The sequence below is a fragment of the Takifugu flavidus genome, chromosome 16, assembly GCF_003711565.1.
Source record: "Takifugu flavidus isolate HTHZ2018 chromosome 16, ASM371156v2, whole genome shotgun sequence".
Lineage (NCBI taxonomy): Eukaryota > Metazoa > Chordata > Actinopteri > Tetraodontiformes > Tetraodontidae > Takifugu > Takifugu flavidus.
The window spans coordinates 14119395-14247604 of NC_079535.1; the positions used below are offsets into that span (position 1 = coordinate 14119395).

At 46.4% G+C, this 128210-nt stretch overlaps 8 protein-coding genes and 1 long non-coding RNA gene across 22 annotated transcripts in view; 2 read left to right on the forward strand and 7 right to left on the reverse strand.

The window, feature by feature from the left end:
* Positions 1 to 13130, reverse strand: part of kiaa1109 (KIAA1109 ortholog) — a 64553-nt gene extending 51423 nt beyond the window's left edge. For all 4 annotated transcript variants that reach the window (XR_008946644.1, XR_008946643.1, XM_057011869.1 and 1 more), the window contains exons 1-21: positions 12972 to 13130; positions 9640 to 9769; positions 8831 to 8947; positions 7870 to 7948; positions 7732 to 7796; positions 7438 to 7612; positions 7075 to 7156; positions 6802 to 6995; positions 6035 to 6114; positions 5759 to 5909; positions 4957 to 5113; positions 3968 to 4046; positions 3166 to 3257; positions 2714 to 2831; positions 2463 to 2618; positions 2030 to 2127; positions 1642 to 1826; positions 1049 to 1155; positions 638 to 858; positions 307 to 525; positions 1 to 78 (exon numbers count right to left, since the gene is read on the reverse strand). The exon at positions 1 to 78 is cut by the window's left edge and continues 60 nt beyond it. Coding sequence is in view for 2 of the 4 variants with exons in the window: in XM_057011869.1 (XP_056867849.1) it covers positions 1 to 78; positions 307 to 525; positions 638 to 858; positions 1049 to 1155; positions 1642 to 1826; positions 2030 to 2127; positions 2463 to 2618; positions 2714 to 2831; positions 3166 to 3257; positions 3968 to 4046; positions 4957 to 5113; positions 5759 to 5909; positions 6035 to 6114; positions 6802 to 6995; positions 7075 to 7156; positions 7438 to 7612; positions 7732 to 7796; positions 7870 to 7948; positions 8831 to 8947; positions 9640 to 9745 (2559 nt within the window). In the remaining 2 variants the exon portion in view is untranslated. The remainder of the gene's footprint in view (positions 79 to 306; positions 526 to 637; positions 859 to 1048; positions 1156 to 1641; positions 1827 to 2029; positions 2128 to 2462; positions 2619 to 2713; positions 2832 to 3165; positions 3258 to 3967; positions 4047 to 4956; positions 5114 to 5758; positions 5910 to 6034; positions 6115 to 6801; positions 6996 to 7074; positions 7157 to 7437; positions 7613 to 7731; positions 7797 to 7869; positions 7949 to 8830; positions 8948 to 9639; positions 9770 to 12971) is intronic.
* Positions 13131 to 15017: 1887 nt separating this feature from the next.
* Positions 15018 to 24078, reverse strand: c9orf72 (C9orf72-SMCR8 complex subunit). Of its 2 annotated transcripts, XM_057011871.1 has the most exons (11): positions 23922 to 24048; positions 23788 to 23839; positions 22914 to 23394; positions 22243 to 22338; positions 21266 to 21330; positions 20520 to 20592; positions 19921 to 20037; positions 18981 to 19216; positions 18779 to 18836; positions 17945 to 18054; positions 15018 to 15538 (listed from the first exon to the last, which is right to left on the reverse strand). In XM_057011871.1, exons 3-11 carry the CDS (start codon positions 23358 to 23360, stop codon positions 15352 to 15354), a joined length of 1389 nt encoding a protein of 462 aa, XP_056867851.1. In that variant the 5' UTR covers positions 23361 to 23394; positions 23788 to 23839; positions 23922 to 24048; the 3' UTR covers positions 15018 to 15351. The 2 variants fall into 2 exon arrangements, with proteins under 2 accessions (XP_056867851.1, XP_056867850.1); XM_057011870.1 differs by lacking the exon at positions 23788 to 23839 and having other exon boundaries at positions 23922 to 24078.
* A 10103-nt stretch (positions 24079 to 34181) lies between these two features.
* lingo2b (leucine rich repeat and Ig domain containing 2b) lies at positions 34182 to 68707 on the reverse strand. Of its 3 annotated transcripts, none has more exons than XM_057059265.1 (2): positions 68397 to 68707; positions 34182 to 37414 (listed from the first exon to the last, which is right to left on the reverse strand). In XM_057059265.1, the coding sequence occupies exon 2, from the start codon at positions 37369 to 37371 to the stop codon at positions 35503 to 35505; it is 1869 nt and encodes a 622-aa protein (XP_056915245.1). In that variant the 5' UTR covers positions 37372 to 37414; positions 68397 to 68707; the 3' UTR covers positions 34182 to 35502. The 3 variants fall into 3 exon arrangements, with proteins under 3 accessions (XP_056915245.1, XP_056915248.1, XP_056915247.1); XM_057059268.1 differs by lacking the exon at positions 68397 to 68707 and adding an exon at positions 38651 to 39054; XM_057059267.1 differs by lacking the exon at positions 68397 to 68707 and adding an exon at positions 38646 to 39053.
* Positions 68708 to 81007: 12300 nt separating this feature from the next.
* On the reverse strand, positions 81008 to 85591 carry eif4eb (eukaryotic translation initiation factor 4eb). Of its 2 annotated transcripts, none has more exons than XM_057059000.1 (7): positions 85387 to 85591; positions 84304 to 84407; positions 83688 to 83783; positions 83532 to 83595; positions 82386 to 82499; positions 81670 to 81809; positions 81008 to 81600 (listed from the first exon to the last, which is right to left on the reverse strand). In XM_057059000.1, exons 1-7 carry the CDS (start codon positions 85480 to 85482, stop codon positions 81486 to 81488), a joined length of 729 nt encoding a protein of 242 aa, XP_056914980.1. In that variant the 5' UTR covers positions 85483 to 85591; the 3' UTR covers positions 81008 to 81485. The 2 variants fall into 2 exon arrangements, with proteins under 2 accessions (XP_056914980.1, XP_056914979.1); XM_057058999.1 differs by lacking the exon at positions 85387 to 85591 and adding an exon at positions 84625 to 84978.
* On the forward strand, positions 85425 to 92909 carry metap1 (methionyl aminopeptidase 1). Its single transcript, XM_057058995.1, has 11 exons — positions 85425 to 85644; positions 86344 to 86395; positions 86517 to 86626; positions 86697 to 86757; positions 89309 to 89400; positions 89465 to 89548; positions 89822 to 89960; positions 90102 to 90233; positions 90662 to 90805; positions 91731 to 91796; positions 91872 to 92909. The coding sequence occupies exons 1-11, from the start codon at positions 85528 to 85530 to the stop codon at positions 92036 to 92038; spliced, it is 1164 nt and encodes a 387-aa protein (XP_056914975.1). The 5' UTR covers positions 85425 to 85527; the 3' UTR covers positions 92039 to 92909.
* A 203-nt stretch (positions 92910 to 93112) lies between these two features.
* LOC130540097 (alcohol dehydrogenase class-3 chain L) lies at positions 93113 to 97832 on the reverse strand. Of its 2 annotated transcripts, XM_057058996.1 has the most exons (9): positions 97432 to 97830; positions 97080 to 97181; positions 96542 to 96683; positions 96382 to 96469; positions 96084 to 96303; positions 95027 to 95287; positions 94806 to 94941; positions 93340 to 93478; positions 93113 to 93200 (listed from the first exon to the last, which is right to left on the reverse strand). In XM_057058996.1, the coding sequence occupies exons 1-9, from the start codon at positions 97447 to 97449 to the stop codon at positions 93176 to 93178; spliced, it is 1131 nt and encodes a 376-aa protein (XP_056914976.1). In that variant the 5' UTR covers positions 97450 to 97830; the 3' UTR covers positions 93113 to 93175. The 2 variants fall into 2 exon arrangements, with proteins under 2 accessions (XP_056914976.1, XP_056914977.1); XM_057058997.1 differs by lacking the exons at positions 93113 to 93200; positions 93340 to 93478 and adding an exon at positions 94358 to 94627 and having other exon boundaries at positions 94754 to 94941; positions 97432 to 97832.
* A 1387-nt stretch (positions 97833 to 99219) lies between these two features.
* Positions 99220 to 103778, reverse strand: LOC130540270 (alcohol dehydrogenase 1-like). Its single transcript, XM_057059299.1, has 9 exons — positions 103630 to 103778; positions 103242 to 103343; positions 102001 to 102142; positions 100921 to 101008; positions 100526 to 100748; positions 100175 to 100435; positions 99891 to 100023; positions 99479 to 99617; positions 99220 to 99357 (listed from the first exon to the last, which is right to left on the reverse strand). Exons 1-9 carry the CDS (start codon positions 103645 to 103647, stop codon positions 99324 to 99326), a joined length of 1140 nt encoding a protein of 379 aa, XP_056915279.1. The 5' UTR covers positions 103648 to 103778; the 3' UTR covers positions 99220 to 99323.
* Positions 103779 to 105696: 1918 nt separating this feature from the next.
* Positions 105697 to 108921, reverse strand: LOC130540271 (alcohol dehydrogenase 1-like). The gene is made up of 9 exons (XM_057059300.1): positions 108772 to 108921; positions 108126 to 108227; positions 107884 to 108025; positions 107688 to 107775; positions 107354 to 107573; positions 107007 to 107267; positions 106811 to 106943; positions 105914 to 106052; positions 105697 to 105818 (listed from the first exon to the last, which is right to left on the reverse strand). Exons 1-9 carry the CDS (start codon positions 108787 to 108789, stop codon positions 105785 to 105787), a joined length of 1137 nt encoding a protein of 378 aa, XP_056915280.1. The 5' UTR covers positions 108790 to 108921; the 3' UTR covers positions 105697 to 105784.
* A 904-nt stretch (positions 108922 to 109825) lies between these two features.
* On the forward strand, positions 109826 to 112673 carry LOC130513048 (uncharacterized). 6 transcript variants are annotated; one of them, XR_008946589.1, is made up of 10 exons: positions 109826 to 110189; positions 110284 to 110350; positions 110457 to 110621; positions 110802 to 110927; positions 111207 to 111278; positions 111386 to 111491; positions 111715 to 111872; positions 111952 to 112210; positions 112286 to 112383; positions 112453 to 112672. It is a non-coding gene; the product is annotated as an uncharacterized LOC130513048 (long non-coding RNA). The 6 variants fall into 6 exon arrangements; XR_008946586.1 differs by having other exon boundaries at positions 112491 to 112672; XR_008946588.1 differs by having other exon boundaries at positions 111952 to 112006; positions 112083 to 112210; positions 112286 to 112672.
* The last annotated feature ends 15537 nt before the right edge of the window (positions 112674 to 128210 follow it).

Sequence of the window (128210 nt, forward strand, 5' to 3'; positions counted from 1 at the left end):
CTTATAACCTTTCTTCATCTCAAAACACAGCCGCTCCAAGAAGCCGGAGGGACCCTCGGGACCTTCGCTGCTGCAGTGCTGGAGGCACAGAGGAGAGTGAGCATACATGCAGACACTAACACCACGCTGCTATCAAATGTGAAACGCTAGAAATTGTGTAGCTGGCAGAGCTAAATGAAAACACTGAGAAATGTGCTACCATTAGTGTGGGCTTCACCTTTTAATGTGTGCATCCTGACAGTACATTCATTTATTGTAAATCACACTTAAAATGTAGAACAATAGAAGCTCTTTTGAAGCATTTACCATTGGAAGCCGGCCATGGACTTTGTAGAGGTTGATGTACACGGTGATGTCCCAGGGGCGCAGGTCAAGGGGATGTAAGTCTGAGGTGTCCCTCCGTTCGCTGTCCTCCACTCCCAAGGGAGACCAGCCCAGGCCGGAGGAGGTGGAGGTGGACAACACGGGGCTGGACACAACCTCTTCAAAGTCTGTGTACATGTCATACTCACCAAAATAATTTTCCTGCGATAATGGGGGTAAGATGGCGTCACTATTTAATACCTCAGACATCACAAGAACCACTCATCTCTCTGGATAGAACCCGGTTACACACTACGATCAGACCTTCCCGTACCTTGATGGAGATGAGTGCTCTGAGCAGCGGTCCGTAGAGGATGATTTGGGAATCTGGTGACATTTCCATCTCCACATGAAGTCTGTCAGGGGGCAGCTCCGAGGGGTCAGTGGACAGGCGGGTGTGAGCAGCAGCGGTAGAAGCAGAAGTGTAGCGTGGTGGAACGGAGGTGTGCTCAGGGGGGCGCAGAGCTGACAACATGGATTCTTCCATCTCTGACACTTCACACACAAAAAACATGCAGATTAATAGAAAAATAATAAACAACATTGTGCTGAAGTTTTTTAAAAAAAAGAACTGTATTGATAATGGTATTGATAAGGATTCGTTAAAAAGTCCTGTCAACATGATGGACAACATTAAAAGTTGATAACAAAGGGTTAGAGCACAGTGCTGAAGCAGCAAGCTCACACGACTGTTTGAGCTGCTCATCAGCCTTCTGGGGGTAGATGGGGTGCCACGTGTAGTCGATGATGAGCAGGAAGTTGGGAACACTCCAGCAATCCACCCAGCCGGCTCTGATGGGAGGAAAAACACATCGAATCTGCACTTAGTCTGAAGACACCAGGCTGTTTTCTAATCATTTCGAGTGAATTTTCCAGTCCGTCTTTGACTTTATGGACAGAGTCTCCAGGAACTACAGTCACAGTCACGGCCGCCGTGAGACGCTGAAAGGGTCATGCCCAATCTAGAAGCATCCCAGTGGGCAGCGCTCCACAGGCAATTCAGATGAAGGCTCGTACAGAGTGAAAAACGCTACTAACAAGGACAATTTTCTAAACTTTTATTGAACTTTAGTGTGGTTTTTCCAACATGGGGACACTGCTTCCAACATTTGATAGAATGGATACTGCCTAAAGGGGGTGAAGACAGTAACATGCACAAAGCTACTAACACATAACAGTCTCAAATTAGACAGAAGACACGGAAGAGACAGATGAGAACATCTCCTGAGTGGATCCTGTACAGGAACCAATGTTACAACTCACTGTTTCCACACTCACTCTGCATGGGTGATGTTCCTCCAGCGGGACTTTGCTGTTTTGGCTGGTGGAGCACTTTGGTTCTCCCCTGGGATAAACATATCTGGGGGAAGTTTGATGTTCTGATAGTCTTTGGCCAGAGTGAGGAGAGGGCAGCGACTTGGGTGGCACTCTGGCAAGGACAGTCGCAAATCTGTGTCCTCTGCCTAACGAGGAGAAAGCATTCACGTGCACGTAAACAACCCTGAAAACTTATATTTGGTGTCCAAGAGGTTAGACCTAGTTGTAGATAAAACAATATTATCCACCTTAATAATGGGAACATGCTGATATCCCAAACAGGAGGGAAATAATAAGGTTTTAGTTGAAGAATAAATTAGAAAATGGGACAAATTACAGCATGACTCACCTTCAGGCTGAAACGTGTGTGGCAGGTGGCTGGAACAAACTCGTTGAAAGGCAAAGTGAAGTCTATATTGAGCGTCTCACCACATGCTGCCAGGTACACTACAGAAGATCCATAAAAGCAGCGGATTAGTCTGTACTGCTCTGGGATTTAAAGGAGTATATAGGGTCTAGTAATACGGTCTGGCTGCTGTCAGGAGCATCAGCTGGCAGCAGGAACAAGGCATTTGCTTGGCAAAGCCATTTCACAGCCACAGCCCGAGAGCGGTTTTTTACCTTTTGGCATCTTTAAGAAACTAGTTACAAGTAATATTAAGTTGGCCCACATCAGTTAAATCGTCCTCACAAATTACTGTTATATTTACATTTAATCCCTTACTTCTCTAATTCTAGAGATAGCCAATGATATGTTTGAAATTCACAGGCTTTTGTCGTACCATTCTCCTGCTGCTTGGTGGAACAGTCGACCCAGTTGTGCTGGTTTGCTGCCCAGATCATTTCAAACTGGTGGAAAAGGATCTTGAACGTCCAGGAATAGGGGACAAAGGAATAGATATCTGGAGCACTGTCACTTGCCCAATCTTTGATCAGGTCTAGGAAAGGAAAAAGAAAATATTGTGTGCTTACGTATATTTCAGTGTGGCACTGAAGGCAGCGAAATGGCTGTGATGCTAGTGGACTCGCTCACCAGAGAAGAAGTTTTTCTGAGCATAGATAAAGTGATAGGTGGCCTTGTACACCTCAATCTCACACTGCCACGACTGAGGCATGTTCCACACCCGAGGGTAGCTGGCTATCACATGAAACTGGAGAAGAAAAGATAACCAAGTGTTCTGGTCATAAAGTCAAATCACACCAATTTAGGCTGTCAAGCAGAAAAAGCTCTTGTGTTCTCCCAGTAAATTTTGGACGTTGAAAATGGAAAGAAATTCACACTCAAAGTCTATATTATACCATAGCAATTCTAATTTTAGAAAAGTGATGGTATGGTAGCTGCTAGAGGTATTCTAATTTTAATAGATTAAAAACATCTCATTGAAAATGTAATTTCCATTATATTACTGAAAACATGTTCCTTCATTCACTAATATCCATAAAAACCAAATGGAAAAGCTTCTGGTCCAGTTGTGTGCTGCTTACAGCCAACATCTCCGCCTCCAGGAGAGTCCTGTACTGCATGCTGCTGGTGGTGTCCACGTGGAGCAGCTGGCCCTTGATGGTGGGGGAGTAGCCTGCAGACAGGCAGAGAGACAGGCAGGCAGGCAGAGAGACAGGCAGAGAGACAGGCAGGCAGGCAGAGAGACAGGCAGGCAGGCAGAGAGACAGGCAGGCAGAGAGACAGGCAGGCAGGCAGAGAGACAGGCAGAGAGACAGGCAGGCAGAGAGACAGGCAGGCAGGCAGAGAGACAGGCAGGCAGGCAGGCAGGCAGAGAGACAGGCAGAGAGACAGGCAGGCAGAGAGACAGGCAGAGAGACAGGCAGGCAGAGAGACAGGCAGAGAGACAGGCAGGCAGAGAGACAGGCAGGCAGAGAGACAGGCAGGCAGGCAGAGAGACAGGCAGGCAGAGAGACAGACAGGCAGAGAGACAGGCAGGCAGGCAGAGAGACAGGCAGAGAGACAGGCAGGCAGAGAGACAGGCAGGCAGAGAGACAGACAGGCAGAGAGAGCCATTAATTCTCAAACACAAAGCAAGGCCTTCTTCTCCATAATAAACCTTGATGACCAACTGTACTGTTGTATAAAAATGATGATATTAACAATTACGCTGCCAAGAGAAACAGTTCCTAGTATTAATTTTTTATCATTTCTATATGGATATAAATCAGTGTTAAGGATTAAACTGTAACACTGATCATAAGGAGCTAAAATGATGATATTTCAGACTACGTTATTATTATTTCAGTATTATTTCAATCATATTTCAGAATATTTGAAACATACCATTCTCCCCAACAGTCATGGGGATGTTGACCTCCAGGTAAGAACCTGCACCTACATTCACATGAATGGCGTTGGTTTCCTGGCAACAAAGATAAGCATCATGTCAATATAATGGCCAGACAGGAAGAAATAAAAGAAGATTCTTCCTGACTACGTGCAGTCTGCTTTCTTCATACATTTATCTTGACATTTATTATGCACAACATTCAGAGCTTGTTAAAATTCCTCGCACAAGTTTAACTGCACACTACAAAAAATCATGAGAGAGAGATGAGAGAGGTGAGAGAGAGATGAGAGATGAGAGAGAGATGAGAGAGAGAGATGAGAGAGGGATGAGAGAGGTGAGAGAGAGATGAGAGAGATGAGAGAGAGATGAGTGAGAGAGATGAGAGACAGATGAGAGAGATGAGTGAGAGATGAGAGAGGTGAGAGAGAGAGAGATGAGTGAGAGATGAGAGAGAGATGAGTGAGAGATGAGAGACAGATGAGAGAGAGAGAGAGATGAGAGAGAGAGATGAGAGAGATGAGTGAGAGATGAGTGAGAGATGAGTGAGAGATGAGAGACAGATGAGAGAGAGATGAGAGAGAGATGAGTGAGAGATGAGAGACAGATGAGAGAGAGATGAGAGAGATGAGAGAGAGAGAGACAGATGAGAGAGATGAGAGACAGATGAGAGAGAGATGAGTGAGAGATGAGAGATGAGAGAGAGATGAGAGAGAGAGAGAGAGATGAGATGAGAGAGAGATGAGATGAGAGAGAGAGAGAGAGAGACAGAGAGAGAGAGATGAGAGAGATGAGAGAGAGAGAGAGAGAGAGAGAGAGTGAGAGATGAGAGAGAGATGAGAGAGAGATGAGAGAGAGATGAGATGAGAGAGAGAGACAGATGAGAGAGAGACAGATGAGAGAGATGAGAGAGAGAGATGAGAGACAGATGAGAGAGAGATGAGAGAGGTGAGAGAGATCCTGTGAGACAGACAGAGGGAGTCACCCTGTTTTTGGTAAACAGCAGGTCGATGGTGGCATCAGCGATGATGTTCATGCGGAGCTCGAAGGCCTGGATCTGCCGGGGCCGTCCAGGCTGTGCAGCCTCCGTCACCTTCATGGGCTGATAGTCAGCCGGCAGGAAGAACTTCCACAGGCAGTCCCTGGGAAATGTAAGAAATAGTGATGAGCGCTTCAGCACCCTCCCCTAACCCCAAAAGGATTGAGTCCATCCCAGCTGTTGGACCCTGTTTCCATGGGAACCCTCCACTCCTCAGCCCAGTCCCCAACAGACTGAGCTACCATGTGGTTTATTATGTTGTGGTTACCATTTAATCTTTATTATTATTAGTAGTTTCATTATTAGTCTAACCATTATTATTATGGTTATTGTGATTATTATGATGATTATTATTGTTATTGTTGTTTTTGTTATTATTAGTGCTATTATTGTTATTCTAAGCATTATCTGACCATTATGTGCTAATGAGTTTGTCTCCTCTCATCTGCTTTATCCCTTTTGGGGTCACAGGGAGGGTCCACAATGGGTCCACCCCTGGATGAGTTGCCAGTTCTCTGCAGGTTCCTATATGATTCGGTACCTTGCTCAAGGGTACCTTGGCAGTGCTCTGATCCTGGGGGAAAGTGCCAGAGGGTTCTTGGTTTGAGCCCCAGTGCAGACAGAACACCTTCTATGCTTTGTCTGCAAAGGGGCTCAAACCAAGAACCCTCCGTTTCTCATCCCAGCTCCCAACAGACCTAATGAGCTAACCCGAACCAGCGAATGAGTTTGAATGATGCTTATTCACCGCTGACGATCTGCCCAGGGTCCGTAGTTGAAGTCAGTTCCTTTTCCACAGACAATGTCAAGCCCCCAACACGGAGGCAGGTCCTGGAGCTTATCGTCCTCACTGCTGGTCTCTGCCTCTTCCCCATCCTCCTCCTCCACAGGCACCAGACCTACACACAAACACACACTCTAACACACTCTTCATCTCCTTCACATACCCATCTCTCTGATATCTACTGCTCAGTCTGTGTGTGTGTGTGTGTGTGTGTGTGTGTGTGTGTGTGTGTGTGCCTACCAGGTTCATCCTGGTAATAGTAGATGTCAACATCGTTGGACTGCATCACTACAAACCCTTCTCCCATCAGCCTGGGGGGTCTAAATCAGGACAGTTTAGACAGAGATTTCTGAGATATGTTCATAAAGAGGAATCCAAAGAATAAATAAATATTAGCTCTTCATTGAAAGCTGCCTCGTAGAACAGCTTCACAAATGGAGCTGATTTCATTAGGTGGACCATCTTTAAGACATGTCAAGGACTGCTTGTGGCTGAAGTCGCCAACATGGCCTACAACGGTTTCAGGTGCTGACTTGATTTGAGCGTGCGTCCGTACTCAGCAGGTCAACAGAGTTCTGCTCTGCTAAACTTTAATCAGCTGAAGGGAAGAGAGAGATTTACTTACAGTTTTTAACACAGCACATTTAAAGTTAAGGGGGGAAATGCAATGGATGCCAGATCAAATTCTTCTACCAACATTTTGAACAACTTAACCTTTCATTTCTCTTAAAAAGAAGCAACATTATTTGTCTTATTGTTCAGTCAATCCAAACACAAGAGTTACTTTGAGCTTGTCTTCTATATTAGTTCAAACTGAATGTGAAAGTTTGGGTTGAAACTATAATTCTACAAGCAATGAGCTCAAAGTCTATAGTTTGAGCTCTGACAATAACCTGACTTGAAAAATGTATGTTTACAAGTCTGTCTGTAATAACTCGTGTTAGTACCAAAAGTCTGCTCCGATTATTTTACCGGTGATGAGTTACATGAGCAAAAGAGGGACTGACTCGTCATTTTGTAGGCCAAGGTAGCGTGGGCTGGGAACCAGCATCACACGGACGTTCTCCAGCGAGCCCTTGACGATGTGCATGTACTGATCCAGGTGGCTCGATGGCGGCTTGGTGGCGTACGTCAAGAAGGCATCTTCAAAGTTCATGCACAAGGTTTGAGGGAGGTAGTGGTTCCCAAAGGCCAGACGACCCTACAAGACAGTAAACTTGGAATACTTGGTAGAAATTTCCAAGATTGAATCCTTGTTTGCCTTTTTCCGAAGGACTCACAGTGCTGATGTTCACTTTGATGACAGGAATGAGAGAGCGCCAAGACGATGAGGGGTCCGCACTCTCCGCTTTAATGTCCACACTAACAAATAGTCAGAGGACACAAGTCCATTCACTTCTCCAGAAATGGTTAAAGCACTGATGACAATGGTTAGATTCTGCTTCTAAAGGATTTTGCCAGGAATTAAGGAGTGCCTAAGTGCAGCTCCAGCCGCTCATTAGGGCTCAAAGGAAAGTGCTGACTTCTGCTTACTTGCAGTTCGGTCTTCAGCTCAAACTTGTGCATCAGGCTAATGCAATTATATCATCCAATTAAGACAAGTGCAGGGGCCAGATACTGTAACTATGGAACATTGTTCAGACCTTTCCAGGGTCTTTTTGGAATCCTTTCGTCCTCTCTCCTCATCCTTTTTGGGCGTCATTAGTGTGGACTCCAGTCCAAACGTCTCCTGCAGTCGGGCGTAGAGGTCAGTGCGGTTGTAGACATGAAATTCAAAGCCGTTGACTGTCACGTAAAGCCTGGTTTCTGCCTTAGGGTCTGAAGATGAGAAAGAGTGGGGATTCAGGCTTCTAAAGACAAGTGATGTGGTAAAGCTGTGTCGTTCCACGCACAAATTAGGATCTGGAAAGACTTTGTTCACACATTCTCTCACTGACCGTGCTGTTTCTGTTTTGGGTTAAACATTTTCCACCAGCGAAATATGAGGAAGCCATCCTGTATCCTGCCAGCAGAAAAGGGTCAGTGAGCGTGGAGGGACAATCAGAGGACAGAGCAGATGCAAACGCCGCAGCCACCTGAGAGACATGTCTCCGTTGATGTAGTAGACATCTCGGAACATGACCTTTCCTGACAGCACGGAGAAGGAGAAGGACCCTGGGAAAGACCACAGATTCCAGGTTACACCTTTTTAGCTGCTGCTCTCATTACTACGGAAATCTCTTCATTATGTTCTCATTAAGCTTTACTGGGCATGAAATTGAAACATGACTGTCTTCTATTAATTGTTTTCAGGTGAAACTATTTTCAATGATTCAATGCCTGAGTGTCAAAATCTAACCGTGCTCCAGAATTTGTCCCTTCAAATGCTGCAGGACAGGAAGTGTGCGGCTCTTTTGCTCACCACCCTCCTAAAGACGGCCATGACCTGCATCACCTCTTCCAAAATAGTTCAGCCCAAAATGAATGTGCTCAGTGTGTAGGGAGAAGAGACCTTTTAATGATGTGTGAATCATCCCAAATAACTGGAATAATCAATAACACCTGTCAATCAAGAACAACTCAAACGGTCCACCAGTAGCTGAGTGGTTCAGGGCGTCTTCACAGTGGGAGGAAGACAGACAATTCATGTGTTCATCCTTTAATCCTTGATAATCACTCGACACAATGTTTCTTAAACATGCTTTGCTCTGAATGTTAATGACATATCTGACTTCAGATCAATTAAGCCTCATTAGAAGCATCAGTGACATGGAGACACCTCTTATGTTAGAGTGCAGATGTCCCTGCCAAATAAAAGGTTTTTCATTGGAAAAGAACAACTATTAGTTGTTTAAATCTAGTCGTTTTCTAAATGAACCTTTGTTTCATTGGCACAGGCAGAAGAACTTTTCTGTTCACACTCAACGCAGACGATCACTGAGGGAAGCAGCTCATCATGAAATATTCAGTGGAGGAGTTAAAGCCTGGAACGGAGAGCTTTGGCACAGCTCCACCTCCCGTTTCATCACCATTCCACAGAGGTCCTGACAAGCTCACCAAGATGAATGTAGCCATCTTTGTAGAGTCTGTTGATGACCAGGGTGAGGATCAGCCCGATGTTGCGGGAGTTGTAATAAGTTAAATAGATGATCCATCCACAGGACAGAATGGTTGCTGAAAAGAAAGCTCAGGTTTAGTCAAGAAGAAATATTGGAGGATCTACGCACTGATGCGTTGCGCAGAAACAGAAGGTCGAACCTCAGGTCGAGGCTGGAGGCGGAAGGCAATCAGCAGTCACAGATGACAGCTGTGACTATCGCTCCGAAAGAGGAAGCGGGTTCTTTGGGCCACGCTCTTCCACAACATGGCGACATCACTGTCAGAGGTTTGTCTAAAGCCTGCTAACATCTGCTCCATCTCACGGCCTACTTGCAGGTCAGAGAGCAAACTACAGCTAAGGTGTGGTTTCCTTGTGACCTGACCTTCCTCAGAAAGGTTAGCTGAGCTGTTAGCAGCGAACCGTCAATGGCAGTGAAGCATTTCCTTGTACTTTACTACGATGGCACATCCCCCTGTGGCCTTGGTACTGCCACAGACAATAGAGCTGCCCCCCTTCCTCAGGGACACCAACCAGACTGATTTGGAGTTCCTGACTTACTGTTGCTGTCTGCCATGATGACATGACCTGTTGTCTTGTCTGCTAGAGCCTCAAATATCAAGACTGTCCTTTCAGTACAGGATCAGTTCCCCTGGTTGGAAAAAGAACGCTAACGATCCATTTCAAAATGCAAAAAGGAGGAACGATGTGTTGAAAGGAACAAGACAACGACTTCTACTTTTGTACTTTTACTAGCGTCTCGACTCACCAATGAGGAGCCAGATGAAGTTGGAGTCGTGCTTGGTTAGGAAGTCATCCAGGTCCACAAAGCTGGGGAAAGTGCTTTCATTGTTTTTGGTGGCGTGCCCCTCCATGGCTACAGGCTGCTCATCCGTGGTCTGAGGCCGACAATGACAGGGTTAGGGTCAGGGTCAGGGTGAGGGTCAGGGTCAGGGTCAGGGTCGGGGTCGGGGTCGGGGTTAGGGTCAGGGTCGGGGTCGGGGTCGGGGTTAGGGTCAGGGTCGGGGTCGGGGTCGGGGTTAGGGTCGGGGTCGGGGTCGGGGTCAGGGTTAGGGTCGGGGTCGGGGTCGGGGTCGGGGTCAGGGTCAGGGTCGGGGTTAGGGTCAGGGTTAGGGTCAGGGTCGGGGTCGGGGTTAGGGTCAGGGTCGGGGTCAGGGTCAGGGTCGGGGTCGGGGTTAGGGTCAGGCTTAGGGTCAGGGTCAGGGTCGGGGTCAGGGTCGGGGTCAGGGTCAGGCTTAGGGTTAGGGTTAGGGTCAGGGTCAGGGTCAGGGTCAGGGTTAGGGTCAGGGTCGGGGTCGGGGTTAGGGTCAGGCTTAGGGTCAGGGTCGGCGTCAGGCTTAGGGTCAGGGTCAGGGTCGGGGTCAGGGTCAGGGTCGGGGTCAGGGTCGGGGTCAGGGTTAGGGTCAGGGTCAGGGTCAGGGTCAGGGTTAGGGTTAGGGTTAGGGTTAGGGTCAGGGTCAGGGTCAGGGCATGGCAGCAGAGCAGAGCTGAAGCTCTGGAGAACAGGCAGCTCATAGTGACTGACAGCCAGCGTGGACGCTGCTTTATGAGGGGGACATCATCATCATCATCATCATCATAATAATAATAATCAGGAACTGCTGATACTGGGCCAAACAACAGCTCATTTCATTTGCTGATGCTGCTAACTCCAGAGGGACTGTGGCATCCATACATTCATTCTATATATATTTTCATTGCATGATAATGAGTGAAAATAAATAGGCCTGAACTTCCTCTGATCTACAACAACCTTCCTGTCTGTCACACTCTGACATGAGTGTCCAACTGCAAATGTGAAAGTGTGTCTCTCTGTTTACAATTGGGAAGTTTCATTCCAAATGGTTGTTGAGCCTTGAAAGAATTTATTAGCATAAAAGCATGGCAGCTATTGCACATCAGATGTAACTAAAACCTGGACAGGAGCATTAGGGCTCTGCCATTTCAGGTTCTTTATTCTAAATTTGGAGCAGGAAAAATGAAAAAGCTCCAATGTGAAAAGATTGTATTTGAAAGTGCGATCAGAGCTGAATTTCAACCTTAAAATTGAATTATCACTCATCAATCAGTATCAATTAACCACATAACTGGCAAATGACTGTCGATCTATGTTGTAATTTGATAGAAGGGAATAAAAAGAAACATTCTTTTTCTTGTGGGTGGCAGGAAGACAGGAAAAGAGCTGTGTGTGTGTGTGTATGTGCATCTATGTGTGTATGTGCATCTGTGTGTGTGTGTGTGTGTGTGTGTGTGAGTGTGCATCTATGTGTGTTAGTGTGTGTGTGTGCATCTATGTGTGTGTGTGTGTGTGTGCATCTGTGTGTGTGTGTGTGTGCATCTATGTGTGTGTGTGTGTGTGTGCATCTATGTGTGTGTGTGCGTGCGTCTATGTTGTGTTTGTGTGTGTGTATCTATGTGTGTGTGTGTGCATCTATGTGTGTGTGTATCTGTGTGTGTGTGTGCATCTATGTGTGTGTGTGTGTGTGTGGTGTGTGTGTGTGCATCTATGTGTGTGTGTGGTGTGTGTGTGTGTGTGCGCATCTATGTGTGTGTAAGCTGAACTCTCATTCTGGAATTCTGGAATTCCGTTCCAGAAACACACAAATAAGCCCAAATCCTTGGCTGATCCGCTCTTAGTGCCACAGGCTCTGAGACTGAAATGTGAAGCGATGAAATGGGAACGCTTGAAAACGAACTAAACAAAGGTTCCTGTGTGCTCTGAACACGCCGAGATCACACAAGGATTGTGACAAAATTCCAATGAAAATACAGTGGGAAAAAAAGCCCTGAGATTTACAGGTCACACACACACACACACACACACACACACACACACACACACACACACGCACACACACCAGTTTATCAAGAGGGCAGCAGAAGCCTCAGCATCAGAACACTCCAGATAACCCCCCTCACAACCTGGCCTCCGGTCCTGAAACCATAAAGACTGAAGCAGGTCGATATGCTGCTCTGCAATGGGCCACGTGGAGGACGGACCCCTCACATAAGGAAGGAGCCCACAGACCCTTCCCTCTCCTCCTTTCTGGTTTATTCCCTAACCCCTAACCCATGAGAGGACACTAGTCCATCAACACAGCAGGAGACCTGCCAGAGAACCCCAAAATGACCTCCAGCAGAAGATCTCTGACCACCACACCTGGCTTTATGAGGTGTGATCGGAGTGTGTCATACATTGATGCTACTGACTGGCCCGTTCATTCTGGACTCAGATCCAGCACCTGTGGGACATCACGTGTGACTGCGTGCTGAAAGCCTGACCCAAACCCCCGCCACCATATGACACCAGTAATCCAGACCCCCAACGAGGGCTAGGAGCTCGTGTCATTAGTGATCATCATCTCTCTTTAGGAGCAGTACTCACAAATCAAGGGAGGCCCTAAAGTTCTGAGTCCAGTCGCCAGAAGGTTCATGAGGAGGTTCATCTGAGCATCGCTCATCGCTTACTAAAGTCTGGACCAGCTGTCTTTTCTGGGTAAATGATGGAGATAGCAGAGAACAATAGAAATGTACTTTGAATGAACAGACAGCGTCTACAATAGGGTTAGGGTAACCCGAAGCGCATTACAGCTGATATAAGCAAGTATGTAAGTGGAAACGATACATTTAAATGGCCATTTTGTGACGCGTATTGACGATTTGAGGTAAGACACCAAAGTAGCAGCAACAGCAGATGATTACTAATGATGAAATAGCTAATATGTAATGGCTAAATTATTACTTGGAAATTCTTGATGTGACCTAATAAAGCACACATTTGGGAAGTAGCATGGCTAATCCCGGGTCATTTCCTTAGCCCCATCTCCGCTACTGGCAAAACAATCCAAACGTACTCGTTTTCCGTGTTTCCTTTTTTAACGTTGCTACTTGTTTTCGCAACTTCTTTGTAAAAGGTTCGGTCCATAAGGTTCGGTCCGGTTCATAAACTTGTCATTGTGCTAATAGCTAAACACCATAACGTTAACACTGAATTTAGCTACCGTGCTAATGGTAACAGGCCGCACCCATCACCGTATGTACTGCCAAAGTTTACTGAGTGGTGTAAGGAGCATAACATACCTTAATGTCGTCGGTGAAGCATATGGTCTCATCATTGCTCCAGTTAGTTAGGATTTAATTTCCCTATGTGATAACTAGCATCCTCTGCTGAATATTTACCTGACAGCCAGCCAGTACAAGCTCTTCCTGGTCGGGTGGAGCAACCACAATATTAACCAATAGAATAATAGCTAGACAAGAACTGACCAATGAGACAGAGGAATGTGGTGACACACTTGAATGACAGGTGAGTCGGCCTATCAACGTTAATGTTTTTATCCTAGTAGGCGGGTTTTCACGCTGACTCCCGAGCACGATGATCGCCATAAGAACGAGTTAAATCAAACATTGTTCACTTTTTTAGTTCGTTCCAAACCATTAAAAACGAAATAACGTTAGTTTTTATTTCTATTGTTAATGTACACTGAACTACCTAGTAAGCACCGTCGTTTACAAAAAACAACCCCTAATTATAATTTACAAGACAAACCTTTCCAGTATTAATATATTGTCGTACAAACACATTTTAAAAGCGTTTAATTCAGTTTGCAAGGCCGAGGCCATGCTTGTCAACTGGAAACGTGTGGCCCGCTCCCTTTGGGTCAGGGCCGAGGCCCAGTTTCAGTTTACTGGGGTCTTGGGCACCAATAAATCAGTGCCAAGTTTTTCTAGACTTTTGTAAAAACATTTATGGCTCAACTTTGCCTTATATTTGAAATTTCTTCATTTAATATTTAATCAAAATGCTCTGTGTTCTAATATAATGTTTTCAATCCACAGTCACCTGCACTCATTAATTTTTTTGTTATAAAAAACGTAAAGGGGTGACAAGAAAGAAAAATCAATTTGCCTGAACTCAAAGATGCTGTTGAATGTGAGGGTCTATCGTAGATCTTTTTGGAATCCCCTCAAGATAACAAAAGTCAGAGCAAGGATTTACTAAAAAGGGCTCATAGCTTGTCTCTGCCACTCCACTGGTCATCTATTCATCCACCCATCATCTGTGAAGGTGTCACTCCAGACAACCCATACTAATTACCGGCGTTGCTTTAAAGTTCAATTCTGTCTCATTTTAAATATGCAAGAGTGCAGAGCCCTCAAGAGGACACCTAATTAGAGCGGTCCTGCTCGAGGCAATTACTGCCTACGGTATGCAAACTGTCTTTTATAATTAAAAAAGGAAAAGAAATCAGCCTCTCATCATAGAAAACCTCATCTCAGATATGCTATTCAGCAGTTCACAAAGGTGCTTGCATAAAATGAGTGGTTACCGTATTCCACTAGACTGTAATGATTCTCTGACCCTGAGAAACAGCTTTATTGACTCAGTTTTATATCAACGAGTCATTTCTTGACAAGGATAACCACTGATCAAAGCTCTGGTTCTTACTTTAATTTTAAACCACCAGGCTGGTCAATTGTCCACTGCAAAAGAAAAATAAAGCGCACGTTTCCCCACTAAACTCTGCTGATGTTGTCCAAGTCAGGGATGAGCAGGGCTTTAAAGTTTGAGGATTGAAATCAGAATCTCTATCAGTGGCCAAAATGGCAAATGCAGACACTAATGAAGACTCTTTGTGAGCTGGTGTTAGATTCTGGGATGTTCAGGACTCGTGCTTTCTGAATACCCTCGAGGCTCAGTGACGCCAGTAATGAGCTTTAACCTTTGCAAGCAAATGATGGGCCAATCATTCCAGAAAATGGCAGCAAGAAAGCTAATGTTTCACATGGATAAATAGCAAATCGCTACATTGTTCACACACTGGTGAGAAGAGGGCACAGATCACCCACATATCAACAACTTTGCCTTTGTCTCAACTTGTCAAATGACTTGGGATTAATGTTTCTTGCATGTTTGTGCCAAAAGTCAATCAAAAATAAATGAAGGTTTAGCTTGAATCCTATCCATGTTTCAGTTTGACTCGAAAGGAAGGCAGGTTTACTTGAGCGGATCTCCGGTGTGCCACAGTCAACCTTAGAATTAGTCCAAAGGAAGAACGGCACCAACATGCCAGCAACACCACAAATGAGCTCACCCTGATGTGGATGAATCCTACCGTCGGCAGCTTTGGATATCTCTGTTGACATTGAGATTTTTATTGAAGAAAATCCTCTTTTAAGTTTCAGGAACAAATTGTTGAGGGTTCAAAGGTCAAATGGTGTCATATTACATAGTGAATAAAACCCCTAATATTTAAGACACTATCTCTTTTCAGAAAGGCAGTTCAGCACCCTTTAAATGAAATAAATGAATAGAGCCAGAATAATGCAGATCTTTTCAGAGCTTTCAATCTTGAAAATGAACCTTGAACCTTGTAGTGGCATTCATGTGATACAGGAACAACACAGACAGTCGCCCGAGTCCGTCGTCCATCCGTGGTCCAAAGACTGGCACACGGAGTCAGAAGCTCAGGAGTGCGTCTCGCTCCTGTACGCTGGTGTAGAACGGCTTCCCGAACACAAACGAGTGCAGCCCCCCCCTCAGCTTCTCCGCGAAGGCCATGACGATGTTCAAGTCTCCTTCCACTGTCAGATCCAGGTCCGTCTTCAAATTCCGCAGAGATCGAAAGGACTTCTGCCCTTTTTGCCTGTGGGAGGGAGGGTTTCATTAGCATGGAGCTGCAGCGGTGGGCAGGGATGCTGATGAATGATGTATGCTGCTGCACGCAGCGAGCCCAGTATAAACCATCCTGTTGAGGCACCTGTAAACGAGCGCCCTTCGACCACAGGCTGCTCGCTACACCATAAACAAGGCTGCTTTTATGCATTCACACAAAGTCAAACTAACTTTCAGCTATTCATTGAGATATTTGCACAGATGGACTAGCTTTGAACAACACACATTTAAGCATCTGTATAACTTGTTCTCTTTATTTTAGGGCTAGAATGGTTGAACCCATTGCAGATTTGCAGTGACACAGACCACAATTCTCAAGGAGGTCCATCTCTGTCACACACAATGCACGTGACCACGTGCATTTTACAGTATTCTGGCTTCTGTTCACACATGACACAGCGAAGCACGTAAGGGCTGCGGTACCCTCCTCTCCTAACAGCTACCCTGCCAAAGGTGTTACAGGTGTGACTGGAAATGTTTCCCTGCTCAACAATCTTTTTCCCGTCTGGATACGAAAACAAAGACAGCACTGAGAAGAGCCTTAAAAGAACGGCTGGACTGACATCTGGCCCAGGAACATTGGTGATGGCTCTCATTTACACAATGAGTTGCAGGAGCTTGATAACAAGCAGACAACAAGGGATTGTGATGACATCACAATCACCCACAGCCGGAGGACATCACAGCTGAGACCCAAGACAAGGACAGGTCAAAGCAAGAGTGGACGAGGACGCTTCATCAGCGCGTGACCAAGAAAAACAGCTTACGTGATGCCAAACATGGCAAATGTCCTGGAGGGTAGAACTGTCACGTCCCATTTTTGAAAACCTTCAGAGTGAGATCGATGAACAGGCTCGTCCAGCTAAATGTGAGACGAGGATTGTCCATTAGTCGCACTAATGGGTCTCCTTCTGAGTCTGGATACATCAAACTGATTTAGTTTTAGCTTTATGTCCAATTTTCCCTATAAAAAGATGTGAACAGTTTCCACTTATGGGTTAAAAAACAGGGAAAAGATGACCAAAGGGAGCGGACAGGGTCGGGGGGGGGGGGGGAGGGGCAAATTAAATTAAAAAACTCAAAATAAGTAAGCAAGCAGCAGAAAAGTCTGTTACTGAGACTTTAAGATGAAATTTGAAGCAGACACAGCTGCTACAAGGACATGCTAATAAATACAAAGAGAAAAATGTCTGTTTCTTAAGATTTAGAAATCTAAGAGAAAACAGTGCTGATGTGGCGCTAGCGGCAGCAGCAACATGATCCTCCTACGATGAGCAGGAGCAGCGGCCTCGACCACGTCAGGACTTTATTTTTGTTCACAGCATTATTCCCCCAGCAGCGGTTGCTGTGGAGTAAGCCTTGACCAACCCGAACTCTGACACCCAGAAAGCAACCATCAGAGCAGCATTCTACCTCTGAGCCTCTGAGCAGAACAAAGTGAGGGAGGCCATCTGGACACCAAGGGCTGGGGCCACGTCCCCATTAGCATCGGGAGCATCAACACGTCTTTCTGTTACGCCACCATGAGCGACAGAGGAATGTCCAAGTGATATCCAAAAGCTGTTCATCAGGCCCAGTTTCTCTGCACTGTGACCGAAGCTGTATTATATTGATTTTATACCAATTCACAAGGATCTCAATCATTCGTTTACATTGCATTGGTGATTCCTCGTGTAAAAAAATCCCTTAAATTAACAACACAAATTCAGAATGTCACAGCAGCCAAACTGGTACATTTAAAGTACCTTTAAATACAGGCCCCAGAAGGTCTGAGGGGTGCGAGGGAGGGTGAGCCTCCACCACTCTGGAGCTGGGAAACACTCACAATCACAATCTAAAAGGAAATAAAGACCCTTGGCCTGGCCCAAAGTACCTGAGCTTTTACCAGGCACAATGTGATAACGTTGGCTTCTAATTACGTGTGGGTAAAGGATTTAGTGCAGCCAAAGCCCCTTTTGTTTGGGATTTTGATGAGCTGGACCTTCCTGGTTCTCCAGTATACGGCCGAAGATCACCAACAGGTAAACAATCACTCTTTATCCACACCTTTGTTCTGAAAAGCTGCAGGCAACATCCTGGGCACCAAGTTCTGACAGTAGTTCACCTTTTTGAGGGTCTACAGAGAAATTTGACCCTAAAAGATGGTACAAAATAAAGTCTGGTAAATAAAGGTTATTGCCTTTATTTGGGAAATAGAGATGAGTTGATTTTGACTAACTTCTGACTAACTTCAGACTAACTTCAGACTAACTTCAGGAACCCATCAGTCAAATCGAGATTGGGAGATCCTAGTTGGTTTCATTTCTGGTTCACCTACTGAGATGTTTTGGGGAGTTTTGGAAGGCAGTGGCATGTTTGATGCTCGTCGGTGTCTTACGTGTCATCTTCGATGTACTTGAGCAGTGTGAGGGCCTTTCTGTGGAGCAGCAACAGGAACTGGGCCAGGAAGGTGCTCCGAAGGGACAAGCCGGGCTTCAGCATGAACACCTTGGTGCAACATGAGATGTCAATTAGTGCTCCAGGCTGCAGCACGTTCCTCCAGGAACACACTGCAGCTTGCAGTCACGTGAAAAGCCTTCAGAGAAATGTACCCTGGGGGGCTGGGCATGAATTCTACACTTGTGCGTCTGTGACATTAGATCCAGTGTGGAACAGCAGCATTCAGGGGCAGCACAGAGAGGCTGGGGGCAGTCACTCTGTCTGGGTGCCATTTATCCCCTTTTCTATTCCTAATTAGAGTCACGGGTGTTAGTGCAGCCAATCCCAGCAGTCCCAGGGGAGCGGCAGGACCAGGAAGCTCCTTTTATTCCATTAAGTTCTCAGATTCACTTGGAAACTGTGGATCGAGCGTCAGTCCCACTTTCCATATCAAAAGAGACATTAAAATAGTTCAGCTACTTTGGTTTGCATTTTTGATGGTTCTGAATGCCTTTGGAATAGAATTGCTTTTCTTCCACTATATTTAGGGGCAGAGAACCTCTGCAGCTGTCTGGAAAACACATCGAGTGTCAAAAGACGGCTGTTTAGCTTCCTCTCATCACTCCTGCACGTCTAGCACCTGCTAGCAGCTAGCAGGTAGCAGCTAGCAGGTAGCAGCTAGCAGGTAGCAGCTAGCAGGTAGCAGCTAGCAGCAGCTCAGCCAACAGCTGCTCGTCGCTCCCCTTTAAATCATCAAGATGACAATGAGCAGTTGGACAATATGAAAACTCACCTCATCTATAAACGACTTGACCAAAGTGTCTCTGTGTGCAACATCTTGAAATATATTCCTGAGGAATACAAAGGTGAAGAGATCAGCATTTTTGCTTTAGCTCCATCTTCACACGAGCCCAATCACCTGTATTATGGGCTGTTATGAAGACAAGCAAAGCTTCTCCAAACTAAAGCAGCCGCTCTGCGTGTGTGTGGCTCACAGGTCAGGAGTGAAGGTTTCGCTGGTGTGGATGATCGTGTCGGGGGGGATGTCCTCCTCACTGTCCGTCTTCCAGAGCGCACTGAGCTCGGACCGCATGTACCGGCGCTGGTTGTAGATGTGCTCGTGGCACGGAGGCATCTGCTTGACCGTGTTGACGTCAACATCGATGTGCGTGGTGGGGTAAGGGGAGTAAAGCACCTGGCGGAAGGGCAGAACGAAGCTGCCTGTGGAGTCCTAGGAAAAAGCAAAGCCATGACCACCACCGTTGGCTAACCCTCAGCTACGACAGCCAAGTCTCTGACCGGTTTAGGGTTAGTTTAGGGTTAGTTTAGGGTTAATGAATGATGCAGGTGAGTTGCTGGACTAGAGGCAACATGAGGCAACGCAACCTGGTTCTGGACACAACAAGCAAAGGCAGATCCAGCCTTGTGAAATGGTTTATTATTGATCAGAACCACTGATGCACAAAGAAAGAGGGACCAATTTTCATATTTCAGAAAATGTTTTTCTATTCATGTCCAAGATGGACCCAAGATTTCACGGTTCACTGGCCTTTCTCTCTCCATCTCTAACTCACTAATTAAGCAATAACATTCCGCAGCATCATTGACTTGAACGACTCCATCTCAAATTTTGCTGCGCAGTAAATTGGAGGTGAACTTCTTTGTGACCCTCATCTAAGCTGACCATCATAAAATTCACCTAGAATTTGCCTGCTGACACTTTAATAGAGTTCAAATTAGTGCTAAAGACTCAGAACTCATTTGCATATGGCTGTGTGCTGGACTGCTATGATGAAACATATAAAAGTCGTGTGCAGATCTGAGGTGATGAAAACATCGTTCTCGGTATATCAGAACAGACAAAAGGGCAGAATTAGGAAAGGATCAGGCTGCCTTCTAAACCCCCCCGGCTGAGGTGGGAACACTGCTGAATACCTTAAGGAGGCCCTGCACAAACAGGCCAGTGTCATATCTGAAGGACGCCTCGGCTCGACACAGGCGGGAGCACCTCCTCTCGGTGGGGGTGAGGAAGAGGCAGAGGGTCCGCACAATCTGAGGAGAAACAGCATCAGATGGGGAAGAGTTAGAAGGCTGCGAGGCAGAGAACAGCGTCCTGACCTTTGGCTTCTTCCATAAAACAAAGGCTAAATTCATCTCCAGCAAAGGTGGGATGTTCTGAGGAAATGGGGACACGGAGAGTTGGATCATTCTCAGAGATTATGAGATTATGCTGTGACAAGAAGGTGGCGGCCATGTCCAGTACCGGCTATAACCAGAGCAGGAGCCGGTCCGGTATCAGATTACAACATTTCCAAACAAAGGTCGCTAACATATGTCGCTAATGTGAAGAAGCCTTTCAGATGTGCACCCAAATCCAACTTTTCCTCTTTGCTAACCTGTCTGAGCAGTTGGGACGTTCCCTCCCTGAGGAGCAACGGCCAGCTCCCAATCCCAAACACAGTTGAGTTACCGACACAATTTATGGGCTGGAAAAGTACAATTATCTCAAAAACAACACCTTTCAAGTCCTCTACCTTATTTATTTTCTCCGGATTGCTTCCCACCACGATGGAACAGCCGCATGTCTGCAGATGGGAGCTGATGGCCCTGAAGCACCGAGACAGAGGAGCAATCAGCTTAATCACCTTCTGGGAATTAGGAAGAACCTTGCAGGAGTAATGACAGAAACTGTGGTCACGAGCCTGAAGTACAAGAGGCACTGGTACAGGATTTGGGTCCGACCCACCAGGAAGTGGCATCTGCTTTAAGATTTATGAACTTTGCATTCCGTAATCATTTCATTTGTTTTATATTTTCCGACTGATCGTCAGGCACCTGCTGTACAATAGAAACACGATCAAATTCCTAGTAAAAGGTTTTAAACCAAAGTGTTATATTTAGAGACAGGTGGACCTAGTGACTGGATGAGGGGAACTTCCGGACTCTTTATACTGGACCCTTAATGGGCTGCTCCTCAGTAGAGCACAAAGTTCTGGACATCCTCAGGGGAGAACCGCCAATGTCCAAAACTGCTAACTGCTGTTTGTCTTCATGTCGAGAGTTAAACTAAATATTGTGTTACTGCCACAGTCAGCCAGCTCACATCTTCTGCTCTGCCACCCCCATCCAGCCCAAAAAACCTTCACAGATCTAATCTCCTCTGGTGAGGAGCTCTCAGTGCCTTCGTGGTCAAAAATCATGATTTTCATGTGATGCTGATTCAGCTTTCATCCTTCCTCCAGAAGGAAACTTCTGCTGCCCCCCCCCCAGTCCTGCTTACTTGTGAAGGAAATCCTCATGGCAGCTATCTCCAATGTCATCATCATTTAGCACAGTGTCTTTTATCTAAACATGGGGAGAAAACAAGTTCATTTTTAAAATTAGCTTTTAAATTAGAAGCAGTATCTAAGAAATGTAAGTTAATTCCAAGTTAATCATAAAATGGCCCTGATATGCCAGTCAATAATGTTTTTAACGTTTAGTGTCTGTAGCTCCGCCCCTCCATCCGTCTACCAATCACCGGGTCAGGAATGTTTCAGCATCCAGCCTGCCGCTTCCCAAATATGTCTGGCATTATTCCACCGAAATAACAGCGTGATCACAAAGTCGGGGCAGAAGATGGAGGGGCGGGGCAGAAGATGGAGAGGCGGGGCAGAAGATGGAGAGGCGGGGCAGAAGATGGAGAGGCGGGGCAGAAGATGGAGGGGCGGGGCAGAAGATGGAGGGGCGGGGCAGAAGATGGAGAGGCGGGGCAGAAGATGGAGAGGCGGGGCAGAAGATGGAGGGGCGGGGCAGAAGATGGAGGGGCGGGGCAGAAGATGGAGAGGCGGGGCAGAAGATGGAGAGGCGGGGCAGAATTTGAAGGCTGATGTCCAAGTTGCTGGTTTTTTTCCTGACGGGTTCGATTCAGCTAACTTTGGCTAAATGAAGGCGGGGGCATTCCAGAAATCCTCTACAGTCAAACAACACTTCGTAGGACACGAGCGCGCATGCAGGCGGGTCAACAAATTGACTCAGTAATAAATTGCTTGTGAAATAATAACGGTGACTCGTCATTGCTAACATCTAGCAACACATGTTTGTAAAGAAGGAAGGGGGGGGGGGCTACCAGGGAATCAGTAGCACATTAGAAAGCACGATTAGCATGGTGTCACACTGAGTGATGATCGTAGGAGATCTCAAGAGACCCTGAAAGAGTTAAAACCTTCAGAGATAGCAATGAACTGACGAGTTGGTTGTGTGGGGTCTGCTGCTCACATCGATGTCTTCTGGCACGCTGTGGGTCTTCATGGACGCCAATAACTCCATGATGGGGATAATCTCCAAGCTCAACACTGAAATGATGTTGTAGCCCTAAAATGTGAGGAAAACAATTGATTCAAGCAGTTTCTGACAAGGATATGAGTATCTTTAGGACATATAAGTTATAAAGAAGAAGCAAGATTCCGCTACTTGTTGGTCCCATAGAACTTTAGGAAAACCAGTGCTCTTGGCCGATCTCAGAAACAAAGCTCATCACTTGCTTTTCATTGCAGACGGACATATTTTGTTGCTTTTACACTTTCAGAAGCAAAGTCAGAGGAAGAAGGAAGTGGCCTGAACAGTGTCCAGGACACCAAAGCCATGAAATGATGTTGAAAAATGGCAGGTTTGATGATGTCATCAAACCACTGATGACAACCACCATCTCATCTGCAACCACTTCCTAATACAGCAAAGGCCAACGCATTCATCTCTTGGCTATGATCACATGCCCTCCTCTTCACTGAGGAGACCTCACACGAGTTATTATTGTCATTACTCTTCCAATCCCGCATTGAAAAAAGGGGTCAGTCTATAAGGAGAAATGAAAGCTCAAACCACGTTTGCATGCGACTTCTATGTCCCCGCCTGAACCAAAAAAGCTAACTCATGAAATCAAAGGGTACCTTCTGCATCCAAATGCGTCCCTTGCGGATGACGTGCTTGAGCCTCTCCACACAGATGTTGTGCAGCGGCAGATAAAAGGCCAGCTCCGTCTGCGGCAGGATGACAGACAGGGCACATGTGTTTTTGTCCCCCTTCAGCTCACCATCAAATATCAAAGACACGATGATGACGCCTTTTTCTGCCAGGACAAAGAATTTCACATCCACGGCGCCGCACTCAGCGCTACGCAAAATCTCCCCGTTAAGAGTGTGATTGGCCAAAAATGTGACTTCTCCATCACTGAGGAACACCAGATGATCACACTTTGGGGCCCAGATGTGGTGCACCCTTGGACCCAGGATGTTGTCCCAGTAGGCAAAGGTGGCAGCCAGCAGCGGGCATTCCCCTTCAAGGGCCACCTCCGTTTTGGCCACCGCAGGAGACTGAGGTGGGCCCCCGGAAGACATGAGGGATGCAGTCGCTGTCTCCAGAGTCACAAACCTGCATCGAAACACATCATTAGACGAGCACAAGGACTTCAAATATAGCTGCATGCTAATCACAGGCAAAAAGAATTAGCCAGATTCTATTTGGAAATAAGGGTGAAAAGGCCCGTTTTCTCTATGGCATCTTTCTGGAAGTGAAACTGGATGATTAGAGACGTTATTAGGGTTAGGTTTCTTTTTTCTCGTGTATGTTAAACATGAAAATCTCTCAAAGAAAGACTATTAACACAAGGCCGGTGATTCTGAAAGCTCCTGTCAGGCTCAGATCTGAAATAAGGTTCGATAAAACGGAGCTGACAGATGAATTTATCTTGGACACTAACTCGGCTCCTGACATGAATCCGACACATTGTTGGATAAAACACAAGCAGACAATCCAAAAACCTACAGGGCTGATGAAAGATCTTCTTAAACTACAGCGGATATTCGCAGATTAGCGACTGGAAAAGAAGAAAGTGGTGAGTGTAAGATAATTGGGAAGGATACAGACTGAAATCTACCAATAAAAGAACGTAAACTCACCCGCTCGACCTCCCCTTTCACCGCTAACCCTGACACCCAGAAACACAGAAGAGGTTGGTGGAGAACACTTTTAGAACCTGTCAAATACCCTCCGCAGGGAGCCAACGCGTCTGCAGATCACTTCCTGGTACGTCACACGCACGTCACTTATTTATACGGCCGCGCGCGCCCTCTAGTGGGCGATATTCGACTCAATGATGTCATTGCCGCGTCAGGGTGCCACCTTGGCCACAACGATGTCTGCAGTGATGCTTTGTGAGGAGCAAATGGGAGTCTCACCCGCAGCTCCACCTTTGAGAGGCTGATCCAGGTTCTTTGTGTCACCAGTGCAGGAAATAAAGATGTGGAGGGATTCGAACCGACACTCACAGCAAGTCTTAAATACAGAAACGCACTTGAGGGAAGTTGTTCAAAACTCACAATGTCTTTGCTGAGATACGTCGCAGTGGGACACTAATGGAATAGTTTGCACCAGTGGTTGTAAATGGCCCATCTGCAATTCAGACTTTCCAGAACTCAGGATCCAAAGTGGTGCATTCCGTTGGAATGTCTTCATTTCATGAATGTTTTAGCATTTTTCCATAACAACATGTTTTTATTTACCTGGAAAAGTCAGGCTGAGGATTTCAGGAGGCGATGGACCCTGGAGTTGTGGTAGCCTCACATACAGTTCACTTTAAAAGCACAATGGGACATTTCCCATTTCTAATGAATCATAGAATTTTAAAGAATTTTTTTTTTAACCTTGTTGTGAACCTATGTTTCCATGCCAAACTGTAGGTTGCTGCTATTTGTCACTTTATATACATAGCCAGAACAAAATACAATATACAGTATAGCTTGAATATTGCCCCGACCATTTCACCCTGTATCTTCCCTTTATTGGGGAACCAGACAGAACTCTCAGTATTTTTAATCCCAAAGCAGGAGACGGGCGTGGTGGGTATCAGTTTAATTGACATCTGAACCCTCCGCTATGGCTACGAGGGGTTCCCAGCACCACAGGTGAGGCCTGTTTGGAGTCTTCAGATGTTGCTGCTGTTACCTGCTGGGGCTTTTCATGGCTGCTGCTCTTCATCCAGACGAGCTGCACTCAGACCATGTCTAAGCCTAACCCTAACCCTAACCCTAACTAAACCTAACCCTAACCCTAACTAAACCTAACCCTAACTAAACTAACCCTAACCCTAACCCTAACCCTCCCTAACCCTAACCCTAACTAACCCTAACCCGAACTAAACCTAACCCTAACCCTAACTAAACTAACCCTAACCCTAACTAAACCTAACCCTAACCCTCCCTAACCCTAACCATAACCCTAACTCAGACCAGAGTATAACCCTAACCCTAACTCCTAACTCTAACCCTCCCTAACCCTAACCTAACCCTAACCCTAACCAAACCCTAACCCTCCCTAACCCTAACCCTAACTCAGACCAGAGTCTAACCCTAACCCTAACCCAACCCTAACCCTAACGTAACCCTAACCTAACCCTAACCCTCCCTAGCCCTAACCCTAACCCTACCCTAACCCTAACTCAGACCAGAGTCTAACCCTAACCAAACCTAACCCTACCCTACCCTAACCCTAACCCTAACTCAGACCAGGGTCTAACCCTAACCCTAACCCTAACCCAACCCTAACCCTAACCGTAACCCTAACCCTCCCTAACCCTAACCCTAACCCTACCCCTAACCTAACTCAGACCAGAGTCTAACCCTAACCCTAACCCTAACCCAACCCTAACCCTAACCGTAACCCTAACCCTCCTAACCCTAACCCTAACCCTAACCCTAACCCTACCCTAACCCTAACTCAGACCAGAGTCTAACCCTAACCCAACCCTAACCCTCCCTAACCCTAACCCTAACCCTAACCCAACCCTAACCCTAACCCTAACCCTAACCCTCCCTAACCTAACCCTAACCCTACCCTACCCCTAACCTAACCCTAACCCAACCCTAACCCTAACCCTAACCCTACCCTAACCCTAACCCTAACCCTAACCCTAACCCTACCCTAACCCTACCCTAACCCTAACCCTAACCCTAACCTAACCTAACCCTACCCTAACCCTAACCAACCCTAACCCTAACCCTAACCCTACCCTAACCCTAACCCTAACCCTACCCTAACCCTAACCAACCCTAACCCTAACCCTAACCCTAACCCTACCCTAACCCTACCCAACCCTAACCCTAACCCTAACCTAACCCTAACCCTACCTAACCCTAACCCTAACCCTACCCTAACCCTACCCTAACCCTAACCCTAACCCTAACCCAACCCTAACCCTACCCTACCCTAACCCTAACCCTAACCCTAACCCTACCCTAACCCTAACCCTAACCCTACCAGAGCAGCTCTCTTTGCCTCTTTCATATTCACTTCCTGTGTCAGGTGATTGTTCGACAGCCAGCCTGAGTTCTGTTCCCAAACTTCTATAAATGAAATGAGAGTCCCTCTTTTTCTGGCCTGTCAGCAGCAAGTAAGCCCCTTTAGTTTAAATTTAGCTCCCTCTAAAGTTTTCAAGGTCGCCTCCAGCCAGCCCTAATTGTGCTCCTCCTGGCTGCTCCACTGATTTCACTTCAGCCTGTGAGAAGCCGTCACTGCAGCACCAATTTTTTTGTCTTGGCTAAAATCTTAATGTAGAACATTTTCCGCATGGATACATGTTTTTCTGAGTTGAATGTGGGAATCAGGGGTTTTATGGATGCATGCCCCTAACTGGAGACACAGCCTGGTGAAGAGATGCATCATCCTCCAAGTAAAGTTGCCTCAAGGCTTGTTCCATTCTTCCTTTTATCAATCTTTTCATCTTCAGCATGTTAATCCTTTTGTATTCTCCTCAGCACCATTACAAACAGGAGAGAATATGTCCATGTTTCGGGTCTTTTCTAACCTCCCAGCAAACACCTATGCCCGTTTAGGCACAACAAAACGGCAAGTTGGTGGTAATACATTACATATTAGACGTTGCTTTTCAGGCACTTTACAGCTGTGGATTAGATCAAAAATGGACTCAGACCCACTAAACGCCCAGTCAGAACACACAGCCGATCGCCACGCTAGTAACGCTGTTACTCTCTTCCTTGCAGGGACTCTTGCACTGAAACAATCGTGTTTCGCCCACTTTCACTCCAAGTATACGACAGTCGGAGGTTTGTCCTTCGAGCCTCGGGTGCTGACTCGCATGGATCGTTATCACCCTCGGTGCAAGAGGTCTGCCTTCGTGGTCCCTTGTTTGAAAAGGTAGCAGCTTCTCGGCCTGTCTCATCAAAGATCTCCTCAGAAAGAAAGGGTTATGAAAAAATCTACCTGTCTCATGGCACAGATGGGAGAAAGTCTTATTTGAAATCTGTCAGCAGACGCCGGAGGCAGCCTGTCATTTTAGCAACGTGTGCAGGAACAAGTGGGAAACCTGAACTAAACGAGAAACAGAAGAACCAAAGAAGTGCTGCATGTGACACCACATCTTATACTATTCTTTCATGTGGAGGGGAAATGTAAGGTGGGAAAACGTATTTGCCCTTCTAGTTATTAGTCACACGTGCTCATACAAACCTGGATACACCTGAAACAACCAGGAATGTCATTAGAACACACAATTGGAAGGAAAGGATCTGGAACAACAACATGCTAATCTGGCACAGATTGATGAGAAAATGGTTTTATCCAAGAAAAAGCTTTTATGATCATTTCTCAAGTCACCCACCCATTCCCTGCATGCAGGCAGGCAGGCAGGCAGGCAGGCAGGCAGACAGACAGACAGGCAGGCTCCTTTTATGCCCACCGCCCAAACTTCCTCAGAGCCACCTCCAGGGTCACCCGGGAGTCCTGACTCCTCCTCCTCTGGCCCTGGGTAGAACCTTGCAGCAGAGCTTCAAAAGCTGAGGTCCAACTCTGCAGAGAGCAGAATCTTCATGAAGAACCACATCGTGAAGATGCATTTCCAGCAAGTCCACAACAGGAGCATGATGAGCCCACGCCACTTGTGCTGCTTCAAAGCTGCCTCCATCTTTGAAACGTGCCACAACAATGATCAATTCAAAGAAGGGAACTTCAAAGAAGCTGGTGTCCTCTCGTGCAGCTGCCAGGGGCCGATCACTTTAATGAGCGGATAAAGCAGGAGTTAGGGACCAGCTGCACGGGCAGGCAGCAGTGGAGCGGGGCATCGGTTCTGATGGAAGACCAGGCAGAATGATGTCCAAACTGCTCGTTAAAGAAGATCTGAAAGGTTGCTTTGATGCCTGAGCAGGACCTTTAACAATAACAGCTCACAGGCATTTTAATTTCTACGTGCTTCCTAAAGTCTGCACAAGCTCCCAAATCCCTGGATGGGTCCAGCTTCTGCAGGTTCCACCATTTAGCAGACACAATTCCACAGCTGCTCTCATATAATTCTGCTACTCGTTAAAATCTCAAGATGTTTTCGTACATCTCTCACAGCCGAATGCTAAACCCCGCTGCTGTTAGCGTAGCCCCCCGGCTTCTTTGATCAATCTTCACATCACATTGACTGCTGTGCTGTTGCTTTGAGCCACGAGCTTTTCTGCTCTGAATGCTCCGTTGCTACCATCCGTGATGACCCCACGGTCTCATCCTGCCATCTTCTCTGCTGTCTGCCCAGATGTGATGATGCTCATCGCAGCCTCCATCGTTGTGGAGTCTCCGAGCATCGGCACAGGCTGGATATTAGCAAAAATGAATGAGATGGCAAATGCTCGTTGTGAACCATCACATCTCTGCAGCCTTTGAGCAAAGTTGAGGAACGTTGCTCAGCATATATCTGAACGCGGTTCAATCCGTTCACAACAAGGAATATGAATAATGGCTCCTTTTAAAATTGTGATTAATCCCAAACTACTCTGTAATCTGATCATTTAACTGAGGCAGAATGACCAGCTAATTAATAACTTGAAATTGAAGCGTTTAATACCATTTTTCATAAATGTCGTGAACAAGCCTTGTCTAACCTATCAAACCATTTCTCAGAGCAGACTTCTGGACCCAGTTGTAATCATCACTATTGGAAGTTTAAAGGTTAATACTTGAGACTAGCATGTAGCACTGTACCAGAGATTATAAACTGGGATGTTTTCCTAATGACCTTGCAGCAGATGACATGTTTGATGGCAGTTTGGGGAGACCCAGGCTCTGCTGGTGTTCCCTCAGATAAATGGGAAGTTTGTGCCTCATTGTGTCGGACTGAAAGGTCTCAGTGGACGCTCGTACATTTTAGTATTTCAAAGGCATTTTGATGCACTGGGTGTGAATCTGCATGTGTGGACACACGTCGGTGGTGATCCTGTTATTCCCTCAGCACCAAGCCTAACCCGAGTTACTAATACACCCATGAAAGTCCACATCCATTGTCTCCACAATTCAACCTTTGACTTAAAATTTGGTCCATTTTTTGAGGCCCATTAAAGTCAGCGTCAATATATTATTCTTTAATATGGGTGATTTAACACCCAGTTCACAGACTCACCTTTGTGCTCTCCTGGGCTGTGATGATTGTTCTTTAGGGGTTCATTTAGCCCTTGTTGCCCTCATCACCATTGTGCTTTCAGACACCATTAAGTGGCAACCTTGGTCTGTTTTTTCCAGAGCGATCTTTGTTAGCCCACAACGGTGCTCACCAGTTAATCTTTGATTAAACTCAGACAAATTTTACTTGTTGTGTTTTGTGGAATTCTCCTATTTCATCTTTAATTTTCTTTAATTCTTCTTTAATTTCTCTTTAATTATTTCTGTCTAAGGGATAAAATGGTTTCATTGACTAAAAAGCCAAGACCTACCTGGTCGCTAGGCTAGTTGAATGAGCTCACTTTAAGTAGCGTCTGCACTTTGTGCCCATGTGACCCTTCTGACTGGTTAAAGGAAGTGGGAGATTTCAGGTGCTACCTGTCCACATTCTCACCTGGTGTCCGGCTGCTGGGTGAGTTTATTGGGTTTCTAACTTTCTGCTGGCTTTGTCATCTGCTGTCATGGTGGCTCCTGCGGTGCTGTTGGGTCTACTTGGTAAAGCTAATGATAGGTTCTGGATAAGTCTTGGGTTTGTTTGGTTTACTTGTGTCACTCTCATTGTCTCCATGCTCCTAAACTTAAATATTGATATTGTGATGTTGTTAATGGAGATGGATTTGGTGTTTGACCGTCTTTCTGAAGCTTGAATGTTTGTTCAGGTTGCTTTTCCCCTTGCTTTGGAATGTTTGATTGTTTGACCAGCTTGTAGCAAGGATGTCTACTTCCTGGTTTGCCCAGTGGTTTCTGGGAGCTGTAGTCCAGCTGTGTTTCCTCTGGAGAGACAGAGGCTATTGGGGCTGCTGGGCTATATCACATTTGCCTTTCAGACGTACATAAATGCTTGGGATTTGCTTATAATGCACATGAGTGAAACCTTGATTTCCTGGTTTCAGGTTTATTACCTGCTCACTGCACTTTGGAAATAAAAACAAAAAGTGGGAAAAAATTGAATAGAGTAATATCCTTATAGTTTGGACACCAAGTTACCCTTTCCGTGGGGAAAACGGAACACTACTGTTAGCCTCTTTGATACTAAGATTATACAACACTACCGTATGAATGACCATACTCCTTTTTAATTCCTTCAGAATGATGCCAAACCTACGCAGTGAGTGTACGCAATTAAACGATGCCTGACGAGAGTCGTGCCAGCCATTCTGCTATCGTATATGTGCCACAAACAGGGCAGGCGCCATGATCCTATCTTCAGAAATGCTTCTAAGCTAACTGCTCACCTGTAAATCTCCTGGTTGTGGTCCACACTTGCACGTCACAATGTGCCCACATGGAGATTCAGCCTCAGGTGGGACCCCAGATTCCCAGATCCATGAGCGCGGGTACCAAAGCCACTTTCATAAGTTTTGCAAGTTTAAATACAGATTTAACACTCTGATAACAGATCTGTTAACTACATGTGGATTTCAGAGTTTAGGATTTCAGGTTGAGGAAAAAAAAGCAAATGAAACTTTAATCACTGACCATCTCGTGTGTTTATCTCCCACCTTCCAGTCTCATAGTAATTGGACGTCTCCACTCCGGGTGCCAAGATTTATTCTGCCTAATTAGCTCTCGTGTGTGTGTGTGTGTGTGTGTGTGTGTGTGTGTGTGTGTGTGTGTGTGTGTGTGTGTGTGTGTGTACGTTTTTGTGAGGCGGGGGTCATTTTGCTTTGTCCTACACAATTCTAAATGACTGTTTAAGGGTAAAGACGGATGGTTTGAAGGTTTGGGATAGAACTGGTTTTAGGTTGGTGTTGGGCTGAGAGTCAGGACTTTAGGCATGTTTGGCTGTGAAGGTCCCCACAGAGAGAAATTCACAGTTTTTTTTGCATGCAGCTATAAAGGGGGAGCCCCTCCCTGGACCCAGAATTAAATGTTGACTCATTGCAGTAGACATCAGTGAATTTGAACAATGCCTATTTAATGCTGACTGCAATGCTTATTGTATGGAGGATTAATGTCTGAATGAATCAACGCCCAGCATTCCTTCCTCTGTGATTTAGTGTCTGTGGGAGGAAATGGGGCAGCGCCGTCGCTGCAACATTAATCACTCATCATAATTCATCTGTGGCCATCATAATTCATGGCCAGCTAGAACAACAGTGATGAGATCCACTGACATGTTTCCTGACATCTTTCATCCTTCACCATGAACCAGCTTCTTCCCTCTGTGAAGCTCCACCTGTTGCCAGTGAAGCCCAAAGGATAATCCCTCCCTGACTGGAATGTTCAGAACATTCATGCTGGTGGCCTCCAGGGTACTTTTTTATACACACATCTGTACTGTTGGGGGGGGTCTCCTCCGTTCCTCCGTTCCTCGCTGCTCCAACGCTGGGGAGAAGGCTGTAAAATGAGAAGGGTGCACCGTGGGGGTGAACAATGGGTGGGTTCAATGCCTGGGGGGTTGCCTGTGCAGCACTGGGAGAGGACTTTCTTTTATTGTGCTCATCTTTCATATCGCTCCTTCTGCTGACACTTGCCACAAGCTGCGTCTTAATTGGGCCGTGCACACGTTTGGCCAGAAGGAGGTTAAATGGAGCTGATGGTGCTGTTTCATTAGGAAAAAGAAAACACATCTTTACCAAAAAGAATTTAAAGAGACACAATCAGAATTAAAAAAAAAAAAATTTAGTCAGGGGAGAATACTTCTATACATTATCCAGAAATAATAAGGAAAAAAAGCTTACATGCTCATTTTCTATGTGCGACACACAAATTGAGCCACACTTTGTTTTTCTTCATTTTCTGAAATCTTAAAATCTTGTGTCAGAGGATTATGAAGCCATGTTTAACAATCCGGAACTAAAATCAGCTGACAAACTGACAATCGGTTCGGACCTCAAAACGGGAATCAAGAAACGTGTGTGTGCACATGTTCAGGAGCCAGGCTGCACCAGGCTGCAAGGTGGAGCGGGCTGTTAAAGCAGGAGGCAGGTGTGGATGATGAACTGGAGACGAGTCCCAGGTGTGTCGATCTCAAGATGGGCGTGAAGCTGGAAGCAGCCCCGCCCAGCCTGGAAGGAAACAGAAGGGGAGGGAGACACTCGGGATGACTCCGAACACATCCATGCCACTCTAGACGACATCATCACTTATTATTTGAAGAAAAAGTGCCAGAGCTTCTGACATCCATTATCCTGCCCTCTTTCCTCTCAACACGAGCGCCACCGTTTCTTGGCTGTGTTTTATTGATGACTTGAAATATGGCTGACCTTTTGTGTCAGCTCTGTGCTTTGTGAACACTCACTGTCCCTTGGAGATGTTTAGAAATCCAACTTTTCCTTCCCACCTTTGTTTGGAGCGATGCTGCATTTCATCTCTGGCAGTTTTAATCAGGACGATAAATGTGCTCAGGTGCCCATAATGCCCCCCAAGAAGGAAGTACTTGTTTGTTCAAGGCTGCCAAGCTCTCCACTGGGTGGGTCTTGTGTGGGCTGGACCTACCGGCTGTGCGGCTCGGTTCCTGACTGACCTTTCATTATTGTTGGTGCATCACCAGTGAGACCTGGGACAAATGGAGAGCCGCTACGGTGGATGCCAAATATTTTAGATTGATCCAGGTGACATGAGGGCATGCACCATAGAGGGAGCAGCGTCAGGAGTAGCCAGGCAGTAAGATGATCATGATCAAGACTGTCATCTGTCCAGGTTTGGCCCAGTCGTGCCACCGCATGAGGATGTGTGGGCAGAGCTACTCTAAACTGTTGTTTGACTCTTGTTGAACTCCTGTCGGGCAACCTTACTGTAAGGAGCACTTGAAAAAGGAGGATCTCATGCAACCTTAACAGAAAATGTCTTTTCATGTCCATCAGAAGTGTCGGAGATCTCCACATATCATGGCTCATCCTACAGACTCCATTAGCTGAGCGGAGCAGCCAGCCCAGTTTCACTTTGCTTCTCTTTGATGAGGCTGGGTCTGTTCTGACAGATGCCTTGTGAACATCCTTAATGATGGGAGACATGATTCATGCCAAGCTACAAGGTCCTGAGCATTAATGCCTTCTTCAGTGCCACCAAACCTGGATGCTGAGTTTCCACTGGGAAGGAGCCCATCAGCCCAGTGTTAGTTGGATCTTTTCCCCCTGATGGAACTAATACCTTCTGAACAACATAAAAGACCATGAATCATCCATAAGCGTCATGTTGCAGGATGTCCATCCACAAACGACATTGGTGGTGCACCAACCCTAACCCCAATCCTTGCATACAAAACGACACAAAAGACCATTTCACCATTAACACATAGCAACATTTCAAATTTGCATTTTCTTTTATCAGATAGTCAGTGAAGAAAAGGGCTACTGAGCATTTCTTCTGTAAATGTAGACACAGGTGACTGCAGGGTTCCTCGTGTTGCTGGGTGTCAGCTCAGAAACTGAGCAGTAACCTAGACCTGTGAGAGGAACCGTGGTCCAGGCGGGGAACCGCGGGCCAGGCGGGGAACCGCGGGCCAGGCGGGGAGCCGCGGTCCAGGCGGGGAGCCGCGGTCCAGGAAGGGAACCGCGGTCCAGGAAGGGAACCGCGGGCCAGGCGGGGAGCCGCGGGCCAGGCGGGGAGCCGCGGGCCAGGAAGGGAACCATCTGCATTGTTTTGTCAAGTGCAGAAGAAATGAGGCAGATTACGAAGCAGAACTATTCAATGAAGACTGGGAACAAAGAAGCTGTGTGAGATGCAAATCAGACAAAGTTCATTTGGAGCTTTTCAAAACGGGACTAAAACCAAATGAACTCCAATTTCAGGGGTATAGGTAATGTTTATTTCATTTTTGAAAATATACCAATAAATTTGTATTATGAAAACACTTTTTACAACCTTGAACATTTTATCACAACAAGATCACACAAGTTAACACCCAACGTTCCTGCATCACAAAGAGTTGCCCTTGTTTTACTGCCCCCCCCAAACATTTAAAACAGTTTCAAGTAAATATTTTAATAAAGAAACAAATAATACAATATTTCACCACAACTTTAACTGCCATCGATTAAATATCCAGTGCTTTGGAGAACGATCCAGACACACAAGGTTTAAAAGGTGATCAAGAAAAATGAGAGGACGAGAAATTCAACTCATAAATCTGCAAAAGTCAAAGCTGCTTTGCTCCCAAACGGTGCACAGGCTGCTCAGCCTTTGGCACTATGTCTGGCTATCCACTCTTTCATATCACATCCCGGGATTTGTCTGACAGGAAAATCTGCCAATGATTTGTTGCACTATGGGATGGGTTTAACATGCCATCTCAACAGAACCCTAACCAGAGCTAACCAGAACCACCTTTACCCACCGGTGCTATTTCTCAAGACGAGCGTTGCCGGAAAACAGTGCCGCGGCCGTGCGAGCTAAACTTTCTCTCTGTAACAAATTCCCACCTGAGGTCACAGCAGTGAAACAAGGATGTGGTTTAAAAGTGTAAAGATTAGTGAAATGTAGCCCTCCTGATGGTCATTTGTTCTATTGCAGTGCGACTATTCTGTTGGGGACTGTAGGGATACTTTCAAATCAGTTACATGAATCAATCCGTCCAAGAAGAAAGGCAGTGCGTGCACATGCACAAAGGATTGCACAAATGCAACATGCGTACACCAATGCGCTCACACACACACACACACACACGCACACACACACTCTCATGAAGGTAGCATCCATACAGCAGCTTACTGACGTGTTAAATGGCTCTCGCCCCTCTCGGATGTCGCGCCCCCTCCCAACAACTCCCTCCATCACATCCATGTCTCGGCAGTTGACACAAGTGTCATTCATCCCACCATGAAACACTGGCCTATTTCACTCCCATACTGATATGTTGATTATAGTGTTATACTCGGTGTACTGTATGAGAACATCATTTCATATAGACATGTTCACGACTTCACTTTAATATTCACATGCCCACTGTATCACTAGACCACTGTCATACTGACACCCACTATAATAGTACATCACTTTCGTTTGTCACAAATCCACTTTGTCATAGAAAATCTGTTGTGTGTGTGTGTGTGTTTTTGCTGATATGTGGATATTTTGTTGTAATGTTTGCACCAATCTGCACTGTCTTCAGATCATTTTCATGTTGACCCGTCTTGGGCCGCTTGTTTCCGTCACCTCCGCTACGGTGCCGTTAGACTTACGAGGGACGTATTCGATGTCAAAGTTGTTTTTGTGACGTCCTTTTCCTCTACTCCAGGCAAAAAGAAGCAGGAAGCAGAAGATGACCACACCTAAAAAGGACAGGCAGCCCATGGCTGTAGATATGATGATGGTCTTAATATCAATAGGAACTGTCATGTTGTACAGTACAGTCCCGTTCCCCCTTGTGCTGTTGGAGTCTGTCAGGTAATTTGAGCTCCTATTGGTATAGTGAGCTCTGTCTGCAATGCCTGAGCTCTTAACAGCTAACGAAGCTGACAGGCTTGCATTGCCAGCAGGGTTGCTAGCAATGCAATAGTACACCCCGCTGTCGTGCAGCTCTGCTGTTTTGATTTCCAGGGTGCCATCCGGTTGGACTTCTACCCTGCCACTGCTCTTTGCTGTGATGTGACGTCTATGAGGTGTGATCCAGAACACTGATGGACGGGGTGCTCCCTCGGCCATGCAGCTCAGGTGGGCGGGCTGTCCTTCATCCGTCATCAGCACCTGTGTTGTATTGGGTCCTATCCGTGGCTTTGTGCAGGTCATGTACCTAGACACCAAAGGCTCCTTGAGGTCACGAAGAGTCTTCCCCACGAGGTGCTCGGGTGCGCTGCACTGAGGTTGCTCATCTAAAAGCTTCAGCGAGAGTGGCTTGTGGCTGTTGAGCAGCCACAGCAATCGGCAGTCGCAGACCAACGGGTTTCCACCCAGACACAACCTCCGAAGGCTCTGTGGAGAGGCAAACACCTCCCTCTCCAAGGAGTCCAGTCGGTTCTGTGAAACATCTAAAAGTTGCAAAGATTTCAGGCCAACAAATGCAGAGGGCTCAATAGAAACTAGATGAGCCCCTTGAAGGCGAAGGTCTAGCAAATGTGGCAGTTGGCCTAGTTCCCCCTGATGGATATACTGGATGTGGCAGTAAGACAGGTTAAGATGTGTGAGGTAGGGCAGACTGCGCAGAGCTGCACCAGGAAAGGTAGTCAAGTTGGTGTTGGTTATGAAGAGTGATGTCAGGTTGAGGCCATGTAGTGAGTATGGAGGCAGAGTCTCTAACAAGGGCCAGTTATCAATGTCAAGATGCCGAAGAAGGAACAGCTTCTTAAATGAGTACGGCTTTAGAAAACCAATGCTTAAGTAGCGCATGTGCAGCTCGACCAGGCTGTGCAGATGTCCCAGCGCATCGGTGGGGACCACGGTGAGATTGGAACGTTCCAGGGTCAGACTTTGCAGTCCAAGTAATCCAGTGAACGCCCGCTGAGAGATGAAAACAAGTTCGTTATCACCCACCTCGAGCTTTGTCAGCTTTCTCAGATCCTGGAAGGCGTGATCCAGGAGAACCACCAGTCGATTGTGGCTCAGGTCCAGGCGACTGAGATTGGTCAGTCCGGACAGTACACCGACAGGAATTAGCTGAATCAGATTACTGCGAAAGTTGAGTGCACGCAGAGCCACTTGGAAACGAAAGGAACTCGGCTCGACTACACTGATGAGGTTGTCGCTAAGATCCAAGTCTTCCAGCTGCTGAAATGAAGAGAAGTTGTCTGGTGTTATGATGCGCAGTTTGTTCTTGCTGAGGTCCAGGACCCGTGTCTCAATGGGGATGCCTTCGGGAATCGCAGGCAGGCGCTTGCGGTGGCAGCTAACTGACTTGCTTTGGGCCGAGCAGTCGCAACGCGAAGGGCAGCTCTGGACATGGTTGAGCAGGAGTAGAAGCAAAGCCCCGCCCAAGAAGAGGTGGCAGTGGTTCTGGGCTGTGTGTCTCATGTCTTTTTTACCCACGTTGCCCTCCGTCATGGCACAACTTCTTGTCTGTACAGTCCACCATCACGAACAAGCTCTGTAAGACATTGTACAGGAACAAGATTTAGAAATTTCCAAATGCAACTGTGCTCAGTCTGTCACCTCATTATCATCACTGTAGCGTTGTTAACCTTTACCACTTTAACGAAGAGACGTTTCATGGCTGTGTGAGGGAGAAAGGCTGCAGGCTAACTGGGAATGTTTAGTCAGGACGTGTCGGCAGAGAAATGACCCTCGTTAGCGTGCAGCCTGTTGCAGTGAACGCCGATGTGGATTTGCTGTCGGCCCACCTGCGACTCTGGAGAGATCTATTATATATTATATATATTCACAGGAGAGATACTAGTGTGACACTGAGAGTGAGGGCTAGGGAGGCTGGGTTCAACAATATGATTTAATACAACACATTTGTATTTCAAGACAGCATTCCACACTCCTGCTGTGTAAAGTAAAGGCTGGAGACCATTTTAAAGGCATCAACAGCACTTCTTTAAATACCAAAAGCATCTCATTAGATTAGTCTTGCTTTGACTTTGTGCTTTTCTTGGCAATATTGCACCATCTTTTGATGGCTCAGCCATTATGTGTTTCCACACAGTGAAGGTGCATCTCACTGGCTAGATCTGATATGACTGTGGCATTTATATGCTCTTGAATCATTTCATACATTTTTACTTCAGGCTGTTTTGCAAATAGAAGATATAGTATTTTCCACCAGAAGAATTCAGATAATTTTCTTAGTGTAAATGAAGTAAGACCTATTCCTTGTCAGCTGCTTTTATTCTATGAACAGCAACCATTCCTATATAGCAAAAATGAATAAAATTGACAGAAAACAAAAACTGATGGCTCTCTTCAAGCATTTTCATAGTTTGCTCCTTGAACAAAGGTACAGTTAAGAACCTCTCTTCATCGGTGGGTCTGTCCAGTGACAACATGCTAACAACAGGATAATGAGGGAAAGCAAGCGGACTACTAGGTAAAAGCGTTAGGATTTAATGGAGAGTGGTGATTCTTCCCAGAAAAGTACATCCCAGCAGCCACAGGTTGTTGCATTGACAGATAGCTCAGTAGAGCGAGAGGCTGACTGGAACGGCCTCATTACCAACAGCGTCTGCATTCTGCTCGCGGCTATCTTAGCCAATTAGCTCTGTGAAAAGCTAAGACACATCAGTGGGCAGAAGACATTTGAATGCACTCAGACAAAACACTGGAAATATTAAAAGGAGCCAATGGCCAATAAGATGAGCAGACAATGGAGCACATACCTTACTTTGATAGAGGCATTAAAACCAATAGCTGAAATGAAGAAGAAGACGTCTGACAGCCCACATTTAGTCTTTCTCCTTCACTCGTGAGCCCTGGTCGGCAGGTTATATCGTATCTGCACATCTCCCCTCTTTCACTGCTTTTCCGCCCCTAGTCTTTATCTCCTTTTCCTCCTGTTGACACGTCCTCCATGGAACGCCATTCCTACCCGTGCTGTAGACTGGCCTTGCAAAAAAAGGAAAAAGAGCCAGCCTGCTCATCAGGCCCTGCAGGCGGGGGTTTCTTATCGATTGCAACGCAGAACCATCAGATGCCAGGAATGTAGCCTCTAACAGCAGGCCGTTGCCACAGCAACTGCAAACCCTTCTCCCATCCACTCTGTGTAGTCTGCCAGTCAAATTCATGAAAAAGGCAGAAGAAATAAAATAAATAGAAGGCGTATTTTCATGGGTGTGTATTCCACGTGCGGAGAAAACAAACAAATTGAATATAACCCAGGAAATTTGGCTTGATTGGTGCTGTGGAGCCTCGTTTAGCCTGTTCTCAGTCCATCATCCTGGCTGCCGTGCTCTTTGTCAGCCTGTTGCGTTGCCCATCCATCTGCTGCTCTGGTAACTATCTCTGGCCTCCACCTTATTATCCACCCTCAAGTCTGCCTCCGTCTTTGTGGATTTATCAGCCAGCCTTTATGTGTCAGCCTGTGCTCCTCTGCCCTCTCTTTAATAATTCCAGTGCAGCGGTGTGTTGCTGCAGTCGGGATGGGTACGAGTTGGGCGATCTGTCAGAGCTCTGGATCGGGCAGATCCGAACCCCAACGCAGACGAGATGTGCCCAAATCACGGCAGCAGTGCTTAAATCCAAGAATACATGAAGTGATCTATCTCTCTTGGTCTGGAACAAATATGGATTCTAAACAATGGCAGCTAACTGTACTGTATGTTTTCCATATGCTCATCTTTGATATCACCATCTATATCTTTCATACAAATAAGACATTTGTAACAGTATTATTCAAAATTTGCACGTTAGCATCTCTTTTCCACATATTTCTAACATATTTCTCACTTCATCTGGCTTCAAACTCTTCATAGGCCAGTTATTTACAGCTCTGAAACTAATGAATCACAAAGGCTCAAGTGGTCATCTCTTGAATGACTTGCAGCCAAGAAGCATTTTCATTCCATAATTTTAGAAACACGTAGCAACAGATGTGTCATTGTAAGGATCTCCTGGAATTCTGGGTCAATGTTAACATTGATATGGGTCATGTAGAAGGGCAGCCTACAGGGTTGAGCATTTTGGGATTTGGTTGGGAATAGGATCGGAGTCAGTGAACCTGCAGAACATCTGACAGCCTTGCAGAAAGAGGCTGTAGGGCGAGCCGTGAGTCAGTGTGAGAGCATAGGAGGGCAGATGGAGCAGAAACTGTGACTGTGGATACAGGGTTAGGGCTAGGGTTAGGGTTAGGGCTAGGGCACACCCAGACAGGGTTAGGGCTAGGGCACACCCAGACAGGGCTAGGGTTAGGGCTAGGGCACACCCAGACAGGGCCTTTGCATGTGCTCTTTTAAATCTGTGGGTCTGTCCCTCATCACGCCACTTTCCAAAACTCCTGCAGTGGTCGGAACAAACACAGTTCAGCCCTAGAAGCACTTAATTGCACTGTATTGATGAATTTTTAAAAAGGCATCGATTGGCACAAAATAAATTATGAATTAATAATGCATTGTCTGCCAGACGCTTTGCTTTATGCTTTAAGATGTCCATTACATGCATGGGCAGTTCATCCTTGGGAGGGGGCATTTGTGGTAAGAAAGCCTCGTTAATAGCACAGCCACCACGGCGTGTGCGGTTGGATAACTGTCTGGGGCATAAATTCTCCTTCCCTATACACAAAGATTTAGTCATCAACATGGATGCAATTATTTTGCTGTCGGCTCTTTTGGAAAGCCATTATTACATTCTGTGCAGTAAAGCTTATTCCACATCCACAAACACCCTTGCTCAGGAATTGAGTGCACATTTTTGGCACGACTACTCATTTTAGAAACAAGCACAATGTATTTAAGATTTCCGTTTTACACTTTGAATCAGTGGAGTTCTCAATAGTCAGCAGAACCCGTTAATTTGGCTGTTTTCCCTGTGAAAAAGACCCCGGACAGCCTGAAAGTCCTGCTTTGTTCATTTCCAGATAATTACAGTGGCAGCAGCACTGGAATAATCTCACACGACAGAGTTCACCTGTAGGGGCTCGCTGTGAGCACACGTTCACCTGTAGGGGCTCGCTGTGAGCACACGTTCACCTGTAGGGGCTCGCTGTGTGCACACGGTCACCTGTAGGGGCTCGCTGTGAGCACACGTTCACCTGTAGGGGCTCGCTGTGAGCACACGGTCACCTGTAGGGGCTCGCTGTGAGCACACGGTCACCTGTAGGGGCTCGCTGTGAGCACACGGTCACCTGTAGGGGCTCGCTGTGTGCACACGGCCACCTGTAGGGGCTCGCTGTGTGCACACGGTCACCTGTAGGGGCTCGCTGTGTGCACACGGTCACCTGTAGGGGCTCGCTGTGAGCACACGGTCACCTGTAGGGGCTCGCTGTGAGCACACGGTCACCTGTAGGGGCTCGCTGTGTGCACATGACAGACCTTCTTCCTGTTTTCTCTATGGAATCCGGTGCTCATGCTAACATGGGCTATGAGCAGATGATCAGGTCATTTGAGTTGAAGAGTTGTCAAGAATATGTAAAACTGCTCCTGTGATAGTTTAATGCTTTTCTCATCCCTCAAGAGAAAACTGTGTTCTGTAGTCTGGCGCCCACCCCGCGGCATAACCCTAACCCTAACCCCGCGGCATAACCCTAACCCTAACCCCACAGCATAACCTAACCCTAACCCCACAGCATAACCCTAACCCTAACCCTACAGCATAACCCTAACCCTAACCCCACAGCCTAACCCTAACCCTAACCCCACAGCATAACCCTAACCCTACAGCATAACCCTAACCCTAACCCCACAGCATAACCCTAACCCTAACCCTAACCCTACAGCATAACCCTAACCCTAACCCTAACCCCTAGGATAACCATAACCCTAACCCCACAGCATAACCCTAACCCTAACCCTAACCCTACAGCATAACCCTAACCCTAACCCTAACCCTACAGCATAACCCTAACCCTAACCCTAACCCTACAGCATAACCCTAACCCTAACCCTACAGCATAACCCTAACCCTAACCCTACAGCATAACCCTAACCCTAACCCTACAGCATAACCCTAACCCTACAGCATAACCCTAACCCTAACCCTACAGCATAACCCTAACCCTAACCCTACAGCATAACCCTAACCCTAACCCCACAGCATAACCCTAACCCTAACCCTAACCCCACAGCATAACCCTAACCCTAACCCTACAGCATAACCCTAACCCTAACCCTACCCCACAGCATAACCCTAACCCTAACCCTAACCCTACAGCATAACCCTAACCCTAACCCTAACCCCACAGCATAACCCTAACCCTAACCCTAACCCTAACCCTACAGCATGCCAGATGTCGGTGGACTTCTCAGGATGGATTTCTGGACTCAGAAGTGGAAGCTCGTCCTTCCTCTGTTAATTAGTGCTGTTGAATTTGAGCTGTGCCAATTAAGCGGTCCCTTTCTGCACCACCAGCCATGACGAAGCACCTTGTGGAGCCATGAAAATTCTTCCCTGTCTTGGTCAACGTCTACTGTTGTTGGATTACTGTTGGCTCACAAGGAACGTTCTGGAATGAATTCATGCTAGTGTGCTAATGGAAAGAGTGGGTTCTGGGTAATGTCCTGGTATAGCAGAAGCAGGGATGCATGATCATTGCCGGTCCTGGTGGTTAGCGTTAGTAGAGTAGCGGGTTAGTAGAGCTCAGTTCACAGTTTTGGACCTATATATGTATATGATGTTTCCCCATTTTATCTCTCTCTCTTATGGAAGTTTACCTGTCTGGCAATGAGAATAATTTACTCATTTCATGCATGTCATAAAGGTTTCAATTGTCATAAACAAGACCAGTTTTGGTAAAACCTTGAGGTATCTGTAGCAGATGTTTTGCAAATTGCAATCATCTTATTCTCCTTTTAATCTCCGTTTATTTCTCCATTTAATAACACCCACAGCTTCATAATGCATACTAAAGTTAGAGAAATGAAATCTACCTTTTTTTCGATTTTGTGTTGAAGAGTCTTCTTGGAAAAGGGTCAAACCGAATGAGCAATAAAATTAAAACAATAAGTCAGACTGTAAATATAACTGAACTTTTTTCGTGGATGAAGGGTCCATATTAATCTTATTTCCAAAGAGTGCAGCACAATATTTTGAAGGCACCTAGTTTAGATCAAACAGACGCTGGATCAGAATGAGTCGGTGATCTAGGGTGCTGGATCACGTGCACACGCAGCTTTGGTCTTCCGTTCAGAGTTGAATGCTGCATCAGCAGCCACGATACGTCATCCAGGACCGATGAGCAAATGTGGCCCAAGCGATGTATTTTCATGTAAGCTGGCTCGACTGAGGACCTGCGGGACCCCAGACTCACTCACGGAGCTGCCTGCACACCACAAGAAGCTAACGACCGGAACCTGCCGGAACAAATGGATGAAGCTCGGCTCAGCTTCTTTAAAGGAAGGCAAAGTTTCCACTTCAGCAATGATCAAATACAGTCTGATCAGAGCTGCTGAAGTCCTGGGAATGTCTCTCTTTATTCTTCCAGCGTGGACGTGGATGTAGGCGTGGGCGGGCTTCAGTGACTTGCTCAAGGGTTCATCACCACTGACGCTGTCCTGTCCCTGCTACCATAAACCCTCTGCTTCCCAGCCCTGTCACCTATGTGGTGAACCACAAATGTGGGTGTGGAATGACCTGCAGCAAAACACTGAGCAGATCCAGAGCTAATTATAGCTAATTACTGGCTCTTAAATAGATGAAATGCTCATGGCCTGCTCCTGCCTCTCCTGTTCCTATTCGAGCTTTTGTGAATCTATTCTTTTACTTGACTAAAAATGTGCAGAGTATTCGGGTTAGCGTAAGTAAAGTGAGTAAAAAAATACAGGAGAAAGATTTTCTTCATCATACCGTTTGAGAAAAATTTGAAATGTCAAAAAAGTCAAATTGTAATGTCAAGAAATGGCCACAAGCACGCTGAGTGACCTTTTGTCCACCGATTGGCACATTTTGTAAAAAGTCTACCTTTTTTTTACTCGTGGGCGGCCCTAACACGTGGGCCCTAACACTCATTCAGGTTAGTTTGTCTGTTCTCGCCACATGGCAGAGACGCATGCTAACGTCCATGGAGGGGGACCTGCTTCAGAATGTGGATGAATATTTTAACCTTGACTGAATAAAAATCTCTCCTGCACACCTTGAACTGCATATCTTTTGCTATATTGGGAAAATAATCTGCATACAACTCTCCATTTCTGCTTTTGTCCACTCTCTGTTCCAGCTGTTGTGCCACCGAAGTCGGAACAAAGGTGCTTCTGCTTGAATTTAGTGGCCTTTTCTTTCATGCAAAAAGGAATAATCGTGTTTTTTCTTCTGAAGCACTGCAGCCTTTTTCTCACCCTCTGTCTCTTGTTGTTACTTGAAGGACACTTGCCGTGTTAGGTTTCCATCTAATTTTAGTCTCAGGAGGTAGGACTCATCCATTTTTCATGGTATACATGCATACCACAACCAACTCAAAGGAACTAGTCCCAGTCCCCAAAAGGAGCTCTGCTTTTGCACACTTGTGTGGCCTCATAATCCTTTGGCACATAGAATCTGCAATACTACAGGAATTCATATTCAGCTTACTCTGTGTCTTGTATTGGTAATAAATATAATATGTTTTCAACATATTTTCACAATGAATTTTCTCAAAACCAAAGCAGAGCTATCAGTACTTCAAAGGTCAAGTGTTCACCAAAGGACTAAAGCGTCCCGTTGATGTTGGATGGACTTTTGTTCTCGGTGAATTAATGTAGGCCTCAGAACTCGGGGAGGGGGTATCGGGGCCCCTATTGATCCAAGTATTGATGAAGTCATCCTTTTTGAAGGTTGACCAGCTGATTCTGGGTGGAGTGTGAGCACGAAGACACTTCTGAAAGAATGCACATATGCATAAAACAACTGGCTTCTGATGTTCAGGCACTTTATATGGTTGGATACCAACAACATGTCTTTGACCTTTATGTCCTTAAGTTGGGCTACTTCTACACATCATAAACAGACAAAACCTGAGTTGCTAGATTGTCAGAAATAGACACATTTAGGAAAGATGTGATGGCTAGGAAGTAAAATGATTACACTTAATGATTTAGTCTGATTTGCTGCTTCCATCTACTATATTTTAAAGTTCAGGAATATTTTTGAATTGTGAAACTGTCTCTTCTATAATCAAACTCCAAAAATGTTTTTCCTTTCACTGTGGTGGTGTTGGCTTCACTGATATTGACGACCAAGAACATGCGCTTTTCCACAGCGATTATGTTGTCACATAGAATCTTTTAAATTCTGAACCATTTTAATGTGCACTTGGAAAAAGTCACAGCATAATTCCTTCATACTGTCGAGGATTTTCTTCAGTTAACACCAAGTCAGAATGCTGCTTTGAAGAGTTGAAGTCAGTCAGAACACCTGCAACAAGGGCGTGCACAGAGAGCTCTGCCCACTGGAACAAACACCTCCCTTTTATAATGCTTAGCAGCTACGCTTTCTCTCGGTACTTTTCCATCTGCTTACTTCATCGTCACAAGGTTAGCATGACAAACTGAAGCGTTTTGAAGGTTGCTGACTCGCACATCTTCATTATTTCTAAGGAGTCTTTGTTCTACACCTCGTGACACCTCGTGCACCTGCACAAGCATCATCAGATGAACTTGCTTGACCTTAATTCTTTTAATTAATCTATGCTAAACAAAAAATTATTTCTTTTACAATACCTGTCTATTAGTTTACAAAAAGGCCCTCCGCAAGGCTAGAACAGCTTATTTTTCTTCTTTCATTGAGGAAAATAAGAGCAACCCCAGGTTCCTTTTCAGCACTGTGGCCAAATTAACCAAGAGTCACAGTGTTTTAGATCCACGTATCCCTTCTTCCCTTAGTGGTGAAGACTTCATGAGCTTCTTCACTGATAAAGTTCTAGCTATCAGAGAGAAAGCTAACCAGGCCATCCCAACAACTGGACCATCACCAGATGTGCCGACTGTGGGAACATACAGGGTCTCCAACGAGCCCTTAAGCTCCTTCACCCCTATACGAGGCGTCGTCGCTAATTCAGAAATCCAAGAGTGTCCACCGCGTGTCCTTTAGATCCCATCCCAACACACCTGTTTCACCGCACAAATATGTTTGTGGACATTCAACAGATGCTTTCTGCAAAGTACACAGAGCATCAGCAAATATTGGCTGTGCTAAATCCCACATGTACAGAGGAACCCTAACCATCACCCTCGGTGGCCATATCATTCCCAGAGAGCCGTTTAGTTAGCATCGTCTCTTTGGGCGTCGGCAGAGGATTAGGCAATCCTCGGTGGCACTGAATAACTTTGCGGGATTATCAGATTCGCCTGTCACCAAATGATTCTGACGGATTAACCGTCTCCTCTGTCACCCTGAGAATTCGCCCAAATGAGTCCAAGTCAGTGCGACGGCCAAGGTGACACCGAGAAGCCGAGTCGCTCAGGAAGATGCTCGCTGCAGGCAACATTAGCATCAGTCCATTGATGGACATGATGGGGGAAGTGCTCAGGTGGAGCTCCACATGTTGCACACATCAATACCATCTGATGTCACATTCAAATGTGGCGTCTGGGTCTGGGAGGGTTGGGTAGCACTGCCACAAATGCTCCTCCTCCGGGGGTTCCGTCATGTTCTCCAGATCCCACCTGAACTACTTTGGTATTTTTAGTCTCAGATTTTTAGTAGCAGATTGTCAGAGGGGCCAAAACAGACCTTGAAGCTCTGCTCTCAGGGGCCCAAACAAGCCAAGTCTCTTTGAATGTTCAGGCAATTTCATTGATTTCCCAGAAATACAGAAATTCACACATGGAGAATTGTAAAATCTTGACGGTGAAGAATCACATTTAAAAGCAGATGGATAATTAAATACAACTTGAGCTGGTTAGTCAGATTTCATGTACACAGCCATGCTTTTATTACATTTTTATAAGCTTCATAACCTCAGCATCTGGACATTTATGCTTATGTTCACGTTTATAGACAATATTTTCTAGACTAAAGATTGCGTTTTCACAGATGAGTGCTAGCATGCTTTGCCCAAATATGGAGACGGCAGGAAGTCGGACATGACGTCCGTCATTGCTGCTCATTCAACACCCAATGTTTGTGCATGAATTTCAACAAAATAGCAACTTTTTATGAGTGTGCAGCATATAATGTTATGCAATTTAAATAGTGTCTAATGGCCTCATTCAACTATGTTTTCCATTATATTTTGAGGGTTTAATGATTGTGTCTTGCCTAAACACTTCCAAAATGTGTGTTTAGTGCAGGAATTAAAAGTGTGCATGAATGAGTCTATCAAACCTGCAATCAGGCCAATAAAAACCACACCAATGTGGTCTGCATCTCTGTATCCCTGCATCTCTGTATCTCTGCACCTCTGTATCTGCCCTGCATCCCTGCATCTCTGTATCCCTGCATCTCTGTATCTCTCATGCACCTCTGTATCTCTCTGCATCTCTGCATCTCTGTATCTTCTCTGCACATCTGTACTTCTTCTGCACCTCTGTATCTTCTCTGCATCTCTGTATCTTCTCTGCACCTCTGTATCTTCTCTGCATCTCTGTATCTCTGCACATCTGTATCTTCTCTGCACGTCTGTATCTTCTCTCTGCATCTGCTCTCTGTATCTCTGCACCTCTGTATCTTCTCTGCATCTCTCTGTATCTTCTCTGCATCTCTGTATCTTCTCTGCATCTGCCCTGCATCTCTGCATCTGCCCTGCATCTCTGCATCCCTGCATCTCTGTATCTGCTCTGCATCTCTGTATCCCTGCATCTCTGCATCTGCCCTGCATCTCTGCATCTGCTCTGTATCCCTGCATCCCCCCTGTATCTCTGCATCTGCCCTGCATCTCTGCATCTCTGCATCTGCCCTGTATCTCTGCATCTGCTCTGTATCTCTGCATCTCTGCCCTGCCTCTCTGCATCTGCCCTGTATCTCTGCATCTGCCCTGCATCTCTGCATGTGCCCCGCATCTCTGCATCTGCCCTGCGTCTCTGCATCTGCTCTGCATCTCAGCATCTGCCCTGCATCTGCTCTGTATCTCTGCATCTGCTCTGTATCTCTGCATCTGCCATGCATCTCTGCATCTCTGCCCTGCATCTCTGCATCTGCTCTGTATCTCTGCATCTGCCCTGCATCTCTGCATCTGCCCTGCATCTCTGCATCTGCTCTGTATCTCTGCATCTCTGCATCTGCCCTGTATCTCTGCATCTGCTCTGTATCTCTGCATCTGCCCTGCATCTCTGCATCTCTCTCTGCTCTGCTCTGATCTCTGCATCTGCCCTGCATCTCTGCATCTGCTCTGCATCTCTGCCCTGCCCTGCATCTTTGCATCTCTGCATCTGCCCTGTATCTCTGCATCTGCCCTGTATCTCTGCATCTGCCCTGCATCTTTGCATCTCTGCATCTGCCCTGCATCTCTGCATCTGCCCTGTATCTCTACATCTGCCCTGTATCTCTGCATCTGCCCTGCATCTCTGCATCTGCCCTGCATCTCTGCATCTGCTCTGCATCTGCCCTGCATCTCTGCATCTGCCCTGCATCTCTGCATCTCTGCATCTGCTCTGCATCTCTGCATCTGCCCTGTATCTCTGCATCTCTGCATCTGCCCTGTATCTCTGCATCTGCCCTGCATCTCTGCATCTGCCCTGTATCTCTGCATCTGCTCTGTATCTCTGCATCTGCTCTGCATCTCTGCATCTGCTCTGTATCTCTGCATCTGCCCTGCATCTCTGCATCTGCTCTGTATCTCTGCATCTGCTCTGCACCTCTGCATCTGCCCTGCATCTCTGTATCTGCCCTGTATCTCTGCATCTGCTCTGTATCTCTGCATCTCTGCATCTGCCCTGCATCTCTGCATCTGCTCTGTATCTCTGCATCTGCCTGCATCTCTGCATCTGCCCTGTATCTCTCTGCATCTCTGCATCTGCCCTGTATCTCTGCATCTGCCCTGTATCTCTGCATCTGCCCTGCATCTCTGCATCCCTGTATCTCTGCATCTGCCCTGTATCCCTGTATCTCTGCATCTGCCCTGCATCTCTGCATCTGCTCTGCATCTCTGCATCTGCTCTGTATCTCTGCATCTGCCCTGTATCTCTGCATCTCTGTATCTCTGCATCTGCCCTGCATCTCTGCATCTGCCCTGCATCTCTGCATCTGCCCTGTATCTCTGCATCTGCCCTGCATCTCTCTGCATCTGCTCTGTATCTCTGCATCCCTGTATCTCTGCGTCTGCCCTGCATCTCTGCATCTGCCCTGCATCTCTGCATCTGCTCTGTATCTCTGCATCTGCCCTGCATCTCTGCATCTGCCCTGCATCTCTGCATCTGCTCTGTATCTCTGCATCTGCCTTGCATCTCTGTATCTGCTCTGTATCCCTGCATCTCTGCATCTGCCCTGTATCTCTGCATCTGCTCTGTATCTCTGCATCTGCCCTGCATCTCTGCATCTGCCCTGCATCTCTGCATCTCTGCATCTGCTCTGTATCTCTGCATCTGCCCTGCATCTCTGCATCTCTGCATCTGCCCTGCATCTCTGCATCTGCCCTGCATCTCTGCATCTCTGCATCTGCTCTGTATCTCTGCTTCACGTGGTTCTGGAGCTTCAGAATCACTGTCTGCACTTCTGGTTGTAGATTTCTGCCTCTGAGGCTCAACAGGACCGAGTCAGAAACTGTGGTTTGTTTACACCTGAGAGTGTATCTGCAGACTTAATGTAACTACACTAGATGATTGTGTGTGTGTAAGTGTGTGTGTGTAAGTGTGTGTGAGAGAGAGGTTCAGGCCAGTTTAATACCAACTCTGGACTGGAAACCTTGCTGCTGTCTTCTCATAAATATTGCACGATGCCGTGCACGGTGTGAAATGTGTTTGAAAGCAAAAGGAGGATTTCAATGAATTCACAAAGGCAAACTCATCTCACACAAAGAGCTTTGAATTATCTTTCTGTTACAAGTTTAAAGAAGTGCTCTTTTGGGGAAAAGTAGTCCGGGTGAGAAAAGAGCAAAAAATCAACAGCTCTAAAGAGCTATTTAGCTGTTTAGCTGTTTAGCTATTTAGCTGTTTAGGTGTTTAGCTATTTAGCTATTTAGCTATTTAGCTGTTTAACTATTTAGCTATTTAGCTGTTTAGCTCCGCTGCTGAAGCCAGACATCCTCCCTCCTGTGTCATCTGCAGCATCAGGAAACTGTAGCACTCAGGGAAACTGAGCATATGCCTGCAAATCAAGGGACCAAGGGGGCTTCTGTAGCTACGCTCATGTGCAGGATGGAGAGCTACTGGTGGCATGTATCCATCCTGAAGCTCCTCATCTAGATTCCATCATTGGAACACACAGGAACTGTCAATGACGGCACCTGCTGCAGCCAAACGAAGCAGATCTGCTAAACTTGAGCAGATATCCCAAAGATGGAGTGTGACCGTGACTCCGGATAAACCAGGACAGGGGAGTCACCACAGTCATTTTCAAGATGTCAGATATTGGTGTTGTCAAGCCCTATTTGTTTCGAGTAAAAGTGAAGAAATTGTGGTGAAAATGGAAAAAAATATTTCTATGATAGACGGACGGACGGATGGAGAGACGCTGGATCGTGGGTGATTCTGGGAATTTTAATCCAGCCAGAGCTCCTTGATGGGGGAATGGTGAGTGCACTTTAACTGCTTCCCTTTTCTTTAATGGCCATTAAAAATGTCTAAAAACATTAAAGGCATGTAGTCACTCTCCCATTCGGTTCTATATGATGTTGAAATGTAATCTTTTCACGCATGAATTATGAAAACTTTAGGATGTTTACTGACCATCAGCTGGTCAGTCGGCACTTCCACCACAGCAGCATCTGAATGGCTGGTTGCTATAGCGACACCTTGGCATTAAAGGGTTGAAAGAATGAACTAAAACAATTAAATCACAATGCTGAAGAAAGAAATCCCATAATGATCTGAACAATACAATAATAATGTGCAACAATGCTCATGTGTGGGGCCACCTCAGAGGAAGCTGCCACTTTGGGAAAGTTTAAGAGAAAGGGCAAAACAATCCAGCAATAATTCTCCAACTAACTAACTGCCGGGTTAGGGTTAGAGGGTTAGGGTTAGAGGGTTAGGGTTAGAGGGTTAGGGTTAGAGGGTTAGAGTTAGAGGGTTAGGGTTAGAGGGTTAGGGGGTTAGGGTTAGAGGGTTAGGTGGTTAGAGGGTTAGAGTTAGGGTTAGAGGGTTAGAGTTAGAGGGTTAGGGTTAGAGGGTTAGGGGGTTAGCAGGGTTAGGGTTAGCAGCCCAACCCACCACCAAATAGCTTCCACTCACTGTTTCAAATTTAGAACTGTGGAAGAAATATTACCCTAATCTGGCTACACAAGCATATAAAACCTTTTATGTAAACGAACGCTTGGCTCAATTCCGAGAATCAAAACAGCATGTTTCTGTTTTCTGGAGCCCATTGCAGATTCGTTGCATGTACAGTTAATATCAATATCAATATCAATCTTTATTTATATGGCACTTTTCATACACTAGGTAGCACAAAGTGTCTCACAAAGGATAAAAACAGCAAAGAGAACAAGAGAATCAAGAAAAGGACACACACACACATGCATCCAACACACTTACACACACACCCACACACACAAACAAGCTTAGACAAGTTGAGACATGGCTGGGCACCGAGACCTGAGGCGAAGGAGACGCCACCATTGGAGGCCCACCAGGCCGAGGGAGGTCACGGTCCGTGACCACAGGTGGTACCGCCACAAAGACCACCCCGACCCGGACAGACCGGAGGCTCCACACCAAAGCACAGAGCCCCCTAACCACCCAGGCCAGGGTCGACAATGGGACAGCACCCCCAGCGGTAGACTGGAAACATCTCCCAGCCTGGCAGGCCCCCATGAGGAAACACCATGAGGAAACACTGGAGCTAAAAACTGAAGGACTGAAACAGTAAATGGGATAAAAGGTATAAAAGCTAAAAGCTGAGGAACTAAGAATTGGAGTAGTAAAACAGTACTAAGACTACAACAGACTAAAACAGTAAATGGGATAAAAGGTGTAAAGACTAAAAACTGAGAATAAGAACTGAGGGAGTAAAACAGTACTAAGACTACAACAGACTAAAACAGTAAATGGGATAAAAGGTGTAAAGACTAAAAACTGAGAATAAGAACTGAGGGAGTAAAACAGTACTAAGACTAAAACAGACTAAAACAGTAAATGAGATAAAAGGTGTAAAGACTAAAAACTGAGAGACTAAGAACTGAGGGAGTAAAACAGTAAAAGTGTCAAGTAAAATAAGGATAAGACATAAAAAAGCATGAGGACATAAAATAAATTAAAAATAATCAATTAAAGGCCTGATTAAAAAGGTGTGTCTTGAGCCTCTTTTTAAAAATCTCAACAGTCTCTGCGGCCCTGAGGTTCTCCGGGAGGCTGTTCCACAGTCGGGGACCATAACAACTGAAGGCCGCTTCCCCGTGCGTTTTAGAGCTTACATGTGGGATGGTTAAAAGGCCGGTGCCAGAGGACCTCAGAGTCCGCGAGGGTTGATAGAATAAAAGCAGGTCAGATAAATAAGTCGGGCCAAGACCATTAAGACATTTAAAAACTAATAAAAGAACCTTAAAATCGATCCTGAAACGCACAGGTAGCCAATGCAGCGATTCTAAAACCGGTGTGATGTGCTCCCGCCCTCTGGTCCTCGTCAGCACTCGTGCAGCTCAGTTTTGTAATAATTGTAGGTTGGTGAAGCTCTCTTTTGGAAGACCAGAGAGCAGGGCATTACAATAATCTAGACCACAAGAGATAAAAGCGTGCATCAGCACCTCCGTGCTGGCCTGAGAGAGAAACGGGCGGACTCTGGCTATATTCTTCAGGTGGTAAAAACCTACCTTTGTTATGTTTTTGATGTGTGGAATAAAACTAAGCTCAGAGTCAAAGATCACACCCAGATTTTTTACAGATTGAGATGGCTTAAAATCCTTTAATTTTGGTACAAGTTTCTCTCTCTGACCTTCAGGACCAATAACTAAGACTTCTGTTTTGTCCTGGTTGAGCTGTAGGAAGTTTTCTGCCATCCATGACTGGATATCTAGAATACAGTTAAAAAGGGCATCAACTGGCCCTGTGTCATCAGGAGCCACGGCGATGTACAGCTGCGTATCATCAGCATAGCTGTGGAAGCTGATGCCGTGGCTCCTGATGACGTAACGGGTGCAGTTTAGGACCCAAAAGCAGCACTCTGGAAAGCTGGACCGTAGTAATGACTTTTATTAACCCACGGGCAAACAGGAACTCAGGCAGAACAGGAAACACAGGAAATAGTCCGTTCTTCTGGGCCCGCACAAAGTCTATGGGTTGCAGGCTCGGGGAGTGGGACGAGCAGCAGCGAAGTCGGGGCCGGGCGGAGAAGTCTAAACCAGGTGAACCGACAGGAACCAGAGACGCTGAGGCAGAAGTCGTAGTCAGGGGCAGAACGCAGGTAGGTTGTCCGGGGAACAGGCAAGGCAGGCAGAACGAAGACAGGCAGGGTCGGTAACGGGTAATCCGGCAGGGAAACAACGCTGGAAAGTCTTGCATGAGAGCAGAAGAACAATCTGGCCCCGAGTGAGTGTGAGGCTGGAGAATATATACACTGGTAGGTGAGCTGATTGATGAGTGAGGGCAGGTGTGTGATCCGTGACTGAGAGCAGGTGTGTGATCCGTGACTGAGAGCAGGTGTGGTGATCAGAGGGTGTGATGTGAGCAGGGCAGTGGAAAAGTACTGGGACAGGAGGGAACTGGAGAAAAGGGGCTGTGACAGACGTCCCCAAGAGGAAGCATGTAGAGATTAAAAAGGGTTGGACCTAAGATTGACCCTTGGGGAACCCCACATCTTGTCTCATGGATTCTCGAGGAGCATGTATCCATACTTACAAAGAAGCTTCGATCAGTAAGGTAGGAGGTGAACCAGTTAAGAACAGTACCAGAGAGGCCGACCAGGTTCTTCAGTCTATTTAATAAAATATGGTGGTCTACTGTATCAAAAGCGGCGGTCAGATCCAGTAGAACCAACACCGTGAGCTTTTTGTTGTCTACGTTACACCTGATGTCATTTAAAATCTTTAAAAGGGCTGTCTCTGTACTGTGGTTCATCCTAAAACCAGACTGATGCCTCTCTAAAATATCATTTGAGTTTAAAAAATCATTTACTTGGTTAAAAACAAGTTTTTCTAAAATTTTACTTAAAAATGGTAGGTTGGATACAGGCCGATAGTTATTTAAAACGCTGGGGTCTAGATTGCTCTTCTTCAGAAGGGGCTTCACCACCGCCGTTTTAAAGGAGGTGGGGAAGACACCCGTCTGAAGAGAGCAATTCACCATATATAAAAGATGTTCCTCAAAGAATCCATAAAATGTTTTGAAAAACGGTGTGGGAATTGGGTCTAAAAGGCCGGTTGTGGGCCTCACTGGGGAGAAAACTCGACCAAGTGTCCTCGCATCAACCAGGACAAAACTCTCCAGTGTCTCCTCAGGTGATGCAACGATCCAGGAGTGTTGTTGATTAAAACTTGCTGTGATAAAAGACTGGATCTAATATTATCGATTTTACTCCTGAAGTGGTCTGCAAAGGCCTCGCAGAGGGTGTCAGTCGTTGTTGTGGGACACCTGTTAAAATTACCATTGGTTAAAAGCTCAATTGTGTGGAATAGAAATTTGGGGTTGTTTTTATTGTTGGAGATTAGTTTTTTGAAATGAGAAGTTCTTGCTTGCTTGATTGTGTTGTTGTAGGTTTTGAGGTGTTGATAAAATATTTCTTTATGAATGGTCATTTTGGATTTCCTCCACCTCCTCTCAGCACTCCTGCAGATTCTTTTCAGTTTTCTAGTTTCTTCATTTCTCCACGGTGGTGCAAGTTTTGTTCTTACAGTTTTTGTGACAAGTGGAGCCACAGAGTCCAGCGTTGACTTTAATTTATTGTTAAAAGTGTCAACAATAAAATCACACGGTGCTGGTAAAATTTCTGCAGGAGTGCTCTGTAAGATCTGGATAAAATTTGCAGCCACTTCAGGAGTCAGGTAGCGTCTCCTCACCGTTCTCACAGGGGCCCCCCGCTGGTTAAAACTGGTGATGTTAAAAAACACGCAAAAGTGGTCAGACACGGCCAGATCCACAACAGAGGACCCACCCACGGACAGGCCATAGGTTATGACCAGGTCCAGAGGACCCACCCATGGACAGGCCGTAGGTTATGACCAGGTCCAGGGGACCCGCCCACGGACAGGCCGTAGGTTATGACCAAGTCCAGGGTGCGCCCTCTGCTGTGGGTTGGCTGCGTGACATGTTGTTTAAAATCCAAACTGTGAAGGAGGTTTAAAAATTCTCTGGACACTGGGTCCAAGGCGTTGTTGAGGTGTAGATTAAAATCACCAGTTATTAAAATCCTGTTGTATTTAGCATAAATGATTGATAAAAATTCCGAGAATTGACTGATAAAAGAGGTGGAGTATTGGGGAGGTCTGTAAACTGTTATGCTTAAAATAGGAGGGCTGCTAAAAACAAACGCATGATGCTCAAATGATGGAAACGTATTAAAAGAGACCTCGCGTGAAGACATTTCGGTCCTTGTTATCGAAGCGGTTCCACCTCCTTTCCTACCCCCCCTGTAGAAAATAAAAAGTTAAAATCTGGGGGGCAAGCCTCCGTGAGGACAGCAGGTGCATCAGTGCCAAGCCATGTCTCGGTAAGAAGAATGCCATCAAGGTTTCTGTCTAAAATTAAATCGTTTATTATAAAAGATTTGTTTAAAAGAGAGCGCACGTTCAGCACGGCATCTTTATGTCCGCGCCGGACGTGCGCTCATCGTGTCTTTTTATAGGAACAATAAAAGCACTGTCACGTCTGGGAACAGTCCTGGGATTCTGTCCGTATGAAGTGATGGTGTCAATGGAGTGAGTGATCTGTGTAAAAAGATGGGGTCTATTTAAAAAGGCAGCAAAATTGTCAACAAAGGGGATACTGTTGCCGTGGCGTGGATAATCCAGGCCGCTCTCCTGTACACCTCTCACCTGTGGCGTGGATAATCCAGGCCGCTCTCCTATACACCTCTCACCTGTGGCGTGGATAATCCAGGCCGCTCTCCTGTACACCTCTCACCTGTGGCGTGGATAATCCAGGCCGCTCTCCTATACACCTCTCACCTGTGGCGTGGATAATCCAGGCCGCTCTCCTGTACACCTCTCACCTGTGGCGTGGATAATCCAGGCCGCTCTCCTGTACACCTCTCACCTGTGGCGTGGATAATCCAGCCGCTCTCCTGTACACCTCTCACCTGTGGCGTGGATAATCCAGGCCGCTCTCCTGTACACCTCTCACCTGTGGCGTGGATAATCCAGGCGCTCTCCTGTACACCTCTCACCTGTGGCGTGGATAATCCAGGCCGCTCTCCTGTACACCTCTCACCTGTGGCGTGGATAATCCAGCCGCTCTCCTATACACCTCTCACCTGTGGCGTGGATAATCCAGGCCGCTCTCCTGTACACCTCTCACCTGTGGCGTGGATAATCCAGGCCGCTCTCCTGTACACCTCTCACCTGTGGCGTGGATAATCCAGGCCGCTCTCCTATACACCTCTCACCTGTGGCGTGGATAATCCAGCCCGCTCTCCTGTACACCTCTCACCTGTGGCGTGGATAATCCAGGCCGCTCTCCTGTACACCTCTCACCTGTGGCGTGGATAATCCAGGCCGCTCTCCTATACACCTCTCACCTGTGGCGTGGATAATCCAGCCCGCTCTCCTGTACACCTCTCACCTGTGGCGTGGATAATCCAGGCCGCTCTCCTGTACACCTCTCACCTGTGGCGTGGATAATCCAGGCCGCTCTCCTATACACCTCTCACCCCTGAATGGGCAGCAGTGCTGAATGAAGTGAGCTTTATGAGGGAGGTCATCAGAGCTGAAGGGTCAGGGTTAGATGCCAGATGCCATCAGACCTCCAGAGGATGCGGAGCTGCAGACACACATTTAACGTCCTTGAAGCCACGTTGCTGCTGGGTTCAAGGACAAATCCTGATCTTTGCTTTCAATGTGGAGGCTGCTTTTATTCTCTGCCCTGACTTTCTTGCTCATGTTCGAAAAGCATTTCAGATGTTTGTCTGTCACCAGAAATTGGCCCAATTGGTGAATAAATGTACAGCAGGAAATTTGTCTCCAGTTCCCACCTTCAACAAAAGGTTTAAGTTTAATTGCTGCGATCCCTTCAAACTCAGAAATACCGTGTTAATGGTGCCCTGACTTAAATATAGAAGGCAGCTCACATAACAGGCGAATGCAAGATTTTTTTACTCAAACCCATAAAAATATGCTTTTATTAATGTTGTAGTTTTTTTTTTGTACAGTCAGGTCCTTTTACAATCTGATAAAAGAACAAGTCGTCTCCGTTTTTCACAGTTCTGACACAAACCTGAGAAACACACTGTCCTGGAAGCCTTTTCCCACGTTGGTGCTGTTTCTGACTGCACTCCTAACCCTAACCTAAACCTCTAACCCTAACCCTCTAACCCTTTAACCCTAACCCTCTAACCCTAACTCTAACTCTAACCCCAACCCTAACCTAACCCTCTAACCCTAACCTAACCCTCTAACCCTAACCCTCTAACCCTAACCTAACCCTCTAACCCTAACCCTCTAACCCTAACCTAAACCTCTAACCCTAACCTCTAACCCTAACCCTCTAACCCTAACCCTCTAACCCTAACCCTCTAATCCTAACCCTAACCCTCTAACCCTAACTCTAACCCTAACCCTAACCTAACCCTAACCCTAACCTAACCCTAACCCTAACCTAACCCTAACCCTAACTCTAACCCTAACCCTCTAACCCTAACCTAACCCTCTAACCCTCTAACCCTAACTCTAACCCTCTAACCCTAACTCTAACCCTCTAACCCTAACTCTAACCCTAACCCTAACTCTAACCCTAACTCTAACCCTAACTCTAACCCTAACTCTAACCCTAACTCTAACCCTAACTCTAACCCTAACTCTAACCCTCTAACCCTAACCCTCTAACCCTTCTCAGACCTGCCTCCGGCCTCATTTTGTTCTTTTGACATTGAATCTGAGCAACAGAGATTGAGAGCAACTCGCAAACATGAGGACTTTTAGCACCTCAAAGGTGCATTCAGCCATTCATGGAGTCTGTGGTGCTGCAAGACAAACTACAGATGCACCATCACCACTGACTCACACTAGGCAAAAAATAACCTAATTAGTTATTAATTATGCCATGTGTAACAGCAGTGGGTCAATGAGTAGAAATGTGAGGAAAATATAATACAGTATATCAAACAGCTGTGAGAGTGTGTGGGTGTGTGTGTGAGAGTGTGTGGGTGTGTGTGGGAGTGTGTGTGAGTGTGTGTGTGGGTGTGTGTGGGAGTGTGTGGGAGTGTGTGAGGGTGTGTGTGGGTGTGTGTGTGTGTGTGTGAGAGAGAGAGAGTGTGAGTGGGTGTGAGAGAGTGTTTCACCAACACAGCATTGAGTTTCTGATAAATTCCTCCAATATCAAAGGCTATATTTAGGGTGATGCTTCTCTCAGCTGTCTGCCGTATGAATGTGAATAATAATGAGTGATTAAGATGCAGCGTGATGATGACGGATGGTAAACGGGTTAGGGTTAGGGTTAGAGGGTTAGGGTTAGAGCGTTAGGGTTAGAGGGTTAGGGTTAGAGCGTTAGGGTTAGAGGGTTAGGGTTAGAGCGTTAGGGTTAGAGCGTTAGAGTTAGAGGGTTAGAGGGTTGGGGTTAGAGGGTTGGGGTTAGAGGGTTAGGGGTTAGAGGGTTAGAGGGTTAGGGTTAGGGTTAGAGGGTTAGGGTTAGAGGGTTAGGGTTAGAGCGTTAGGGTTAGAGGGTTAGGGTTAGAGCGTTAGGGTTAGAGGGTTAGGGTTAGAGCGTTAGGGTTAGAGCGTTAGAGTTAGAGGGTTAGAGGGTTGGGGTTAGAGGGTTGGGGTTAGAGGATTGGGGTTAGAGGGTTAGGGTTAGAGGGTGAGGGTTAGGGTTGGGGTTAGAGGGTTAGGGTTAGAGGGTTAGGGTTAGGGTTAGAGGGTTAGGGTTGGGGTTAGAGGGTGGGGTTAGAGGGTTAGGGTTAGAGGGTTGGGGTTAGAGGGTTAGGGTTAGGGTTAGGGTTAGGGGGTTGGGGTTAGAGGGTTGGGGTTAGAGGGTTGGGGTTAGAGGGTTAGGGTTAGAGGGTTAGGGTTAGGGGGTTAGGGTTAGGGTTAGGGTTAGGGGGTTAGAGGGTTGGGGTTAGGGTTATCAGTCCCACACTGGTAGGAACAGAAGCCACCATGTTCTCGTCACCATTATGTAGTTTCTATCTGCCTCCTGATCCTGGAGCATCGTAAGGTTACCTCTGGAAAAGGAAGGGAACTTCCAGGTTTTCACCTTAGAAAAGATGCGGAGAGACTGAGCAACCTGCTGCTTCACACTAAAAACTAACTACATGTTAACTACATGTTAACTATTAACTAAAGTGGTCCTTTGAGGACAAAGTGAGGACAAATTGTTTCACTATTTGAAGGCCGACCGTATGAAAACTTTGACTTCCACGCTCAGATTTAGAGCCCCCACCCTGTCAGCATTTATGGAGTGATCTTATCAGCAGTGCAGATGCTCGATAACTTTAATAAAAGCAGCAGTTTCTGTTTTTGGTCACAGTAATTCGGTGTAATTACAACCCTGACGGGCTCCACTGTGCAGGATGGCAGCGAGGTGAACCGACCCACTCATGAGTCCGACCTTGTGACTCCAACAGCTCGCACGGTGACAGGACGGGTCAATGGCTCGCCCGATGGCCCAGAGGTGATTACCTCATCACAGGTTAATTACCTGCGACTCTCCATCGGTTTTTAGAACTCAACACCATTTGAGATGAGCGCAGAAACCCCCTCAATGACCTAAGGAACGAAGTACCTTTAACTCGCGTGTTTAAGATTCAAATTTCAGCTTTACGCAAGTGTCCGGTTTCATTTCCAGTGAGTTCCTGTCCGGTGAGGAACGTCACTACAATACTAAAGCCTGCTGATTCCCACATATAGTGGAGACATCAGTAGCATCTGTCCAGTTTTTAGAATGCAGTATTAAATAATATTTGAAAAAGTGTCTCACCATACCATGCTGGAGAGACAGACAGCTTCTACACACACCTGCACTCAAAAACTCTGCTCCTTGGAGAATAATAACGCTCTCTTCAGAATTTCCCACGCACAACTGTTCCAATTTAATCATTCAGCAGAGATGGAGGAACCTTGGGTTTGTTGGAGCGGACGCCTACAGAAACTGGCATCTGCAATGCTAATCACACTTCAGTAACGAGCCCTGCAGACCCGTCTTCCCTGTCATCATGTTCAAAACTGGTCTCCCGTAACAACCGAGCACTCGGTAGCTTGCTGCATCGCTAATGCCTTGCACCGTCATGTGACCCAAATCTGTGTTCTGAGTAAAAGTGGGAGGGTTACGGCAGCACATGAAGGAGACAGTACTGTTAGCATAGCATCTCTTTTGAAAAGAAAAGGTGGGGCATCATTGGTCTGTAGTTCTGCTGGTCAAATTTTAGATCATTTAGAAGGCATTAAACAAAAGCAGCAGCGCTGCGTTGCATTCGAGGCTGATCTCATGGTGTGTTCATAATTAATGGTAGAGATGTGCATGTGTGCGTGCATGTGTGTGTGAAACGGTGGGAAAGGAGTGCACATCATGAGGAAAGATCCTGAAACCAGAGCAGCACACGCTTGAGATGTTGGAGGGCGTATAGTGAGAGTGAAAAAGGTGAATTACCAGGCTAACCCCAACCTTTGACTAGTAGTCTAGCACTGGAAGATCCAGGAGAATACTAATGGAATTATGATGTAAATGGTAAAGTAATTATTTAAATCTCTTTTGTGTGACAACCAGCTGCCACACAAGAGGCGTCAGGGTAGGTTTACAGTCCAAAGCATTTCTTCCACTTCATTGCTGCTCAGACCAACCTAGCTCACCTGTGCATTGCTCATCAATAGCAGCTTTACCTTTTTTGAAAATCAAACCTTTGGACAGTCTGGTTTGTCTGTGTCTGCATTTTGAGTCAGGGTTCTGGCTCCAGCTGACTTAACAATTGCCTCTTGTGCTCTTTGTTGTTTAGCCCATCACACAAAACTTCCTTTTGTCGCCTACATTTTGAAGTGTTGGTAGCCTGGATGGTTGTTTTGGGAAGGACGGGATGTGTCACTCCCTCCCTGGGGCCAAATCTCTGTCATTTAAGCTGCGTCAATATTTCCCCTCCTGCAACTAAAGTAAATCTTGGGCTCATCTGGTGCTGCCAACTGGATGTGAGGTGGACGGGCATCGGATCCTCCCCTGACGTCTGGCTCACCCGACCCCAAATCACATCTGTTCACATATTAACCTGATAAATCCAGTCGTGGCTTTGCTGCCTTAATTGTGGGCATGTCAGCAGAGGGCTGAAGGTGGAAAAATTAGAATGGAATAATGTGAAAGACTTCAACTCCCCAGCTGAAAAATCAAAGCTGTCGGAGTAGAAAAAAATGGAGCAAATTAATAATTCTAACAGCCTCATCATCACAGCATGACTACATCTGACCTTAATTTCATCTGTTAAAATGAATGTGTTGATTGCAAGTGTTCTTAAGGGATATCTTTCACCCCATGACAAAAAAGTGTTCACATAAAAGATTATAATCTTTTAAAAATAGAAATAAAGCAAGAACTGTGCAGTTGGACACATATTGCTATGGCTCTGAGGAGGAGGCTGATTCATTAAAGCAACACCAAAGATCATGATTACATTTTCCTGCATTAAAATACTGGTGCTGTTGGGCACCAGTGGTGTTGTAGGGGCCGAAAACCAAACCAGGAGTTAAGTGCTGCATTTACATCATACTGACACCAGGCATCAAATGTGATTGAATTATATAATATGTATTGATATATAAATATAGTTAATATGTCATTTGTATGAATAATTTTCATCTGCAATTGTTTTCAGTCATACTGAAATAATTATATCAATTTTCTTGATCCGTGTTTATCTTTTGACTTCATACCGTTATTCGCCTAACTCCCTAACCCAACCTAACCCAACCCTAACCCAACCCTAACCCTAACCCTAACCGGAACGCCCTAACCCGAACCGGAACACCCGAACCCGAACGCCCGAACCCGAACGCCCGAACCCGAACCCAACGCCCGAACCCGAACCGGAACACCCGAACCCGAACGCCCGAACCCGAACGCCCGAACCCGAACCGAACGCCCGAACCCGAACCGGAACTCCCGAACCCGAACCGAACGCCCGAACCCGAACCTTAACGCCCGAACCCGAACCTTAACTCCCTAACCCGAACCGGAACTCCCTAACCCTAACCGGAACGCCCTAACCCGAACCGGAACGCCCTAACCCGAACCGGAACTCCCGAACCCGAACCGAACGCCCGAACCCGAACCGGAACGCCCTAACCCGAACCGGAACTCCCTAACCCTAACTCCCTAACCCAACCCTAACCCTAACCCAACCCTAACTCCCTAACCCAACCCTAACCCAACCCGAACCCAACCCTAACCCTAACCCTAACCCAACGCCCTAACCCTAACCTAACCCAACCCTAACCCAACCCCCTAACCTAACTCCCTAACTCCCTAACCCTAACCTTAACTCCCTAACCCTAACCTTAACCTCCCTAACCTTAACTCCTAACCCTAACCTAACCTTAACTCCCTAACCCTAACCTAACTCCCTAACCTTAACTCCCTACCCTAACCTTAACCCCTAACTCCCTAACCCTAACCTTAACACCCTAACCTTAACTCCCTAACCTTAACTCCCTAACCCTAACCTTAACTCCCTAACCCTAACTCCCTAACCTTAACTCCCTAACCCTAACCTTAACTCCCTAACCCTAACCTTAACTCCCTAACCCTAACTCCCTAACCCTAACTCCCTAACCCTAACCTTACTCCCTAACCCTAACCTAACTCCCTAACCTTAACTCCCTACCCTAACCTTAACTCCCTAACCCTAACCTAACCCAACCCCCTAACCTAACTCCCTAACCCTAACCCTAACTCCCTACCCTAACCTTAACTCCCTAACCCTAACCTTAACTCCCTAACCCTAACCCTAACTCCCTAACCCTAACACCAGAGTTTGGCTTTGTCAGAAACGGACAACAGACAGGATTCTCCGGGGAGCGAGCAGAATAGAATAACCCGAACCAGAACAGAGTAGTCGGGGACAGGCAAGGTCGAGATCGGGCAGGCAGGCAAACAGGAAACCGCTGGAAAGTCATCTGACCACGAATAACGATCTGGCAGGGAGCAGCTGTACCTCCGGGGACTAAAAAGGGGGCTCAATAGTGTCCTGATGCACAACAGATGCGCGGGGCGAAGCGAGCACGATCACGGGCACGATAGCCCGCAGCTGTGACATATTTCAGCACCAGGTGAGGGGAAACGTGCATCACATGTGCCTGTGAATCATCCTGACCCTCCGGAATGTGTCACATTTGCAGCAGTTAATTCAAGCTATTTGAATCAATTCCTCAACACTCCACTGGCAGTTTTAGATAATTCTTCCAATCTTTTCATACATCCTGGAGCAGCAACCCTAAAGTCTACATTACTTCCCTTCTTCCTGATGTTGCTATCACTCGGGATTGCTACATCTATCACCACCACTGTCTTCTGGTGTTTATCCACCACCACTATGTCAGGCTGGTTGGTCACCGCCATCTTGTCAGTCTGGATCTGGACGTCCCACAGGATCTTGGCCTGCTTGTTCTCCACCACTTTCGGGGGTGTCTCCCACCTGGTCCCTGGGACCTCCAGCCCATACTCAGTGCAGATGTTCCTGTCCACTATGCCAGCCACCTGGTTATGCCGCTCCATGTATGCCTTGCCTGCCAGCATCTTGCACCCTGCTGTGATGTGCTGGACTGTCTCAGGGGCATCTCCACACAGTCTGCACCTGGGGTCTTGTCTGGTATGGTAGACCCTGGTCTGGTATGGTAGACCCTGGTCTGGTATGGTAGACCCTGGTCTGGTCTGGTCTGGTCTGGTGGACCCTGGCCTCTCTTGCTCTGGTGCTCAGGGCCTGTTCTTGTGCAGCCATGAGTAGAGCCTCTGTGCTCTCTTTCAGTCTGGCCTTTGCCAGCCACTGGTAGGTTTTCTCGATACATTCCATGCATGGGCTGATGCTTCCATGATAGCCCCTCAGGTTCCTCCTCCTTGCTGGGCTTTTGTTGCCTGAGGCATTCACTCAGCAGTGGGTCAGTGGGGGCCATCTTCTTGATGTACTCTTGAAGGCTTGTTGTTTCCTCTTGGACAGTAGTTCAGACACTAACCCTAACCATTACTAGTCCTCGACCCCCTTCCTTTCGCTTCGTGTACAGCCTCAGGACACTGGACTTAGGGTGAAACCCTCGTGCATGGTGAGGAGCTTCCTGGTCTTGATGTCAGTGGCTTGTATCTCTTCCAGTGCCCAGGGTATTATGGCAGCAGGGTATCTGATTACTGGCAGGACGTAGGTGTTTAGGGCCTGGATCTTATTCTTACCATTCAGCTGACCTTTCAGGACCTGTCTTAACCTCTGCAGGTATTTGGCTGTGGCTGACCTCCTAGCTGCCTCCTCATGGTTACTAGCTGCCTCCTCATGGTTACGAGCTGCCTCCTCATGGTTACTAGCTGCCCCCTCATGGTTACGAGCTGCCCCCTCATGGTTACGAGCTGCCTTCTCGTGGTTACTAGCTGCCTCCTCATGGTTACTAGCTGCCTCCTCGTGGTTACTAGCTGCCTCCTCGTGGTTACGAGCTGCCTCCTCGTGGTTACTAGCTGCTCCTAGCTGCCTCCACATGGTTACTAGCTGCCTCTCGTGGTTACTAGCTGCCCCCTCGTGGTTACGAGGTGCCTCCCATGGTTACTAGCTGCCTTCTCGTGGTTACTAGCTGCCCCCTCGTGGTTACGAGGTGCCTCCTCATGGTTACTAGCTGCCTCCTCGTGGTTACTAGCTGCCTCCTCGTGGTTACTAGCTGCCTTCTCGTGGTTACTAGCTGCCTCCTCGTGGTTACTAGCTGCCTCCACATGGTTACTAGCTGCCTTCTCGTGGTTACTAGCTGCCCCCTCGTGGTTACGAGGTGCCCCCTCGTGGTTACTAGCTGCCTTCTCGTGGTTACTAGCTGCCTCCTCGTGGTTACTAGCTGCCTCCTCGTGGTTACTAGCTGCCTTCTCGTGGTTATAGCTGCCTCCTTGTGGTTACTAGCTGCCCCCTCGTGGTTACGAGGTGCCTCCTTGTGGTTACTAGCTGCCTTCTCGTGGTTACTAGCTGCCTCCTCATGGTTACTAGCTGCCTCCTCGTGGTTACTAGCTGCCTCCTCGTGGTTACTAGCTGCCTCCACATGGTTGCTAGCTGCCTTCTCGTGGTTACTAGCTGCCCCCTCGTGGTTATGAGGTGCCTCCTTGTGGTTACTAGCTGCCTTCTCGTGGTTACTAGCTGCCTCCTCATGGTTACTAGCTGCCTCCTCGTGGTTACTAGCTGCCTCCTCGTGGTTACTAGCTGCCTTCTCGTGGTTATTAGCTGCCTCCTCGTGGTTACTAGCTGCCTCCTCATGGTTACAAGCTGCCTCATCATACTTACTAGCTGCCTTCTCATACTTACTAGCTGCCGCCTCATGGTTACAAGCTGCCTCATCATACTTACTAGCTGCCTCCTCATGGTTACTAGCTGCCTCATCATACTTACTAGCTGCCGCCTCATGGTTACAAGCTGCCTCATCATACTTACTAGCTGCCTTCTCATACTTACTAGCTGCCTTCTCATACTTACTAGCTGCCTTCTCATACTTACTAGCTGCCTCCTCATAGTTATATTTCTTGGGCCGCTCTGTCCTTAGATTCACACCTCTACTCAGCTCTGTTAGGAGGCTGACTTCTCTGCATGTCGCCATTATTTTTGCCTCTAGCCTTCTGGGGTCATTTGCGCCTTCATGCTCTTCCTCTTATAGCCAAGCATCTGCATCAATCTTTGTGTGTTAGCCATGGCAGGGAGGTAGTTGAGTTTCCCCAGGACTTCATGATTCTCTCTCAGGTCAGCTGCCCTTGTGTTGAGTCCATCTGTCATTGGGGCTTTGTACCCAGTCTCGGGATGACCTGGCTCCCCCTTCCCATAACACCGTAACATAACACAAACACCCATCTCTAGCTTTGATAGCAACTTCTTATTGCAGAAATTTGAAATTTGTGTGTGTGTGTGCATGCGTGTGCGCACAAAGAATCAAAGGAATGTTTGACTGCAGCCATCATGCACAGACATTGTCAGCTATACTTCAGCAGGTGAGTGACACCTGTGGCTGCAACTCTCAGGTTACTGGCCACGATCCTCCATTGGGACTTGGATTTCTTTTCATTGGGGGGGGGGGCGATATCATGAGCAGCAGACATGGGCTGCAGGGCTCCATTGGAAGGGGAAATTAGCCTAAAACAGCAGCACAAATTAGAAAATATGCACAAGTGGCTCTTGACCCCCCCCCCCCCCACGCACACGCACGCACACACATACACAGACACACACGCGCACACACACACACACAGACATACACAGACGCACACAGACATACACACACAGACACCCACACGCACGCACACACAAACGCGCGCACACACGCACACAGACATACACAGACACACACGCACGCACGCGCACACACGCACGCACGCACACACACAGACACACACGCACACACACACACACGCGCGCGTGTGCGCACACAGACACACACACACACAGACATACACAGACACACACGCACACAGACACACACGCACACAGACATACACACACACACGCACGCACACACATGCACACAGACATACACACACAGACACACACACACACACCCACGCACGCACACACACACACCACACACACACACACGCGAACACACACATACACACACACACAGACATACACAGACACACACACACACACCCACAGACACACACGCACACACACACACACCCACGCACGCACACACACACACCCACACGCACACAGACATACGCACACACACACACCCACACACACACACACACACAGACACACACAGACACACGCTAACCCTCCAGAGACAAAACTCAATAACACATGCTGCCAGCTGCTTCCACATGAAAAGGAACCGAAAGGGGGCAAGAACGTAACATTAGTGAGGGAAAACTAGACAATAGGGGGTGGGCCCATGATTCAGGGTGATGGCTGAGGGTGGGGACACTTCCTCCTTCTTCCCCTCAGCCTTCTTTTATCTAGCTTCGCCCTCACATTTAACGAGGAGAGTTTTCTCTTTGCCTCTCGTCTACCTCTCTCCTCTGTTGCTCAGTGTCTCCAGGGACCAAACACACCCCTGACAGGTTGCCATGGAAATGCCTCACACGCTCTCCTCTCTCTCTCTGTCTTGCAGCGGTAACGCCTGTATCCTCTCTCCTCCATTAGCATCCCTCTTGCTTACAGACAGCAGGGTGGCAGGCTGATGTTCATCCTTCCCAACATTCAAAACTCACCCAGAAACCAGTTTGGATCTCCTTATATGGCGGCTGATTTTGGCCTCTTGGCACATTTCAGGCTATCTCCCCTGAATTTCACTCTCCATTACAAAGATCCAATGTACAGATTTAATTTTCACTCACATATAGCGACCATGTCGTGCTCAATTAATGCCCGAAGAAGCTCAACAAGAGACTCCAGACTGGAGGGGAAACTCATTTATAATTCAGTCTCTTTTTATACTTAAGCTCAGCGTAGAGCTCTGTAAAGTGAGGGGGATCTTTTCATCCGCATGAAAATCTCCTGTTTATCTCCACTGTTTGTCAGCCCTGCAGGCTTTTAGCCATCCTCGACCACTCTGAGGGCAGATGAGGAAGGGGGCCGCACACAAACGACAAAGAATCTCTGCTCTTTTGCTGCAGGGCCACTTTGACTCAAAGGCGGCCAACTTCACATCTCATCTCTGCCGTGTGAGAGGTGGCAATGGTGTGTGTGGTGTGTGTGGGTGTCTGTGTGTGTGGTGTGTGGGGGGGGGGGGGGGATTCGTCCACCTGCTTCAGAGTCATCATTTCACCCTGATGTGATGTCTCACCTCAGACTCTTTAGGAATTCCAAAGCAAATGTTAGCATGGCTGAGCTGGCTCCAGTGCTGAGGAGGGATGTCGTCATCTGCCCAAACTCGCCCACTGAAGGTATTTTCTCCCCATCAACACCTGCGTTGCTCACTAACTAACCCTCCTGCCAGCCATCCATGCAGGCATAGCGGGAAAGCTCCTGAATCACTCGTCAAACACGCTCACATCCATGATCCTTCCAACACTGATGGAACCAATATCGTTTTGTTTCTTTTCAATTTTGCTTCAAGTAAAATATGTTTGACTGTGATAGCAGCCATGAAAAAACTGCTAAAGCTGAGTTAAAATGCACAGGAGTCTTACCTTTCACCTGCTCTTCCACACACCAAAATCCTCCAGTCCTTACATCACTGAGCGGGCAGTCCGAAGGTGCACGCTCCCACCAACACACACTCACACACTCGCCGTGACTGTGGGCGCGATCGTCTCTCGGAGTTGATCTCCTTCCACTCTGCCTTCCATAGAAAACTGCATTCATTAAAGGGAGTAAGGGGGGAGCAATGCCTTTATGACTTTTTAATTTTTTCCTCCCCGGTAACCAGGCAACTCCTCCCCAGGTTTGATGAACCATCGGCACCAGACGGTTGACAGTGAGGAGAGCAGAAGAGAGAGAGACAAAGGGAGAGAGAGAGAGAGAGAGAGAGATGTCAAGCCAGCAGCCACAGAAGGGATGAGCTAGTTTATGCCTTTCAACATAAAATCCTGAAAGGATGGAATATTTCATAAAAACATGAGGAGAATGATGTTGGACATGACTGACACATCAAGAACACAAAATGCCTGGGAGATATTATTGGTAGAACATTGAGCATTGCCATTTTCTTAATGACAAATAATGAATCAGCCAATTCATAACATCAAAAATGGGATGTTTTTGCTTCCACTTTCACAATATAGAAATTAATTTATTTGAGGATTAAGTTGAATTCCAGCTATTGATTAAGTCCTTAATTTAGTTTGTATTTTAAATGGTGACGACTAACCCCAGGCATGGATTTAAAAAGGCTTTGATGTAATTTGACACCTTTGTCCAAAGTGTGTGTGTGTGTGTGTGGGGGGGGGGGGGGGCATGCGTGTATGTGTGTGGGGGGTGTGCATGTTTGTGTGAAATCCATGAATATAATCATTGCCTTGCTTTTCCAGCCCATAATTTGAGTTGTATTCCAGCCTTTTGTATGAGTGTGTGCATGGGGACTGATAGATCCCGGACTGGACGGGATTATGGATCCGTTCTGGTTGGGTACTGGGCTCGGCTGTTCCTGCTTGGCTTTGGATGGACCGCCTTATATCCCATATGCAAGTATAAGTGTCTCATTAGCACTTATGATGACAATATTTCAGTGCACTATAGCATGTGTCCAACACATTTATGTGTCAGGGTGCCACATCAGTTGCAGCAGTAATGCAGTTGACCTTTGAACTTGGCCCATTTATTCATCAATTAATTGATTGATCCTCAGGTTTGGTAGGGTACACAGGAGATCACTGGGTTAGGGTTAGAGTTGGGTTAGGGTTAGAGTTGGGTTAGGGTTAGAGTTGGGTTAGGGTTAGGGTTGGGTTAGGGTTAGGGTTAGGGTTAAAGTACTGTTTGGAAAGTACTGATTGAGTTACATCTTTGACTTGAGTCTGAAAAAAACAGCTTGATCCAAAAAAGCTTTGAGAATAAAAAAGAAGATATTTAACATTATACAAGATGTGACAAGTGGGGACCTAAAAGCTCCACTGAAATACAATGATGCATAAGATCTTATCCTCTCGCACAGAAATGACGTAATGAGTAACTCGCACACATGCAGCCTGATTCAAATGTCACATCAGCAACAGCTCAAAAGCTCAGATGCAACCGGCCCTGATCGATTGTCCGATCAAATTGGAAATGAAAGAAATCGTGACAAGGGCAGGTGATGTTAACATACAGATAAGATAATCTGGGTTGTAAGAATCCTAACGCTAACCCCCTAACCCTCTAACCCTAACCCTCTATCCCTAACCCTCTAGCCCTAACCCTCTAACCCTAACCCTCTAGCCCTAACCCTCTAACCCTAACCCTCTAACCCTCTTGCCCTAACCCTAACCCTCTTGCCCTAACCCTAACCCTCTTGCCCTAACCCTCTAACCCTAACCTCTAGCCCTAACCTCTAACCCTAACCCTAACCCCAACCCTCTAACCCTAACCCTCTTGCCCTAACCCTCTAACCCTAACCCTCTAGCCCTAACCCCCTAACCCTAACCCCCTAACCCTCTAACCCTAACCTGAACCCTCTAATCCTAACCCTAACCCTCTAGCCCTAACCCTCTACCCTCTAACCCTCTAACCCTAACCCCCTAACCCTCTAGCCCTAACCCTCTAACCCTAACCCCCTAACCCTAACCCTCTAACCCTAACCCTCTACCCTAACCCCCTAACCCTCTAACCCTAACCCCTAACCCTAACCCTACCCTCTAACCCTAACCCCCTAACCCTCTAGCCCTAACCCCTAACCCCTAACCTCTAACCCTAACCCTCTAACCCTCTAACCCTAACCCTCTAACCCTAAAACCCTAACCCTCTAACCCTAACCCTAACCCTAACCCTAACCCTCTAACCCTAACCCTCTAGCCCTAACCCCCTAACCTTCTAACCCTAACCCTAACCATCTAACCCTAACCCTCTAACCCTAACCCTCTAACCCTAACCCTCTAACCCTCTAACCCTAAAACCCTAACCCTCTAACCTTCTAACCCTAACCCTCTAACCCTAACCCTCTAACCCTAACCCTAACCCTAACCCCTAACCATCTAACCCTAACCCTCTAACCCTAACCCTCTAACCCTAACCCTAACCCTCTAACCCTCTAACCCTAACCCCCTAACCCTAACCCTCTAACCCTAACCCTAGACCAAGAAGAAAATCGGCTCGCTCGGGTTAGATGTCGGTTGTTTCTACTCATCTCTCAAGGATCAATGTTGTTCCCATTTATATACACGTCGCTTATTTTGAAAAATTTTTTAGGAAGTCATATTTTTCTTCCTGCCTTCATCTAGGATGGGCAAACCTTCCAACTTAATCAGTCCATCACCAGCGAGCAGCAGGGTGCAACAAAGGGACGAGATCCTGTGGGATCTGGTTAGCTTTACCTCTGCTTCCTTTTTAAGTGTTTCTCCTTCATTTCTCTGTTCTGTATCATATTTAATCCAAGATCAACTTTCAGCTGTTGTTGTTCCTCCCATATATCTTCTTCACTCTCCCCCATAACTCATGATGGATCCCCTCTGCTCATGTTTGACATAATGAAGACGTTGGACATATTTTACAAGTGAGAAAAAAAATGATTTTGTGAATTTGAAAAATATTTCTGAGAAAAACATTAAAAAGAGCTGCAGAAAACTCTAACAAAAGAGAGAATTCTGGTGTCTCCAAATGTGTGTGTGTGTGGTGTGTGTGTGTGTGTGTGTGTGTGTGTGTGTGTGTGTGTCTTCATTAGCATGTACCTGTGAGGCTAATGTCTCCATGGGGTTCTGGCAAGCGAGCGCTCCTCTAGCCCCCCCCCCCCTCCCCGCACAGTGCAAGTCTTGGATTGCTGCACCCCTCCTGCACCCCCTGACACTCTGGACTGAGAGTGGGACCAAAATAGAAAGACAGAACCAGAGACCAAAGTGAAGCAGACGGAGTTCTGGCATTCCTGACAGCTACGCCGAGGAAAAAAGGAAGCGTCACCTGGACTGACGGAAGCTGCTTGCTAGCTGTCCATTGTCCATTACTGCTGCTACTGGTGACATTTGCTCCACACGCGTCCTCTCCTAAAACACTGCTGCACTATTTCTGTTGGACAGCAGCTCCAATTACAGTCGCTTGTATTCAATTTCTCAGGCTCCTCACAAAACTGTTATGTTTGGAGGAAGAAATTAATCACAATAACTCAGAGGAATGAATCCCTTCATTGATTTTGTTTTCATCTTTGACTTAGTGTATTTATATGAAATGAGACCACGTGTATTTAAAGTGAAGGGTGATTGACAGCTAAAACAGAAGGCGTAGAAGAGATTTTTAAATATATAGCAGTAATGGGTTTGCTGCTATATAAATATAAGCTAATACAATCTTTATTACAAACGGGAGATAAAATAATTTAAAACAATAATACAATTAAAAATAATAAAAGTGTTTCCCGTGATAACAACACTGATTACATGACATTTCAATTTCCTTTTTTCCCCTGAACCAACTCAGAAGCGTCAAAGTAGCAGCTGAATTTGAGACAAGCAGCTTTCAGAAAGGAGGAGAATTCCACCGGAGCTGGAGGGCAGGAACTCGGTTCAACTTAGTCTTGGTCAGGGGTCACACAATACTCTACCATCCTGGAAAATTTAAATATTTGAAGAAAATCACAATGTTGAACTTTGAGAAGTACATATAAAATGTTATTATCCGTTATCAATATCTGTAATCTTCCATTCCTCTCAATTTAAAAACTAACAGAAACAGGAGGGTTTTGATTTAAAGATGGTGAAGCCAAAGTCATTTGTGGCTGAGCTGAAGTCATGTGACCTGAGAAGGAATGGAATAAGAAAGAGAAGCCAAAGAGTAAAAAAGAACCCAGTAGAGGAGGCTCGATCAACAACTGTCCCCTCAGATGTGGTGGTGGGGCTCTGCAGCCTTGGGGTTGTTGGGCAGAACACAGAAGGCGCCCCAGTTGGACTCATCAGCGAGGCCTTCGAGCACACATTCACATCATCATGACATCACTGGCTAAAGGCAACGGTGAGGACAACCGTGCTCATGTTCCCGAGTGTTTCCCCTTCTGTCTTGTCTTTCCCATGTCTGTTTCCTTCCAGGCTGGGCGGGGCTGCTTCCGGGTTCTCTCCTGTCAGGTGATCTACACACCTGGAACTCATCTCCAGCTAATCACCCTCACCTGCCTCCTGCTGGTTCACTTTCCAATCATCGCCAGTTTGTTGTTAACCCCCGTGGTGCAGCCTGGCTCCTGAAACTTTGAACACAAGTTTTTCATGATTCCTGTTTCCAGTTCTGAACTGATTGCCAGTCTCACCCTCAGATCACCTGTCGGACGCCTGTTCGCCCCGCCCAGCCTGCTCCCGTTTGACCCCCGAGGTCAATCTTCTGACCAGACACGAGTCTGTCCACAGCTCAAACTCCACAGTAAATACCCTAACCCTAACCCTACTAACCCTAACCCTCTTCTACTACTAACCCTAACCCCACCAACCCTACGAACCCGAACGCGCGGCGACGACGAACCCGAACCCGACCAACCCGAACCCGACGAACCCGAACGCGCGGCGACGACGAACCCGAACCCGACCAACCCGAACCCGACGAACCCGAACGCGCGGCGACGACGAACCCGAACCCGACCAACCCGAACCCGACGAACCCTAACCCTCTTCTACTACTAACCCTAACCCTACCAACCCTACTAACCCTAACCCTCTTCTACTACTAACCCTACCAACCCCAACCCTACTAACCCTAACCCTCTTCTAGGATAGGCACATGGATGAAGGAGGGATGGATCACAAGACTTTGCTGGGAACGTGCTCGGAATACTGTCACCAGTCTTCCATTCTTACTGGTTTGTGGGGAGAGAGGAGCCAAACCCGTTGAGTGTTGGTAATCACAAGAGACTGGGTGGCCAACGTGATTAATGAAATCTGTTTAGCAGCAGTAAATGAGAACAGGGACAGTCATGGGAGGGTGCATATTCCCACCACAGAGCCGTGAACAGGTCATTAATGGAATGACACAGGCGCGCTCAGACGGGGACCCCGTTAATAAGATATCCAGCACAGCGGCAATGTTGACCGGAAAGAATGGCGATTCTGGGTTTAATCCAAACAATTCTAGCGCTATTCTTTTAAGGACGGCCTTTTCATTGCCATGCAGCAGGGAAACATTTATTAATATTCATTTGTTATTGCTGATATATGTTTATATAATTCTTTGATGGGGCAAAAATAATGCTAAAATAGACATGTTACTTTATATACTTTACTATACTTTATATAGATTAGGAGACTTGAATCATGATTAGATTCTAGGTTTTGTTCCTACAGTTGAGGCCAAATTTTGGATTATTTAACCAAAGTTCTTCCCACTGTTCACATCATTAATGCACCCTGATCTAATTAAACATTCACCAGTGCTATTTAGTCAGTTTGGGTACAGTTTGCATATAAAATACATCTTTTGTGCTAGCTTTATATCAAAAAGGGATGTTCATTTAATAGGAGCAACAAAATACTGTGAAAGGAATAACCCTAACCCTCTAACCCTAACCCTCTAACAATGACCCTAACCCTCTAACCCTAACCCTAACCCCTAACCCTCTAACCCTAACCCTCTAACCCTAACCCTAACCCTCTAACCCTAACCCTAACCCTAACCCTCTAACCCTAACCCTCTAACAATGACCCTAACCCTCTAACCCTAACCCTCTAACAATGACCCTAACCCTCTAACCCTAACCCTAACCCCCTCACCCTCTAACCCTAACCCTCTAACCCTAACCCTAACCCTCTAACCCTAACCCTCTAACAATGACCCTAACCCTCTAACCCTAACCCTAACCCTCTAACCCTAACCCTCTAACCCTAACCCTCTAACCCTAACCCTAACCCTCTAACCCTAACCCTAACCCTAACAGTTGGCGGGGGCTCAGCTCCCTGTGGAGGGTTAGCTGACGCCACCGTGGCGAGAAGGCTGAAGTAATTATCCAGAGTTTGTGTGAGCTGTGCCCTAACCCCTAACCCTGACCCTAACCCAGTGGTAACCCTAACCCAGTGGTAACCCTAACCCTGACCCTAACCCTAACCCAGTGGTAACCCTAACCCCTTACCCTGACCCTAACCCAGTGGTAACCCTAACCCTGACCCAGTGGTAACCCTAACCCTGACCCTAACCCAGTGGTGACCCTAACCCAGTGGTAACCCTAACCAGTGGTAACCCTAACCCAGTGGTAACCCTGACCCTAACCCAGTGGTAACCCTAACCCAGTGGTAACCCTAACCCTAACCCAGTGGTAACCCTAACCCAGTGGTAACCCTAACCCTAACCAGTGGTAACCCTAACCCAGTGGTAACCCTGACCCTAACCCTAACCCAGTGGTAACCCTAACCCAGTGGTAACCCTAACCCTGACCCTAACCCAGTGCTAACCCTAACCCTAACCAGTGGTAACCCTAACCAGTGGTAACCCTAACCCCTAACCCTGACCCAGTGGTAACCCTAACCCAGTGGTACCCTAACCCAGTGGTAACCCAAACCCTAACCCAGTGGTAACCCTAACCCAGTGGTAACCCTAACCCAGTGGTAACCCTAACCCTAACCCTAACCCTAACCAGTGGTAACCCTAACCCTAACCCAGTGGTAACCCTAACCCAGTGGTAACCCCAACCCTAACCCAGTGGTAACCCTAACCCAGTGGTAACCCTAACCCTAACCCAGTGGTAACCCTAACCCCTAACCCTGACCCTAACCCTAACCCTCAGAATAATGAGAAATGCTATTGATTCAGTTTGTTCAAGCTCCAATTATTTGACTGACCTGCATCAGTAGAAATATCCTTTCAGTCTTTTTTGGAGATTTTTTTCTTCGTGGCACTGGTCATCAGCTGAATCATCCATTAGCCATCTGGTTAAGACAGAAAAGTGACGGGTGGACCAGAGTGACAGGCCGAGAGCCGAAGAAACACTGCCCTAATTAACAGGACGCGCGTCTAAATGTCAGTTCTTCAATTAGCAAAGAAAAGATAGAAAAAGGGCAAAATGGTTCATTACAATGAATGACATGAACTAAAGTCTGATTCCTAAAGTTGCACTGATGTGACCACAGGCCCAAGAGTGTCCCAGGAAATTTCATTCTTATGGGAATATTCTGACATTTATAGAGATGCATGAATTCATTCTCCTGCAGAGAAGTTCATATTCTTGCTTTATTTTTATGGGACTTGGGTAAAGTACCTGTTTCTGTCTGCATCATTGGAGGGTGCCAGAAATACCAAGAACTCCACCTGGACCCACTGCACCTGTAAAAACCTGCAAAACCAGAAGGAACCTCTGAACAGACTGACAGGAATACGACTGCATCCTGAAACTCTTGTGCTTCTGGAAGACCAGCAGTAGACTTTGGTAGCAATGTTACCCACAATTCCATCAGCATATTAATGCTTAAATTCACACTTTTGGAATAAAAAATCATTCATAAATTGACAGAGTGAAACTGGAGTTCTGCACTTTCTTTTCCTTAAATGACTGTAATTCGCTTCTATCAGGCTGCCCAAAGAGGTTGTTAAAACTCTCCAGCTGACCCAGAATGCAGCTGCAGCAGGTGCTGACTGGAACCAGGAAAAGAGATCCCATTAGTCCAGTATTGGCTTCTCCAGCCCACCAGCGACCTCGACTGTCAGTGGTGGATGTAGCTAATTTACTGCAGCTTCTATCTGCTGACGGCTGCGATGAAGCCAGTTAAAAGGGACACAAACCTACTTTTCTGAATAACTATTAAAGGTTAGACAGCGAGAAAGGAGAGGAGAACAAAAGAAAGGTTACGGACAGAGAGGATATCTTTATACCGGGTTACTTGTTGCACTCCTGCCTTGGGTTGCTGGTAACCATGGATACCTCCGCATCACTTTTGTTCCATATTTGCAGATGCGCTTCTTTTGTGCTGTGGACCCGATCCGTGTGTGTCGGCTGTCCTTTAAATGAAGCAAATGTCCTAGTCCAGGTTCTTATTGAATATTACCTGAAATGGAACATGAACAGTTCGATATGTATGGAAACGACTGTTTTATCAGGTTGTCACACCTGATGGACTGTGGGACATTTGGGGTTCCGGTGCTTTCCTTTGTCTTTAAGACAAAGAAAGCCATGTGGTCAACTGGTTACTGCTGGGGAGTCTCCATTACTCACCCACAGGTCCTGCTCCCCACACCCATGGAAGGGAACAATGTACAGTGGTCAATAAACCCTCACCCTCCTCATGGTATCTCAGAAGCAGGTTGAGGGTTTTAGTTATGAAACATCTCCACCAAGGATTTCAACATTAACTAGAACAAGACGTTTTCGCATTTCCCAACAGGAGGGGACAAGTTCTACATCCTCACTCCATGATAAGTTACTGACCTCCTCAAAAACAGGGTTGACAAGGCGGTCAGTGGTTGGCAGTCGTATCTTGGGGTTGACCTGCCTCACTGTAGGTGATTAACTGGTCAGTGAAAACTTGGTGATGAATAATTTAGCTACTTTTCCTCCATTCCTGTTCTGCAATGTGACATTTTCTCTTCATCTGTTTGATGATTGTTTCATCTTTCCAGGGTTAGCGTTTGGTTTTGAGTGGATCTTTCTAATTAGAGTGGGGTAACTTTTTCAAGTGTTGACTTATGATTTCTGATAAAATGGTCGACAATAAAATTAGAGGTAGAAGAGAAAAGTTGGAAGAAATGTCTTACATTTTTCAGTCACTTCAGGAGTAAGATAGCACTTCCTAAAAAATTCCTTTTAAATGATTTTCCTGGTTAAAACCAGGACACGTGCAGCAGATGGGTGCTGGGAGTTTGGATCGGTCGCTTTACACCTTGTTTGATCACTTTAATAAGCATCTTAAAATATGAACTGAATTCTGGCTCATTTCATCTGGGTTAATCAATTCTGATTATTGATTTTTATATTAATGGTATAGAAATGAGTTCAACTCGGCCTGGGGAAACTATCAGCCATACAAAGAATGGCAGGGTGACAGAAATGAGCTTCAAAAGGTTTGGATGGTCTGTTTTAGACCCCTGAGCCTGTAGGGGTACATTACGTCAACAATGTCCTAATTATAGCTGCTGGGAACACACGTCCTACTAAATACACCATCCATGTCTTTGATTTGTAATGTGGATACTTTTCCAGCATTATTCCCTCATTACCCAATTTGCCAATTTCTTTCGGTCCGATTTGTAAGCAGCTCCAGTCAAACGGATCTTGATGTGAAGTAGCTCTACTGCGAGCTCCTCCCGAGCTCCTCAGTTCCTCATCTTATGTCCCTGAGGGAGCGCCCTGCGGAGGAAACTTCCATCCTTTTGTCCTTTCAGTCATTGCCCAGGGTTCATGACCATTGGTGAGAGGGAGCATTGACCAGTAAATGAGAAGCTTTCCCTCTCAACTCAGCTCTTTCTTCACTACAACAGTCCAGGACACCAACCGCATCACCACAGAGGTAACGCCAATCTGCCCGTCAATCCCACGTTCCACCATACAGCCTACATAATTTGAAGCCTTTTACTATAACACACATGATAACACAAAAGACAGACCCTCACGCCTAGGTGGATTTTAACCAGCTCTGCTCTGGTTGTTGTTAGTTACACTTGGAAACAGGTAGGTTAAGGTTAGGGTTAGAAGATCTGTGTCTTCACGAGCTTTTAACCCTAACCCTAAGGAAGAGAGGGTTGCCCCTGCTCTGACAGCAGACGGGAGGCTGTTCCAACATCAGGGAACAAGATATGAGAATAGTCTAGATTGCCGTCTCTACTAATCCACAACTAATTACCCTCTTTATTATAAGGTTAACCATGAAGTACATCACAAGCAACAGGATTGATTAATGGCAATGTCATCTTCAGGGTTAGCACATTTTCTAACCCTATAGCCTAACCCCAACTAAGAAGGTTTCAAGTTTAATTTCAGCTCTGGGTTTCCTTCCAGTGCTTCCATGACCTGCTGCAGTCCTAAACAGACCCTATGGGTGGACTGGGGCCCTGCTAGGGTCTGCTGGGATGGACTCACACAGCTCCAGGGACCCTGATTCAGATTCAGAAAGAGGATGGATGGATGACTATGCCTCTCTCCTCTCCTCTCCTCCTCTCCTCTCCTCTCCTCTCCTCTCCTCCTCTCCTCTCCTCTCCTCCTCCTCTCCTCTCCCCCTCCTCCCTCTCCTCTCCTCCTCTCCTCCTCTCTCCTCCTCCTCTCCTCTCCTCTCCTCCTCCTCTCCTCTCCTCTCCTCTCCTCTCCTCTCCTCCTCCTCCCTCTCCTCTCCTTCTCCTCTCTCCTCCTCCTCCCTCTCCTCCCTCTCCTCTCCTCTCCTCTCCTCTCCTCTCCTCTCCTCTCCTCTCCTCTCCTCTCCTCTCCTCTCCTCTCCTCACCCTCTTAATAAAGTGAGTGTGTCGGTGGCCTTGTGGTGACCCGTCAGGACAAAATGGGAAGTTTGGTGTCTTTTTATTTATAACAGGAAACATTAAAACTGGATAAGTGCTTGAATGTGGGCAGAAGCAAAGTCTGGCATTCTACAGCATCGACACCGGACAGCAGCAATAAGATTTCATTAAGAAGTTACCAGGTTCAGATTTCATTCAGAAACAACTAATTCAATGAATTTTGTTGGCAGATGAGCCGAGTGAGGAAGAAAAAATATGGCAAATGTATTGAAAGTTGACCAATTATCAAAATACACCTCACATGGCGGCCATATGACCTGGGAGGCCAACTCTGATGAATTGGATAAATTAGCATTTTACTTATCAATTAGCTGCGGATTTACATGATGGATGATCTGGCCTTTAAAGGTCACTACCACAGGCCACACCCCAGTCGCCATGACGCCACATCGACATCATGCTTGGCCGGGTCAGTTCCCACATGTTGCTGTGGAAGCCCTTCCCTCGGAAAAGTGCTGCCGTTTGATGTGCTGGATTCCCATTCTCCAAAGGTGCCAACCAACCCAGAATGCTCACCTTCCAATGTAATCCTAACCCTACTAACCCTAACCCCTCCAATGTAACCCTAACCCTACTAACCCCTCCAATGTAACCCTAACCCTACTAACCCTAACCCAACCCTACTAACCCTTCCAATGTAATCCTAACCCTACTAACCCTAACCTTCCAATGTAATCCTAACCCTACTAACCCTAACCCCTCCAATGTAACCCTAACCCAACCCTACTAACCCTAACCCCTCCAATGTAACCCTAACCCTACTAACCCTACTAACCCTAACCCCTCCAATGTAACCCTAACCCTACTAACCTAACCTAACCCTACTAACCCTTCCAATGTAACGCTAACCCTTCCAATGTAACCCTAACCCTAACCCAACCCTACTAACCCTAACCCCTCCAATGTAACCCTAACCCTACTAACCCTAACCCAACCCTACTAACCCTAACCCAACCCTACTAACCCTAACCCCTCCAATGTAACCCTAACCCTTCCAATGTAACCCTAACCCTGTTAATTAGCCCTAACCCTTCCAATGTAACCCTAACCCTTCTAATGTAACCCTACTAACCCTCACCCCTCCAATGTAAACCTAACCCTACTAACCCTAACCCAACCCTACTAACCCTTCCAATGTAACCCTACCCTACTAACCCTAACTCCTCCAATGTAACCCTAACCCTACTAACCCTAACCCCTCCAATGTAACCCTAACCCTTCCAATGTAACCCTAACCCTACTACCCTAACCCCTCCAATGTAACCCTAACCCTACTAACCCTAACCCCTCCAATGTAACCCTAACCCTACTAACCCTTCCAATGTAACCCTAACCCTACTAACCCTAACCCCTCCAATGTAACCCTAACCCTACCAATGTAACCCTAACCACTCCAACCCTAACACTTCCAATGTAACCCTAACCCTACTAACCCTTCCAATGTAACCCTAACCCTACTAACCCTAACCCTTCCAATGTAACCCTAACCCTACTAACCCTTCCAATGTAACCCTAACCCTACTAACCCTACTAACCCTTCCAATGTAACCCTAACCCTACTAACCCTAACCCTTCCAATGTAACCCTGACTCTAACCCCTTTTCACGTTCTTTCTTTATAACGACGTTTTCAGAGATCTAATGTCGGACTGCTGCTGATGGTGGGGGGGCTGCGGACCATTAACAGGCTGGAAGAACTGTGACCATGGGAGACGTAATAATTGCAAAACAAATGTTTTAATAATTATATTAACACTCATGAATAGGCATCAAGAAATACTGTAAATTTTGATAACGTGCAACAGCTCAAGGCAAAGCATAAAACAAAGGTCTAATCTAATAAAATGCAGGCAAATCAATAATAAATTAAAAGAGTTTAATGTTATTTAGGATTTCAGCAAAACGGCGCTGTAGAAAATGGGAGGAACACACTTTGTTTGCACTTTTAGCTTCCCTGAATTAAAAAAAGCAAGAGGTTTCTAGAGTATGTCGCCCTCTATGTCTCCTCCAATGTTAATACCTCTGATTGTTAGTGTTTTGGAAGATCTCGTTTCCTGTTCATGTCCCGGGAAGGTTCTGGAAACACCTGGCATGAAGTCCTGGACCGCTGCGTCCTCCAGATTGCTTTCCGCAGAGTAAACAATATGCACCGGCAACAAATAAGACGAGGAAAGGGAAGAGGCACGTTGGCACGCTTTAAACCACATATTTGTTCTTGGTGGTGGAGCCGCTCTTTGTGGCCGTGTCGGCGTGACACTGGTAGCCAATTGTCATCTTCATGGGAAGGCCCAGGCGTTCCTTGTAAACTCTCCTGGAAAAGGGTTAGGGTTAGCATCACAGCGGGCTTTACGGGTTTACGGCAAACGGAAAGACGTCTCACCCGATGTGCGTCACAGCGTCCCGGTTCTCGTAGTTTGCTGTCCAGATGGCTATTTTATCTCCTTTCGCACGGACATTGACCACGGCTCCACACACATCGTCGCTGTAGTCATCAAAGGCCTCACCGACCAAACACAGGAGCTGCAAAACAGTTGGTCATCAGCCAGAAAGGAAACCAACCAAAGGAAAGATGGATGGTATCGAGCCTTTTTTAAAGCTTAATGGCTCCTAATGTGTTTGTGCTCATATGAAGCCATTTGGTCTTTTTGCTAACCTGCATTGCATGGTTTGATGACAAAGTGTTGCATTCAAGGGTTAGGGTTAGGTTAGTTGGGTTAGGGTTAAGCTAGGGTTGGGTTAGTTGGAAAATAACACCACCGAGTGTACAAAAGCTATTCTCACAGTTGTTTAACCTTCGTCAGCCTTTTTCAGCATGGTCTGCTTTGTAGTTTGCACATTCCACATGAAAAATGCCAATCACCCTATAACAGCATTTTCTAATATAGAATTTGAACAATAGCATGTCTGCAACTGATTTAGTGTCACAAAAACTAGTCAGAAGTGCCTATAAACAGAATATAACAGGAGCTTTTAGACTCGGGGTTGTGAGGATGCTCTGAATTTCAGGGTTAAAAACCTGACATCACTTCAACACTTCTGCCCTAAGATTAGCAGGAAAGTTCACGTCAGGAGCTGAGGAGGTGTGATCAAACCTACAGTCTCCAACCAAAAGCGGTCCAGGTCGAATCTCCTCTGCTGCTTGTTGAGTGTGATCAGCCAGCGTCCGCCGCGCTTGTTCCTCTCGTCCTCCCACATCGGCTCAATTTCATCCTACAACATGGATGCAAAGGGTCAAGACAAATGCAGAAGCAGCTGAGCGGGACCTCAATGAGGGTTAGGGTTAGGGACCCATGACTGAGGTCTAACCCCTAACCCGAACTAGCATGACTGAGGTCTAACCCTCTAACCCTAACCCCTCTGCTCCCTAACTCTCTAACCCTCTAACCCCTCTGCTCCCTAACCCTCTAACCCTAACCCCCTCTGCTCCCTAAACCTAACCCTAACCCTAACCCCTCTGCTCCCTAACCCTAACTCTAACCACTAACCCCTCTGCTCCCTAACCCTAACTCTAACCACTAACCCCTCTGCTCCCTAACCCTAACTCTAACCCCTCTGCTCCCTAATCCTCTAACCCTAACCCAACTCTAACCCCTAACCCTAACCCTAACCCCTCTGCTCCCTAATCCTCTAACCCTAACCCTAACCCCTCTGCTCCCTAATCCTCTAACCCTAACCCAACTCTAACCCCTAACCCTCTAACCCTAACCCCTCTGCTCCCTAAACCTAACCCTAACCCCTCTGCTCCCTAACCCTCTAACCCTAACCCAACTCTAACCCCTAACCCTAACCCCTCTGCTCCCTAACCCTAACTCTAACCACTAACCCTAACCCCTCTGCTCCCTAACCCTCTAACCCTAACTCAGAACCTCGTCCCACAAAGCTGTATGTCTTTAGCAGCGTATGTTACCGTGGTGACGCAGCAGGCAAAACGAAGGGTTTGTGTGAGTCATTAAGGTCCGCTTTGATTGTGAACTTAAGTAAAGTATATCTCAGATGTGGGGAATGGCTTCATAAAAAGGGTTAAAACCCGTGAATTGAATGAAACATTACTTCTGAGACACCTTTGCTTATCTGCGTTAGCTTAGCACTGAAGCAGCTGATTTATCTGCACATCCCCAAGAACAAAAAGAGAATCGGGACCAGAGGAAGCTCCAAGAGAAACGGTTTCCTTTGGGATTTCATCTCTCACAGCAACCCAAAAGAAGAGATTTATCTTTGAGTAAATAAGAACTCTGGACTCACCTTAAAGAGAGAGTAATCGCAGCCCGACATGAGGTTGCTCGACAACTGAATGTGGTTGTAGAGGCTAAAATAAACGAAGCACCGCATGAACAGAATGGAAAAAACTGCTGAATGGTTTGCTGCTTCCTAGGACTTGTCAGATTTATTGCTCCTTACGCCCAAAAATCTTCAACGGTGTCAAATTTAGAGATGAGCCGCAGGTTTGCCTGCCATGTTTTGCTCTTGTCATTCTTGAAGAACCACAGAGACCATCTGTTGGGAGGAAAGAGAAGACATTTGCCTTCAAATGAGGTGAACAAAGGCAGGCAGGCACAAATGAATCAAGTCTGCCATCATTCATGTTGTGCAAATCAAGCAGGGGGCTGTTACATTCCAGCACCACCCGCTAAAACCAGGACAGATGGGTTAGGGTTAGGGTTACTACCTGCATACTAGTCAAAATGACGGTGGCACAGCAGGTGACCCCGATGACAGTGAGCAATCTGTACACCCTCTCAAGGGTTAGGGTTAGGCCAACCAGGCTACATTACAGCAACACTAGCGGCATCCCCGCCATTAACCATTAACCTGACAATGTCCATGTCACACTTAACTACCCGTCCACAACTGCCACACGGGTAGAATCAAACCATTTGGATTCCACTATTCCAGTCTGCTCATGTGCACCTGCTCATCCTTCACTGCTTGGTCTGCACCCTGATCGTTTAACTTACCTCTAACCCTAACTAACCCTAACTAGCCCTAACCCTTCTATCGTGCAGGATCCACTAACCTGTTTTGGAGAGGGTGTTTGATGTAGGGATCTGGTCTCACCAACTCTTGGCCAGTCTCTCCAGTTTCTTCTTCCTCAGGTTGGGAGAGATTTGGGCTGGGTTCCTACAAATAACATCACTATCAGGGGGGCAACATGCTTCCTAATTGTGGTCTAAAAGCCCCACGGAGGAAGGAAGAACAGAATGTGCTAATACTGGGAAAGTGAAAGCCTAAAGTTTGACAGAAAACAGACTTCCTTTTCACACAAGAAATAACAATATACTGTAGAATAATAAAAAAAGCGTGAACTTCAAAGGTAAAAGGTTCCTTTGTGGTGTACCCGTGTTATACGACAGAACATCTGGACCATATTTGCTTGTGACGTGAAGCTAATATTTGCTAGCTGACTAAACTGCTATCATTAGCTAACGCGATTGGCTGTTGAGACTAACTTTTACTCATTTGTAGTCACGCGTGGCTGCATTTGTTCTGAAGCTATTTATCAACTACATCTCTATCCAGTCAGAACAAACAACCGGTTCTAAGTTCCACAATGCTAACAAACAAACAAACAAAGCAATCCCCTGAATCCAGCATGTATTTTTACAGTGATTCTTGTGAACAGTCAAGCCGCTTCACAAGCGTTAGCTAGCAACCGGCTAACATTAAAGGTCAGCAGGGAGCAATATGAATCATGACAAATTAGATATGCTTTTGTTTTTAACGGGCTGTTTTACTCGCCAAACGTATAGATAAGAAGATAACAACAATAGCGATGCATAATAAATGGCATCAAGATGGGCACGTTGGATTACAAACTACGATGAATCAACCTTTGGGAACTTTTGTAGGAGGACTTGGAGCGACTGTCCCCGCAAAGGTTAACGGCATTCCGGTTGGTCATGGTGTCAGCCTGGAACTTAGTTCTCCATTCACCAACATTCCTCTGACACGCGTAAGCCGCGGCAAAAGAAGGCAAACTTAAAACTAGTGAAAGCTGAAAATGTGAATATTATATCGGTGACTGGTGCCTCCAGTCATTGCGGATGGTCGGCCTGTGATTACAGAAACAGTGAAAAAGTTTGAATATACAAGTACTCACCGGTTCGGCGGTCGCCATCTTACAAATCTGTGGAAGCAAGAAAAGTTTCTGTTCATTGGACCGAACTGCGCAATGTGACGGGCCCGCGGTGCACATGCGCCGTGTGGCGTCACTGGCCGGCAGCACCCTCCCGACGGCGGCATGGCGAGCACCGAAGCTCGACGGGAGTGTGAGACAGAAGGCTGCAGCAGGGACGCCAAACTGCAGTGTCCCACGTGTATCAAGCTGGGCATCCAAGGCTCCTACTTCTGTTCTCAGGTACCGCTGGTTTTTGCACAGTAGCCGCCTTAAAGGTCGCTCGAGCCCTCAGTTGGGGCCCTGTCATCGCTGAGCTGCTAGCTGTCATGCTAGCTGCCATGCTAGCTGGGCGAGTTTGGTAAAGCTCTAATAATACATTCGCTCTGCGGCAACAGATGCTTCCTCGCCCTGGAATGTTCTACAAACGTGCACGAATCATTGAAGCCGTGTCTGCAAACATGGATGTTTGTGACGAGCAGGCCGAGCAAACCCGGCTAGCTAACTGTTGCGTGGTTAGCTTGTGATGCAACCGTAAAAAGTAAAGGTTTTAGTACCAAGTTCCCTAATAACAGCAAAGTCTGTGTGTAGAAAGTGCTTTCTAATGCGACGTCCTGAAATTTAAAAGTAAAGTATTACTGAGATAATGAAGGCAAGGCTCACCTTGGTGTCATGATGTTTAATTATGGGACGTCGATCCGACTTTAATCAAAAATGTGTCTCTTTAAAACTGATTTCCAGCTGATTCGCCGGTGTTCAGCACCGACTCTCGCCGACTCCCACCGACTGTCACCAACTGTCAGCTCTTTTATACATTTCTTGGTTGGGTGTATTTGTGCAACACTCATTCAGTCCCTTTCATTTGTGAAGAGTTTGTTCTTCTGTATTTTATCGAGCCAAATCAGGGCCAGAATGTTTGAGCATCTTTGTTTCCATTTTCAGGAATGTTTCAAAGGAAGCTGGGCATCTCACAAGTTGCTACACAAAAAAGCAAGTAGGTATCACCTTCACGGAGGCTCCGTGGGGACGGGAGTCTGGCTGGAACCTCCGAGGAGCACGTTGGGATGATTGTGAATGGGTCCGGTGGTGTCAGGACTGTTTCTGTGTTTTGTCAGAGGAAGAAAAGAACCAGAATGAGTCTAAGAACTGTCTGGAGCGGGACATGACCACCGATCCGTGGCCAGGCTACCGCTACACGGGAAGATTACGTCCTCACTACCCGTTGGTACGTCCTCGTAAATCCCTCTTTTATTACCAGCTTGAATTGAATCATTTAATTCTTCACCTTCTTGTAGACTCCAATGAGGCCTGTGCCCAGCGACATCCAGAGACCCGACTATGCTGATCATCCCAGAGGTACCCGTGTGATCAATTTAGCATTTTAGCATAAGGGCTGATGAGCCAAACACACACGGCTCCTCCTGAATAGCAACGCTGACCCAGAAAAAGAACGTAAACCAGCCTATTGGAAACTGAGCATCTTTGGGTAGAAAGGGAAGAAGACATTATCAGGCTGGCTAGCTAGCAAGCTAAGCTAGGGACAAGGTAACCAGAGGGAACTCCTGTCTGGGACATGGCTGGCTAGCAAGCTAAGCTAGGGACAAGGTAACCAGAGGGAACTCCCTCTCTCCTTCTCTCTCCCTTCCCTCCCTCCCTCTCTCTCCCTCCCTCTCTCTCCCTCCCTCCCTCTCCCTTGTCCCCCCCTAGGGGTTAGAGAGTTAGAGAGTTAGGGTTAGTGGTTAGAGTTAGAGGGTTAGGGTTAGAGTTAGTGGTTAGGGTTAGAGGGTTAGGTTTAGGGTTAGTGGGTTAGGGTTAGAGCAGTGCTTCTCAAATAGTGGGGCTAGGGTTAGGGTTGCGATGCCGGGGGGGGCGCGTGTGACCCCGGAGAACATGTTTTTTGTTTTTTGTTTCCGTACTAGAATAAAGTGTAATTGCACATCCCGCGCGCACACACCACAGAGCAAGAGATAGGAAGTGCAGTGAACAAACCACCAAGAGACAGCATGAAAAAATACTTAACAGTGATGGAAAGAAAGGCGGAGAGAGACGGAGATAATGAGACATACGAAAGTCTCCCGAAAGCTAAGACGAGGAAATATGACGAAGCCTTTATAGCGCTTGGCTTCACTGCGACTACGGTGGGAGACGAGGAAAGACCGGTGTGTTTACTGTGTCTAAAAATGTTGGCAGGACAGCATGAAGCCAAATAAATGAAGGCCTCACTTAAAGACATTACACCCCAGTCACGCTGATAACCCTAACCCTGGTTAACCCTAACCCTGGTTAACCCTAACCCTGGTTAACCCTAACACTAACCCTAACCCTGGTTAACCCTAACCCTGGTTAACCCTAACCCTCACTTAAAGACATTACACCCCAGTCATGCTGATAACCCTAACCCTGGTTAACCCTAACCCTGGTTAACCCTAACCCTCACTTAAAGACATTACACCCCAGTCACGCTGATCAGCCGCTTGAGTTTTTTCGGCAAAAACGTGCCGAATATTGGCAACAATCATCCCGCTTTGGTCTATATTTCTTTCTTTTTTTGTTTTCTTTAATATTAATAAGGATACAATGTTATGCAGGGGTGTACTTATAACAATTTCATAGACAAATGATACTAATTATAGTCACGGTGGGGGGGGGGGGCGAAAAATGTTTTCTTCTTCCTAGGGGGGGCGTAACAGAAAATAATTGAGAAGCACTGGGTTAGAGAGTTAGGGTTGGTTAGGGGTTAAGGTTAGAGGGTTGGGTTAGGGTTAGAGGGTTAGGGTTAGAGGGTTAGGGTTAGGCTTGCCTACAATAGTAAGCTGGTTAGGGTTAGAGGGTTAGGGGTTAGTGGGTTAGGGTTAGAGGGTTAGGGTTGGTTAGGGGTTAAGGTTAGAGGGTTGGGTTAGGGTTAGAGGGTTAGGGTTAGAGGTTAGGGTTAGGCTTGCCTACAATAGTAAGCTGGTTAGGGTTAGAGGGTTAGGGGTTAGGGTTAGAGGGTTGGGTTAGGGTTAGAGGTTAGGGTTAGAGGGTTGGGTTAGGGTTAGAGGGTTAGGGTTAGGCTTGCCTACAATAGTAAGCTGGTTTATGTCTGTTTCTCTGGGCTAGTCTTTTATTGTGCAGCCATGGCAACCTCACTATCCAAGTCATCTGAGTGCATAGATCTATCCCCGTGTCGTCATGGTTACTGTCTCTTTAGGGGCCCAGATGCATTTGTTCCAGGTTCATGTTTTATGGTCACACAGCTGCTTGTTTCAGATCACAAGTCTAATGCTCTGCAGTAAATTTGTTCATACGCTGGTTTTTTTTAAGCAGCACCATCAGAGTAAAAGTGAAAATGATGGTTCCACACAGGTTTTATACAGCCCTTTGGAAAGTCTGTGTTGCTAGGCAACTGCTCAGGTTCGTGGCGTGCTCCTGTTATGTTACTAAATAAAAAATAAAAAACCTTTGGCAAAACTAGTTCTAAACCCCTGCACTTAGCTACTTTATCTTGGTTTCATCCTACGTCATACATCTTCACCAGCACTGTTAGCATTAGCAGCGTCAGCTCAGCGGCCACCCCAGAAGCTGCTGCTAACAGCATGGCTGGCTGCTTCTGCTGGAGGGTTAGGGTGAGACGGAATCTACCGTCAAAGACAGATTCCACGTGTGTCTTTTAAAGCACAAGCGAAGCCGGGCAATGAAACGTGTTGAGACGCTGTAACAAAGCCAAGATTAGCTTGTGTTATATTTCTCATCAGAAATGTCTCCAGTACAGGTCGCGACACCTCCCGCTTCCTCCCTGCCAGCTGGTTCAGTGTCACCTAATCAAAATTCATTTCTTTAAAGAGCACATTCAGCAGTCCAGTCAGCTGCTGCTGTGTTTGGAGTAGCGGTGGGTATCCAGGTCTAAGATGATCTGTCCTTCCCTCAGGGATATCCGAGTCCGAGCAGTTCCTAAAGGGGACGTCACAGATCAAGACCCTGTCTGCTGACGACATCGAAGGAATGAGGGTCGTTTGCAAGGTGAGGATTCCTTGAGCTGGTGAAGACTTTGCAGCCTCTGTGTTGATTCTGACGTGGTTTGCAGTTGGCTCGAGAGGTTCTGGATATCGCAGCCATGATGGTGAAGCCGGGTACCACGACAGAGGAGATTGACCACGCTGTTCATCTGGTATTTATCCTTTTGCAATCACTATTTTCTTTGAGTTAGTCACATGAATGTCAGTGGAATCTCCTGCAGTGCAAAACCAACCAACCATGACAGACTTATTAAGATGCTATTGACAACTGAGGTGTTTCAGCGCCCCCTGCTGTCAGACAGTCCAACTGCGGTTAGCTTGTCTAAAATATCACAGGCATACTGATCTGACACACTGTGACCGACACGTCTTCACTATGAAGGAGTCAATAATGTGTCCTTACCCAGCATGCCTTGCATTTTCAGGCCTGTACAGCGAGGAACTGTTACCCCTCCCCCCTCAACTATTATAACTTTCCCAAATCGTGCTGTACATCGGTCAATGAGGTCATCTGCCACGGAATCCCAGACAGAAGACTCCTGCAGGAGGGAGACATCCTCAATGGTACACTTCCCAGTTTTTAGTCAAATTTGACGAAGCCTGATGACTGGGCCAACGTGGAAAAATAAACTCTCTAATCATCATCCAGACCTGTGTTCAGAGTCAATGTGACACGTTACATCAGCGCTTTCATTGTTCATGCAGTTGACATCACGGTCTACCACAATGGCTTCCATGGAGACCTCAATGAAACGTTCTTTGTTGGAGATGTGGATGAAGAAGCAAAGAAGCTGGTTCAGACAACATACGAATGCCTCATGCAAGCCATCGACTCTGGTAGGAATGTCAGAGATGTTCCCTGTACAATGATCACCACGGTACTTTTACTCCGTATGGCTGCTGTGTGAGAAACTTCCAACAGGTAATTGTCACTCCAGAGATGTGCTCGATTTCTTTTGGAAACTAAGCTGCTGTCATGTGTTTTGTCCACCAGATGGCGCTGCCATTAGACAGGTTAAGAATGGTTGAATGGTTTATTTTCACTCTTTTAAAATAAGTTATCAAAATTTCAGATGTGTCGGACATGTAAACAGGTTTCGATAGGGTTAGGGTTAGGGTTAGGGTTAACCCTAACCCTAACCCTAACCCTGTTGCTCAGCATTCTGATGTTTTGGACCTAACCTGGATTAAAAGTAGCATGAACTCAATGCAGAGATCATTCAATCTTACCCGCTTGACTCTCTTCATTACCATCTCTTCAACAGTCAAGCCCGGTGTTCGTTACAGAGAATTAGGAAACATCATCCAGAAGCATGCCCAGGCCAGCAGCTTCTCTGTTGTGCGGAGCTACTGCGGCCACGGCATCCACCGGCTCTTCCACACAGCTCCGAATGTCCCCCATTATGCCAGTGAGTTGAGGTTTACCAGCCATTTACCAGCAAACCCTAACCCAGCTAACCCTAACCCTCTCTAACCCTAACCCAGCTAACCCTAACCCTCTCTAACCCTAACCCTAACCCAGCTAACCCTAACCCTCTCTAACCCTAACCCAGCTAACCCTAACCCTCTCTAACCCTAACCCAGCTAACCCTAACCCTCTCTAACCCTAACCCTCTCTAACCCTAACCCAGCTAACCCTAACCCTCTAACCCTAACCCTCTCTAACCTAACCCTCTCTAACCCTAACCCTCTCTAACCCTAACTCAGCTAACCCTAACCCAGCTAACCCTAACCCTCTCTAACCCTAACTCAGCTAACCTTAACCCAGCTAACCCTAACCCTCTTTAACCCTAACCCTCTCTAACCCTAACCCTCTCTAACCCTAACCCTAACCCTCTCTAACCCTAACCCTCTCTAACCCTAACTCAGCTAACCCTAACCCAGCTAACCCTAACCCTCTCTAACCCTAACCTCTCTAACCCTAACCCAGCTAACCTAACCCAGCTAACCCTAACCCTAACCCTAACCCTCTCTAACCCTAACCCAGCTAACCCACCTAACCCTAACCCTCTCTAACCCTAACCCTCTAACCCTAACCCAGCTCACCCTAACCCAGCTAACCCTAACCCTAACCCTCTCTAACCCTAACCCTCTTTAACCCTAACCCTCTCTAACCCTAACCCTAGCCCTCTCTAACCCTAACCCTCTCTAACCCTAACCCTCTCTAACCCTAACCCTCTCTAACCCTAACCCTAACCCTCTCTAACCCTAACCCTCTTTAACCCTAACCCTCTCTAACCCTAACCCTAGCCCTCTCTAACCCTAACCCTCTCTAACCCTAACCCTCTCTAACCCTAACCCTCCAAACTGACGTCTGTGCCATTTATCTCTCAGAAAACAAAGCCGTTGGAGTCATGAAGCCCGGTCACGTGTTCACCATCGAGCCAATGATATGTGAAGGTAAAGGGCAGCAGCAGCGGTGCCGCCATCATTGAGGTCATGTGGTTATTTGATCCGTTGGCTGTACTGTTGCAGGCGGCTGGCAGGATGAGACGTGGCCCGACGGCTGGACGGCGGTGACCAGGGACGGGAAGCGCTCGGCCCAGTTCGAACACACTCTACTGGTCACGGAGACTGGCTGCGAAATCCTGACCCGCCGCCTGGAGGACAACGGCCGTGCTCATTTCCTGAGCCAAATGTAGAACTCCACATGGAGCAGACTTTTCCGTACAGACCCCCAGCACATCTGCCCCCCCCCCCCCCCCCCCACTCTCACTCTAAAACAGGAGCCGTCACCCCCGGAGCTCAGTGTCACTCTGGCTCTCGTCCATCTTTGAGTTAAAAACTGGTTCGTCAGTTCCAATGAAAGTACCTGAATGTGTCTTATTACACTCGTCATTCACTTCACTGAAGAAGATGTGAAAAGATTTCTTAGCTTTTGTTGAGGAGAATGAGCTGAAGGTTGTTCCTGCTTTCACCTCGGCGCTCCAGACCGGCTGCTGAGTTGGTGTCTGGACGGTGGACACCAGGACAAGTCCGCCACCATTTCATCTGCTGTCCATGTCTGATAAAAGTTCTTCAAAAAGGAGTGGAACTAATGAAGGCCGTATATTAGCAAACGGTAAAGAATTGTCTTAACGAAGAGCCTTGCTTCAAATTTGCCTCAAATTACTGTTAATCTGTAGAAAATGGTCCCGTCAAATGTTTGCTGTTTATGGAGCAGCACAACTCTTGATGGACATCGGTCGGAGTCGAAGGACTTTGTTGAGACGGGGGATTTGTGTCCGGCTTCAGTGTTTTAATAAACACAGATGAAATTATTATCCCATAATTTGATTCCAAACTCCTGGTTTCCTAATGAGTTGCAGTTGTGTGAAGGAAGGGAGAAGTGGAATGTCTGTAAAACAGTATTGAATTCAGGGTGCCAAAAGTCTGTTGTTCGACTGGAGATGCAGCAAATGGAGCCTTATTTTAAGCGACGTGTTCCCTCATCCCAGTTCCTCCATTTCCATCAGTGCTAATGAGACCGATGCCGCCAGTCGTCCCAGTGAAGGAATAAACGACTCTTCTGTAGCTTTGTTTGAGTGACAGTGTTGTGTTCCCACCTTTAAAGACGACCTTGAGCTTTAACCTTTCTAGACTTGTTTTTGAGCAATGAAAAAAAAAATCTAATGATCATCTGAACATGCAGCACTTTGGATTTTCCTGCATGCAGTGAGCAAGGGGGGGTCTAAAGGGGGGTCTAAATGCCCATTGATTGAATGAAACACACTCCATCGAGGAATTGAAAGATCATTTATTAATATCAGCTGAGTAAATCTGGAATCAAGTCATTTTTTCTAGAACTGCAGGACAACACGAATGCTGAAATATGAAGAGACCAGATTATCTGATTAGATGTGACAGACTCGATAGAAACCAGCTCAGCCTTGTCCTCAGCAGAGGGCAGCAGCGATAAATGAAGCAGAACTAATTGACCAATATGGCAATATTAAACACTTACCATTTCCCAGCATGCATTAGATCAAATCCTTCTGCCATCTTCTCAAAAGGCAGAGTGTGCGTCACAAATTCATCCACTTTGAGCTTCTTATTCATGTAGTCCTCCACGAGTTTGGGCACACCTTCAACACCCCTGTATCCTGAGAGGAAAAGAAATATTTAAAATAGAATCAACATTTGATTCAAGAAATTAATTGCTAAAATGAATTTCAAAAATGAGGAAATTAATAATTTGAGGGGTTCTCAGTTTGATCTAGTGTTACCCATAATGGCAGCAGGTGCCTTTAAAGTGCTACCACCAGGAGGAGGTGAAGTTTATTAAGCCTCCTGCTAACCTCCCTAACCCTAACCTCCCTAACCTTAACCCTCACCCTCTGCATGCTAACCCTAACCCTCACCCTCTGCATGCTAACCCTAACCCTCACCCTCTGCATGCTAAACCTAACCCTAACCCTCTGCATGCTAAACCTAACCCTCTGCATGCTAAACCTAACCTCACCCTCTGCATGCTAAACCTAACCCTCACCCTCTGCATGCTAAACCTAACCCTCACCCTCTGCATGCTAACCCTAACCTCCCTAACCTTAACCCTCACCCTCTGCATGCTAAACCTAACCCTCTGCATGCTAACCCTAACCCTCACCCTCTGCATGCTAAACCTAACCCTAACCCTCTGCATGCTAACCCTAACCCTCACCCTCTACATGCTAACCCTAACCCTTACCCTCTGCATGCTAACCCTAACCCTAACCCTCACCCTCTGCATGCTAACCCTCACCCTCTACATGCTAACCCTAACCCTAACCCTCACCCTCTGCATGCTAACCCTAACCCTCTGCATGCTAACCTTAACCCTCACCCTCTGCATGCTACCCTAACCCTCACCCTCTGTATGCTAACCCTCACCCTCTACATGCTAACCCTAACCTCACCCTCTGCATGCTAACCCTCACCCTCTACATGCTAACCCTCACCCTCTACATGCTAACCCTAACCCTCACCCTCTGCATGCTAACCCTAACCCTCACCCTCTACATGCTAACCCTCACCCTCTACATGCTAACCCAAACCCTCACCCTCTGCATGCTAACCCTAACCCTCTGCATGCTAACCTTAACCCTCACCCTCTGCATGCTAACCCTCACCCTCTGTATGCTAACCCTCACCCTCTACATGCTAACCCTAACCCTCACCCTCTGCATGCTAACCCTAACCCTCACCCTCTACATGCTAACCCTCACCCTCTACATGCTAACCCTAACCCTCACCCTCTGCATGCTAACCCTAACCTCACCCTCTGCATGCTAACCTAACCCTCACCCTCTGCATGCTAACCCTAACCCTCACCTCTACATGCTAACCCTAACCCTCACCCTCTACATGCTAACCCTCACCCTCTGCATGCTAACCCTAACCCTCAAATGACCCTTCTTCCAGCACATTTTCAAACAAGTCTTAAAGCAGCACCTCCAAAAGCAGTGCCTTTCCAGGTGCGTCCAGTCACCAGCTGGAAGGGCTTGGTCGAGATCTCCTGACCCGCTGCTGCTACACCGATGATGACGCTGGTGCCCCATCCTTTATGACAGGCCTCCAAAGCTGCCCTCTGTCACCAAGAGCAATTATCACAGCAGATAAAGGCGAATGGCTCTGCCATGTGGTGGTTAGTGCTGGATCATTTGCTCACTTACCATGATGGTCACGTTGCCCACACACTCAAAGGAGTAGTCCACGCCTCCATCTGTCATTTCTATCAGAACCTCCTGGATGGGCTTGCTGTGATCCTGTGGGTTGACCACATCTGTGGCTCCAAACTCTCGAGCGATCTTAAACTTATTAGGGTTGAGGTCAATTCCAATAATCCTGGCTGCTCCCGCTGCTTGACAGCCCATAATTGCTGCAAGGCCCAGTGCTCCCAGGCCGAACACAGCGCACGTTGAGCCAGCCTCCACCTGCAGATTTACAAGAGGCTAAATGTTAATATGAGCATGCTAAAATGCAAACATGCTAATGTCTAGGTAGTATGTTTTACAGTTTTATTTAGCTAGTGTTATTAATTAACAGTAATATAGTGATGACATCTGGCACTGATAATGTCATTAAATCTACAAGCAAAGGTTGGTTCTAATCTTATTTTATTGCACAAAAGAGATTATATGACTGGTCATTAAGACTGAGGCTCTAGGGTTAGGGTTAGGCTCTGGATGGAGTTTTAGCTTTAAAATAAATTCTTTATTAAGACTGCTTATGTGTCAAGTTTTACTTACAAGTCATACTTAACAAATGATTGTTTTTGCTAATAGTGTGTAAGATTTCAGTCAATCTAACATGTAACAATATATTGAAGGACTTTTCAGTTAAAAGCTACTTCACAGTTTTATGGTTTCAGGCAAAATTTAGGTTTATTCTCTGTGCCTAAATGTCTCTAGAGGACGCCTCTCCTATATCTGTGTAGACCAGCTACGCACATATTCTGTAAGTTAGCACTTGTTGGACAACAATAGAAAAAAGAATTCTGCCAAGTCCTTATTTGAGGTTCAACGCTGGAGGTTGGAAAGGTGAAGATCCATCCACTCGTAGCAGAGCAAATATACAAAAGTAAACAACCATCACACTCACATGGACACCTAAGGTGCACGGGCAGAAGATACCATCTCCACACAGAACGACCCCTGACCTCTGAGCTATATGATTGTGGGACCTTCCAAAGAGAACACCTGAAAATGACTAATGAGGTGCCTCGCTAACCTTGGCGGTGTTCAGAGCAGCTCCATAACCAGTGGTGATGCCACAGCCCAGTAGACATACTTTATCCAGAGGGGCCCGGTGGTCCACCTTTGCCAGGGAGATCTCCGCCACCACAGTGTACTCGGAGAACGTGCTGCAGCCCATGAAGTGGAACAGGCTCTTGCCTTTGCAGGAAAAGCGGGTGGTCCCATCTGGCATCAAGCCTTTACCCTGCGTGAGCCTGAAGAAGATGAGCTCTCACTGCTGGAAGCTGAAGCACACCCAGAACCTTCTGAGGTGCAACCTCAAATGCATTTACCTGATCTTTTGGCACAAGTTAGTCTTGGGGTGTTTGCAGAACTTGCATTCTCCACACTGTGGAATGTACAGAGGTATGACAGCATCCCCTGAAAGTCAAACAATATCTCAGGTTTGATTTGATACAGATGAGCTGCTATTAGTGAGAAAATCAGGAGAACCTGCTTCAAACTTGGTAACTCCCTCCCCAACACTCTCCACCACGCCGGCACCCTCATGGCCGAGCACCACAGGAAACACCCCCTCTGGATCAGCGCCACCCAGCGTGTAGGCGTCGGTGTGACAGATCCCTGTAGCCACAATCTGAAAGTAAAGCCCGGCCAGGTGACGAACACGGATCTGGGAACACCTTTGGGATTTATCCTGAGTGTGTTCGCTGGGTGGAGTTCTCCATTAAACATGAAAGAGCAGCTGGCATAAAATACACATAAAGTATGAATACACACAAACGATCCCAGCAATAATTGAACAGATCCTATTTCCATGCACTTGGTGCCTGCCCCTCTCATAAGTGTTACGTTTTACATTAAACATTAAACACAAACTCCACACAACCACAGATATCACAAAAGTAACACAGGACCAACGTGCATGGTCGTGACTTAGAGGGGATAAAAATAAGTTGGGAAACTTAAGGAGCAGCCATTGTTCTTGGAATATTGTGTTAAACTGTTTTACAAATTCAGCTCAATTCTTCACCTTGATGCGGACTTCCCCACGTCGAGGAGGTGCCACCTCCACCTTCTCCATTGCGAGGGGTTTTCCAGCCTCCCACGCCACTGCAGCTCTGCAAAGAATCACCTACAACAGCAGCGACAAAATATTACTACAGCAAATGGACCTAAAATATTCCAATCCTCTCCAAAAGCTTCTTCTTCTTTTCACACATAGAAAACAACAAGCTTTCCAGTTATAGACGTGCATTATAATAATAACGTAACCTTCACGTCCCGCCCACAAACACTGAAATGAGATCAAATCCTCACAGTCGCACATGCAGTGCTCCTAAATTTGCTTTAGAAGTGAATTCTAAAGAAGTGGTGGTGTTCACCTTGCCCGTGGTTGCCATGTTCTTTCACAATTCAGGTGCTCCTCCGAGGTTGAGTTCTTTCCAGAGTTTAACAAATCAGAACGTTGCCTTCCAGCCAACGACTGTGGGAGGTAAGCAAACATTTCCAATCTCTGCTTCTTTTTCCTGTTTCCTTAATGGTTTTACCTTTGTGCTTCTTAGGTGTGTTTGTTTTACAACCCTTGCAGCAATAATTCCATATTAATATGGAGATACAGCACGTGCAGCTGGATGTTAGTGCGCACAGAAGATAAGAGGGAAGGATGTTCAATCAAATGTGTATGTGGATAAAAATGCCGGGTCATAAATCAGGTCGACATGATGATTTGTGACAACAGTCCACAGCTTCAGATTCTTCAGCCTGTACATCATCGATGATCTCTCTTGGTCCGTCACCCCCCCCCCCCAACACACACACACACATCTCTCTCTCTAATTGGCAAGACATGTTAGTTACGCCATTTCCTGAGGATACTCAGAAAAGCTGGACTTACAACCTGCAATGGAGGCTGCTGGAAACGTGCCCGGGTGTGACAGAGAGAAACCCAGTGATGGCATGAGGAGATGCTGAGGACTGATACGAGGAGCCTGCTATAGCAGGACCTCTATCATCACCTGGGGCACGTGGCAGCCCCCACACATCTTCTAACCCTTCTCACCCTCAGGCAGGAGATACAGCTCACTGCATTCCAAAGACAAAGCCTCCACATTCTGAGCAGACATTGACACACACGTACACATGCGCACACAACTTAAGACAACAGTCAGGACAACCTTGCACATGTGCAGTGTAATTAGATTACAGTGAGAACCAGAACCAACCTGTAGTGAGTGGAGCTGCTGAGCCATGAGATGGAGGTGACTAACCCTAACCCCCAACCCTGTAACCCTAACCCTGTAACCCTAACCCTCTAACCCTAGCTAACCCTAACCCCCAACCCTAACCCCCTAACCCTCTAACCCTAACCCTCTAACCTCTAACCCTAACCCTCTAACCCTAACCCCCTAACCCTCTAACCCTAACCCTAACCCCCAACCCTGTAACCCTAACCCTGTAACCCTAACCCCCTAACCCTAAACCAAACCCTAACCCCCTAACCCCTAACCCTCTAACCCTAACCCTCTAACCCTAACCCCCTAACCCTCTAACCCTAACCCCCTAAACCTAACCCTAACCCTCTAACCCTAACCCCCTAACCCTAACCCTAAACCAAACCCTAACCCCCTAACCCTAAACCAACCCTAACCCCCTAACCCTCTAACCCTAACCCTCTAACCCTAACCCTCTAACCCTAACCCTAAACCAAACCCTAACCCCCTAACCCTAACCCCCTAACCCTCTAACCCTAACCCTCTAACCCTCTACCCTCTAACCCTAACCCTCTAACCCTAACCCTCTAACCCTAACCCTAACCCTCTAACCCCCTAACCCTAACCCTAAACCAAACCCTAACCCCCTAACCCTAACCCCCTAACCCTAACCCTCTAACCCTAACCCTAACCCTAACCCTCTAACCCTTCTTGTGCAGTTGTACATGTTGTAAAGTGAGGTGGGTTGTAACCAATGACCAACACAAGTTATTTAATTGACGCTCTAATCTCTGAATTATCGTCTACCGAGCTCATAGCGCATCTGTGGATTTGTCTTCTCTGCACTATTCATGCATTTACAGAGGCCTCAATTTATTCTTCCAACTCAATTATCAACCATTTTTATCCATCTTCATGACATATAACATATTTAAAGCAGCAAGGGAATTCTTTTCATCGTGTCTTTTCATGCAAGCTTGAAGCATGTTTAGATTTTATTCACATGACTACAGCTATTACTGTCAAATATCCATGAAAACGTTCATCCGGGCGGCACCGTGCTTCTATTCTGAAGCAACCTTCAACACTGTGCGAATGCTGCGGGACAAAAAGACGTGTTTCAGTCACTTTCTCGTCTGTCTAATAAACAACAGAATATCAGAATAGAAACTAAAGATTTTCCATGTTTCATCAAAAGAATTTCAGAATATAAACCAACCATTTTCCATGTTTCATCAGCTCAATTGCATCATTGATCTGATCCAAAGTCGTTTCATGTGTAATAAATTCATCCAGCATTAATTTCTTCTCCAGGTATCTTTCAACCATCAGAGGAACGCCATCCCGGCCTTTAAACCCTGCAGTCACCATTAAAATCAAAAAGATTACAATGTACAAACAAGTGGTATAGAAATGTATTTGTGTCTCTGTGTGTGTCCGACGAGCAAATTGAGGACATTTTTGTGAACTTGGGCCATTCTGGGTGGCCCATTAAATTCAGTTTGAGGCTAGAATAGGTTTAGGGTTTAGAGCTGGGTAATGTTTTATATCTATAAAAGGCTCCACAAAGATTGGAATACAAAGATGCGTTGGTTTGTGTGAGTGTGTGTCTGGTGGGATTATTTTCTCACCTCCGAATGCCGAACCCTTCCATGTGCGCCCACCGATGAGCTGAACAGGTCGTGTGGCAACATCAGCCAAATCTGTCCAACCAACGATGACACTGATGCCCCAACCCTGAACGCAAGACTCGAATGCACTACGCTGTCAATGAATGCATAAACATTAGCTTAGCAGTAAAGGAGATCATTAATCAAATCTATGAAATAAGTCATTATTACACGGCTACATTGTAGCACGCTGCCCCTCATCATTCTGGAGGAAACCCTAACCCAGGTAAATGAATTAAGCCTACCATGACTTCTACATTCCCGGTACATTCCAGGGAGAAGTCCACTCCTCCATTAGTCATCTCACTCAGCACCTGGCTGATGGGTTTATCATGATCTTTGGGATTGACAAAATCTGTAGCGCCAAACACTTTGGCCTTCTCAAACTTCTCAGGATTGATGTCCACAGCAATAATCCTCTTGGCTCCTGCAGCGTTGCAGCCCATCACTGCTGCCAGGCCCACGGCCCCCAGCCCAAACACAGCACAGGTGGAGCCTGGTTCAACCTGAGGAAAAACAGAGTTTGCTCATAGTATAAGGTTGAAATTCTTTTGATAATGATATTGTCTACATGACTGCACCTGTGGAATACACACCTTGGCAGTATTTATGGCCGCGCCATACCCAGTGCAGACCCCACAGCCCAGGAGGCAGACTTTGTCCAAAGGGGCTGCAGAATTGATCTTTGCCACAGCTAATTTATTGACCACCGTGTACTCTGCAAAGGTGCTGGTTCCTGTAAACTGCAGCAGTCTCTTGCCCTTGCAGGTAAACCTGGATTCTTCTGGGGCCATCATATTGCTGTTAGTAAAGCCAGTCCTGAAATAGAATAAAATATCCATTTATTGTAGTCACAACATGAATTCAAAAATTAAATCCTGTATTTATAATAAATTCATTAAGCAGCCTTAAAGACCTGTTTCTGTAAAACTATTTCTGTCATAAATAAAGAACTGGAAATGAAAATATAGATGATAATTCCAGGACTCACCAAGCTTTCTCACACTGGTTGGTCTTTGGGCTCTTGCAGAAGCGACACTCTCTGCACTGTCTGATGAACAGAGGAATAACTTTGTCTCCTGAAATGCAGAATGGATTGTCAGCTCATGCTCCCCCCCCCAAAAAAAAACAACAACCAGTTTTTAAAGAGCAACTTAACCCCTGGATTTTGGCTGATGTGTGGCTACGCTGGAAATGTCATGATTATGGGCAGAGCTCCTGAAGCAGTTAAGACCATCCCACCACTCCCCAATGGAATCTCAAGGTCACCAAAGGTCATCAAATCTTCTACATCTTAGCCGAGGATAGAAACTATGATAGTGATTATGGTTATCCCCGGCAGAGACTAACTCAGACTGGAAACCACTCTTACTAGTAGGCCACAATATTTTCCCATGAAATTTTACAGATCCAATGGCCAGTAGCTAACCCTAACCCTAACCCCTAACCCTAGCTAACCCTAACCCTAGCTAACCCTAACCCTAATCCTAACCCCTAACCCTAGCTAACCCTAACCCTAGCTAACCCTAACCCCTAACCCTAGCTAGCCCTAACCCTAGCTAACCCTAACCCTAGCTAACCCTAACCCTAGCTAACCCTAACCCTAAAGCCCCTGAGAGGCAATAAAGGTGCTGTTCTCCACCATGTTAACATCACAGTTAACAGTTCAAGCCAGAATCATTGAAAACTGTATAGCAATCATTCAAACAAATATGTCCTTTTTTGTACAGCTTTCATTTAATAAGTGTTTTGTCTGTAATTGGTTTCTGTAGGGTTTCAATATCAGTGTCCTTGTGCTTATTTGGAAATTTGATAACAGTCTCATAACGCTTATTCATGCTTCAGTTTAGTTTACATCAAATGTGCATTATATTGATAGTATTGAATTATTAACCCCCCTAAAGGGTTGCTTGTTGAATTTCCCTTGTTGATTCTAGAAAATAACACTACAATAATGCATGTTGACGGACACGTTAGCTCTTGTCTTGACTGGGCAGGTCTGGACTGGAATAACAAAGGTTGCATGTAGACTACCAAACATCTCAAAAATGTTCTGTCACTCCAAACTGACCTGGCTGATATTCAGTGACCCCAGGCCCAACACTCTCTACGATTCCAGCTGCCTCATGGCCAAGGACCGTTGGGAAACCTTCTTCATGCATGTTCTCCAGAAGGTGATACAGGTCTGTATGACACACGGCAGTTGCCACAATCTGCATGACACACAAGTAAACAAAATGAGACTCTTCAGAGTCAATATGCATCTTTTCTTAAATAAATCAGCGAGAAGATGTCTATAAAATCAAATATGCTATCAGACAGATAAATTCAACTCTTTTGTGCATGATTTTTTTTTGGCTTTTTCACAGTCCATGGCGGTTTTTTGTTTTTAAAAGCCACTGTTAGCATTCTTTGGTTCAGTGTCTTTTCCTGAGGTGAAGTAGTGGACGTGCAGAATCGTGCTAGGTGCTTGTTTCTCAGGTGGAGGATCATGTTTGTCGCGTTGAAGGCGCAGCTTTCCTCCCCACTACGTGAAATCCTCATTTTGCAGACATTGCACGTTGCTGTCGCTCTGCCTTCACTCTTCAGTTTAAAAATATTTCAAAATGGTTGATGTTTGATTGGTTCTTTTGATGTTGTCAGCTTTCCTTATGCTCCGGCGGTATCAATTGTCAATTCTATATAGTAGTATTCTATGTCGTTTTAACAACATGGACAATGGGCAGGACAATGTAAAGTTACATATACATCAGTGATCTGGATCTTTTGCACCAAACTTCCAAATTTCAGATCACATGATAAGACCGGGTACACCCGCGAGAACGATCCCTCCCAGTATGCGTGGATAGAGTCCCTCCCAGTACACAGGGTCTGTTTTCGTTTGCTGTGGCCAATGCATACTTGCAACAGATCTCACAAAATCTGAACTAACCAAAAAGGACTAGAAGAGATCATTACTGTTGTGGAAATAAAACTGTGGTTAACTGGCTACTGCTGCTCTTTTTATTTAGTGGAGCATCACATGAAATAGCATAATTTCCCCACTCTGAAGTTGAAATAATACACAAACTGGTAGTATTTCATTAACCTACATGTGGTTTTAATGAAAAATAGGGCTAAAAATTGACTCAGGTTTGCCATGTGTACAGCCTTTAGTCATACGGATTGACAGAGAGTTATAGACTCAAAGGTCAAGTTACAGGATTATGAGAAATGTGTCCAAAGTTTGTCCGTGTTAAAAGTTGAAAATATTTGCTTTAGCATTCAGCCTTTGTCTCTCATTCATGTGTTATTAGTAAATGTCTCTCTCACCTTGATGCGGATCTCATTGGTCTCTGGTGGAGCAACCTCAATCTCTTCAATCACCAAAGGCTTGTTGGGCTCCCAAGCCACAGCAGCCTTACATTTAATGATCTAGTGGATAACGACAGCACATAGAATTGACGAATGAATGAAAAAAACCATGGTCATCTGCTATGCTGTTTAACTCTACTACTATAGTGAGATTCTGAAATGATAGTTAATGTAGCTCGAATGTTGCATAAACCAAAAGGAATGCAGTGAAACATTCAGATCATGTGTTGAATATAGCAACCATCTCAAAACTGACGCGCGTGAAAGCATCTGTTCATAATGTTTTAAAAATACACGCAAGTGTCAAATGTAATATAAATACAAAGGCAGGATGAACTATGTTTACCGTCCCAGCTGTCGCCATGTTCCCTGAAAAGAAGAGAAAAAAGAAGTCAGAGTGATGAAGAGGTTAAAAGGGAAAGACCCCAGTGGGCAGGGCTGCAACTGGCCTAGCCTCCTGACGAAAGCCTACGTACCCTCCCAGGTCAATGATGTGATCATTCTGTGACCTCAATATACCCAACCTCAGAGCCTGTTAGTTATCAGGTGGCTCAAAGGTTGATCTTGCCTTCTTTTCAACAATCTGGCTGTCAGAATTTTCCTGTTGGACCAAGTTTACTTAATAATTAACATCTACAGTCCTTGACTACATGTAAAAAACTTTAGTCATGATGCCAACCATTTTTAATTAAAAGCCCTACCACCTGTCTTAAGTGCTACAAAAATCCAGTTACTAGCAAAAAAGGTAGCTGATATTGATTTCCTTGAATCCTTATTTCCAAAAACTGTAATTGGTAAATCTGAGGAGGTGGGGCTGGACTTTATACCAGCTCCCCCTGGGCAAGAGGCAGGGTGGACTCTACTGAGGTTTCTAGACAATTCCAAAGAAAGTGTGACTGTGTGCGTCCTCCTCTGGCCCATCCCTTCCCTTGCCTAATACCCCACCCAACCAAATTCAATACATATATATGTCCAGCAGCCCCCCCCCCCCCCCCCCCCCCCACACACACAAACACACATTTGTGATCATGAAATGCCAATTTGAAGCTGATTTGACTGATGACTGATTTTATTGAGGGTGGGCTTGTTAGAACCACAAGACTTTCAAATATATATGTGTCAAAGGTCCATAAATGATCTTAAAGGATGTAGGAAAAACAATGAGTTTTTCATCATACTACATTTTAGGTCATGATGGCTACATTTTGAAGTCTGAATGGTGTTTCTAGGTGAATATATGGCAGAGCTGTGGGCCCTTAAATAGGGGTCAAATTACGTGCACTTTTTGAGCCCTGTCCTATTAGTTAACAAGGGATTTTTTGGCCACGAAAGCCCTGGTGTCTCAGCCCTCAATAGTCATAGCACAAGATTCCCAGAATTTAGACAGGTTGAGCTAAAATTTGGTGTGGGTACGACAAACCATGTAGGAGGAGATATCAGACAAACTTTACGACGGAATACTCAATTATTTTTTAAAAAGCATTTCCTGTTTAGGTGTCGAACTGGAGGCTTTTCAGGGATTACTTGAAGGGTGTAGTAGTAATGGGTTTGATGCATCGAAACAAAATCCAAAGCCCGTCATGAACGTTTTGGTGCATGTTTGATTAATGTGAGACCTACGGTTCATGAGTGGTTAGGGTTTTAGTGACCGAGCTCCATGAATTGTAACCTGTGCCTAGTAGGCACTAAGGATGGGCGGATCGATCCCGTGGTATCGATATATCAACACTCACAAGCTACTCATTTGGTATGGATTTTCTTTTATAAATATCGATACTAACTAAAAAAAATAAAATTGGGGGTGTATGCATGACTTTCCGCCGTTTTAGATCGCCCATCCTTAGTAGGCACACAGAATTATGGCATTTTTCAGCTATTCAAAGTGTGAGTATATCAACTAGACAATTCTGTTTTGTGTTTTACTCCTCGTGTTACGGTATTATGCATGATTTGATTTGAGTCTGTCTACACGTTATGCTCCATCTCAAGGAAAAGACCTCTTTACGGTTAGTAAATGAAGAAGGCTGCTTGCACATTGTGGCAAGTGATACGGATACACTTTATCTCTGGCATGTTTTTATTGTACACAAAGAAGGTCCAGCAACGCTTCCCCTATGCTCGTGTGCACACACACGTATGTGTTTACTCATTAGCCACTATGCTATATATCAAAATGTAACTGCATTAAATGGTGGATCTAGGTTTTTGTTTATAGAAAGCAGCCTTTCTAGCGATTTAGGGCCTGCTTCCTCCTGTTTATACAATGGGGGTAAATAAGTCTATAGTCTCACTTTTCCCAAGGTAAAACACTCCATTTCAAGTCCATTCATTTAAATCTTTAGTGTTTTGTTCCCCCCATATTTTATGGTAAGTAGGGGAGTCAAAGGGTATAAAAAAAGAATAAACCACTCAATCTGTGCATGGTTTTATTGTGTTCATTGTTTATCTTGTGTGACATTGTGTTAACAGGATGCTCCTGTTCCCATTTCTTGATTCACTTCTTATTCTGAAGAAACGCTCAGAACTGTCCGGATGCTAGGAAGCAACAACAGCAGAGAGTTAGAAGATTAGTATGTTAGGGTTAGCCTGTTATTTCTCTGTGATAACCACAAGTAGTAAGTAAAATCCACCATTTGCCATGTTTCATCAGCTCAATGGCATCATTGACCTGATTCAAGGCCATTTTATGAGTAATGAACTCATCCAGCTTCACTTTCTTATCCAGGTATGCTTTAACCATCTGAGGCACGCCATCCTTACTTTTAAACCCTGTGTGACAAAGAACATAAGCATTCATCATTAGATCAGATTTGTGTGTCAGGGTTCATCTCCGTGACTATGGTGAAATTTTATCTGCCTGATTAAATCATCACTGCAGATTAAACACATATAAACTGGCATTGCAGGGGGTTAATAAACACACTGTTTGATAAGGATTCTTGTTCACAATATTTATTGCAAGAGTCTTTCTTACTGCTACCTATGATGCTTTTCAGGAACTTACATAGTTGTCACCACTTCTATGCTACTAGTAGCTGAGGCTGCCCAGGACATCAGTATAATTCACTAAAACATTCTCTTTTCACCTCTCTAGGCCATGGCTGCTCCCTCAATCAGTATTAGATAACTCTAATTCTACTTTCAGCTTGGCTTGTCTCTTCTTGATCTCTCTCAACGATCTACCATTGTTGCTGGCTGCAGAGATTAAAGCTGACCTGATCAAATTAGATTTGCATTCCCTTCAAAACGATCACAAGCGTGACTACATAGTCACCACATTATAATTTGGTACTCATTTTGTTCTCCTCCATCTCCCTTTCTACTTCTCTACTTGACCCCCTCTTTTAGGACATTAAAGTGAAGAAATGCAACAATGAAAAGAATGAGTATAGCTCAACTATCCTAGAGACCTGAGTTTCCATTTGGGCCAAGGTTTTCTCATCTTTAACAAAACACAAAGGGAAACGTCATGCTTACTTTATAGAGACCAATATATTTAAGGTTTCCAGCATCTATGATTGTCTCACCTCCAAACAGAGAGCCCTTCCATGTGCGTCCAGCAATCAGCTGAATGGGTCGAGCAGAGAAGTTGTCCTTGTCTGTCCAGCCAACAACAACGCTCATGCCCCAACCTTTCACACAAGATTCCAAAGCATCCCGCTAGACAGGAAATGTGGGATTATTGCATACAGTCCTCATTCACTGAGAAGGTGTCTGTCTTACCATAACAGCCACATTTCCAACACATTCCAGGGAGAAGTCCACTCCTCCATTAGTCATCTCACTCAGCACCTGGCTGATGGGTTTATCATGATCTTTGGGATTGACAAAATCTGTAGCGCCAAACACTTTGGCCTTCTCAAACTTCTCAGGATTGATATCCACAGCAATAATCTTCTTGGCTCCTGCAGCGTTGCAGCCCATCACTGCTGCCAGGCCCACGGCCCCCAGCCCAAACACAGCACAGGTGGAGCCTGGTTCAACCTGAAATGAAACATGTCAGTAATGCTCAGTACACCTTGGAAAAACTGGAAAGCCACTACCTGAAATCAGCAAATGCAACAATATACCTTGGCAGTATTGACCGCAGCTCCATAACCCGTGCAGATCCCACACCCCAGAAGACAGACTTTATCCAGTGGAGCCGCAGGGTCAATCTTTGCCACAGCTACCTGGTTCATCACAGTGTACTCAGAGAATGTACTGGTTCCCATGAACTGTAACACCTTCTTTCCTCTACAGGTGAACCTGGATTCTTCTGGAGCCATCACATCATATTTATCAGCAGCCCTGGAGAGAATATAATGCATGAATATACTATATGGAAAATAAAAGCAGATGAAAACATTATCAAAAAGTAATGCTGCATTCAAGAACAGAGTGTCTGAAAAAATGTGAGCTCACCATCCTTTCTCACACTGGTTGGTTTTGGGACTTTTGCAAAACCGACACTGTCGACACTGGGAGATAAACAGAGGGATCACTTTGTCTCCTGAAATGTAGAAACAACTTTTGAATGGGCACATCACATGAAATAGAATTTGCTTGGCTGAATGCCATACAGGAAAAGAACAGACTGTCATTCCAAATTTTAGTTTACCTGGCTGAAATTCAGTGACCCCTGGCCCGATGCTCTCTACGATTCCGGCTCCTTCGTGCCCAAGGACAGCTGGGAAACCATCTTTGTGCATGCCTTCAAACAGGTGATACAGGTCCGTGTGGCACACCCCAGTGGCCACAATCTGCACCAAAGACAGCAACCACAGATGGAAATATTTTGTGCAAGTTCAGTTCAGGAAACTTGGTAACAGTAGCTTGAGCACCATCTTGAACGTCTCTCACCTTGATGCGGATCTCATTCGATTGAGGGGGAGCAACTTCAATCTCCTCAATCACCACAGGCTTGTTTGGCTCCCAGGCAACTGCTGCCCTGCACTTTATGATCTAAAGGGTAACGAAATATAAACAAATACTTTACACTATGTACAGGTGATAAAGTTGTTGATTTTCATAATTTATTCAAGAATGATTTACAATTTCTCATGCACACACAGCGTAATTGAGTACAAAATAAGTACAAAACAAGCTGAGATGATCAATTCAACAGCTGCACCAAATTCCTGCACATTTTATCTCTCTTGGACAAATTTCCCCTCATATGTGCCAAAAAAAACAAAACGGTTTCAATCTTTGAGCCAAGCCAAACAGGACACGTGATGTTTTTCTGAAGCCAGTTATGCAATCTAATTCCATTTCAGTTTATTTAGTAACGTATGCTTTGCTGTACAAATAACAACTGTAATATAAAGAGACATGTTTACCACCAGATGTGAGCACTGACACGTGTCAAGGTTTTTTTTTTCAATTAAAATCAGTTAACAAAAGGATACCAATTTTGATTTTGTTATTCTTCTTTATTGCATTGCACTCATACTAAACCCTAAACATCAGGTTATTAAAACCATGCAACATTAAATTCTGCACCCACCTTTCCAGCTGTGGTCATTCTTGCAGGGAAGTAACAAAAAACTAAAATGGAATCAACCAGAGTTGAAGAAAAGAAGGAGGAGTGACGTTTGACTTGCCATTTATATAGAGTGTGTGATCCTTCAGTGGGGCAGGGCCTTGTTGTCCACTCCTTAAATTGTTGGCAGTGGATATGTACCAAAGTTAACACTGTTGTCGTTGTTACTTTTCATACATAGTTTGCTTGTTTGTGTAGTTGTAGGTTTGTTGCTTTAAATATTAAATTCAGGGTTAGGGTCAAAATCAAATTAAAAAAGATCTTCATTAGGATTGTATCGCATGCTTCACAGTTGGAGTTATTAAGTCATCAAATTGATTGGGACATTTGTAACCACTCAGATAAGATGCAGAGGAATCATCTTACAGCACAAAGGGCACAAGTTAGGGTTAGGAAAAAGGTTAGGGTTAGAGGGTTAGGGTTAGAGTTAGGAAAGATTGAGGGTAGGGTTAGGAAAAGGGGTTAGGGTTAGGATTAAGTTAGGGTTAGGATTAGGGTTAGGGTTAGGAACGATTGAGGTTAGAGTTAGGAAAAGGGGTTAAGGTTAGAGGTTCGGGTTAGAAAACATTCAGATTAGGTTAGGGTTAGGTGAATGACGTATACACTCAAGGACTCTCACTACCCTGACCATCGTCAGCATAGTTCTTACGAGAGCCCCCAGCCAGGCACTGGCCGACGCATGTTAGTCCCAAGTTCAATTCCCACCTGCCCACAGGTACCACATCAGAAGGGGACAGCAAGAAGAACTGATAAAGTGTGCCAGAGTAAAAGTAGGTCCATGTCCCGTAGATGCGTATACCAAGGTGGGTTCGGGGTTTTGGGGTAAGGGTTAGGGTTAGGGGTTAGGGTTAGGGTTAGAGGGTTAGGGTTAGGGTTAGAGGGTTAGGGTTAGGGTAGGGTTAGGTTAGGGTTAGGGTTAGGGTTAGGTTAGGGTTAGGGTTAGGTTAGGTTAGGTTAGGGTTAGGGTTAGGTTAGGATTAGGGTTAGAGGGTTAGGGTTAGGGTTAGGGTAGGGTTAGGGTTAGGTTTTTAAGGTTAGGAACTCTGGCGCCGCGAAGCGGCGTCAGAGTTCAGTGCACGGGCCATCACTTATGTCAGGCCAGGATCGGCTCATTTTAGGTTCAGGCCCCCCGGAACTTGTGTGCCCAATTTAAGGATCCAGCGCCGTTCAGCCCGGATCCGCTGGACAGTGGACCACATGGGGTCATGCTCAATGACCGTTGCTTGAAGCGACGGCCATCCGTGGTTTAGAAAATGATTCACCAGCGGGGTGTGGGTTTCCTTTTTTCTAAGTATGTTATATCTATGTTGGGTAAACCGCAGGAGGAGGGTGTTTCTGGTCTCCCCAACATACTGAATGCCACACACCCCGCAAGTGATCAGGTAAACACAATTTCTTGTGTGGGGACTTCCATGGGTTTCCCCCTTAAAAACATCCTTGTGTACCTGGCTCCGTATCCACACTCTGTGTTTGTAGAATTCACCGCGGCTTCGGGACGCTGCCGTCGGAAGAGGCCTTATTTTGGCCTTGACCAACAGGTCCCGTAAGTTTTTGTTTTTTCTATATGCCGCGATGATTCTGCAGTCCGAGAAGGTGGAGTGGTTGCTCAGGATTTTTGAAAAATTGTTTTTGATGTTTTTCATTAGTAGGGTGGCCGGAAAGGAATATGTCGTCACCAGGGGAACTACAGAGGACACGTGGACCGGCTTTGTCTCGAGGAACTCTCTGAGAGCCTGTCTCCTGAAGGACCTCGAGTATCCTCTGGTGGAGAGAGCCCGGAACAGTGTCCTGGTGGCCTCCATGAAATCTCCCTGGTGCGTACATATCCTGTGGAATCTCAATAGTTGAGATTTTAGCAGGCCTTTAAAAATATGCTTAGGGTGGAAACTGCTCCGATGCAGCAGCGCATGCGAGTCAGTTTCCTTAAAGAACACCTTTATATCAAGGTTATTCGTGGCATTAAATTTCTCCCCTTTAAATGTGGTTGTGTCCAGGAAGTCCACCGACACACTGTTTATGGTGGACTTAAGTTTGATGGATGGATTGTGCCGGTTGAGTGAATTGAGGAATTCCCCAAATTCCTCCTGTGTGTGATGCCAAACACCCCAAATGTCATCCAGGTACCTAAAATAATGTAAGGGCTTTTTTCCACAAGCCGCCAACGCCGATGTCTCCCACTCAGCCATAAAAATGTTGGCGTAGGCTGGTGCAAATTTTTTGCCCATTGCCGTTCCCTTAATTTGTAAATAAAATTTGTTATCAAATTGAAAATCGTTTCGTCTCAAATTAATATCAAGGAGTTGGAGAAGCTCCTTTTCCGGTCGTTTTTTATTTGGGAATTTAGAGAAAATGTTTTTCACCGCCTGGATGCCTTCATTTATGTCAATATTTGTGTACAGGCTGTCAATGTCCAGGGTGAATAAAAATGAATTGGAGGGAACGTGCAATTTGGAGACTTTTTGGATGAAGTCGTAAGTATCCTGAATGTATGAGGGGTGCTTGCATGAGAGGGGATTTAAGAAATAATCAATGTACTCCGCCGTGTGGTAAGTTTCACTGTCACAATCACTCACAATAGGGCGGCCCGGAGGAATGATGTGCGGCCTGCTCCACTTGGCCGGATCCTTATGGATTTTAGGGAGTAAATAAAAAAGTCTGGCCCTGGGCTGTGGATTCCCCATCAGGTATTTATGTTGTTTCTTGTTTATAAATTTTTTCTCTAAAATTGTTGATGATCTGCTCCACCAATTTAGTTGTTTCCAGATAGATAGGTTTGTCCAATTCTTTGTAATAATTCACATCTTCTAATTGTCTCCTGCCTTCCCATAGGTATTGTTCCCTGTCCATAATTACCACTGCGCTGCCTTTGTCTGCCGGCTTTATGATAATATTGATATTTTGTCTCAGCTCCTGCAGGGCTGTGGCCTCCTCATGGCTAAGGTTAGGCATCACCCTGCAGGGCTGGAATTTATGGTCAAAATATTGTTTGTCCGCTGTGATCAGCGTCTGGACTTCTGGGGGCAGTGTGTCCATGGACGGAGTCCAAGTGGATCTGGGAGTGAACGGTGGGGGCTCAGAATCACCATCCATTCCGCTATTTTGAAAATGGGATGCCAATTTAAGTCTCCTGTGGTATTGCTGCAGGTCCCATCTAGCCTGCTCCAGGAGATCCTTGTTGGTCCCTTTTGTTGGGATAAATGTGAGTCCCCTGTTTAATAATTTGAATTGTGGTTTTGTTAATTTAAATTTCTTAGCCAAAACAATGACGTTTTTAGACCCCTCCTGAAAAGGCAGGCTTATGGGGTCTGGCAGTTTACATGGTCAAACCAGTGTTGGAGCATGTTTCTGGCTGTGGCCCTCGTCCAATGGACGTGGTCATTGAGCGTTGAGAAGAGATGGGAAGGTAAAAGAGGGATGAAGAGACAGTTTTTCCTAATTTGTGAATTTAGAAATTTAAGGTTTCTTTGTTCTTTTGCAGGGAGGAGGCTGGAAAAGTTAACCAGCGGCACCCAAATCCCCGCGCTGGGAAAGCGCTCATCTGCCGTTTCGACCGCCGCTCTCATTTGGGCAGACAAGGTGAGTCTTTCCTTCTGAGAGCGATTGTTAAGGGCAAAGGCCAAGATGACGTGCTCCACCTCTGTGTAGACTGTGGCCTTTTTTATGATCTCCTGTGCATGTCTAAGGTTTGCCCCTGGGTAACTCTCCACCTGCAGTTGGTCATTTGTAAATGGGGGGAATCTGCTCAGATTGGAGTCCCCCAGAATGAGCCACTTTTTAGTAACACTCAGGCCCCAATCCTGCATTTTGTTATTTGTGTGGATGTGTCTGGTGGCTCTGCGTGTCTCCGGTTCAGGTGAGTAAGGTTGTTGGGGTTTTTTTTTACATCCATTTTAGTTAAAGTTAAATGTCCACCACCCTAAGGTGGTGGGGTGTCCAAAAATTGAGGCTCTTATGGCCTTAGTTGCGATCAGCCTGGTGCCGCGACGTTTCGGCCAGTTTTGGCCTTCATCAGGCGGGCTGATCTTTTAAATATGGTGGCCCCTTGGCCGTCAACATAAAAATGGTCCCGTTGCTTTTTGCCCCTTCTCCCGTTTCCTAATCATTTCAATTTTGTGATGTTGCTCCCTCCGAATCTTTGGACCTTCTGAGGTCTCTAATTTCCGTTTCCCCTTTTATACTCCCATCGCTTTTTGCTTTTCATGTTTTTTTATTTTCAATTTAAATGTCCCTTCCCTTCCCTTGTATTTTATCTTTTGTATTTGTTGTTTCCCCTGTTTCTAATTGAATTTGTGTTTCCCTGTAACATCTCCCCTGTTTTATTCCTTTTTATTCCTTTTTATTTTTACTTTTGATTTCCTTTTTCCCTCTTTTGAACTTAACCTTTTCTCTTCATCCTTCCCTTCCTCCCCTCCCTTCTTCATGCCATCTTTTCCTTGGTTCTCCCCCTTTCCTTAACCTCATTTCTCCCTTTCCTCTCTTTTGCCTCCCTATACTTCAACCTTCTCCTTAGCCTCGTTAGGCCATGTGGCACTGCACTTGTCCTATTTTTCGTACCCTACCTCCTATGGGCTCTCCCGTATGCGGGCTGAGTCAAATTTAGGCTTAGTTTGAGGTGGGTTTGATTGATAGGTACAAGGCTTAGCGGGCACGAGATTGGGTTTTGGGTATGGGGACATCGGTTTGGGTTGGAATAATGAGGCTAGGGATTGAGAACAGGACCATGGGCAATTTAGAAATCAGAATCAGATAGGGGGAGGGATAATTAATCAGAGTTAGTTAGGGTTAGAGGTTGAGGTTAGGGTTAGAGGTTGAGGTTAGGGTTAGGGTTGGGGGTTGATGTTAGGGTTAGGGGTTGGGGTTAGGGTTAGGGTTAGAGGGTTAGGGGTTAGGGTTAGGGTTAGAGGGTTAGGGTTAGAGGGTTAGGGTTAGGTTAGGGTTAGGGTTAGGGGGTTAGGGTTAGGTTAGGGTTAGGGTTAGAAGGGTTAGGGTTAGGGTTAGAGGGTTAGGGTTAGGGGAATGTACCCTGCCTCCCATACGAGACAGGGAAAGCACGGTCCTTCCTCCCAACCGACCTCCCATAACCCTGAAATCCTTGTTGTTGACGATGGGCACGCTGGCGACCCCTGCCATAGCGCACCTCCGTCCAACCCGGCTCCATAAATCAAGGTAAGTTATTTATTTTAGAAAGTTTTTTTTGAACTAAAAGTGCTTTCCAAAAAATATGAAAGTTATTTATTTTAGAAAGTTTTTTGAAATAAAATCGCTTTCCAAAAAATAGGAAAGGAAAAAGGTAAGTATTTTAATATTTTTTAAGGGTAAGTTTTTTTTTTTTTTTTTCTTTAATTTCTCCCTTTTCTTAAAAGGTAAGTAAAATAAAACCAAAATTCAATAAATGTATTAAATAACTAAGGAAGAGTGTGCCAAAAAACGACGTTTCGACCCCCTATGGGTCTTCTTCAGGTAGGGCACACTAAATAACCAGAAGCTGGCTCGCTGTATTGGCTGTGGACGATGTGTTCCATACGCTGGTTGAAAAGCAAATGGTCCCTTTTGCGAACTCGTGTCCCTTATATAGTGCCTGCTGTGGCATCGCTTTTTTTAAAAAAAACAGGATATACGCGATGTTTTTTCTTTTTTCATTTTTTCACCCTGCCATTTTAACCCCCTAAATGCCAAATTAAATTAGCTTGATATTCAGATGTAATATTTAATAATTGGGTTAGGATTTAGGGTTAGGGTTAGGGTTAGAGGGTTAGGGTTAGGGGGTTAGGGGGTTAGGGTTAGGTTAGGGTTGGTTAGGTTAGGGTTAGGGTTAGGGTTAGGGGTTAGGGTTAGGGTTAGGGTTTAGGGTTAGGGTTAGGTGTTAGGGTTAGGCTTTCCCCTGGGGCGAAGCCCCTGGAAAGCAGAGCACTGGCCATCCAAGGGGGTCCCAGGCAGAGACTCCCACCCAAAAGTTAAATGTCCACCACCCTAAGGTGGTGGGGTGTCCAAAAATTGAGGCTCTTATGGCCTTAGTTGCGATCAGCCTGTGTGCCGCGACGTTTCGGCCAGTTTTGGCCTTCATCAGGCGGGCTGATCTTTTAAATATGGTGTGGCCCTTGGCCGTCAACATAAAAATGGTCCCGTTGCTTTTTGCCCCTTCTCCCGTTTCTAATCATTTCAATTTTTTGATGTTGCTCCCTCCGAATCTTTGGACCTTCTGAGGTCTCTAATTTCCGTTTCCCCTTTTATACTCCCCTCGCTTTTTGCTTTTCATGTTTTTTTATTTTCAATTTAAATGTCCCTTCCCTTCCCTTGTATTTTATCTTTTGTATTTGTTGTTTCCCCTGTTTCTAATTGAATTTGTGTTTCCCTGTAACATCTCCCCTGTTTTATTCCTTTTTATTCCTTTTTATTTTACTTTTGATTTCCTTTTTCCCTCTTTTGAACTTAACTTTTCTCTTCATCCTTCCTTCCTCCCCTCTCCTTCTTCATGCCATCTTTTCCTTGGTTCTCCCCCTTTCCTTAACCCCATTTTCCTTTTCCTCTCTTTTGCCTCCCTATACTTCAACCTTCTCCTTAGCCTCGTTAGGCCATGTGGCACTGCACTTGTCCTATTTTTCGTACCCTACCTCCTATGGGCTCTCCCGTATGCGGGCTGCTGAGTCAAATTTAGGCTTAGTTTGAGGTGGGTTTGATTGATAGGTACAAGGCTTAGCGGGCACGAGATTGGGTTTTGGGTATGGGGACATCGGTTTGGGTTGGAATAATGAGGCTAGGGATTGAGAACAGGACCATGGGCAATTTAGAAATCAGAATCAGATAGGGGGAGGGATAATTAATCAGAGTTAGTTAGGGTTAGAGGTTGAGGTTAGGTTAGAGGTTGAGGTTAGGGTTAGGGTTGGGGGTTGATGTTAGGGTTAGGGGTTGGGGTTAGGGTTAGGGTTAGAGGGTTAGGGGTTAGGGTTAGGGTTAGAGGGTTAGGGTTAGAGGGTTAGGGTTAGGTTAGGGTTAGGGTTAGGGGGTTGGTTAGGGTTAGGTTAGGGTTAGGGTTAGAAGGGTTAGGGTTAGGGTTAGAGGGTTAGGGGTAGGGGAATGTACCCTGCCTCCCATACGAGACAGGGAAAGCACGGTCCTTCCTCCCAACCGACCTCCCATAACCCTGAAATCCTTGTTGTTGACGATGGGCACGCTGGCGACCCCTGCCATAGCGCACCTCCGTCCAACCCGGCTCCATAAATCAAGGTAAGTTATTTATTTTAGAAAGTTTTTTTGAACTAAAAGTGCTTTCCAAAAAATAGGAAAGTTATTTATTTTAGAAAGTTTTTTGAAATAAAATCGCTTCCAAAAAATAGGAAAGGAAAAAGGTAAGTATTTTAATATTTTAAGGGTAAGTATTTTTTTTCTTTTTTTTCTTTAATTTCTCCCTTTTCTTAAAAGGTAAGTAAAATAAAACCAAAATTCAATAAATGTATTAAATAACTAAGGAAGAGTGTGCCAAAAAACGACGTTTCGACCCCCTATGGGTCTTCTTCAGGTAGGGCACACTAAATAACCAGAAGCTGGCTCGCTGTATTGGCTGTGGACGATGTGTTCCATACGCTGGTTGAAAAGCAAATGGTCCCTTTTGCGAACTCGTGTCCCTTATATAGTGCCTGCTGTGGCATCGCTTTTTTAAAAAAAACAGGATATACGCGATGTTTTTTCTTTTTCATTTTTTCACCCTGCCATTTTAACCCCCTAAATGCCAAATTAAATTAGCTTGATATTCAGATGTAATATTTAATAATTGGGTTAGGATTTAGGGTTAGGGTTAGGGTTAGAGGGTTAGGTTAGGGGTTAGGGGGTTAGGGTTAGGTTAGGGTTAGGGTTAGGTTAGGGTTAGGGTTAGGGTTAGGGTTAGGGTTAGGGTTAGGGTTAGGGTTAGGGTTAGGTGTTAGGGTTAGGCTTTCCCCTGGGGCGAAGCCCCTGGAAAGCAGAGCACTGGCCATCCAAGGGGGTCCCAGGCAGAGACTCCCACCCAAAAGTTAAATGTCCACCACCCTAAGGTGGTGGGGTGTCCAAAAATTGAGGCTCTTATGGCCTTAGTTGCGATCAGCCTGGTGCCGCGACGTTTCGGCCAGTTTTGGCCTTCATCAGGCGGGCTGATCTTTTAAATATGGTGGCCCCTTGGCCGTCAACATAAAAATGGTCCCGTTGCTTTTTGCCCTTCTCCCGTTTCCTAATCATTTCAATTTTTGATGTTGCTCCCTCCGAATCTTTGGACCTTCTGAGGTCTCTAATTTCCGTTTCCCCTTTATACTCCCATCGCTTTTTGCTTTTCATGTTTTTTTATTTTCAATTTAAATGTCCCTTCCCTTCCCTTGTATTTTATCTTTTGTATTTGTTGTTTCCCCTGTTTCTAATTGAATTTGTGTTTCCCTGTAACATCTCCCCTGTTTTATTCCTTTTTATTCCTTTTCATTTTTACTTTTGATTTCCTTTTTCCCTCTTTTGAACTTAACCTTTTCTCTTCATCCTTCCCTTCCTCCCCTCTCCTTCTTCATGCCATCTTTTCCTTGGTTCTCCCCCTTTCCTTAACCCCATTTCTCCTTTTCCTCTCTTTTGCCTCCCTATACTTCAACCTTCTCCTTAGCCTCGTTAGGCCATGTGGCACTGCACTTGTCCTATTTTTCGTACCCTACCTCCTATGGGCTCTCCCGTATGCGGGCTGAGTCAAATTTAGGCTTAGTTTGAGGTGGGTTTGATTGATAGGTACAAGGCTTAGCGGGCACGAGATGGGTTTTGGGTATGGGGACATCGGTTTGGGTTGGAATAATGAGGCTAGGGATTGAGAACAGGACCATGGGCAATTTAGAAATCAGAATCAGATAGGGGGAGTGTCGCAATGACGAACGGCGGTGGAGGAGACAGAGGGAGATGGGAGATTCTTTCCTCCAAAAATGTATTTTAATTTACCAAAAATAAAGTAGCGTCAGAAGATGCCAGGCTAAATCCATACAACACATACAGACCCTGCACACTCTTACACCCCACCACTTTAACTCTTTTCCAACAATTTTCTTTTTCTCCAAAACAATGACCAACCAACTCAATAACCAACAAGAAGCCCTGTCTTGGGCCTACTACAGGGCTTTTATACCTGTAGCCCCTCCCACAGGTGAAACCAATCATCAAAATTATTATGCTCACTAATACATTTACAAACTCAAAATTACAACCGAAAAGAAAATACAAAATATGCGTAAAACTTCCAAAACAAATTTCCACCACCAACAACCACCCAGTGCACAGTAAAATACATGTTCAATTTACCCCAATAAAACACCCCCGCTAAAATAGATTGTGCCGTAGCACCCCGCGAAACCCCTCCATATATACAATCATGGACCAGTCCTTCGGTTTCCCCAAACGAGAAAGTATGTCCTGCTGGTGAGCTATGGTAAAAAGTGGTTTGTATGAAATGCCTAAACCGAGTAACCCTAGACGGAACAGAATGGAAATGAAATGTTTGTGTGTGCGTATGAAGTGTGTGCGTATGAAGTGTGTGCGTATGTGGCACGGCTCACTCCGTGACATTTCCCCCCCCTTCTGAAAATGCCCCCTGTGGCATCCTAGAGAGGAAGTCAGCAGTACAGTTCATCTTCCCTGCTCTGTACAACACATCAAAATCAAATGGCTGTATAGCCAAGAACCACCTTGTGATCCTAGCATTCGTGTCCCGCATACACCGCAGCCAGGACAAAGCTTTGTGGTCCGTCTCGAGCACAAATTTACGCCCCAACAAATAATATTTGAAGGAGTCCAGTGCCCATTTTATTGCGAGACACTCTTTTTCGACCGTTGAGTAGTTCTGCTCTCTGGGTAGCAGCTTCCGGCTAATATAAGCCACTGGTTGCAACTGTCCTTCATCCCCCTGCAAGAGGACCGCACCCAGGCCTCTCTCTGAAGCATCGGTCTGCACCGTAAATGTTCTCTCAAAGTCTGGACTGAGGAGCACTGGCTCTTGACATAAAGAGTCCTTTAAGTCCTGGAACGCGCTCTCGCACTCCTCCTTCCACTCCACCTTGTTGGGTTGGCTCTTGCGGGTCAGCTCTGTCAGTACAGACGCCTTCGCTGAAAAGTTTGGTATAAAGCGCCTGTACCAACCCACAAGACCCAGGAACGACCGCACCTGCTTCTTGGTGGTTGGCCGCTTTGCAGCCATGATGGCTTCCACCTTCCCCACCTGAGGGCGGATCACACCCCGTCCCAGCACATAGCCCAGGTAGGACGTCTCCTCCCTGGCCAAGGCACACTTGTTTGGGTGGATGGTAAGGCCCGCCTCCTTAACCAAGGAGAGGACCTGCTGCAGATGACCGAGATGCTCCTCCCAGGTGGCGCTGTAGATGACAATGTCATCCAGGTAGGCAGCGGCAAAGCTCTCCGTCCCCCTGAGAACTCTGTCCATCAATCGCTGAAAACTCGCCGGTGCCCCATGCAAGCCAAAGGGTAAAACTGTGAATTGGAAGTGTCCAAATGGTGTTCTGAAGGCAGTGAGCTCCTTGCTGCCCTCTGCCAGCGGTACCTGCCAATAACCCTTGCACAGGTCCAATGTGCTTAGGTATTTGGCCTTGCCCAGTCGTTCAATCAGGTCGTCGACCCTTGGCATGGGGTAGGGGTCGAACTTTGCCTGCATGTTGACCTTGCGAAAGTCCAAACAAAATCTCAGGCTGCCATCCTTCTTGGGAACCAGGATAACTGGGCTACTCCACTCGCTGAAGGATGGCTCGATGACCCTTAGCTGAAGCATCATGTCCAGCTCCTCCTTCAGGACCGGCAGTAGTCGCTCTGGCACCCTGTAGCATGGCTGCCGCACAGGATTGTCGTCCTTGAGCACCACATGGTGCTCCACCAGCTCTGTTCGCCCAGGCCGCTGAGTGAAGAGACCCTCTGGCAGGATGTAGTGGAGGTCACGCTGGCGCTCCTCTGACAGATGACTGACGTCCATCTGGCACTCCTCCTGCCGGCCTGGCAGGTACTGTTCGCTGCACTCCTCTTCCTCCTGGACCGCTCGGATCATCAGCGCTGACGCCCCTGCTGTGGTTCCGACTGCACCTCTGGCTCCACCCGCTCATTCCATCGCTTCAACATGTTGACATGGAAGACTTGCCGTTTCTTTCGACGGTCTGGCATGTCGATCTCGTATGTCACAGCTCCCATTTTGCGTGTCACAGTGTAGGGCCCCTGCCATTTCGCCAACAGCTTGTTGTCAGAGCTGGGCAACAGTAGCAGGACCCGGTCACCAGGCTGGAAACGGCGTGTGCGAGCAGACCGGTCATACCATGACTTCTGTCGGTGTTGAGCCTGGCGAAGGTTGTCTTGAGCCATTGCAGTCACTGCGGTCAGCCTCTCCCTCATCTTCAGGACGTAGGAGATGATGTCCGTCTGCTGCGGCGTCTCTCCTTCCCAGGTCTCCCTCAGCACGTCTAGTGGGCCCCGCACCTGATGTCCATACAGCAGCTCGAAAGGGGAGAACCCAGTTGATTCTTGGGGAACCTCCCTGTACGCGAACAACAGGTACGGTAGCCACTGGTCCCACTCCTTTCCACTGTCATCCACAAACCGTCTGAGCATGTTCAACAGAGTTTGGTTGAACCGCTCTACCAGTCCATCAGTCTGGGGTGGTGGTAGGAGTGGTTCTGATGCGCTTTATCCCTAACAAGTCATACACTTGTTGGAGTGTTTTGCTCATGAAGTTGGGACCTTGATCTGTTAAAACCTCACGGGGAATCCCTACTCTGGAGAACAACTGTAGCAGGCAAGAGGCAACCTGCTTGGCAGTGACAACCTTTAGGGGGAAGGCTTCTGGATACCTGGTGGCGTAGTCACAAACAACCAAAATGAAGCGGTTCCCTGACCTACTCCTCTCCAGGGGACCAACAACATCTACCCCTATCCGTTCAAACGGGGTGTCAACAACAGGAAGTGGCACTAATGGGGCACGTGCCAAGCCTTTGGCTCCTGCCAATTGACATTGTGGACATGACCTGCAGTATTCTTTGATTTGTACAAACATTCCTGGCCAGTAAAAACGTCTGCCGATGCGCTGTAGAGTCTTCATGTGAGCTAGGTGCCCTGCCCAAGGGATTGTGTGGCCTAGCTCTAACACTTGTGTCCTATATTTCTCTGGCACAACAAGCTGTAAGCCATCCTCGCTCTGCCTGTACAAGATGTTATTTTGCAGGATGAAAACTTCCTTTCCAAGAGCGGGGAGAAAACACACACCATCCTTTAGCTTCTTAAACAGTGGGGCTAGCGTCAGATCTGCACGTTGTATATCTGCAATATCACCAGAAAAACGTACATCTGCATCAGACAAGCTAGGGGGATCAACATCTGTCACACTCTGCAAGTCTGAATGCTCTATAATCTCCTCCACTGTCTGTCTACGTTTAGCACATCTTTCTTCTCTGGTGCATGCTGGCTCAACTGGAACATCCTCACCATAAAAAGGAAAATCTGCCATGTCAATAGGTTTTGCCTTTGCCATCGCTCTAGTCACTACACAGGCCAAGGCAGTCCTACCTACCAGGTCTGGCAAAACAGGGAGATCCTGGCCCAACAACACTGGGTACGGCAGCTTGGGAACCAGCCCCACACTAAGCAGATACGTCTGACCACAAACCTTGACATATGCATCTGCTGTACTATGTTCAGTCTGATCACCATGAACACAACAAATGGTCAATTTGTCATTCTCATTTATACACTCAAGGGGGACTAAATCTGCTTGAACCAAAGTTTGGGTGCATCCCGTGTCAACTAAGGCCTTTGTGGGTTTACCATTTAGCTCCACTGTAATAACAGGATCCCTGCTAAGCTGATTCTTAAGGGGTGGGCTAGGGTTGGGTACATAACACAGATGGGAGTGTTTGGGCTTCCTGAGGGGGCAAGCCGGGCTCTTGTGGCCTTCCCTACCACAGTTAAAACAAGACACCCCTTGGGACTTAACACTGCCTTGGGGAGGGGGTTGTGCGCTCCTATTGTAGCTACCAGAACCACATCCTCTACCAACACCATCAGACTTACCCCAGGGCGGGTGGTCCCACACTCCAGCGTAGCGGAACCTCTTGGAGCCCTTGTGTGCGGCGACAAAGTTCTCCACCATGGTGGCGGCCTCTGCTGCTGTTGCTGGGTTCCGTTCCTTGACCCAGGTCCTCACCTCCGGATAGAGAATGCGCAGGTATTGCTCCAGCACCATGGTCTCCATGAGGGCCTCTTTGCTGCAGCTGTCGTACTTCACCCATTTACAAAAAAGGTCTTTCAGGCGTATGTACAGTTCTTGTGGTGTTTCGTCTTGGCTGGTATCTAGAGCTCTGAATTGTGAGCGGTACGTCTCTGCATTAATGTCGTACTTCTTTAGTATGGCTTCTTTCAGTCTGTCAAAGTCCGTGTTGCTTTCAGGGTCCATTGCAATGAAAGCACTCCTGGCTTTGCCTGTTAAGAGTGGTATAAGGTGGATTGCCCAGTCTGCCTTTGGCCACTCACAGGCTGCTGCCAGCTTCTCAAAGGTCGTCAGGTAATGGTCTATATTGTCTGCATCTTCCAGCTTTGCCATCTTCAGCTTGTATGGCGTCTTACCCCCTCTGGCGGTGGCTGCAGGCCGTTCTGTTGTAGCCCCATGAGAGGGAACTGGACTGGTCTTCCTCTCTCGCACTGCCTCCACATCCAGCTGTAGCTGGGTCACCTGATGGGCAAGGTCTGCATACTGCTGGGCTTGCTGGGCTGACTCTCTCTCCAGCTTGTCATCTCTGGCTCGCTGCACCATCATGAAGGACTCGAACATTTTTGCCAGCCGGTCCAGGGATGACTCAGTGGGGTTGGCTGCTGTCGCTACCGCAACGTCCCCAACTGCTGCTGCTGCCTCGTCAGAGGCCTTCTTCCTCGTCGCCATCTTTGTTACCTTGTTCTGTCTCACTCCAAATCCCACTTCTGACACCACATGTCGCAAGGACGAACGGCGGTGGAGGAGACAGAGGGAGATGGGAGATTCTTTCCTCCAAAAATGTATTTTAATTTACCAAAAATAAAGTAGCGTCAGAAGATGCCAGGCTAAATCCATACAACACATACAGACCCTGCACACTCTTACACCCCACCACTTTAACTCTTTTCCAACAATTTTCTTTTTCTCCAAAACAATGACCAACCAACTCAATAACCAACAAGAAGCCCTGTCTTGGGCCTACTACAGGGCTTTTATACCTGTAGCCCCTCCCACAGGTGAAACCAATCATCAAAATTATTATGCTCACTAATACATTTACAAACTCAAAATTACAACCGAAAAGAAAATACAAAATATGCGTAAAACCTCCAAAACAAATTTCCACCACCAACAACCACCCAGTGCACAGTAAAATACATGTTCAATTTACCCCAAAAAAACACCCCCGCTAAAATAGATTGTGCCGTAGCACCCCGCGAAACCCCTCCATATATACAATCATGGACCAGTCCTTCGGTTTCCCCAAACGAGGAAGTATGTCCTGCTGGTGAGCTATGGTGAAAAGTGGTTTGTATGAAATGCCTAAACCGAGTAACCCTAGACGGAACAGAATGGAAATGAAATGTTTGTGTGTGCGTATGAAGTGTGTGCGTATGAAGTGTGTGCGTATGTGGCACGGCTCACTCCGTGACAGGGAGGGATAATTAATCAGAGTTAGTTAGGGTTAGAGGTTGAGGTTAGGGTTAGGGGTTGGGGTTAGGGTTGGGGGTTGATGTTAGGGTTAGGGGTTGGGGTTAGGGTTAGGGGTTGGGGGGTTAGGGTTGGGGGTGATGTTAGGGTTAGGGGTTGGGGTTAGGGTTAGGGATTGAGTTAGGGTTAGGGTTATATGCATGTGTGTGTGTCTGTGTGTGAGTGAGTGTGAGAATGAGTGAGAGAGGGTTGGGTTAGGGTTTGGGTTAGGGTTGGAGTTGGGTTAGGGTTAGGGTTAAGGTTAGCATTAGGGTTAGTATTAGGGTTAGGGTTAGAGTTAGCATTAGCATCAAGGTTAGCATTAGCATCAAGGTTAGCATTAGCATTAGGGTTAGCATTAGCATTAGGGTTGGAGTTAGGGTTAGCATCAAGGTTAGCATTAGCATCAAGGTTAGCATTAGCATAAGGGTTAGCATTAGCATTAGGGTTAGGGGTTGGGTTAGGGTTAGGGTGGAGTTAGGGTTGGAGTTGGGTTAGGGTTAGGGTTAAGGTTAGCATTAGGGTTAGGGTTAAGGTTAGCATTAGGGTTAGGGTTAGTATTAGGGTTGGAGTTAGGGTTAAGGTTGGGTTAGGGTAAATCAATGGACAGTGTGGAGGGACTCGCCTCCTGAAGGAGTCAGTGAAGGCCACCTCAGGAGCCTTTTCTGGGCCCCCCAGTCAGGCTGGAGAACCTTCAAACAGCCCAAAATGAGCTGGATCTTTGCTGCCATCTCACCCTGCTGCACCTCAGTGCTCCACCTGAGCTGAGGGGCAGCTGGGAGAAGGTTCCCTGAGCCTCCCTGCTGAAGTAACCAGGAGGGTTAGAGTTAGGGTTAGGTTTGGAGTTAGGGTTAGGGTTAGGGATTGAGTTAGGGTTAGGGCTATATGCATGTGTGTGTGTCTGTGTGTGAGTGAGTGTGAGAATGAGTAAGTGTGTAAGTAAATGAGTTCCTAAAGCACACACGCGCACTTACGCGCACACGCGCGCACATAAGCGCACTTACGCGCACGCGCGCGCACTTACGCGTACATAAGCGCACTTACGCGCACTTACGCGTACATAAGCGCACTTACGCGCACACGCGCGCACATTCGCGCATAGTTGCACGTAATGTTTTTTAACATAATATTTTGAAAGCTCTAATGTGCATGTGTGAGTGTCTGTGTGTGAGTGAGTGTGAGAATGAGTGAGAGAGGGTTGGGTTAGGGTTTGGGTTAGGGTTGGAGTTGGGTTAGGGTTAGGGTTAAGGTTAGCATTAGGGTTAGTATTAGGGTTAGGGTTAGAGTTAGCATTAGCATCAAGGTTAGCATTAGCATCAAGGTTAGCATTAGCATTAGGGTTAGCATTAGCATTAGGGTTGGAGTTAGGGTTAGCATCAAGGTTAGCATTAGCATCAAGGTTAGCATTAGCATAAGGGTTAGCATTAGGGTTAGGGTTAGGGTTGGAGTTAGGGTTGGAGTTGGGTTAGGATTAGGGTTAAGGTTAGCATTAGGGTTAGGGTAAGGTTAGCATTAGGGTTAGGGTTAGTATTAGGGTTGGAGTTAGGGTTAAGGTTTGGGTTAGGGTAAATCAATGGACAGTGTGGAGGGACTCGCCTCCTGAAGGAGTCAGTGAAGGCCACCTCAGGAGCCTTTTCTGGGCCCCCCAGTCAGGCTGGAGAACCTTCAAACAGCCCAAAATGAGCTGGATCTTTGCTGCCATCTCACCCTGCTGCACCTCAGTGCTCCACCTGAGCTGAGGGGCAGCTGGGAGAAGGTTCCCTGAGCCTCCCTGCTGAAGTAACCAGGAGGGTAGAGTTAGGGTTAGGTTTGGAGTTAGGGTTAGGGTTAGGGATTGAGTTAGGGTTAGGGCTATATGCATGTGTGTGTGTCTGTGTGTGAGTGAGTGTGAGAATGAGTAAGTGTGTAAGTAAATGAGTTCCTAAAGCACACACGCGCACTTACGCGCACACGCGCGCACATAAGCGCACTTACGCGCACGCGCGCGCACTTACGCGTACATAAGCGCACTTACGCGTACATAAGCGCACTTACGCGCACACACACGCGCGCACATAGCGCACTTACGCGCACGCGCGCGCACTTACGCGTACATAAGCGCACTTACGCGTACATAAGCGCACTTACGCGCACACGCGCGCACATAAGCGCACATGCGCGCATAGTTGCACGTAATGTTTTTTAACGTAATATTTTGAAAGCTCTAATGTGCATGTGTGAGTGTCTGTGTGTGAGTGAGTGTGAGAGAATGAGTAAGTGTGTAAGTAAATGAGTTCCTAAAGCACACACGCGCACTTACGCGCACACGCGCGCACATAAGCGCACTTACGCGTACATAAGCGCACTTACGCGCACTTACGCGTACATAAGCGCACTTACGCGCACACGCGCGCACTAAGCGCACATGCGCGCATAGTTGCAGTAATGTTTTTTAACGTAATATTTTGAAAGCTCTAATGTGCATGAGTGTCTGTGTGTGAGTGAGTGTGAGAATGAGTAAGTGTGTAAGTAAATGAGTTCCTAAAGCACACACGCGCACTTACGCGCACACGCGCGCACATAAGCGCACTTACGCGCACGCGCTCGCACTTACGCGTACATAAGCGCACTTACGCGCACTTACGCGTACATAAGCGCACTTACGCGCACACGCGCGCACATTCGCGCATAGTTGCACGTAATGTTTTTTAACATAATATTTTGAAAGCTCTAATGTGCATGTGTGAGTGTCTGTGTGTGAGTGAGTGTGAGAATGAGTGAGAGAGGGTTGGGTTAGGGTTTGGGTTAGGGTTGGAGTTGGGTTAGGGTTAGGGTTAAGGTTAGCATTAGGGTTAGTATTAGGGTTAGGGTTAGAGTTAGCATTAGCATCAAGGTTAGCATTAGCATCAAGGTTAGCATTAGCATTAGGGTTAGCATTAGCAATAGGGTTGGAGTTAGGGCTAGGGTTAGCATTAGCATCAAGGTTAGCATTAGCATCAAGGTTAGCATTAGCATAAGGGTTAGCATTAGGGTTAGGGTTAGGGTTGGAGTTAGGGTTGGAGTTAGGGTTGGAGTTGGGTTAGGGTTAGGGTTTGGGTTTGGGTTAGGGTTAGGGTTAGGGATTGAGTTAGGGTTAGGGCTATATGCATGTGTGTGTGTCTGTGGTGAGTGAGTGTGAGAATGAGTAAGTGTGTAAGTAAATGAGTTCCTAAAGCACACACGCGCACTTACGCGCACACGCGCGCACATAAGCGCACTTACGCGCACGCGCGCGCACTTACGCGTACATAAGCGCACTTACGCGCACGCGCCGCGCACATAAGCGCACATGCGCGCATAGTTGCACGTAATGTTTTTTAACGTAATATTTTGAAAGCTCTAATGTGCATGTGTGAGTGTGTGTGTGAGTGAGTGTGAGAATGAGTGAGAGAGAGGGTTGGGTTAGGGTTAGGGTTAGGGTTGGAGTTGGGTTAGGGTTAGGGTTAAGGTTAGCATTAGGTTTGGATTAGGGTTATGGTTAGAGTTAGCATTAGCATCAAGGTTAGCATTAGCATCAAGGTTAGCATTAGCATTAGGGTTAGCATTAGCATTAGGGTTGGAGTTAGGGTTAGCATCAAGGTTAGCATTAGCATCAAGGTTAGCATTAGCATAAGGGTTAGCATTAGCATTAGGGTTGGGTTAGGGTTAGGGTTGGAGTTAGGGTTGGAGTTGGGTTAGGATTAGGGTTAAGGTTAGCATTAGGGTTAGGGTTAAGGTTAGCATTAGGGTAGGGTTAGTATTAGGGTTGGAGTTAGGGTTAAGGTTTGGGTTAGGGTAAATCAATGGACAGTGTGGAGGGACTCGCCTCCTGAAGGAGTCAGTGAAAGCCACCTCAGGAGCCTTTTCTGGGCCCCCCAGTCAGGCTGGAGAACCTTCAAACAGCCCAAAATGAGCTGGATCTTTGCTGCCATCTCACCCTGCTGCACCTCAGTGCTCCACCTGAGCTGAGGGGCAGCTGGGAGAAGGTTCCCTGAGCCTCCCTGCTGAAGTAACCAGGAGGGTTAGAGTTAGGGTTAGGTTTGGAGTTAGGGTTAGGGTTAGGGATTGAGTTAGGGTTAGGGCTATATGCATGTGGTGTGTGTCTGTGTGTGAGTGAGTGTGAGAATGAGTAAGTGTGTAAGTAAATGAGTTCCTAAAGCACACACGCGCACTTACGCGCACACGCGCGCACATAAGCGCACTTACGCGCACGCGCGCGCACTTACGCGTACATAAGCGCACTTACGCGTACATAAGCGCACTTACGCGCACACGCGCGCACATAAGCGCACATGCGCGCATAGTTGCACGTAATGTTTTTTAACGTAATATTTTGAAAGCTCTAATGTGCATGTGTGAGTGTCTGTGTGTGAGTGAGTGTGAGAATGAGTGAGAGAGGGTTGGGTTAGGGTTTGGGTTAGGGTTGAGTTTGGTTAGCATTAGGGTTAGTATTAGGGTTAGGGTTTAGTTAGCATTAGCATCAAGGTTAGCATTAGCATCAAGGTTAGCATTAGCATCAAGGTTAGGATTAGCATTAGGGTTAGCATTAGCATTAGGGTTGGAATTAGGGCTAGGGTTAGCATTAGCATCAAGGTTAACATTAGCATCAAGGTTAGCATCAAGGTTAGCATTAGCATAAGGGTTAGCATTAGGGTTAGGGTTAGGGTTGGAGTTAGGGTTGGAGTTAGGGTTGGAGTTGGGTTAGGGT

Excerpts from the sequence above, each read along its gene's own strand:
- c9orf72 (XM_057011870.1), bottom strand. The coding sequence starts at position 23,360 with ATGTCTTCCGGGGGCCCACCTCAGTCTCCTGCGGTGGCCAAAACGGAG. Across the intron at positions 20,593-21,265 it reads CATGAGGATTTCCTTCACAA|GGCCATCAGCTCCCATCTGC; the intron begins GTAAGCAGGACT and ends TCGGTGCTTCAG. Across the intron at positions 18,837-18,980 it reads GAAACCTTCACTCCTGACCT|GAATATATTTCAAGATGTTG; the intron begins GTGAGCCACACA and ends TGTATTCCTCAG.
- lingo2b (XM_057059265.1), bottom strand. The coding sequence starts at position 37,371 with ATGACGGAGGGCAACGTGGGTAAAAAAGACATGAGACACACAGCCCAG.
- eif4eb (XM_057059000.1), bottom strand. The coding sequence starts at position 85,482 with ATGTGCACCGCGGGCCCGTCACATTGCGCAGTTCGGTCCAATGAACAG. Across the intron at positions 82,500-83,531 it reads GCGATTACTCTCTCTTTAAG|GATGAAATTGAGCCGATGTG; the intron begins GTGAGTCCAGAG and ends TCCATGTTGTAG. Across the intron at positions 81,601-81,669 it reads GACGCTGTGACGCACATCGG|GAGAGTTTACAAGGAACGCC; the intron begins GTGAGACGTCTT and ends ACCCTTTTCCAG.
- metap1 (XM_057058995.1), top strand. The coding sequence starts at position 85,528 with ATGGCGAGCACCGAAGCTCGACGGGAGTGTGAGACAGAAGGCTGCAGC. Across the intron at positions 89,961-90,101 it reads GGAGGGAGACATCCTCAATG|TTGACATCACGGTCTACCAC; the intron begins GTACACTTCCCA and ends TTGTTCATGCAG. Across the intron at positions 91,797-91,871 it reads CGAGCCAATGATATGTGAAG|GCGGCTGGCAGGATGAGACG; the intron begins GTAAAGGGCAGC and ends GTACTGTTGCAG.
- LOC130540097 (XM_057058996.1), bottom strand. Across the intron at positions 96,684-97,079 it reads GTGGGGAAGTCCGCATCAAG|ATTGTGGCTACAGGGATCTG; the intron begins GTGAAGAATTGA and ends CTTTACTTTCAG. Across the intron at positions 93,201-93,339 it reads CTAATGCATGCTGGGAAATG|CATTCGTGTTGTCCTGCAGT; the intron begins GTAAGTGTTTAA and ends TTCATATTTCAG.
- LOC130540270 (XM_057059299.1), bottom strand. Across the intron at positions 99,618-99,890 it reads GAAGGGTTCGGCATTCGGAG|GGTTTAAAGGCCGGGATGGC; the intron begins GTGAGAAAATAA and ends TGGTGACTGCAG. Across the intron at positions 99,358-99,478 it reads CTGATGAAACATGGAAAATG|CATTCGCACAGTGTTGAAGG; the intron begins GTTGGTTTATAT and ends TTTGTCCCGCAG.
- LOC130540271 (XM_057059300.1), bottom strand. Across the intron at positions 107,776-107,883 it reads GGTCACTGAATTTCAGCCAG|GAGACAAAGTGATCCCTCTG; the intron begins GTAAACTAAAAT and ends TCTACATTTCAG. Across the intron at positions 107,268-107,353 it reads CTGCGGTCAATACTGCCAAG|GTTGAACCAGGCTCCACCTG; the intron begins GTATATTGTTGC and ends GTTTCATTTCAG.